Below are 142697 nucleotides of genomic sequence, written 5' to 3' on the forward strand. Positions count from 1 at the left end.
CAAAAATCAACCCTATTTCTATTCAACAGCAATAAACAAATGATAGCTGAAAATTTTTAAATAATACCATTTACAATTGTTCCCCAGAATGAAATAATTAGGTATAAATCTAACAAAACTTGTACACGATTTGTATGTTTTATCAAAAGCGCTGATGAAAAAAATCAAAGAAATCCTAAAAAAGGAAATCAAAGAAGACCTAAATAAATGGAGAGACATACCGTGTTTAGGGGTTGGAAGACTTGACACAATTCAGTTGTAAATTCTCCCCAAATGGATCTCTAGGGCTTAAGACATTTCCAATCAAAATTCCAACATGAGTCTTTGTAGACAGAGGCAAACTGATACTAAAATCAATGTGGAAAGGCAAAGGACCTAGAATAGATAAGACTAGGGTTGAACTCACATTGCCCAGACAGCCCCTCCTCTGAGCTCTCCCAGCCCCCAACTCCTGTTCTGTGACCAGCACTCACTGCTTTATCCACCCCACTGCCTAGGCCCTGCTTTCTCCCACTGACTGTGAACACTTCAAGATGGGAGCTGTCAAACTTCTCGCCTCATTTCATTTATGAGCTGCCTGCAACAACAACAAAAACCTAGCACTGAGTCGGTACCAAATAATGGTCTGATGAATGAATTAAATTCACTTAAAATTAACCCAAGATCTGATTCTCGTAATAGTTCCGAGCATTTCTGGGGGAGGGGGAGGCTGTTTTGTGATGGTGGAGACACACGGGCCAGAGAAGCCTGATCCCCAGACCCCACTAGCACCAGCATAAATTCTCAGCGCAGAGGTCTCCTTGGCATTTACGGTACTAAGAATGGACAGAGAAAGGCCGCGTAGACAGTTATTATCAATTAGGACCGGGCTGGAACTACCTAGGGTTTGGAAAAATGTTTTCAGATTATTTTCCAAGTGTTTGATGAAACCCCAAAGACATTTTCCCAGGCATATTTCCCCCAGAAGTTGTAAACCCATAAGCATTTACATAAGAGTTTAACCCTCAGGTTGAGGATTTGTTTGTGCTGAACTCATCCCAACAGAACGGCCTGCGGCGCCCAGACAACTTGTGCTCTCTGTATTTATTCAAACGTGGACTTAGATGCTTGCATTCGAGTGCACTCAACTGCATTTCATATTAATTCTCAAACCAGTGCTTGAATTCCAAGAGGGTACTGGTTTAACATGTGTTTCTCTAATTACTGGAATCAAGATAAGCCTCTGGCATTGCAACATGGCCAAACTCCAGACCTTAGAGAACCCCAGACCCTTGGTCTTCGAGAAGTGGGGGATGGGATGGGGGGGGGCTACAGCAGCTACCTGGTCTGGCAACACAGGCTTGGAGACACAGAGGAGAAAATATTTCTAAATTTAGAAAGTAAAAAATGCCCAGTGTAGAAAAACTGGAATACACAAATAGACTGGGGGCAGGTACCTACAGAGACAAGCACTGATGTTTGGATGAAGGTATTTGCTTTCAGGTTTTCTGGGGAAGGGGGTTATTTTTTTTTTGTTTTGCACTGGGCTTTGCGAATTGGCTTTCAAGGTGGCAAATGCATGGGTGAGAGGAAGGGGCAGAGTTGTGTGATTAACCAGCCGTTGGCCCCTCCACTAAAGCTGGGGGCCACCAAGATGCACCGGTCGCCCTCCTGTGGGCAGCAGGGTGAGCTGGCCCGGGGACCAGAAAGCAAGATCCCGGCACTGTCACTCATGCAAACTTCCTCCAGAGAACAGGGACACTGGTTTCTGACCACCTCTCCAAGGCGGAGTGACAGGAGGCGCTCCACTGTGGACGGAATGCAGTGATTGCAAACCACCACCAGCTAAGCTTGTTTCCTCGTTTATCAACGGGCCTAGCTGGCCCCCTTCCTAAGATTTTGGCGAGGATTAGGAAGATGCTGTGCGAAAACTCAATGTCACCTGGCTACCCTGGCATTTGCTTATCAGGTGACCATTCAATCACCAGCAACCAGGAATAAAAGGGTTTTCTATCCGGACTGTGAGAGTTTATCATTTTGAGAATCATTTACCAGTGGATACGGTGATACTTTAGTAAATGGCACACTCGGCGTATATTTCTGCGAGCTTAAGTCCGCCTCCCACCCCGGCCCCGGCCCCCTGGGGATTTCAACACAAAGGGATTGTGTTAATGCTGCTACGGGACCAACCGCCACCGGGGATGATTATAACTGCAGATTATCTTGGGTGAAAGAAGGTGCGGAGTACATGCTGTATGATGCTGTTTCTATGAAATCCTAAGCAGTCAAATCCGCTATGGCAGTGGTTCTCACCTAGGGGTGATTTGGGTCCCCAGGGGACATTCGGCCATGTCTGGTGACACTTTTGCTTGTCGCAACTGGTATGCAGTGGGTGAGGCCAGGATGCTCACATCCCACAATGCACAGGACAGCTGGCCACACGCAGGTGGCCACGGTGCCGAGGGTGAGAAGTGATGTATGACGGACGTCAGGTACTGGTGACCCTTAGGGAGCTTGGGGGCCCTGGGGCCCTGGAAATGCTCTACACGTTTACACGGGTGTATAAACATGCAAAAGGCTCCTGAGCTGTCCATTTCGACCTGAGTGCCTGGCCACGTACAAGTCACAGTTCGAGGCCCGGCCCAGCCTGGGTCCCCTCCAGCGTGACATCACCGCCCTCACCACAGCCCTCACTTAAGTAGGACACGGCGTTTTAGTCAACGCATCACTTTTTATTCAAGTGAAATTAAAGGGTTTGGTTGCGGGCGCTTCAAGTCAAACACGAACCATGTGAATGTGCAGACTCACGGTAGCCACTCAGTTCTCCTTCACAATATTTTCCAAACCACCCAGACGCAGCCAGCAGTTCTGTGAGAAGGCGGCAGGGCCTGGCCCACCCCCTCCTGCTCCACCAGCTGCAAACGTGCTTGGGGTGTCAGCGCTCGGGGCGTGTAAAGACCCAGGGGGTCACCTGCTCAGTGGGCCAGGAGGTCAGATCTGAGCGCTCAGCCACCGGCTGTGCTCACACCATGAGCTGTGGTGTCACCCATCCAGCCCAAGGCAAGGGCAGGCCGGCCCCTGTGAGGATGTCTTGGGGCGGCTGCCACTGCCCATTTACTCTATTCTTTCTGCAGTGCCTTTTATTTTCCCTTTGAATCGTATTACGTACTGCCACCGTGAGGACTAACAGGACAAAAACACTGAAACAGACTTGGTTTCAAGAGGGAAGCACTCAGAGGTCAGAATAAATGTGGGCTTCAGAGGACAGCCTCAGGCACAGGGACCTAGCGGGGTGCCTGAGAAGGCGACACACCCGCCATGAGCAGTGAACAGGCCGAGGAGGTGGACAGCTCCTTACACCCAAAAGGGAGGTCTAAACGAAGACACTGAGCCCTTCAGAGCTCGGAGTAAACTGTTTCCAGAAGAGAGTTGATGACCGGCTGTTCCCTGTAGAGACCGGGGGCTAGTGCTGAGTTCACTGTCGGCACCGTCTCCACAGGAGGACCAGGCCGGACCCACGTGCTCCCCTGGGTCCGCGCCCCCCTCCCCGGCATTCTTCCTCCCCCTCTTAACCTCCATCTCCTTTGCCTCTCCCACAGTATCATCCCTTCTGTGCCCTGAACTGGTCACCAGACAGAATAAAAGCAGATTTCAAGTTTGTTGTGTTTATTTAATGAAGTGTACGTTTTCTTAGCTGTAAACGTGGGTGAGTTGAACTTTTAAACTTTCTTTGAAAACAAACGTTAGGTTGGATGCAAATCTTAGGTTGGACCAGTCTTTGGTTCTGTTTTCTGTGCACTGATGAATTTTACTTTTTTCTTTAAAAAGTCCCATGATAGCTATAAAGAAGAACAGTAACAGAAAACTCCAGGGCGTGTGTGTGCAGCTAGCACTGGGTGGGCATCTGCATAAAAGGAAGACAGGGAGGAATGAACTTTTCTACTGAGCGATTCAGGGGGCACCGGGGGGCAGGTGGTGACAGGCCGCCCACTACCCAGACACTCACACTATTTTCTAGTGGAAACTCGGCCAACAGCAAACGTCTCCCTATCCTGGGGGGCCCTGACCAGGCAGGAGACAGTGCCCAGCTGCCTGGCTTCAACAGAAGCATCCAGAACTGACAGGACAGCAGAACTCAAATGAGGGGACAGGCAAGCAGGGCCAAAGGTCGAGGCAGGAAGAAGATGGAAAATTCAAAAGGCGAATTATCAGAGATGAGGCCCGGCCCCAAGCCCTGTGATGACGCCAGAAGGGACATAGGTGACCAGGGCTCACTGAGCCCCAAGGCTCTGCTTAGAGATCACACCTGTTACCTGGCCTAACCCTGTCCCTGACCCCATGTGGCAGTGCCACCCCCAGCCAGCTCAGACACTGGACCACCGCCCCAAGATCACAGGCTGATTAGCACAGGGAGAGATTGGAGCACAGGCTGGGTGCTTCTGCACCCGTTTTTAATCATTTCACTACTTTGTTTTGTTTTAATGCCATAGCACTGAGAGTTCATCCAGATTTCCCTTCTGTTTCTCTGCGGTATCACCAGCCTCTCTTGGCCACTCTAGTTTACTCTCGGGTGCCAGGACTGACCTGGGCAGGCCACGGGGATGAGGGGTGGGTGCCTGCACACAGCACAGAGCAGGGGCTCCGAGCAGACTCTGAGCCGATGCCAGCTCCCCAGCTGCGCAGTGTAGGCAGGAAGTCCTCCCGGGACTGTCAGAGGGCCAAGTGCCTGGAAAGAGCTCAGAAGTGGGCCTGGTCTGTAGGAAGCCCCACGTCTTCTTAGCTAGTATGAGCACCTTAATATGCTGTCCGGAGAGGAGAAGGGAGGCGGGGAAGCTGGAGGGAGGTGGCTAGGGAGGGGGGCAAGCAGGAGTGCCCCAAGGGTGACCACAGAGGATGCTGCTGTGAGTCGCCGGTCCCGACACCCCTGGATCTGCTCCAGGTCACGAGCCTCACGTCGGCAGCGCCCCGGTGGAGGGCTCCACTGGAGTCAGTGGCCTTGCAGTGGGAGGTGTGGTCCCGGCGCAGCAGGGAGGGTTTGCAGCCATAAGAAACAGGAGAACTCTTCCTAGAAAGGGAATGTTACTCGCTGCAAAGTTAATTCACACCTTTACGAACACAGAACAAATTTCGCATCAGTGCATCACCCCCTTGCTGGCCTCGGATGGGAAGGGTGGGTGTCCACAAGAAGGTCAGGAGGCACCGACTGATTCTCCACCGAGCATTCCTGTGCTCGGCTTTCAGCTGCAGGTGGTAGATAAGCAGAAAGCAAATCCGGCCCGACAGCTACCAGAGTCCAGAGCTGGGCCCACTGCTGACCACAGGGAATAAACGAGGATGAGTCAATCTTCAGATCTGGCAGGAAATCCCCGCTTACGTAATAGTCCTTCAATCTTTTTTTTTTTTTAAGCAAAAGGATTATTTTTTTTTTCTTAAATCACGTAAAGAATCCCCAAATGCTCATAAAATGCGTAAGGAGATCTGCTTTCTTTGGAGGACAGATGAGCTCAAGGTCAGGTTCACCAGACCCAACCCCAGCATCCCAGGGCCACCCCGAACACGGCGCAAGCCTCTCAGAGGGCCCGACAGCTGAAACCAAAAACACTCCGCATGGGTGAAGATGTTTAAAAAACAAAAACCAACTGCACTTTCAAAAAAGGACAAAAAGCCCCCACGGGGTTGAGGTTCACCCGATTCCTGAACGTGCCGACAGGGACATGGGGTTTCTCAGGAAGGGATCGGGAACCCTTCAAACGCACACATGCACCCGACTGGATTGATACCATAGAATGAACAAAGCTACCCTAATATTTACTTGTTAGAAAACCAACAATAAATACTTCCAACACATGACAGATAAGACAAAGAGCACGCACTTAAATGGGATCTGGGAGGAAGTGGAGTTTATGAAGATGAAAACATCTTGGACGGTATCACTCAATCGATGTGAAGTCCTAGAGTCAAAACACTTCCTAAATCACATGGCAGCTAGGATCAGGTACATTCCCCTTAATTGAAAGAAAAAAAACACTAATTTTTTTAAATTTAATTTTTATTTTATATTGGGATATAGTTGATTTACAATGTCGTGTTTGTTTCAGGTGTACAGCAAAGTGATTCAGGTATACATATACACATACATATATCCATTCTTTTTCAGATTCTGTTCCCATACAGGTTATTACAGAATATTGAGTAGAGTTCCTTGTGCTATATGGTAGGTCCTTCTCGATTATCTATTTTATATATAGTAGTGTATGTTAGTCCCAAAGTCCTAATTTATCCCCCCACCACCACCTTCTCCTTTGGTAACCATAAGTTTTCAAAGTCTGTGAGTCTGTTTCTCTTTTGTAAGTAAGTTAATTTGTATCATCTTTTTAGAGTCCACATATAAGTGATATCATATGTTTTTGTCTTTCTCACTTCACTTAGTACGATCATCTCTGGGTCCATCCATGTTGCTGCAAATGCCATTATTTCATCCTTTTTATGGCTGAGTAATACTCCATTGTGTGTGTGTGTGTGTGTGTACACATACATATAACATCTTCTTTATCCATTCCTCTGGCGATGGACATTTAGAAAACCCCACTAATTTAAAAGCTTACTTGCCAGCTGTTTCCAACAAAAGACACTTGACAAAATGCTACTATGCTCAGCAAATCAGAGCTTAGCAAGTCATCCTTAATTATGACCGGACTATGTCTGAGAAACAAAAGGGAAGCACAACTGGCAAACAAATTTACAGTGTAAATCTGCTAAAAGAAGCCCACACTCATTAACTAGGATGATATACCCTTTCTTGTAGGGGTTGGGGGTGGGGGGAGGTAAGAAAAGAGAGTGAAAGATCAGAAAAGGGACCAAGCATTTGTTCACTGGTTCGTTTGTTTACTTCTGAAGAGAACGAACATCACCACAGGGTGAAGCCAGGCTACAAAGTGAATCTCATTTTTCAAACAAATACATTCGTCTCCAAAAGGTATAAGTAAGATGGGAATAGTCAGTCCAAAAGATGAATAATAACAGATTAAAAAAAAAAATCCTGGGCTTCCCTGGTGGCGCAGTGGTTGGGAGTCCGCCTGCCAATGCAGGGGACACGGGTTCGTGCCCCGCTCCGGGAAGATCCCACATGCCGCGGAGCGGCTAGGCCCGTGAGCCACAAGTGCTGAGCCTGCGCGTCTGGAGCCTGTGCTCCGCAACGGGAGAGGCCGCGACGGTGGGAGGCCCGCGCACCACGATGAAGAGTGGCCCCCGCTTGCCGCAACTGGAGAGGGCCCTTGCACAGAAACGAAGACCCAACACAGCCAAAAATAAATAAATAAATAAATAAATTTATTTTAAAAAAAAAATGGTCCATATCAAATAAATAAATAAATAATAATGGTTTTTTAAAAAATAAAATAAAATAAAATAAAATAAAATAAAAAATCCTAGGAAGCAAGAGCAAACATCTGATGAGGAAAAAGCACACCTGCTTGGCAATCTGCTGTGATTGATTTTAAAAAGAAAAAATAGCATTATGTGTAGAGCAGGCTGTTAACACATGGCCTTGTTAGACTTTTTTTAAACTCTAAGATTTTTTTCCTAATGTTTTCGAAGCCCACTGACCCTCAGGAAATTGGTGTAATGGGTACTGTCCTCACCGGGGCCAGTCGACAAAGTATCTTTCCTTCTTGAGCCAGAGAAGTAATAGAAAAGTCTTTGGTCTCTCTTGATGGACTAAGCACTTCCAAAGAGAAGCTTAACGAACCATGAGCGAAGTGGCCACCCTGGCAGGACACCGACTCCTGCAAAGTTAGCTGAGCGCCGTGCAGCACTGAACTCACAGGTTTATTTGGTTAATCCAAAGCAACTGACTTTGACTGCAATCTTAGCTTTCTCACTAGTTGGCCCGGTCAAGTACAAGCAGCCTATGAGAGCAATCACCAGAAGTTTCCACTAAGGAAAAGACATAAAATGATGCATTTGCTGATTCCAAAGTTACTACTCGTGGAACCCACACATTAGACCATGACTACATGACTGACCACCTGAAAAATTAAAGAAACAGCTTCTCTGAGCCACCGGGCAGCTGAACATGGCTGTACAAACAGGACAATGGAAGGACCGCCGTTTTTCATTCTGAATGGAACCCATTTTTCATTCTTTCCTTCTGAAAGAGGCACGTGCACTTTCTTGGCTTGGGGCAAATAATACACGAACCAGATAAACCTGATTACATTCTTCGTGTAAGAGAACTTCCAAGTCTTGTTAGCAATATTTCACACAGTAAAGAAAAATCTCCCTGTGATGTACTTCTGACGATACCCTAGCATTCACAGTGGTTTAAAAGACACTGAGAAAGACATGTCAAATGCTAATGAAGGAAAATCACTAAATTTGTATCCCCAACACCAAGGTTAATGGGCCAAGTTCTTAGTGTAAATGACCCTAAAGCCAACGAAACAGTCTTGGAATTATAAAAATACTAAAAATTGCAGCACGAAACACTAAACATTTAGCTCAAGATGTCAAGAACAACATGGATAGGCCCACAGTTCACCTGGGACCCTAGAAAGCACTGGATTTGCTAGAATGATCGGATTTTCTATCCAAGGGCCAATCAATCACTGCAGGGACCAAATGCAGATAATTGAGAACTCCAGGCTAGCCATCTCCTTGCTATATATTCGGCCCCTTTATGAGCTTCGCTCTTCGTCTGCAGCTGGGCATGCTGATCCCACTTAAGCACAAGAAAACTGGGAAGCTGTTATCTGTCGTAAATACAATTGGCGCTGTTAGGGGGTGTGGGGTTATGCATGCTCTTTCAGACAACACACTCACGTACAGGGTAACAGAGGAGCCATCTGAGGGCTACCAGACAGCTGAATCTAAAAGTCCGAGGTGCCAGAGGGGACAGCAGCCTGAAGAGCGAATGCAGGACTTCCCTGGTGGCGCAGTGGTTAAGAATCCACCTGCCAATGCAGGGGACACGGGTTCGATCCCTGGCCTGGGAAGATCCCACATGCCTCGGAGCAACTAAGCCCGTGCGCCACAACTACTGAGCCGGTGCTCTAGAGCCCGCGTGCCACAACTACTGAAGCCCACGCGCCTAGAGCCCATGCTCTGCAACAAGAGAAGTCACCGCAACGAGAAGCCCGCGCACCGCAACGAAGAGTAGCCCCTGCTTGCCGCAACTAGAGAAAGCCCACATACAGCAATGAAGACCCAACACAGCCAAAAATAAAATAAATTTTAAAAAGCGAATGCAGTACCTCCACACGTTACAGGGTCACCGAGACACTGGATGCCCCACTGCACTTAATTCATCTCTAACCACTTTTGAGAGAGACAAGACCTTCCAAGGGAAGGCCTTAGTATCTCAGTTTCCAACATATTTTGGGCTTGACAGAATATATAACTTAGCAATTTAATGATTATGTAGAGACCCTCAAATGACATTTGAGGGGAAATTTCCTCATCTAAATCCACAAGACGTGTTCTAACACTTGGAAGCAGGCTGGTGTACCAACGACGGCACTGTCTGTCCGGGCTCTTGTTACAGATCCCTGAGAGAGGCCTTGTTCTGGACAGGGCGTTCACTGACTCACGGGGACACCTTAGCCAACATCGCTTATGCAGGCTGTATACTCAGGACAGATAAGCCACTTGTACAGATCGGACCTGACCTGGCTCACGGATCACAACGCAGAACTCAACGCCAGGCTTCAGAACAGGCTCCTTATTCCACGTGTGGCTGGGTTACTGCTGGTGTGGGCTGCATCCCCCAAAGTGAATTTAGCTTCCGAAGTCCACATGTTCCATAAGAATTGTACATTATTTTAATAAGAGGCTAATTATGCCTTGTAAGTAGCTAAGCAAATCAGAGTAGGGTTACAGCAGGGCAGGCGGGCCAAGGGGGCAATGTTAGAACTGCACGTTTTAATTTTTATATATATATATATTTATTGAAGTATAGTAGATTTACAATCCTGTGTTTCAGGTGTACAGCACAGTGATTCAGTTATATATGTGTATATATTCTTTTTCGGATAATCTTCCCTTTAGGTTATTACACAATATTGAGTATAGTTCCCTATGCTATACAGTACTGTAATTTTAGAAGTAAGCTCCGAACCTGCAGTGGCACACGGCTACAATTAGCAACAGCGGACGGTAAGCGGAAGAGCTTGGGGGAGAGGCTTGGACCATGTAAACCCGCTACTCGGGGGACCCCAGCACACAGGCTGTGAGCGGCCTGCACAGGGCCTTCTGGAACCAGGGTGCCACGGGCACGAGAGCTGCCGGGAGCAGCCTGACACGTACGACGGCTCTTCTCTCCGTTTCTTCCATCTCGAAAGGCTTCCTTTCCACATCTGGAGGTGGCATCCGAGGCGCAGGTAGCATGCTCGGTAGCAGGCAATGACAAAGATGCTCAGCCATGACCCGCATCCGCCCCCGCCTTGAACTGAGCAATGCAGGAGACAGAACAATGGAGAGAGCGCTTACCTCCTCTTTTCTGCTATTTGAAGATTTTTAAAAATTCATTTATCCAAATCACTAGAGTTAATACATTTGGAAATAGTAAGCAAGAATCACCTGAGGGCTTGGGTCAGCTTTCACAAACACGTCAGGTTGCCCCAAGGGCTAATTTTAATTCCAGCAGCCCAGTCTTGCCCACTTGAACTCCGGTTACTAGAAAAGGCATTTGCCGTCAAAGAAACACCACACACGCAGCTTTAAACCAACTGTGTGATTTTTATTGATGGGCGACAACTTTATACTCCTAGCTATCACTGACTGTGTACAATTAGAGACGCGGCATCGTAGAAGAGCAGACAGCAGAATTAGACAGCAGACGCAGGGAATTATCGATCTTCATTATTTTGCCCATTTTTCATTATGTGTACACAGAAGCATGAATGCAATTTGAAATCCTTTAATGGCAATAAAGTTACAATCACCCATCTATGTGACTGACATCTTAACTCCAAATATTTGATCTGCAATGTGTACGTAAGCAGCTTCTCATCGCACAATTATTAAAATGTATTTTTCCTATTAGGAACCAGCAACTTATTTTTTGTGTTTGTTTATCTTTTGAAGTAAGAACTATTTCTTCTCTGATAACTGGCTCATTTTTATCATTTATCAAAAACTAAAGGGTGAGGGAGGAAAGTGTGATGGATTAAAAAATTTATTTTTTTAAGGAAAGATAAAATTCATTTTCACAAATTTACAAGTGTTGTTGCTGGTGCAGGATTTATTCTACTATGCAGTTAGACTGGGAATCAAATGCAAGTTCCCCTTCTTACTCAGGAATCGGCATTATTTCGGAAATGTGGTTTTTTGTGTATTTGCTTAAATCAAGCGACAGTCTGTTTCAACCAGATGATTTTGATTTGGAAGTTAGAAGTCAACATAAACTATGTTGTGCACAAACCCCAGGCGTCTCCTTTCATTCTAGCCCATTTTTGCAACAGGAAGAAAGAGTTTCTCTCTAAAGAGCCACTAAAGAGAGGAGGGGAGTCGGTGAGAGCCGGTGCTCTACAAGCAGCGTCGGGCACACACAGCGGCGGCTACAGCAGGTCCACGCGGCGGTAATACAGGAGGTAGGCTGTGCGCTCGGCAGCGGGCTTCACCACCTGGTACTGGTTAATCACCTTGACCGTCTGGTCGTCGATGCGCAGCCAGCCGTTGAGACCGATCTGGAAGACGTCCGTGGTGTAGTGGCCGCCCGTGGCGCTGCTGCCGTGGTGGTAGACCACTGCAAGAGAGGGCCCGGGCGCCCGTGAGAGCGGCTCCGCACACCAGCGCCTAAGGTGCCCGCCTGCTCCCGCCACAGGCCTGCCTGTCCCACGAAAGGCCTGGCACCAAGGCAGGTGGGACAGAGAAGTGGGATTATACAAAGCAATGTTGTTCTAACTCAAAACCGTTCAACAATTTACAATACAAAGTCATACATCTACGTCTTAATAACGTATTTAAAATGCTCAATATCTCACAAACTATAAAAGAAATGTCAACTAATGGGGTCGTCCCATCTGTCAGCCCCGTAGGCAGGCTCGTCAGCTGCCTTAAGACTTGATACAGGAGACAGTCCCCTGGGAAGCAGGACACAGAGACGTTCCCTGCAGAGCCATCAGCCAGTGGCCCTCGGGAACGCACACCGAGGCCCAAACATCAGGCCCTGATCCAGCCAATTCCACTTCTAGACTGTTCTCAACAGAGTATCTGAATCTTGGACAAAGTGAAAACATGCAAAAGCCTATATTCACACTAGAAGGAATGCTGAGTGCATTACGTTACAATAAGTTGAATTTTTTCACAGACCAGATTAAAAGTATTTGGTGGTGTAGGAATATGCTTACGTTACATGAAAAAAGCAAGAACCTGAGGTTTTCTGTGGCCTGTCGCCCGTGACAAGGACAGCACCGCCCCAGGAGGGTCACCAGCGCAGTTAAGCTGGGCTGAGTGGGCAGCTGTGGAGTCACCCTGCAGACACTAGTCACTGCTCTTTTTTCTTTTAGAAAAAATTTCCAATTTTTCTACAACCATGTTTTAACAGAAAAAAATACCTGCCATGTACTTGTTCATTAAATTCAAACAGGAAGCCTGAGTCAGAGATCTAAAACAAATATAACTGTTGGAAGATGCTGAAAAGGTATTAACGACAGTGGAAGGGCACATTCCCCCCCCCCTTCTATGCAGAGAAGGGGCTGGGAGGTGGCCCGGCCACCAGCAGACCTGACCCCGTGTGAGGGAAACAGCCTCCAGTGACATTCCGGGGAGGGGGGTAGCAGTGTGGCCAGGGTGAGCTGTGCGTTGCCGTGAGTGGCATGAAGGACAGTCACCTGGAGAGAGGGGCACAATCTGGTACGAAATTTCAGCAATAAATAGCCTGAACGTCAGCGCGCTCTGCCACTTGTAGGGACATCCAAATCCACCGTGAGCCAGTGACCTGGGCTGGTCAGAGCCGGGCTCTGCACGGAGGCCGTTCTGCTGGGGCTCAGAGCACACTGGGGCCCTGGCCTGCCAGTGACGAACATGACGGGTCACTGAGGGACAGCAAGACTGTTGGGCCAACAGGTGGGAAACCAGCAACGGAACCAGCCCCAGCTCACGGCTGCATCAAGTCCTGCAGGCCACAGCGATGGGGAGGCTGCCGCAGGGCAAGGGGAGCCCCGACTCCAGCATGCCCCTCTGACCCCAAATCCAGCTGTGGGGCGTCTGTCCTGGATTTTCACCTCTAAGACCTACCAGACTTGGTTTTGGTTTTTTTAAAGTGACCAGGTCAGTAGGATTTAAAGGACCTGTGGGTTTAACTGATTTGCATTTCCTCTACGACACTTCATTTTAAATATTCAGAAGAGAAGCGCTCTACCCGTATTCAGGTTTCTCAAGCAGCAGACCTGTACCTAACGTGGCGATGTGTCACAGACGCACAGCAAGCCCGCGTCACAGAAGCAGAGCTGAGAATGAGAGTTTTCTAGAAGCTCACACACTATACTAACTCGTTTTGTCCCGCAATCAAAACCATTTTTAAAAGTACCTCTTTACTCACAGTTTACAGAAAACTGCAACCAATCCGGTGACCGTATTTCTGAGATTAGAAGGCTCACATGAGGATTCAGGGGTGCAGGCGAGAGCGACTCCAGAAGCAGCCCCGGGCCGGGGCGGGCGGGAGGGGTAGGGGTGCACTCACACCAGGGCCCCCTGACCAGGAGACAAGACTTGCTAACCCTGCCCTTGATCATCACCTTGCCCTGACAGGGCCCCAAGGCAGGCTGCAGGGAGACTCGGAGAAACACGTCATCACCCTGGGACCTCAGTACCAAACCCCAGGGAGCCAGGCTGGACCCCGGGGGCCCTCTGGTCTCAGAGGAAGCCCAGAGAGAGGCCTCCGAGCTTCCAGCCCAAGGCAGGTCAGGGGGAGGGTGGCTACACCCCGGAGTGCGTTGCCCACCAGGTCCCAGCAGGCTGGGGTGAGGCCGTGATCAGCCACCTCCGGGGAGAAGAGCGAGTCAGAGGGAACAGGTCCTGGTGGGAAGAAAAAGGGCCAACCGGGCCCAACACCTTCTAACCTGGCACCCGACCCACCCACCGACCAGGGCCCAATCCAACATGCCAAGAGCTCAGGGGTGGACCGAGGGCAGGAGTGGGAAGCTCTGCTCTGCCACTTAAGGGCACAGAGCGGCCAGCGTTCCTCCACGAGTTTCAGTTTGTCCTTTTACAAAATGAGGACAGCGCCACGTACCTCTCAGGACACTGCAAGGACTAAATGAGATACTACACAGAAAGTATCCAGTGAAAAGGCTCAATGACCGTGTGAGGGCCAATAAACAGCAGTCATTACAGACAGGCTCACCAAAGGCAACACCAAAGGAGCGGTGGGAGAGCAGCTAGAAAATTCTAATAAAAACGGCCAGAAAAGCAAACACGATTGTTGCAACCAGCAACTCTTAAGAGACACATAAGGCCTCAAAGGCATAAAAGACTCGGGCGGTAAAAGAGAAAGAAGGATGGAAGGACAGGAGGCGGAGAAGACGGATGGGCTCCGCGGGGAGCTCTGGGGGGGCAGGAGGTCGTGGGCGGCTGAAGAGCCCGTGCTCCCCTAGCTGGCTGGGGCCTCGCCTCAGCACCCACTCCTACAGGCACCACGGCCGCAGCAGGGAGGGCTCCCAGCCTGGTAACCCCACACCTCCGGCTCCAAGACAGAGACACTCGTGTTAAACGACGTCTCACGTTGGGCTGAGCTTTAGAGCCAAGAGAATATTCTGTCAAACTCCAAACACACCAAATTTTAGGTAAAACACACATTTTCAAATGATTTCCGGACTTATGAAGTCCACAGGGATACCAATAATCTATTCTCTACGTTAAGTGGCATTACAACAAAACTGCGCCTGGGTATAAACCTTTTTCATCATTGCTTTAATAGGAAAATGTCATACAAATTTACTTACCTGCAAATAGCCTATAGGTTCTGTGGCATTTAAAATTCTTATTTTTAACCCCTGGAGAGAGCAGTTCTGCAAAACAAAATATCAAGAGCTTTAATCTATAAAAGCGCTGACACACAGAGCTCCCAGAAAGGGGCAGACAGCAGCCTCCATTCAAGTAACCCACCCAGTGGACCAGGGAGACCAAACAGAACTCCATCCCCTCATTTGCATAAAAACTGAGCAGTGAGGAAGACCAGCTGCAGGGTGATAACGGATGTCACCAGAACCCACCCATCAGAGGACAGGGGCATATACTGAGCCTCTAGCTCATGTTAGAAACCCCTTACAAGCAGATATTCTAAAAAATGGGAAAGAAAAAAAACAAAAGCAAAGCAGCCCTGAAAAGCCTAAGGTTTAAAATGTTTTACACGTGAGTCAGACCACAAAACTCCAATAAACAGTAAGATGATTTTCGGCTGGCGTTTCTTCCCCTTTCTGGTTCTCAAACGGACCATGAACTGGCACAGGAGGCAAACCTATCAGCCGAAGGCGGCAACTCGTGAGAACAGGGCTGAGAGCCAGAGTCCGAATCTTAGGGGGAAGGAAATGCAACGTGCCTGGGGTGCAGGTGAAGCGATGGTGACCCCAGGCCCACTGCGCGGCAGGTGCCAGTGCCGGGCAGCGTGGGAGGAAGGAAGGAGGAGGACGGTAGTCTGCTCCTCCAGGAGACCAGGGACGACGCCCCGTGTCCTCTCTTCTGTTCTCCAGGCACCCGGACACTTCGAGAGTCACCTCTAGCTCGTGACGCTCCTGATCGAACTTCATGTTTGCACAGGACATTTCTCACAAATTCTGAAGCTTTCCAGGAAAGTTTTCCTTCAAGCTCACTTTCAGCAAGATAACTAGGTGCTTTCACCACGATGCGCCCAAGCTGCCGATCCCCGGAGACCTGGCGGAGACCCGGGGCTGGGGCTGCAGCTCTAAGGCCGGGGCCCCTGCCGCTGGAGGGCAGAGGGAACACTCCCCGTCCACTAAAAAGCCAATCAGCTGGCTGCTCTACGCAGCTGTTAATACTTAGCATGAGGAAAAGTATTTTCTACCACCGACCCATAAACTTTTTATATTTAGTATTTTTCTCACCTAGTAATATTTTCATATGGTTTATTTTTGCCTTTATTTTTAAAAGGCCATTTTAGTGAGAAATTTTAACCTAAAGGTCTATTAACAGTCAAGAAATTTAAAACAAAAAAGTCCTGAAAGAGAGCTTCTGAATCCTGACGTGACACAGAAGATGCTGAAGCATCAAGAAGCTGGCTGATTCCCAGAGTGCTGTCATCATAAACGCTTCTGCCTTACAGAGTCGTTACCTTTACTAATTTCCAAGTCCACAGGATAGTCAATATTTTTGATAAGCTTCTGACATCCACCTGTCTTCTCGTAAACAAACCGTTTCAGGTGCAGCACGAGGACAGGAGGGAGCTTTTCCAGAGTCACCCTTCGACTGATCTCAACCTGAGACACACAAAGCACACGGGAAACGCCATCTTACTCCGAGCAGCAGACGCCACACCGCGTCCCACTCCAAGACTCAGATGTTCCGGGGCAGTGCTTCTCAAAGCTCCCTGAGTCACAGGATCTTCTGAGAATCTAATGGGATCTTTTGAGAGGTACTGACCTTCTTCTTAGAAAAATGCATATATCCCTACAGACACAACTGCAGGGCGTCCCAAAGGTCCCTGAGCCAAGTTAAGAACCTTTGTCCTAGGGCATTAAATTGGCATAAAAATTTAGACGCTAACTTAGTAATACCTTGAATTACATATGTATTAACTTATTTTTTAATAACTCTCACAGTATTGATAAAGCTGAAGCCAATGTGTTTCTTGAATTAGACACTCTAAATAACTCTAAAGCTATTTAGTGTAACCATTGGTTTTATAACAGTTCCGCTTTTATCAATTCAAAATGCCCCTTATGAACTTGCACGGTCTACTGAACGCTGCTTTTGATTAAAATGCATCTTCACAAGCAAACTTAACCCCTTTATGTACTATTCTCTGTATCTGCAAACGTGTTGACGCTTCTGGTATTTAGACGGAGAATACTTTCGTTAGAAATACTTGTCCACGTAACAATCCAAAAGACAGCGGCATATAATAAACACCCAGAAAGCTTTTGGAGGACTACACGCGTATCTGGCTGAAGGTACCTGAAGCGAGCCTAGCAGTCACCACCGCCTGGTTTATTAGGGTTGCAGACCCTTTCCGGCCTGTCTTCCCACCCAGACTGAGGTCCCAGGCATGGAAACAGCCCGATCACCTCGACATTCCCATTGAGTCTCTGCAGTCCAGTGTCTCACGTACAACAAGAATTGTGAGTGAAGAAAAGCGTGACTCCAGTTCCACAGTCAAAACCAGCGATGACGATGTAAGACTCCAGCTTCCTCACTTGTAAAATGGTAGTCAGACTAAAGTACCTCTGGGATGGTTTCTCAGTGCTAGTGACCCACGATTCTGTTCGTTAAGGGGCTAATCTCAAATCCTTAACTGAGTGTTCCGGGTTTCCAGAGAAACTGAGCCACTTTCTAACACCCAACAAAACCAGACCTTTTTTATTTAGCTAGTATTTTGTATAATCATATTTTCCCACAATCTTCCTTTCTGTGTTCCCACAGAAAAACAACGTTTGACCTAAAAACCTAGTAAGATTAAAGTAGGTACTTCGAAAAGTAAATCAAAAAATCACATTCCAGAAAATGTGTTACTTGCTCTTCACAGACTCTCTGTACAAGCTCCTTCCTCAGACACCTGCTTCCACCGCCATGGAGCGAGAACGGCCAGCAGCCTTCTCTGCCGTCTTCAAGGCTCCACCGAGATGCCACTTCTTCCGTGACTCCTTCCTCCAAACCTGCCATCTAGAATCCATCACCTTTTCCTCACCCTCCTCTGACCCCAGGCCAACAACCACAGCCACCGCTACCTCAGTCATCACGCCCCACCCACCTCTGCCCAAACAGCAGTTTAACTGCAGCAAGAGCAAATGAGGAAAAGAGACATATCCCCAGAGGGCTCTCCTGGGAGCGCAGGGAAAGGCTGCCCGCCTCCCCAGCAGGATCGGCGGCTCCAGGGGGGAAGGGCCAGGATGGCGAGTCCACCTCTGGAGTCACGGCTGCCCCAGACGAGCAGGTGGACACTCCCACAGCCAGTACACGACCTGGCCTCCCGAGAACAAGTACCCACTCTCTCTCTCCCATTAAGTTCCACCGTTTCTCTAAGGAAAAACTGCCGGGATTCTCTTCCGGCTCCTACCACTTCTACTTTCTGAAAACAATTGTCCATGAGAAGCAATTAGAAAAGACGGGGGAGGACTAGGCCTAACTTCTGCAGATACCCCGAGAGGCTGGCTTGACCAACCCGCAGCCGACGGACGGAAGCTCTCCACACCCCGCCTTTGCTCCTCTTCACGTGGATGGAGCCCGAGCTGCGAGGCAAGGGCAGGGCCCTTGGCCGCATGAGGTGTTGGCAGGTTTCCTACGCTGGGCCGTGCTGGCTCACCCTGTAGCATCACACACGGCTACTGAAATCAGGCCTCACAGGAATACTCTAACTGTTCAAAAAAGCACCGCCCTAGCTAGTCTACATTCATCTCCCCAACACACTTCTATGAATTCACGGCCACGACCTAGGATACACAACGGAGAAGGCACGCTCCACTGCGGAGAAGTCGGGCCTAACCGGCGCATCTGGACGGCCAGCAGCTAACAAGCCCTCAGAGAGCAGAGAATTATCGCCTCTCTCGACGGAGCTGACACGCTTCCTCTTGACTCCTGAACACTGAAAGACTCAAGACTTTATCTTTTTTTCAGATCAAAGAGTAACAGGCACCACAATTACTTTCTATTTTTCAACATCCTTGAAGATCTACAACAAATGCAAACCAGATTAGAACATCTTAGAACATCTTTTATATCCTAACTATCTCATGAAATTGTGCTCTATGGTATCAGGAATGTGAATGAGCCATCGGCCTTTGTCAGAGGTGGTATTCACTCTACAGTGCCATGACTGGATGGCCAGCAAATGAAACGCAGCTCAGAATAAATAACCCCAAAGGCCGTGACCTGTGTTTCATGACTTAGAGCCAAGGGAAGTTGGGAGGATCATCTGTTTCAACCATTTCATTCTCAGAATGTGGAAGCTTTCAGTCCAAAAAGAAAGTTAAGCAACCGATTTGAGAGGCACAGCTCAAACCCACTTCTCCTCATTCCAGAGTCTGTGCTCTTTCGCCCACCCCAGAGGGCCCCCAGATAAAGGTCCAAGACCAACTGTGAACGTACCTCTTGTTTGGTTTTGGTGGTATAACCCTGGACAGACTCTCTTGCCACCAGGCTTTCCAACGCATCCTGGACGGTGCGTATCTTGTCCGACTGGATATCCAGCTGCAGCGTGAAGAACGGCTGCAAGGTGGCAGATTCTTTTGAACTCTGCTGGTAAACCACAGACCTGAAAGTGGAAAACACACCACATCTAAGAGCTCGCCTTCCCACTCTCCCTGAGGTCATCCAGCAGGACACTGCAAGCGAGGTTATTCAGTATCACTGCCAGAAGACCAGAGAGAACAGAAATGCTAAAAACACACTGAAGCATTTTAAAATAATTCCACTCAATACCACCTCGAAAGAATTTCTAGCAACTCAATCCACCAGCTGAAAATTTTCCCAGCTGTAGCTCTGGAAGAAGACCTATTTCACCTTCCAAATGCCTCCCCTCCACTTTATTTAATGCACAGGTTAGCAAAGGTGACGATCTTCCCAGAGTCAAAATGCTGACACTTTTTATCCTCTTAGGCGTCACAGCCTGTTGTAATAAAAAAGAGGAAACCCCGAGGTAAACAGAATGATTTGGATAGCATTTCCCCTATGAAAACGACTTTACAAAGGGAGGGGAGCAGGGTGTGTGAGACAGGAAGGTGGCCACCACCCTCAAGGAGGAGGCTGCCAGCTGAGCCTTGCTTCCTTAGCTGGGTTTTCATTTCATTTTTCCTTGTCCAAGTTTTTCTGAGTAAAAATCTGTGTTGGGCCCACGTCTCACGTAGCGTCAGCAAGGAGAAGTTCCAGGAGTCCAACGTGGGATTCTCTCGCTGCAGTCTGAGCGCCCCAGTTTATACACGACTAAGAGGGGTGGGCAGGTAGACTGCTGCGAAGGGCAGGCGAGCGGCTCTCTGGCCCGCTTTCCGCCTCACACACTGCTTTCCCGACGCACAGCACGGGAAGCACCTCCAGGCTCCCTGTGAGAAGGAAGCCTTGAGGGGGCGGCCGTTCCCTTGGTTCCAGAGAGGAACAGTGCGAACAGCAGTAATGGGCCTGGACTTCACCAAAAGGGTGGACACGGTGGAGAAAGGTGCTGGTCTTTCTGGGGTAACTGGAAAACCACCAAAAGAGCGTGAATTTTAGGAGAAAACCTTTCAGTTGGTCTGAATAAAGAATAATGCTTGGGAGTTCCCTGGTGGTCCAGGGGTTAGGATTCCGTGCTTCCACTGCTAGGGGCCCGGGTTCGATCCCTGGTCGGGGAACTAAGATCCCGCAGGCCACACACCATTAACAATCACGCTTAATGGTACCTACTACACACACAAAAGCAGCTCCTAAGTTATAAGGAGTAGTTCTGTATCTTTGTTTTATAGTTAAAAAAAAAAAAAAATCAACACCCAATTTCAACGCAAAGAGCCCACAGAGGCTGAGGCTACAGGGCCATGAAGAGTCATCTGGGGCAAGCTAGAAATTTCCAAAGTGGATTCTGGTTTTTCCCACTGCTTCTTCTCAAACACACTTGGGATCTCCGTGGCCTTGCACTCCGGTTGCTGTGCCTCCCCACAAACCCGGAGCCCTCGTGTCACAGCCCCTGGGCCGCGCCCCTGTCCCTCCCCCACCCTCAGTGAGCACCCGAGGGGGACAACATCAGGCTGCTCGGCTAACAAAGAGTTAAGGGCGCAGACAGCCTCCCCTCACTGCCCGTCACCAAACTGGAGCCCCGCTTCCCGCTCCCAAAAGGGCGCCTCCCGAGGATCTGCATCTGGCGAGAGCAAGGTGCAGCCACAGTGGTGGGGCTGGGTGTCGGGAGGCTGACACGAGACTGCAAAACAGAAAGGGGCCTGCAGAGTCTAGCTCACAGCGAGGGCACAGAAACGACCTGTTCAGTGTCGTGTGACCAGCTTGGGAGGGGGTCGGGCACACCTCTGAGGTTTTCATTAGCCTGTTGAAAGGTGCTCAACCTAAGCTGTTTTAGAGCAGAGAGACTGAACTGACTTGCGATGCCTTGAAAAGGGTGTTACTTCTTGTTTTGGGACGACGAAAGGCTAAGAGGCTCACTAAAAAAACCAAAAACACTCCTGTAGGTGAAGCTGTAAGGTCTTCAGAAGGAAATCATGCTATAATGCGGTCCTTTCAGACTCTGGATGAGTAAGGAGGTCCTCGGAGTCAGTGCAAGTTCTACTGAATTCCACATAATGGTGGTACTGAACGGCTCTAATGTAAATAAGTAAAAACGTTCCAGAAGGACTCCATGAATGAGCAAAGGGCAGCTGGTTTGAGGGAACTGGGGCAGGGGAGGTGCCCAGGTACTCCAGAGGGCCACGTGTCCTCCTCTGTGTAAAAGCATCTCCCTCTGCACCCTCTCAGCTTCCAAGCTCCCCTGGCTCCCGTGCCTACAATTCCTCCAATCAGATACATGAATTTCTTCTCTTAACAAAACATGTATTTCCATTAACTTGTCTTTCTCTTCCTACCCGGCTGTGAGCAGCTGCACGGAGGGAATGTCAGTGTCGCTGAGGGGTGAGGAGCCCCTGGCAGACAGGCGGGGGCAGCGCCCTCTGCAGGAACCCACCGTGGGTCGTGTGACAGCCGTGGGGCCGGTAGGAGGTCCAAGAACAGAGCGGGCACAGAGTGCAAAGGCAAACCATTCAGTCCCAGATTTCTTAGGACAAATCTTACACCTCCCCCCTCCAGCAAAATGGCAAAACCCTGAAAAAGGCAAATGCTAAATTATTCCAGAAAAGCATAAAACCTGATGTGGCCACCAAAAATGCCAGTGATGGGGGTCTGAACAAAATCCGCCTGGCGAGTGACCGAAGTCTTGTTTCGGGGGCCCACTTGCTCCCATTCGTCCTCACTTCCTTCGCCTGGTTCTTCCTGCTCGTCTTCGTTCACTGAGTGGCTTCTGGGTCCATTGGAAACAGTAAGTTCTGAAAAGTAGACAGTCTGCTTAGGCTACTATTTACACAAAGAGCAAGAAATAAAAATAAAAGTTCTACATAAACCACCTACACAGATTTGTCAACTGGAGCTTTAAGGTGAGATCAGGGTGTATTCCACACTGAGGACAAAAGCAATGTGTGCAATGCTACAGCAGCTCCCTGCTGGTGTGACTGGCGACAGAAGATGCCGTGGGGCACCTGGAGAACCCAGGTGGGACGGGGACGCCGATTCTGCTGCGTAACTGCAGCCGGACTCCGTCATGTGCGAAGGGACTCGGGTCCCGTGGCAGAGCCATCCCTATCTCAGGGGACCCATGTTCTACCATTTGGGGTGAACTAAACTGCCATCTGCAAATTGATTTTGAATCCCTTGGGGAAAAATGTCGTGGGGGGGCTGGGGAAGTAGAAAGAGAGATCAATAAGGACGACACGGTAGCAACTGTGGAATCCAGTGGTTATGCAGGTAACCAACCTATTCTTTCAGTTTTTCTCTATGTGTAATCATTCTCCTAATTACAAATTGAAGGGGAAAAAGCAGAGGTTCTGGAAATACATTTATCTATTTGAAATATACAAACACAACATTCTCAATGGTACATAATAAGCAATGCAAAAGTAACTAGTTATCTTAATGAGTAAATAAGTGATTTCTGAAGGGTGAGTGACAGTTGGGGGGAAAGGCAACTTATTATATGAGCATATACATAGCATTTGTTTAAGGATGATTCTTAAGAAAACGTTCTACACAATTCTGTAGCAAGCACACCATAACCTACTTTCGTTATTTGGTGAGAGAAGTTTCTTCAGGTTCAGCATTTCCTCATGAAGTCCGTTTAGAATGAAGCCTAAGTACTCCTCGGCATCTTCTTGTCGACCCTGAGGAGGTCAAACAGGGTCACGTTAATCTTAACCGATTACTCTTCAAGGCCTGCACGGAATGTGTCACCTGCATGTACAAACTATGCCTTCTCTTAAATTTTCAGTAAGATTTAACATGAAGTGCTTCCCAAAAATCACATGAATTTTTCTTTGGACAGTTAAGATGTGTGAAGTGGGGAAGACTGGGTGTACGAGAGGGAGAGAATTAAATATCTATCTCTAAGCAATAGAACAGGGATTTCTTTTTAATTTTGCTTTTCTGTATTTTTGAAATATTCTACAATGAGTATACGTTACCTTTATAATAAAAAAGTTATAAGTTGCTTTTTTGTTTAAACGAAATAGAATGCACAACCCCAGGGGTTACCATTCACACTGCAAGTTGTAAAATTAGCAGCCCTGTATGTCTCCTTTTATTTTTGATGATGGGCAACCATAGGAGAAAGGACCCAAATTATACGTGAAAAACTCTATTGATTTAAAGACTTAGCTGCCTGCTTTACAAACACACATCAGCACAACCATTTGCAGATGAATCACACAATATGGTCACGCACCAGCTGTATAATCTTACATTGGTTTCATCTGATTATATAACTTATCATGATTGGTTCATATTTCATTCTTTGGAGCACAACGGCGTGAGTGTTCCAAGGATCTGCAAATTCTTCTGCTTGCGGTCTCTGAGTAGATCTGTTTGCTCCAATGGAACTGTAGCTGTGGACGGGGCTGTTTGGTGTGAGTGTGTCTGTGGGAAAGGGCAGAGGCTGGCACAGCCCAAGACGCAGAAAAGAGTTAACAGTGCTGGGAAAGGCCTGCTCGCTGGGTTGGTCCTTGGCTGGCATCTGGGAACTTGGATTTCAGGAGGGTTCCCACCATTCCAAGAACTGGAAAGGGAGCGTGCCAAACTGTGCAAACAGTGTGGTTTGTGCCGAGCACTGGCTTTCCCCCCGGGAGTCTGGGCCGGAGCCTGCGCGAGGCAGAGGGTGCCTATGTGGCCAGCCCCGAGCAAAACCCTTGGACACTGAGCTGCTGAGGAGTCTCCCTGGTGGACCACAAGCCACACGGCTGCCACCGTCTGATGTGGGAGGAACTGAGCGAGTCCTGTGTGCCGACACCCGGAGAGGAGTCTCGAGGTTTCCTGCAGACGCTGCCCGAGTCTTTACTCTGTGCTGATTTTGCTTTGTGTCCTTGGGCTGTACTGAATCCGAACTGCGGGTAACAGCTCCTGAGTCCCGTGAGACCTTCTAGCGAATCCCCAACCCTGAGGGTGGTCCTGCAGACCCCAGCAAGCCGAAAGTCATGTAACTTCGAAGGTGCAGGATCTCAGCGCTGCTCAGCCACGAGAAGCATCCTGAGCTTTACCTCTGCTCCCCAAGCTGGGGGCCCGCCCCTGGCTTCTAAAGCATCTGTACACTCATCTGTCTTAGTACTTGTCTTGTCTGCTTCCTCAGATGATAGATCTAACTCCCCTACTGGGCGAGGCGCTCTTTGAAGCAGAGGGCACCGTTTACTCCATGCCCGCCTTCCTAACACTAGCAACACCCCCAAATCCTGAGCTTAACACCAAAGGCTACGCCATGGGCACACGAAGAGCCCCAGGTGGTATGCTGCTGCAGTGCCCTGAGTATTCCCTCTTCTTCGAAACAAAGGGGCTGCAAACAATATTACTTTAGTCAGTTTTAACACAATTTTCTTGAATATTTCCTAAAGAATTCCCCTTTTCTAGCATCATTTCAATTGCTTGTACTGACTCATCACGAACTCTGTCGGGGAGGAAAAAAACGCTCCGGTTAACTGTGCAAAGGGTGCCGCTGATTTACCCTGAACACCGTCAGGGCCCTTTACAAGACCTCCGTGGCCCTTGGCCCCACGCCTTCAGCAGCAAAGTGTATGATTAAAAATGAAGGCCCGGAGGGAGGGTGGAGAAGATGCAGCACTCCTGAATGTTGTTCCTGGCCTGATGGCCCCGCCCCTGCTGCAGGGCAGTCCGCGTGGAAGTGAAGGAGCTAACTCGGCTGCCAGGCTCTGCCACGTCTTAGCTGTGACCTCGGACAATGACTTCACTTTTCTCAAATGGAACAAGCAGACAATAATCACACTTTATTCACAGGGTTAAGTAAGTTAACGGATGGAACGAACTTACAGCAGTGGTTGGTCACGGTAAATGACACGAGTTGTCTCTGATTACCATCATTATCATCCCATACTCTAATTCATCCTAGCAACTGACTCCAGAGCAAGCCTAGATCCACTGAACACCCACTTAATCGCCACACTGCAAGCAGAGGGCAAGCACTGAATACGCAACAGGTAAGGCACAAGCTTCACACTGGCTAAGGAACGGCAGTCCCAACCTTTTCAGACAGGCTCGACTTGATAACTGTCAGGAGTCTATAAATATACGTGGGTTCAAAGGCAGCTCCAGGGCGGATATCCCTCACGATTTTATCCCCAAGAGCTGCAATGGAAACAGGACACAGATTTTTACAACTGAAAAAGTCTTAAAATGACAAAAGGCATAAATCATCAAAACTCCCCCCAACACCCGCCCAATGTTGAGAATAGTATAGGTGTAGCAACCTGCATGTAAAGAGACATTTTCTTTCCAGCAAACCTGAATTTCTCAAACTCAGTCACCTGACTTCATAACTCCCAAAATGTAATGGCATCAGAACCCTCGTTTCTACTCACCTTGTCTGGGTTTTGGAGGTACTGGCATATTAGTAAACTCATTCATTAGCCGAACACTAGACACGGGGGGGAAAAATGTTTAGTACATTTTTTTAAAAATACATACTATTAACTAAAAAGCCTTGATGGCTAAGTAGAATGTTACCTAGTATGAAGATAGCAAACTTTAGATAACCAATGCTATAATAGCTAGTGAGCTCGTAAATCTTTTCTACATAAGTTTTTGGTATACTTCAAGTGATATAATTTGGTAAACACTAAAATTTATTCAACTGAATCTAAAGAACACAGATAAACAATGTTCCAATTCCATTTCTGGTTAACTTCCATAGAAAATCATGAACAGCACATTTAAAAAATAACAGAATTACAGGATTCATTTGCAGGAAATCAAGAACTTTGCTATTTGAATCTAATTATCAGAGGGGGAAAAGCCCACCCCCTTAACACATTTTCAGCAGCTTACTTACAAGCTATCTATCATGGGTGTGGACGTACAAGGCCTTTGCACTTTTGAATACAGAGGAATGAACTTCATCAGGTGATACATCGGAGGGCAAGCAACCAATGCCTGCAGTGTCTAAATGACGGCAGTAAGGAAGCGTAAAGGAAATAAAACCGATGCTCCAAATTGTGGAAAGGCACGTAAAACACGAGAGCATATAAAACTAAGCAAGCCAAGGACACTGAACCACTTAGATATGTAAACACAAAAGGGAATAAACCAAATAATCCCGGGGAAAACTGCCTTGTGATATCCAAGTAGTTTATAAATAAGAACTGGATTCAACCAAGATAATCAAGTCGATTAACACAGGATTTCCAGTTTAAGTGGTCACTCTGCCCTGTTATTCAGGACCATTTTAATGAGAAACTTGCCTGATTCTGTCAGTCACAGGTCAACAAATCATCTCTCTTTTTGGTCACGAATAGCCCAGTTAATAGGCAGAAAGGAACCGAGGTTTTGGATTCAAAATGTGGGGTAGACACCCCACAGAAGCGGAACTAGGTCGAATGTGCCCAAGGAAGAGAAAGCTGCAGAAAGCCAGCCTTGGGGACAGCCTCTGAGAAGGATACAGCATTAATGTAGCACCAGTTTCCTTTATTGATCAGCCCGCGGGGTTGCAATGACACTGGTTTATGAATCAGGGTTACGTTCTCCAGTAACTCTGAAAGAGGGAAGCACAGTGAAGACGTTAATGGCATCTAGTGAACAACTCTCACGCTCTACTCTGGGAAGGGGACCCCCTTCAACAGAGCACACGTCACATCCAAAGGGAAGGCAGGCTGTGTTACAGCTTCGTTCCGTTCAACATCATGTAATTATTTAATGATTAAAATGTTCAAAAATATTTCCCCCCAAACACTGATGACATTTATTTATCTTCCCGTGGTAATATCGCTAGGGAGCACAAGGACTGTTTTAATAAGAAACAGAAAGGGCTTAAAAAACGACATCACAGTATTAGGGAACAGACTTAAAAGATACAGGCTCTTTTAACACTGACAGCTGGGCAGGCCTCCTTGATCGTGTGGTCCTCAGACACCATCCAGAAAGGCGTTCACGTGCAGGACCCGTCTCATTCACCTCTCGATGCCCAGCACATCACAGTGGGTGTTCGGTGACTGTTCAGCAAGTGGTGATCCCTCTTTTAGGGGCAATTATCTCCTACTAACTGAACTGTATTTCCATCAGAAGTCCCATTCAGAACACTAAAATCCCTTATTCCATTTAGAAATAAGCTTCGTTATCCTCAGATTCACCTTTTGACATCACTCTTCGCCGTAGTCTTAAAATAGCTGTGAATGCCATCTTTACAAAAGAATGCTTTAAATATTGGTAAGTAACTGGCCCTTTTTCTTTTTAGATATGTGTTATAACAAGGTCTCCCCACGTCCCTTACGAATGCTTTAACAGTGACAGACACAATTTTTGGCTACCTTCTACTCTTGGCAAGCGCGTTACAACTTGCAATGTTAACTCGCTGCACTTAACCCTCAGGGATCCCAGAGTACCACCAACCATCCCGCTTTCACCAAAAGGAAACAGAGGCTCAAGGTTAACTCGCCTGCCTGTGACCTCACAGGAGCCAGGCAGCACAGTCGGTACCCAAATCCATGACGGGCGGCCACACGACACAGCCCCTCCCGTAACTTTTAGACTGTGTACTAGGGAGCACGCATTTGATATCAGCACCCACCCAAAGCATCACTCAAACAAAAGAAGCCTTTTTTTCCTAAAAACATTTGCACTGGCAGATGTCAGACTTAAGAATTAAATGAAGAAATTAATTTGCAAGATTCTAATGTCAACACACACACTCCCTCCCTCTCTCCTGTGAGGGTAAATGCCCTCTGGCCTCTAACTGAGGAAGCACAGAGAATAATCTTCCCATTTATTAAAAAGTGAAACATAAGCGACTCAAGAGAACCCATGGAGTCTGTTCAGTTAGACTAAGCTTGCCAAGGTCCTCTTGTCTCTCTCACTACGGGGCACAGCGCTGGGCCTTCACGGAGGAACAGATCAGATACAGGACTGAACCACACGCCCACGTGACTGACACCCAGCACAGACACCGCTAGGAGCTCCATCTGTATTATTCATCATCGGCCTAACAACCCTGTCAAAGAGACACCATTATCATCCCCATTTCACAGGTGACAAAACTGAGGTCCAGAGGGGTTAGGGAACTGGTGCAGGGCACATGACTGAGCTGACATACGAGCCTGGGTCCCAGAAGCCGGGCTCTTTGCTCTCAGTAGACAACAGACTCTGCTTTAAGATCCTTTACTCTAAGGTTTCTGATACTAACTTTTCCCCACAAGCTGAAGATCTTCTTCCCACAAGGGATTTTTACATCCGTCTTTGAGCCATTTTAACACAACAGCCCATAATTTCCAATGTGTGCCACAGAATGGCAATTACTTCATATAGTTACTCTACAAAATATCTGTGCATTTTCAAACAAGCATCAGTCCCAAATGAACGCTCCATTAAGACACCTGTGAATCTTTGCCATAGTATTTTTATATCTAAAAACAATATTAAGCTTTCACATAATCATACAACTCAAAACCAACTGCCTTCCTAACACAAGGGCCTCTGATAAATGACACGCTGCAGTTGGCTAAGCCTTGCCTGGGCACCAGGACCTGCAGGTGCAGAGAGGACTGAGCGGCGGTCCTGCTGTAGCAGGGTCTGCAGACCAGGGAAGAAGGGACCACACAGTGCAGGCTACGCTGGGTGGGGGCAGTGGAGGGGATGCCCGGCCCATCCAAGAACTGGAGAAACCTGAGGGGGCCAGGGGCCTGTGACAGCAAATGGTACCAGGAGAACGTCTCCAGCTTGGGGTGATGGTGCCTTCCACCCAGAGGAGAGATGCAACAGGACAAGCGGGTTCTTTCCTGTTTTGGGCAGTGATGAAATAAGGAGTTCAGTTTTAAGAGTTTTAGAGGCTCAGATAAAAAGGTACGCGGAAGACACCAGTACACAGTACACTGACACTCACAGACCAGCCAGTAACATATCTCCACTCACACACACAAACACACACGGGACCCTGCAGCTCAGGGCCTGAACTGTACGTTCTGACAGCAGTGGCTCAGAAGCGGAATCCTAAGCACCACCCACATCCAACTGACAGGCTAAGGAGACTCCGTAACGGTGATCTAGAAGGATAGGGCAGCTGGAATCAGTAGTGGAAGCAGAAGCACGTTCGAGGGCCTCAAGGAGGAAAGAGTGGAGACCACTCATGCAGTCTCCCCTGGCCAGGAGCCTGGCTGAGGAGTAGGCAAAAGGGGATCACTAAGGGGCTCCCAGGATCGCAAGAGGGAAGGAGCTAGGGAAGGGCAGACTCACCACAGTTTACGGTGGGGAAAGAAATGAAATAGCAACCTCAATTTTCTTGATGATACTGGAAGCAAAGTCTCCCGGGGTTGGGGGCAGGGGTGAAGGTGGGAGGGGAAGTGGCTTGACAATATCAATTCCTGTTCAATACAGACACTGAAGGAAAACAGAAAGAAAATGATCAGGGGCAGGCATGCATCTGAAACTTCCCTTCCATGCAGCTGTTTTAACAGACTCAAAAATATGTTTATACATAGTCAAAAGTGCTTTGGATGCATATCTTGCTAAACTAAAAACAATCATTTACGACAGGCCAACTCCACTCTCAAAGGGGCTTCCCTGGTGGTGCAGTGGTTAAGAATCCGCCTGCCAGTGCAGCGGACGTGGGTTCGAGCCCTGGTCCAGGAAGATCCCACATGCCGCGGAGCAACTAGGCCCATGCACCACAACTACTGAGCCTGCGCTCTAGAGCCCGCGAGCCACAACTACTGAGCCTGTGTGCCACAACTACTGAAGCCCACACACCTAAAGCCCGCGCTCCGCAACAAGAGAAGCCACCGCAAATGAGAAGCCTGCGCACCGCAACGAAGAGTAGCCCCCGCTCACCCGCAACTAGAGAAAGCCCACGCGCAGCAACGAAGACCCAACGCAGCCAAAAATAAATACATAAATAAATAAATTTATATTTTAAAAAAGAGTTTGAGAGAACCAACACTTTTCAGTTCTCCAAAAAGAAATGTTTGCTTCAATTCCTTAAAATTAAGTTTTGACTATTTTGTGAGTATACAGTATATTAATAAAGTCACATTTCAAAAGGAATGAAAGGTTGTAAAAAATTAAGATTAAATATCTTATTGCCTAAGATTTTCTCTTAAAAACCAAACATCCACACAATTTAAATGTTCAGTGTTATAACACACTGTACATTGAGCGTTCCTCCCCCTGAAGAATTTCAATGACCACAAACTGAGCCAGACGCGAACGTCTGACGGAGGCCGCCGTGCTCTGCTCCTCTTCTACCACCCAGTTGAGCAGCACCTGTGCAAAGACAACGCTAATCCCTGTAAACAATCTCCATTCCTGTTACTGCATGTTCCTAAAATAAATGAATCTTACTGCTGTATTTCAGAAGTCAATATTCATGAATGCAGACAAGCGAGTATGAATACTGCCTTTAAATTTTTGGTATAACAGTTGGCTCTACTTAATTAAGTTCCTTTTATAATAACAACATCACCGTTTCCATTTAGATTTTGCTAAAGTCCAATGAGCACTGAAGGCAGCCAAAGAACAGAGAGAGGGGGGTATTTCCTGAGGTTGAACCTTTAAATCTGACCTATGGTTCCAAGTCATCACTGTTGGTTTTCTATTTTACTTTCTTTTAGGGCAAATTATCAGAAGTTGACTGTAGAAACAAACTTTCCCCCCAGAGGCCTTCTTTTCAATCCATTGTTGTTGGTATAATTTACTACTCAGATCTGTTTAGACAGTAACTTTAGGAAGGTGGCCTCCTCAAGCCACCTTTTCCACAGGAGTTGGCAGGGTTGCCCAGGAATGATGTTATAGGCACGGCACAAAATGCCAGAATGACTGCATATCACATAAAAGCCATGAAACTGAAACCATTATCTTCACCTTCGTAACAGCTCAAACATTGACATATATAGTAGCCCACATACATAACCACAAATCATTCAAATGAAATGATCCATAAACTCAATGGCAACACTGGCATTGTAAACTTTTAAGTCCACATAAGCTATGATTATTCTTATATTTTTATGCATCAAATTTTGTTTTCCTAAAATTAGCATTTAGGTCATATTACCATTTAAAATCCATGAAAACGCAAGCTGCAGAACTTTCACTGATTCTTAAGGCTCAATAACTGGCTCGTAATTGACAGTCTGATGCTGCTGACCTGTTTTTCTGTCATCTTCCTAACTGTCCAGAACATTCTCCAAGTGTTTTTCTTTTCCTCATTACATCACTTTGGAAGAACACACGCTATCTCGGTTACCTAATCAGGTGGAGGACAGCAAAGTGACCAAAATGTACCACTACCCGTTGGCTATAGATCAACTTATGTTTTGTAAGTGGAGGAGTGTCCATTTAGTTCTTTAAAAGAGACATAACAGAAATATTAGCAAGGACATACACCTATCAAGTTAGATATGGACTGAACTCTCACCCCACAAGTGCGATTTCTGCAAACAGGTGCTGGACCTCCTCAGCTCAGGGCCTGCTGCATGATCACTGCCTGTGTTGCTTAGGAGAATTTGAAGAGAAAACGTAAAACGTTGGAGAATTATTTCCCAAGGACAGGGAAAGCATTGAATATAAACGTGATTTATAAACCACTAAAACAAAGATCAATCGGGGTATATTTTTGTTTACAATAAATACAGACCCAGGAATTCATTTTTCTGAGCAGATCCAACTTGTAGTGATTTTGTTGCTCTCTCCAGCAACAATTTTTAGGTATAAAACTGTGCAAAATCATCTATTAAGTGTGTTTTACTAAAATTCATAATAAATGACATTACTAGATACCTCAATTCCCCCACAGAATAGAATTTTTTTAAAGCTTTCTAAGACCTCAGTTTACCTAGTTCTCTTACACTGGAATTTTAACTCCTTCTATTTGGGCATTTGGCCTAGTCTCTCTCCTCGCCCACCATTATTTACACTCCTTTAAAACAAAATACACTGATGCAAAATATAAAATACAAAATAGCTCTATTTGTGATTTGAAAGCATTTGATACAATTTAGGTTTGGGATAGGACAAGTGATCCTCAGTAAAAACCCAGGAAGAGTGTAATGTTCATCACAAGGATATGTTTCATTTCAAACTCTGACCCTGAGCTAATGGAGGGAGCACAGGCAGAGATCACTCCTACTTCTCTGGTATTTGTCATACTTACTCTCCAACAGGGGTGTGCCTCAAGTTTTGCAACTGCTTTCAATACAAGCTAGAAGAATTAAGATTTTCAAGTTTCTTTCGCTCACCTCCTAGCTCAGTTATTCCTACTGAAAAATGGCATATATCCCCTCGCAGACACAAAGCACTCACTGAAACACGGACCCCGCGGGCCTCTTGTGCAGGTTCACGCTCCCTGCGAGGTTAGGGAAGGCATTTGGTGTTTCAGAGTAAGTGTTCTTCCCTTCCATCTCCTTCTTAAGTAAGAGTTTACACTTAAGAAAAACAGCAAATGCAAAAAAAATGTTGACAAATGACACCAAGAAGACAGCCTTGCCACCAAAAAGGTAAAAGCAGAAGCCATTACAGCAATAGGTAAACAGACCATGGGTAAGTGAAAGCTGGCTATATTTCATTTCAAAAGGCTTTATGTGATTCTTATTCTTTGTTTACAGTTGATTTGTCTTTCTAATTTGTGTTTCACTTGTGGTTATACAAAAACTACTTGGCATTTATTAAGCACAGACTTAATGACAGGGCAGATGATCCAGAAATGCAGACATCCAAAATAAATGACCCTGGGGTCAAAAACTGGCTGTGGATATTTATATTATTCTAAGAACTCAAAAAAGAATAAACTTATCTGAACTGTTGTTCCCTCCTCTTTCTTTCCCAAAAGTTAATATAATGATAAACACAAAAATTATTCTCTCAGTAGAACCACTTAGACCCTAATGCAAGTCAAATTCTATAATAACCGACATCAACAGATCTTTTAATGGAGCTAGAATTTCACACAGTTAAATACTGCTTAAAATAAGTGGGCCTAGGCTTAAAAGCGTGCCCATTTAGGGGAAGTCTGTGGTAGTGATCTGACCTACAATAAACTGAACCTACCTTATTGTTTTTATAAAGTAAAACCTCTCAGGAGGAGAATAGGACAGAAGAAAAAATTCCAAACAATCCTCTTTACCTAAGCTCGGTTTGATTCCAAGAGTGACGACTATCACTCCATTATTTTACAACATGAAATACTGAAAACTGTCAGCAACTACACTGTGTATTTCTAAGGTTCAATAACCAGGCTCAAAAGAATGAAGTATTTTAAAAGGAACCACACTTCTGCTCAGATAATTAAAACATCTTTACAACTGACCTAATCAAAAATAGAATAAGAAAATAAATGGGGGTCCCCCGCGGCAATGGAGGAACACACTGCATCAATTCAAAAATGATTCGATTGTAGCAACACTCTCCACTAATACAAATAACTAAGAGCCCCCACTTTCACATCATTTTAATTTACTTTTCTTTTTTTGTTGTTGTTGGCCGTGCCGTGGGGCTTGCAGGGTCTTAGTTCCCCAACCAGGGAACCCAGGTCCCAGCAGTGAAAGCGCCTAACCACTGGACCACCAGGGAATTCCCTTCACAGTGTTTTAGAAAGCAGGTTAACATTACATTTTAGCAGGTCAACTAGACTTTAACACACACAGCAAACTACGTATCAAACCACATTTAAAGTCATATGACTAGAATGCTTTAAAACATTTAAAATGAATCTTTTCTTTATTTTAATAAAGACTGAGAAAATTTCCCAGGAATGGGAGGTTTTTCCTTTGTGAAGCAATTTTAAGGAACAAATACAATTACAATGCCTTCTGACTTTAAACTCAGAATGCACGTTTTTAAAAGCGTCACACCATGTATCTCTCATTACAGACTAAAAATAAACTTTTAACGTAATGATCTATTCAAAGGCTTTTACTTCCCTTTCCTGACCTTGACAGCTTTCCCTTGCAATGCACACATTTTAATAATAATAAAACATTACTAGCATTTTAATATTTATAATAAAAAATTCACCCAAATAACCTAAAAGTTATCACTTTAAAGCCCCAAATGGTGATTCATCTATCAATTAACTTCTCATTTTAAGAGAACTCCAGACACCTAGATTATTCAAAATAATGTATTCTGTATAAGAAATAAAATGCTCATTTAAAAAAATTTTAAAGTATTGCTTGCTGTCATCTTACTGCCATCAAAAGGATGTGTTTTATATTTGATGGAATTCTGACCATTCATAAAAGGGTATGCATTTTGCATCTTGCGACTGCTTTCACCCTCACCCTGGTAATGAATGCTGTCAGGCATACCAAAATGTTAAATCAGCAAACATCACATAAAGCCTAAATAAGACAGCTAATTTTAACTCGGCTAAGGGGCAAAAACCTGAAGAGGTGGTTACTAGTAACTCCTCGGAACAATGAAGCCTGAAGAGCAGCCCCGGCTTCTTAGACGTGTAGAGACAGACACGGCTCCTGTTTCTGACTTTCTACTTCAACTTTAAAAATCGCAAGTCATGCAGCTTTATAGTTTTACTGTGAACTGGTCCTACTTTTGAGCCTCAGCATGTCGAATAAAACATTGACTTTAGGCCAAACTGTTACAGTTTTTCTCATCTTGTCAAGAGTTGGCCTTGGTGTGTTAAAACTGAGTAAAATCCATTTACTCAATCCAAAATAGGCATTAAAAAGAAAAAAAACCCAAATACTTTCTTATATCCTGAGAAATAAAGAAAAGAAACCATGCAAAGTGAGTCCAAATCAGGGGTTATGACAGCAAAGGTACACAACAGCTGGAACACAGATGGGACCGCCTATCACACAGTCAGACAATGGAGCACAATCGCTTGATCAAAAGGCAAGAAGTGGAAACGTCATTTGTCAACAGAAAAGGACTGGTAAAAAAGTGGTAATGGACATGGATTTTCCACTTAACATAAAGGCAGGACACCCCTCCCCACCCCATTTTGCTCATACACCATTATACTTCTAGTAACATTTAAGGTACAGGCATTATTCAGAAAGTCCTCTTAACACACGGTAAATCAATCTACTACCGCTCTGGGTAACAACATACCACCAAAGTTTTTAGCCCAGACTGTCTGCTCCCATCTTGGCTTCACACTTGTATCTTTTGAACTATACCTGCAATCTTTATGGCTACAGGATCTTCTGAAACTGGAACCAGCCCTTCCTTGACTTCGGCCTGCTTTTCAGAGACCAGGGAAGATGTGGCGGGAGGGGAATACTTAGCTTCCATGGAAACCACGGGCAAGGAGGAGGAGCAGGAGGAAGAGGGCTTGGAATCATGAAAGAGGCTGGCCCACGACTTGGCGGGCTGGCTCTGACCGGCAGGAGCAGCGGCTGCCGCAGAGGCCGGGGCGTCCGCGGGAGGGGGGCCGCTCTCGGCCTTGGCGGGGTCCGAGTCCGAGCTCTCCACAGTGTGCAACTCCACCCCGTTGGCAGCTGTGCCCACAACCAAGGATTCAAGTATCTGTCCGTTAGCGACTCCAAGGTTCTCAGTAGTATCGCTCCCAACGGCAGGCTGAGCCACAGCTGTCCTCAACAGGGTGTCCCTGCTGGCCTCTGCAGGGAGGCGAGGGGGCTCCACGGTGGCCCCGGGGCAGCCCTCAGGCTGCCCTGCAGTCCGGGCCCCGCCGTCAAGGGCTCCGGGGGAAGAACCAGCTGGCACGGCGTCGCTGACGAAGTCCGTGGTGTCCTGGGGGCTGCCCCAAGTCCTGGGTGTCCCCACGGGGGGTACATCACCCATCGAGTCCACATCCTCCGTGCCTACACTGTTGGGGACTGCTGGACCGGCATGGCCATTGACCAGGGCTTCTGTGGAAGGACCACCCTCGCCGCCGTCTTTCAAGTAACTGTAATATCCAGGGGGGCGTTTTTTCTTCTTTTTACGCTCCCGTTGTCCAAGACCACCCGAGACGCCATCGTTCTCTAAAACTTCCGCCTCCACGTTAGAGCTGCCATCCAGGGCGAGGGCAGAGCCTGGGTACTGGCAGTCAGCTGAGCTGTAGTTCACTTCTTTATCGATGTCATTGGGGATCTTTTTGGAAGTTGTGCAACTAAGGATAAATTCAGGGGCCTGAGGATTCAATGTGCTTGAAATACTGTAGTTGGGAGTTCTCAGCAAAGTGTCATTGGGTTCAATTACTTCATTAACACCAAATTCAATTCTCTGACAGTCCTGTCCTGTTTAGAAAGAAAATGATCAGTAAACATCCCATTAGTTAAGAACACAGCTATACAAACTATAAAAGTCTCAGTAATTATGTTTTTGAAACTGAAACCTAAAGTCTTGTAGTAATTAACGAAGCTATGACATTTAATTTCTGTGCTGAATAAATAATTTGCTGAAATAAATAATAACTACAAAATTATAGTTAACCTGGGGATATGAAGTACAGAAGCCTGTATTTATTTTCTACTCTCAGGGTAGCTAAGGGAGACTTTCAGAAGGTAGAAATTAAAACAAAATTATAATAGAAAACAAATAATATTCTGCCTATCTAAACACATCCCTCAATAATGATATCTGACTTTATTAGCTAACTCTGTAAGCCTGAGACTAGGGCATATGTATCTTGGAAAACTTAATTTCAAAAAACCAAGATGACTAACATGGGGACTTAAAAATCAATGCCATATATATAGATATAGATATAGATATAGATATATATGTATATGGCTTCTCTAATTCGTGTAATTTAGTAATTCCAAAAATATGAATTACACAAAAGCACTCTTTCAAATGATCCATCTCCCGGACCTTCTCTACTGACAACCTTAACTGAAGTCCAAAAATGGCCTTACATGAGTGCATGTGAATTCTACATTAATTCATACTGGATTAACTCCATGGGTAATGAAGGTACTTCCAAAAATCCCAAAAAGATAAACTTAGGACTGCAAACCTTTAAAAATCTCCTTGCAATCCTTCGATTACTTTCTCCCCACTGACAACCACCTACATATTCTATCCATTCTAACATGGACTTTTTCCATAGGTCACATCTCAGAAATTAGGTTGAGTTTTAGAATCAACTGAGTCTTTCAACAGACACTGAGCACCAATGTCATCTTATATCTGATGAAGTAGTTATACATTTAGAAGTTAAGGAATGGACAAGTGCTTTTTAACTCATTTTTTGTGCATAACTGAAGATTTCTCCAAGTCTAGCACAAGAGACCCACTTTTTTTCCAAGGTATGTATTTCAAGGGGAAAAAAAATCACCATAACAAAATAATCATATTCTATTAACAAAACTGAATATATTTTACTTTGGAAGTCTTTTTAGAGAAGAAAAAACAGCCCCACAGAGGGACCAGGGCCCTAAACAGTTTCCTAATTCTCCGTCTGTTTTGATATCACACGCCCTGAGGGTGGGGGGAATACAACAGCCTGACAAACAAAAAGTTCCTGAAAAAAGAATATTCATGATGGTTACGCCTAACAGCAGGCTTTACTATAAAGCCACCGACAGGACAATTTGAATCCTTTGGCCCCTGAGAGCTGATCTGTTGTTTCCTTATTTTGAAAACCATCACCACAGACAAATTAATTTCTCTATTATTATACCTAAAAGTGAACTGTCCAGTCTGCTTCCAGGTATCGCCTATCCTGTGAGGTTTCAAGGGTGCAGGGCTGCTAAGTGGACTGAAATGGGTGTACCTGAAGAAGTGCAGGACACTCGGCATGAGGAGGCTGCCCTTTGGAGACTGAGATGTACCTTGTGAATCACACTAAGAATTAGTATGTGCTGTATCACGCAGCGCGTGCCAGATTTTGATTATTTCCGGTAGACACAGCGTCTTCCACATCTCAGTTCTTAATCTTATCGTATCATACAACATTCTAGAATGTGATGTGACATTAACGGAACCATTTCAATATGCTACAGTTGTCATCAAAACATGTACCCAACAAAGTATCTGACCACAACCCTGGAAGTCCGATTCCTACCCAGAACAGTTCCTTTTCTTATTCAGGAACACCGGTCGTGGACACACACGTGCACTGCACTCCAGGGCAGAGAAGTCAGGACAAGGCCCAACCTGTCAGGCCAGAAGAGTGGTGGAAGGCCTGGAAGCTCCTGAGCACTCGGGTCATGCAGGCAGTGGATTTGTTGAGGGAAGGAAAACCAGCTCAAATAAAACAATTACATCCTAACACAGCACTTCTCAAAGTCTGCGTACTGTAGCACACACGGTACAGTGGCCTGGGGTGCCCAGATGGGGTCCCAGAGTCTGCGATGTTCAGAGGCCCCCAGGAGATTCTCATGCCCAGGACTGTCTGAGAGCTACTGCTTAAGTGGCTTCCTCGGCTGATTTCTCCGATCAACTCTTAGTGAGTCAATTCAACAATCACAGAGCACCTAGCTATGTGCAAAGTGCTTATTATTGGGGAGGGGGGTGGGGTACAGAGGTAAGACAGGGTCTCCGCCTCAAGGAGTTACATCTACTAGGGAGACAAACATTTAAGACGGGAGATGACAATGCAGAGGGTGGGTATGAGGCCTCAACAGCTTTACAAAAAGAATGCCTCCTGACACAGGGAAAAGAGATCTATTTTGATCAGAAGCTAGAGAGAGGTCAGTGGAATCGACAGGATAACTGGATGGGGTGGGTGGTGAGAAGTAGCGGCTGTTTCCCGCTTTGGGAACTGACTTAAAAAGGCAGCAGTATAAAAGGCACGCCATGCAGGAGCCCCCGCCAAGAGTGTGAGTCGCTGGCTATGGTGGGCAGTATAACAAATCCCTCTAAAGTGTTCATCCAAAACCATCCTGAGGGTCTACAGCATGGCAGATACTATACTGTGCAGCTGCTAAACACAGAAACGGATGAACTGTGGTCTCTGCCACCCACAGCTGAACTCAGCCTAAAGAGGGAGGCAGAGTGAGCTAGCACTGCAGGAGAAACAGAAGTAATGGAAACAGAGAAGAAAAGGTCTTGGAGAAAAGGGGCCTTTAAGATGGCCTGTCACTAACAGTGTGAACAGCCGTGTTTTTGGAGGATTAAAAGATGGACTTGAGAAGAGAGAGGAGAGAATAGAGAAAAAGAGCCAAGAAGGGGATTCCCTGGTGGCGCAGTGGTTAAGAATCCGCCTGCCAATGCAGGGGACACGGGTTCAAGCCCTGGTCCGGGAAGATCCTACATGCCGTGGAGCAACTAAGCCCGTGAGCCACAACTACTGAGCCTGCGCTCTAGAGCCCGCGAGCCACAACTACTGGGCCCATGCACCACAACTACTGGAGCCCGTGCACCCAGAGCCCATGCTCTGCAACAAGAGAAGCCACCATAACGAGAAGCCCGCACACGGCAACGAAGAGTAGCCCCGCTCGCCGCAACTAGAGAAAGCCCACGCACAGCAACGAAGACCCAACGCAGCCAAAAATAATAATTAAAAAAAAAAAAAAAAAAAGAGCCAAGAAGCGTAACTGAGCAAGGATGCCAGCCTAGAAGGAGGGATGTGGCGAGAGAGAGAAGGAAATGGATTAGAGGCGAGTGGCACTGGCACACTGGGGGGTCGGACGAGGGGAGGAGGGGGAGGCGCAGCCTCCATCTCCAGCCTAAGCGACTGGGAGGATGGTGAGGCCACTACCTGGACCAGGACGGAAGGACTATTATGACGGGGAAAATAATGAGACATCTGTTAAGCACTGAGTAAACACCTGTGGCACACCTCCTATGCGCCAAGTGCACGAAGATAGGGAGACCCTCAACCCACAGATAACAAAGCCACTCTGGAGGCCGGGCGGCCCTGCAAGGGCACGTGGGTCCCTCCAGCATCGCTTAGTTTATTGTCGTCCTAAGCCATCATTGGAACTGTTCTCTCCCTTACGTTCCTTACAAAGTTGCTAATAATTTTAGATATAATCACTTTCGCATTTTACTACAGATAGAAAGTTTACATAGTCTTTTCAGGGTTTATATTTAAATCTAAACTATAATAAAACCCTTTCGTAGGCCAGACAAGGCTAAAGAAACAGGGAACCAAATCCCTGCTCTCAAAGAAAAGGTTAGGCTTTTAGCTTCTCCAAGGCCAGCGAGGACCTTTAACAATGCAAACTGAAAAATGGTCTAACGGGTTTGACATGTGCAAGGCCCCTGCTGTTAGTAACACTGGGCACTTAAATAATACGAAAGGGTTGCATCTCAACAACCGCCATCTCCACTTATCAGCTCAGTGTCTGGGACAGAGGCAATCAATCAATCAATAACAGGCCAAGAGGTGAAGAGGTCACCTGAATTCCCAAGAGCCTTGGTGACAGACGGGGACATAAACACAAACTGCAGGACAACAGACCAAAGCTGCCACTGAACCAGGCAGAAAGCACGTGCTCAGAGAATCGCCAGCTCTGGACCCAGCAGCCAGCGCATCCAGAGAGAAAGCTCACTTCAGAACCTTTACAAAGAGCTTTGGCTATGAAGGAATATATATCTGTGTCACTGAGGACTGTTAGGAAAAAACAGAAATGAGCAACTATTTCCTTAACTCCCCTTTGCACGTCTGGCACTCTGAAGCACAGGATAAACTTTAATTCATTAGTCAAAGTGGTTCGGTGATTAAATCTGCTATAGCTTACAGCAAAAACATCAAGCAATAAGGGAATGTTTATCCAAAAGGTATGGACCGACAGGAGAACACCACTTCCAGGAAGCCTGCCCACCCAGCACACACGTCAGGGAATGAAGGAGAGCACAGGCTTACCATCGGGTAGCTCAGCAGCGGCCTGCGCGCCACACAGAACTGCTCCACCGTACGGAGGAAGCTGCACAGGGAATCGGAAAGCAAATTTTAATTCAACAAATTGTTAAAATGCAAAACATGCTATTTCATTAAAGCAACCTTCATTAAAACACTTTATCCATGCAACTTCTCGTGACATTATTTTTAACAAAACAACACAGATGGAGAGACAGTAAGATTAAACATCTTCATTTTAAAACACCATCAGAATGCTTTCAAACATTTATTGTTAATAAACAGATCCAAAAATGAGGCAAAAAATAAAAATGGGCTCCAATGGACATGTCAATCCACTACAATAAAAGGCTCATGACACACCCTTCACTTCACAGGAGCTGCAGACTGCCCACCAATACAACAGTGCTTGTCTTTCTCCATCCACTGGTAAAGAGTCTTCGTGACCATCTGCCCTTGACGTTCACCGTCACTACATGTCCACTCAGCCAGAGGCAGGAACCAGGCCCAGGGGCAGAGAGTGGACACGGCCCCTGAGAAGGAAAAGCCTGGGAACCGTGGCTCCCTTTTTCACAGGGTGCCTTAGACAACTGAGTTAACGGCTAGTGGCCCCATTCCTTGTTTGGAAGAGAGAAGGCAAAAGAGCAGGTGTCTGAGCTCTTTGTAAACGTAGGAAGGTATCATGAATACACCAAAATTTTCCTTCCTAGCTATTCCATAATACTTAGAGGAGTTAGAAATGTTTCAAATGGATATGTTTGAGATGAGAAAGTTTACGATGGGAAGGGGTTAGGTAAGTGGACAGATAACTGCTACCTGAAAGCAGAACAAAAGAACAAAACAATTACCGATACATCCTAACACAGAACTTCTCAAAGTCTGCACACTGCAGCACACACAGTACAATGGCCTCGGGTGCCTGGATGGGGTGCCAGAGTCTGCGATGTTCAGAAGCACCCATGAGATTCTCATGCGCACGACTGTCTGGGAACTACTGAAGTGGCTTCCTCAGCTGCTTTCTGCAATCAACTTACTGGGTCAATTCAACAATCACAGAGATAAAAGTTCTCGCCTCAGAGAATTAATGACAAATAAGAAGCTAAGAAAACAAAGGCAGATTTGAAAGGAACTGACCGCTTTCTGGACTTGAGAGCAGCACAAGTTTCCACCACACGGGGGCACCCCAGCATTCATCACGGCAAAGCCCAGGTGGGCTACACTTGGCCTGGCACTTGCAGCGCAAGACCATTCCACACAACATCCAAATGCTCACACCCGGTGCCCCAGCATTTACCGCTGGCACGGACACACGGAGCAGAAAGGTGCGTCTGGGGAAGCCACAAATCAGGGTGGTGTCCCTCGGCAGTCACGAAGGACGTTCAGCAAACGCCCATACGCAGAACTGCCTTTTTGTTTCCATCAGTGATACTAGGGTGCCCCCTGGTGATGAAAATTACACAGTTGTAAGGTGCTCAAAGTATTTTACTTTGTTTTTTAAAACCACACTGCACTTCCATAAAATCTAGGGCGCGGTAGAGGCAGGATCTGAAAACAGCACCTGGCACACTCCAGGGCAATACTACCATTTCTGTTAGCGTGTTTGAAACACTTATTTTGATTTACTAATCTGGTAAGTGCATAATTGTGGGAATTACTGAATGCTGGAGTGAGTTCAGGCAGAGAAAAAATGTGTGTTTTATTTTTACTCTATAGCCTCATACATGGCGCCTTTAATTCAATGAACCTCTGTCCCCTGTAAGATGCCCCTTAGTCTGCGGTAAGTGGGTATAATAAATACACAGCAGAATAAAAGTGTAAGAAGTGTTCAAAGTTCTCATAGCTACTTATAAGAATAGAGAATTTTAAAAGCACAGCAAAAATATAAAATCTCACACACAAATGCAAACTGAGCAGTGTAAAAAATGGAAGTCTAGTTATATTAGATACAAAATCAAACCGACCCAGTCTGAAAATAGTGCTACCATACTGTGAGGTCAATACTTGTGCCCTTCAATAAGAAGGTAATATTTTTAAATCTTTTTGGTGCTGCCACTATTTATTGTGCTCTCTCTAAAAGACCCTCATGAACCCTGAATCTCCCCTCTGAAATCCCATTAAGACACCAAACCACTGAGAATAACTGTCTTAACTCTGCTTCACTATACACATACACACACACACACACACACACACACACGCACACACCTCTACAGCTTGGACTATGCTATCCTGGGCTTGTTTATTTCACGGCTGGTTGAGGTGTATGAGTTGCCCAATGTTGAGTTTCTGGAAAGTTTAAAGAACAATAAGCATTCTCTCCCTATTTTTGAACACCAATATAATAGGATTATGACTGGAGCTCAAAATACGCTTTTTCAGTAAGTATACTGTATATTTTTTCCAGTTGGAGAAATTCATTTTTAAATTGCCCTGGCTTATCAACTGGAAGACAGCTTTAGTAAAGGTATCAAGGCTCTCAGTTGAGAGGTATGATGCTTTTGTAGAAAGTTAGACTATTTTTACATTTTAACACCCTGTATTTATCAAATTTGGTTTCTCAGTCCTTGGTCCCAAGCAGAGAAAAAATACTTTAAAGTTCCTAATAGCCAAAAAAATATACGACAGGGTTCTAATAATGCCATGGCCACATGGAAGGAACTGTGAAGGTATGAGGTGCAATCGTTTTACCTCTGAGATAAAAGGTCAAACAAATGATGACGCAGTGGAATGAGATAACCATTCCTCACCCACCAGTGCAACCACACACCACCCCCACTAAGCAGTCCATGTCCCATGTGATATTACTATTATAATCCAGCCCCCGTGTTATAATAATCACACAGTGAGAAAGACACCTCAGCCTAATCATGCTAATTAGCCTGTGTTTCTCTTTTGCAGGTTGCTGGACCATATGTGAATCTGACAGACAACACTTGTCATACCTCCCCCCAAACACTGATGACACACAACTATAGCTTCCGCAAATAAAAAGTCTGGGGACTTCCCTGGTGGCACAGTGAATAAGACTCCGCGCTCCCAATGCAGGGGGCCTGGGTTCGATCCCTGGTCAGGGAACTAGATCCCACGCACCACGACTAAGAGTTCGCATGACACCACTAAAGATCCCGCATGCCACAACTGAAGATCCCACGTGTTGCAACTAAGACTCAGCACAGCCAAATAAATAAATAAATTTTTTTTTAAAGTTTGATGTAACTTTACTATCAAAATTCTTCATATCTACTAACATGTGGTACACATGAGATATTACACAATGCATTCATTAATGGCTTCCCAACGTGTCTGTGAGGTAAATAAGCATCCTCCACTTTCCAAATTTACAGTTTTAAAAACAGGCACAATGAGATGGAGGAAACTGCCCAAGACCATCAAGCCTGTTTAAGTAGCAAAGGGAGAAAGGAACCCAGCTCTTTAGACCTGATATATGGTATATTCTCCATTTTCATACCACAGGAAAGCCCAAGTTTTTATTCTGACACTTACTTGCAAACAGGCACTCACAAACTCTCACACACACGCACTCACTTGAGACAAGCTATAAAGTACAGAATTGGGCTTTTACTGTTTTTTTAAACTCTTAATCACAAAGAGCACAGTTACAGTTAGACTGTGGTGTTCCCAGCAAGTGTGACCATATTTTAGTGTGAGTCAAGACAAATTGTGTAAAACTTGAATCATTAGTACAATACACAGAGTACAACCTCAATTAACACTAACACTTGGGGAATATAGGATTTGATTATGTTTGTCCTAATTAACTGTTTTTTAAATTAGAAAAGACTAAACTTCAATCCTTATTCCACAGAATTCTAAAATGCATAGATACGTTTTATTGCCTGAGGAAATACGATATATAATCTAGCTTTCACTATTTCCCAGCTCATACCCTTAGATTTCTTAAAATCATAACTGTTAACATCAACAAACACAAGAGACAGATGTGGCATTGAGCTGAATTTATTCATTTTCTAAAATAAAACCTGATATAAGCTTTATCTTCTGATATCTTTTTCCTAAAGTGAAGAAGACAAGTAATACATCTTTCTTATACCTGCATAGCCTACATAATGCTTTCAATATGCTCTCATTTAATCCTACTTCCACAATCCTAAAAAATTTTAGAATTCAAGAAGCCAAGGTGCAGAGCCAAGGACTTGCCAAGGTCACATGTAGGTGGCCCACCCAGACCCTAACCCTATTTTAAGCACTTAACTTCTCCTGCCCCATTTTAACAAATAAAAGAACTCCATACATGAATATCTAATATGCATGCAAATATATCCCTTATTAAGGGATCCAAAATTAAGGAGTCTAAAAGGCTAGTTAGATTTCATTAAAAGTTAACTAAGATTTTACTTAATATATACACTTACTTCTCCCTTTTCTCCTTTTCAATGCAATTTCAACAGTCTTCATATTTAAAACATCAATCTGAAAAAATGTTCCAGATAAGTTTTTATTAAACTAAAATAGTAACCATCAATCACATGAAGAGTGGACATAAAAGAGGACCTGGATGGAGATATAGCACAATCCTTTTCAGGAAACTATCACAGAGATGTTAACTCTCCTACAAATTAATGCATAATTTTAACACAATTCCAATTGAAATTTCAATAGGATTTTTCATGGAACTTCAAGTGCTGATCATAAATTCCTAGGGAAAAGTTATGGATGAGTAAGAGACAAAATACATCTAAGTATAAAGGGGTGCCTGTCCTACCATAAGACTGATTATAAAGCTGCTGCAATTAAAACAGGGGAACCAGAACCCACTGAGCCCATGTGGAGATGTGCGGCCTGACTGTGGCACCCCAGCAAAGGGTGAATGGTGCTGGGACAACTTGCTATTGCCATTGGCGGGGGCGGGGTTAACATCCCCAACACACACACGATCAACTCCGCAATCTCAGTTTCATTACATACTAAACTGAAAATAAAAACTTTAAAACTTTTTAAATGTCTTTATTACCTCAAGGAAGGGAAGAATTTCTTAAAGATATTTTTTAAAAAACCAAAAATCCACAAACCATGAGGAAAAAAATCAATACATTTAACATTAAAACTTAAAAATGTATTCCCGAAGATTATTAATCCTATAAATCAATTTTTAAAAAGATAAGCCATTTGATAAAAATATGGACAAGGGATATAGACCAGGTAATTAACAGAAGAGTAGAAATCTACACTGCCAACAGACATATGAGTAATGTACTGGTGCTCAATTGTTTGTAATCTCGAAAATGCAAATTAAAATAATGAAAATCCATTTATTACCCATCAGATTAACAAAAATTTTAACTATGTCTATGCTGACAATTAGCAAGAATTTTTTTAGGGACTTCCCTGGTGGCGCAGTGGTTGAGAATCTGCCTGCCAATGCAGGGGACACGGGTTCGAGCCCTGGTCTGGGAAGATCCCACATGCCACGGAGCAACTACGCCCGTGAGCCACAATTACTGAGCCTGCGCGTCTGGAGCCTGTGCTCTGCAACAAGAGAGGCCGCGATAATGAGAGGCCTGCGCACCGCGATGAAGAGTGGCCCCCACTTGCCACAACTAGAGAAAGCCCTCGCACAGAAACGAAGACCCAACACAGTCATAAATAAATAAATAAATAAATAAAAATTAAAAAAAAAAAAAAAAAAAAAAAAAAAAAAAAAAAAAAAAAAAAAAAAAAAGAATCCACCTGCCAATGCAGGGGACATGGGTTCAATCCCGGGTCCGGGAAGATCCCACATGCTGTGGAGCAACTAAGCCCATGCGCCACAACTACTGAGCCTACGCTCTAGAGCCCGTGAGCCACAACTACTGAGCCTGCATGCCACAACTACTGAAGCCTGCACGCCTAGAGCCCACGAGCCACAACTACTGAAGCCCGTGGGCCTGGAGCCCATGCTCCGCAACAAGAGAAGCCACCTCAATGAGAAGTCCGTGCACAGCAACGAAGACCCAAAGCAGCTCCAAAGAAAAAAGAAAAAGAAGAATTGTTTTTAAAAAATGAGATCTAAAAACCCTCATGCACTGCTGATGGGAAGGGAGACTGTTAAAACCACTTAGAAGGCAGACGCACAGTCTAATAAAACTGAAGATGCTTATTCCTTGCAGAGCCCCGCAACTCCATTCCTAGGAATATTTCCTGGAGAAACCCACAGAGGAGCATGAGGAGACATGACAAAATATGTTTACTGCCACATTTTTGTAATAGTGGTAGAACTGAAGACTTAAATAGTCCTGAACAGGGGAAAACGTATGTTCAATATTTAACAATTAACGGGGAATTCCCTGGCGGTCCAGTGGTTAGGACTCGGTGCTTTCACTGCCGTGGGCCCAGGATCATTCTCTGGTCGGGGAAGTGAGATCCCACAAACCACGCAGCGTGCGGCCAAAAAAACAAACAAACAAACAAAAAAAAAACAATTTAACAATTAAAATCAAAGACCAAGAACAAAATGTACAGATAAATCTAAAGAATATTTAACTTAAAATAAGCAAACTACAAAATGATGAATACAGTATGAAACCACTTATGTGACATTTTTAACCACAAAAACAATACACTGTACTATCTATCAATACATATGTATGTAGTACAAGGCGAAAACCATAGTCAGGAAACAATGCTGAGCAATTTCAGCAGGGTCAGCATTTCTGGAGAAGAAGAATGAGAGGATACAATGGGGGCTTCCACTGTCTCTGTAATGCTTTGCTATTTATAAATATAGCAAAATGTTAACAGTAGTCAAATCTGATTGGTGGGTTCAGTCATTTCTCATGTTAGTCTCTACACTCTTCTGTACACTGGAACTCCTAATCAAAAGACATAAATTAAAAAACAAGAACTAAAACATAACCATCAATTAAATCTATGCACGTACTCAATAAAGCAAAGTTGTGTCTTACCTCAACTGAAGAGCGAGGAGTCACAAAGAACTGATTGAATTCATCAGGGCTAAAATCTCCAAAAATATACTGAAAAAAAGAGAATGACTGATCACATACAATACACAAATTATACAGTTTCAGAAAAAAAGTGTTACATCTCAATCCTATGAATAATTGGGCCAGAACCCCCAAGACCCTTTCTCCATTAAACAAATCAAGGATCTGCAAACAGATTTCTAGATGTAGTGTTTTCCAATTACAAATAAGAAAATACTTCGGTTTTCCATAAATTGTCAAAGAACAGCCTAAGGTTAATAGAGCTTACTTTTGTTACCAAGGCTGTTGCCCCAGAATCATACCCCTGCCCCTCCCTCAAATAGAAACCTTATTCTTATCTAAGTTTCGGGAGGAATTTGCAAAGAGGAAAAAACAACTGGTTAGGACCAACAAGGCCCAAGATGGCGGAAGATGTGACTTCCAGCGGAAGTTGAGTCTCGTTACATTCTCACTGTAATACGTTAGCATATGCTAAATGACCCACCCACCGGCACCATGACAGTTGAGGACTGCCATGACAACAACTGAGACAGCCCATACAAGGACTGAAGAGGAGAACTGCAACAGTCCCAGGTCCAAACCACACCCCTGTTGTTCTCCAATAAGTCATGAATATTCCTCTCACTCTTTCCAAATCCCTCTCTTTTACCTTGACCCTCCTATATGTTTGGTATCTCTGCCCAAATTGGGTTGAGAAGTTGATTTGCAACTAGGTTCCCGCTTCTCCATTCTTTGGCCATTGAATAAAGCTTGTGCCGTTCCAGTCTCAGCATCGGTTTTGTTATTGGCTGCTCAAATCAGATCAGAAACAGAACCTCCCTGGCGGAGACAGGTGGCCTCAGCTGGGGCTTAGGACCACAGAGACGGACCAGTCAACCAACTCGGCAACACTGTGAAACAGGTCAACTCTGCACACCAAACTTGTAAGTAGACTCCTGCTTGCAGGAGAATTTTTTTGGTTCACAAACATTTCTAGTTGTTCCATTTACCTTTCGGCTGACTCATGTCACTACCTCCATTTCAGTTTTCCCTACCGTACATACTAAAGAAAAGCAGAAAACGTGGTTCCAACGGGAAGATAGGGAAATCCAAAAAAAGGAAATGTTAATGACTCTGATGGATGAACTTTAAAAATATATGTGTGATTTTTTTACCTTAAAAGTACACTGGAATGTGATACACAGATAAACATACTGTTCGACAGACACAAACCTCGCTGTGAACTCTCACTTCATAGAATTCTGAATGTTACTTTCTGAAAAACTGGTTAACCCGCACGGAAGTAAGTTTGATGAGTGCCAAGCAGTTCAGATTCTCCCTGAAGCTTCAAGAAACAAGTCATTGATAAGAATCAGTATGACCTGATTTCTACAACAGAGAATCACTCACTTCATCAATAATTATTTAGAGCCTACTAAATGTCATGCACAACAATCGATATTAGATATAAAAATGGCAAAAGCAGAGTCGTGGTTCCTCTAACAGAACTGACAGTCTAATAACTTGTGAGGAAATTTACAGTATCCAAACATATACAAATAGATAATAACCATTATTATGGTACTGAGTAAATGGAAACTAAGTCTCAAAATCTGTTGGTAAGAATGCACCAGTAGGGACTTCCCTGGTGGTGCAGTGGTTAAGAATCTGCCTGCCAATGCAGGGGACATGGGTTCGAGCCCTGGTCTGGGAAGATCCCACATGCCATGGAGCAACTAAGCCCGTGTGCCACAACTACTGAGCCTGCGCTCTAGAGCCCACGAGCCACAACTACTGAAGCCTGTGCGCCTAGAGCCCGTGCTCCACAACAAGAGAAGCCACCGCAATGAGAAGCCTGCGCACCGCAACGAAGAGTAGCCCCTGCTTGCCGCAACTAGAGAAAGCCCGTGCACAGCAACGAAGACCCAACGCAGCCAAATAAATAAATTAAATAAATAAATAAATTTATTTATTAAAAAAAAAAAAGAATGCACCAGTATTTCGGGGGAAAACATTTTTTTGGAGGGCTCTTTCACAGTAGCTACCAAGACCGTGAATATATATTAAAAACAAAAACATCTTGACATAATATTTATGTATACTTGCAAAAGTCCACAAAGAAATTGTGCACTGACAGTAATGGTGAAAATGCAGAGTCCCAAAAACAACTTAGAAATAGTCTTCTCCTGAAATACTGTCATTGTGAGCTTAATTAGACTTATCACCAAAACTGGGGAAAAGCTTATTTTAATTTCACTCCAACACAACACAAAGCAACGTTAAGGGAAAGTTATCTTTAAATGAGAAGAAAGAAAGGTGGGGTGGGGGAAGAAATGACACTGCTGCCTGGCATTCCTTTATAGTCCCACCGCAGAGAGATCCTTCAGTCTAGATATAAACCTTAAAATTTACTCAGAAGAAAATAAAAAGATGAGCGATACAATGGGAGAAAATATTCCAGACAATACCAACTGGTGGCAGAGATGTGAAACAACTAGGGATGCGGAATGATACAGCCACTCAGGAAAAGAGTTTGGCACTTTCTTATAAAGTTACTTACCATACAACCCGGGAAGCCCACTCTTAAGTACTTACCAAAGAGAAATGAACACCTATGTCCACCCAAAAAAAAAAAAAAAAAAAAAAAAAAGCCTGTATGCTGAAGTTTATAGCAGCTCTATTCATAACTACCAAAAACTGAAAAGAATCCAAATGTCTATCAAAAGGTAGATGACTCGAAAGCATCACGCTAAGTGAAGAATTAGACTTAAAAGCCCACAAGCTATATGACTGCATTTATATAACATTCTAGGGCTAAACTCTAAGGACAGAAAACAGACCTGTGGTTGTCAAGGTCTGGGGAAGAAATGATTACAAAAAGGCACACGGGAACTTTTAGGGGGAATGGAAATATTCACAGGGCAAGCCTGTTAGAGAAATAGTAAACTTCCTACCTGCCAAGGGAACACACCCACGAAAATACTAATGATTTCAGCCCTTGAATGTGAATGGACGACAAAAAAAAAATCACAAGACACGTGTGGGAACAATCAACAGCAAATAAAGAGAGTTACTACTAAAATCAGGGGGAAATGAATCTGCGTAAACAAAACATAGGAAACAGAAAAGAACTTAAAATTCTAATCTGTATCCTGAAAGAAATTCGAGCAGGTAAAATAAGCAGACTGCCATGAAAAAAGGACATATTAGGGACTTCCTTGGTAGTCCAGTAGTTAAGACTCCATGCTCCCAATGAAGGGGGCCCAGGTTCGATCCCTGGTCAGGGAACTAGATCCCGCGTGCCGCAACGAAGATCCTGCATGCTAAAACTAAGACCAGGTACAGACAAATAAAAAAATTTTTTTTATTTAAAAAAAGGGACAGGGGACTTCCCCAGTGGCACAGTGGTTAAGAATCTACCTGCCAATGCAGGGGACACAGGTTCGAGTCCTGGTCCGGGAAGATCCCCCATTCTGTGGAGCAACTAAGCCTGCACGCCACAACTACTGAGCCTGCGCTCTACAGCCCACAAGCCACAACTACAGAGCCTGCACGCCACAACTACTGAAGCCCGTGCACCTAGAGCCCATGCTCCGCAACAAGAGAAGCCACCGCAGTGAGAAGCCCGTGCACCACAACGAACAGTAGCCCCCGCTCGCCGCAACTAGAGAAAGCCTGTGCACAGCAACGAAGACCCAACGCTGCCAAAACTATAAATAAATAAATAAATTTATTTTAAAAACGAAGGGGGACCAATTACAGAACCAGAAAGTATTCACAGAAATCAGAAAATTATTAAATTTAAATTACTAAATTTGCAAGCTCAACAAATCTTAAATTAGAATCAACAAAATAAATACAAAGCAAGACAGCAATGCCTTGAAAGTTCCAAGAAAAAAGTATTTTGTTTTTGTTTTCATAGAATTCTATTCTATAGTTTATTACTCAAGTGCAAAAGGCAAAATAATTCTCAGACACTCATACACCCTTGGGATGGGTGGGGTGGACTGCTTAAGAATTCCAGAAAATGAATTCAAGAGATAGAAGAGCAGTAACAAAGAGAATCCAAAAGATGATTGATACTGTAGCTGTGAAGCCCAATGCAAACACTAAGACTCATGCTGTTTTATTTAATACCAACAGGAGAAATGTTGTCCACGTAAAAGATATCCACTCTACCTTCTGAGTGGCTACTTTAATTCAGAATGTGGGGAAGACATTAGAATGAGAACTGAATGTTCTTTAGGATTGCTAAATTATTCTTTTTTTTAATTTAATTTATTTTTTATACAGCAGGTTCTTATTAGTTATCAATTTTATACATATTAGTGTATACATGTCAATCCCAATCTCCCAATCCACCCCACCCCCGCTTTCCCCCCTTGGTGTCCATACGTTTGTTCTCTACATCTGTGTCTCTATTTCTGCCTTGCAAACCAGTTCATCTGTACCGTTTTTCTAGATTCCACATATATGCGTTAATATACGATATTTGTTTTTCTCTTTCTTACTTCACTTTGTATGACAGTCTCTAGGTCCACCCACTCCTCTACAAATGACCCAATTTCATTCCTTTTAATGGCTGAGTAATATTCCATTGTATATATGAACCACATCTTCTCTATCCATTCATCTGTCGATGGGCGTTTAGGTTGCTTGCATGACCTGACTATTGTAAATAGTGCTGCAATGAACACTGGGGTGCATGTGTCTTTTTGAATTATGGTTTTCTCTGGGCACATGCCCAGTAGTGGGATTGCTGGGTCTAAGTTATTCTCTTTAGACTGGTTTTCTCTTGGAAAAATAAAAATAAATGAAATGCTCATTTAAATCACATTTCTAAGAAAATTTCTTTATTTGAGTTCCTATATAAAGTCTTTTAAAAAAGAGAAATTGGCCAATCCAATAAGAGAATTAAAATTCCAAAAGATATAATAAAATCTTGTCAATGGAGGGGAGAGGGGATAGAACCGCGACGCCCCCGCAAGCCTTCTTGTCAAGTCCCTGTGCCAGACTGCTGGGAGCAACCTCATGGTCAACAGTCAGAATGCTTAGAAAGGCTCCAGGGAAAGCCTTTTTCTATTATTTTCAATTTTACTATTTTTACTTAATTCTTTATTTGTAAAGTATTATTTGAAAAACTTCGCTACAGATTTTAAATGTGCTTTCTCATTGCAACTTCATGTTAACAACTTCAAGGATATGCAGCTTTAACCTGATTACAAAATCCACGCGGGGGGGGGGGGGGGGGGAAGCCGGGGGCGGGGCAAGGCACGGATTCCCCAGCAGTCCAGTGGTGAGGGCTCCACTGCAGGGGGCACGGGTGCAACCCCTGGTCACAGGGAACTAAGATCCCGCATGCCACGTGGTGTGGCCAAAACTAAACGAACAGCACACACACCAAACTGACTGGGTGGGTGGGGTGGGGGTGTGGCTGAGGAAGGAGCACGTACAGAAATCGAGAAATCTCCAGACACAGGGAGGGTGGGAGGGAGGGAGACGCAAGAGGGAACAGATATGGGGACATACGTATATGTATAGCTGATTCACTTTGTTATAAAGCAGAAACTAACACACCATTGTAAACCAATTATACTCCAATAAGGATGTTAAAAAAAAAAAAAAAGAAATTTTCATGGCAAAAAAAAAAAAAGAAATCTCCAAGACACTGTTAAATGAGAAAACATTCTTTGGGTAAAAAAAAAGGAGGAAAATAGAAATATTGATCTGTGTTTGCATAAAGAGATAGATATTGGAGAGGGAACCAAGAAGGGAGTAAAACCCTTGACTATACAGAGTCGGGGGCGGGGCGGATCCCTGTGGAGGTAGTGGAGCAGGGAGTGAGATTTCTTAGGGTATACCTTTTCAGAGTTCTTAGTTCTGAACCATATAAATAACTATCGAGGGCTTCCCTGGTGGCGCAGTGGTTGAGAATCTGCCTGCCAATGCAGGGACACGGGGTCGAGCCCTGGTCTGGGAAGATCCCACATGCCACGGAGCAACTAGGACCGTGAGCCACAACTACTGAGCCTGCGTGTCTGGAGCCTGTGCTCTGCAACAAGAGAGGCCGCGATAGTGAGAGGCCCGCGCACCGCGATGAAGAGTGGCCCCCACTTGCCGCAACCAGAGAAAGCCCTCGCACAGAAACGAAGACCCAACACAGCCATAAATGAATGAATGAATGAATGAATGAAATAAAATACATTTTTTAAAAAAGTCAATGTAAACAAATCATTGTACAACTATTCAAGTATATGCATTTTGCAAAGTTGTGTTTGCACCTATGTTAGTTTCAAGATCTCCCTGACAACAGGGACTAGGACTTGGTGAAAACATTTAATCCAAAAAAGATACCATAAGCAACTGCCAACTATCAAATAAGCAATGCTAAAGTATCATTTAACACCTGACAAACTGCTAGCCAGAGCTGCTCTGAACTCCAATGTAATTTCCGTAACACCAGCCCACATATATCAATAAACAACTCCAACAAAATGCACATGAATCACATCCTCTTGCCCTAATCGGACCTATTTTCAATCTTCAAAATGCATGAGTTTTTGAAAATAAGTAGTTACATTTCAACAATATAAAAAACAGTCCTTTCAGTTTTACGACTGAGATAACAGAGGGGGTTGCTAAGAAGCTGGTATTATCAGCATCTCTGCAAGGTACTCACTGTTCAGAGTTTTGGTTAGGATTTCTATTTCCTGTACAATGAGTATTTCCCATATGCTCATGGCAGATAAAGTACATGTATCTTTTTCCTATGTATCTGTACATGTATTTCTTAGACTCAAACAGGAATTCAAATGAAACATAGTAACTGCAGATAAAGAAAGGCCTGATAGTTGGGGAGTTCATTCTCAAAGGTCAGCAAAGGTCAAGTCACTGAGGTCTCAAGTAAGGAGAGATTAAGAATAAAAGACAATTTCCTGCCATCACAGTGCATGTGAAAAAAAGGTAAATATTTCTTTCACAGGCAAAGAAAGTAATGTTTCTTTGGTAACCACTCAAACATTTGTGGGAAGTGATACAATAAAATACCCCACATAAACCTGGAGGCTATGACATCATTTCAGTGCTTACCAAAATCATCTGCTTCATTCAAAAACAATTACAGGAAGCATTACTATGAAGAACCATTTTTTATCCACACTGTTCCAAAAAGGCAAACAGAAGTACTGCTTGTACAGTAAAATTTACCTTAAACAAATTAGGAAGAAAAAAAAAAGTTAAATTACAAAGTTAAAGCTACAAAAAGGCCAAGTATTTATTCAACTGCAAACCCCAGTGAGTGGACATAAATCACACTGCCCTGCATTTTAGTGACAATTATTTAACTAAAACTATATCTGAGTAAAGGTTAAAGCATCACAAGTCTTGCGACACCAAAGAGTTTATCGCAGAAATTCAAGGCAGCCAATTGCCATTAAAATGTTCAAGTCTCACCATCCCCCCAAATTTTCCTAATCTTCAATCACAAATTATTTTAGATGTTTGGCAAAATGAAGAATGTTACCGAAAAGCAGGGGGAGGGGCTCCCCTGGTGGCACAGTGGTTGAGAGTCTGCCTGCTAATGCAGGGGACACGGGTTCAAGCCCTGGCCTGGGAGGATCCCACATGCCGCGGAGCAACTAGGGCCGTGAGCCACAACTGCTGAGCCTGTGCGTCTGGAGCCCGTGCTCCGCAACAAGAGAGGCCACGATAGTGAGAGGCCCGCGCACCACAATGAAGAGTGGCCGCAGCTTGCCGCAACTGGAGAAAGCCCTAGCACAGAAACGAAGACCCAACATAGCAATCAATCAATCAATCAATCTTTAAACAAACAAACAAAAAAAAAAGCAGGGGGAGGACTATGCTCTTCCAAAAACTCAAATGTCACAAAAGGCTGTGGAAAAGTTCCAGATTACAGGAAGCTAAAGAGACAGGACAGGCACTTCCCTGGTGGCGCAGTGGTTAAGAATCCACCTGCCAATGCAGGGGACACGGGTTCGATCCCTGGTCCGGGAAGATCCCACATGCTGCGGAGCAACTAAGCTCGTGCGCCACAACTACTGAGCCTGCACTCTAGAGCCCGCGAGCCACAACTACTGAGCCCACGTGCCAGAACGACTGAAGCCTGCATGCCTACAGCCCGCGCTCCGCAACAAGAGAAGCCACCACAATGAGAAGCCCATGCACCACAAGGAAGAGTAGCCCCCACTCACCGCAACTAGAGAAGAACCCGCGTGCAGCAACGAGGACCCAACACAGCCAAAAGTAAAATACATAAACTAATTAATTTATTAAAAAAAGAAGAGAAAGAAAAGAAACACATCCGGAAAAGGGGCAGGCCCACAGCACATGTAGGGTAGAAACGAGCCACTTCACTGCAGCCCAGCCCGGGGGAGCCTGGCCCCAGAGGGCCTAGGGCTGTACAGCCTGGGGAAGGGGCAGGCCGAACTGGAAATACCCGTGTTCCTGCTAAAGGAAAGCAAAGACACAATCTCAGCCCAAGGAAGGTAAGAAGGAGGAAAGACATTTGCCAGTCACCCGCATGACCTACAGTTGGTTCTCCACGGATCTAACGAAGCCACAGGAAACAGCACTTTCTGCTTTCTACAGAAAGCAGGGGACACGGAGGACGACCACCACAACGCGGCACTAGGGGGCGCTGGAGCACAGCTTCCAAAGCTCCATCTCCAGAAACACGAGTTATTATATAGGCTGCCACCAAATCCACGTCCTCTGCCTGCAAAAGGACTCAGGAAAATAAGACGTCAGCCTCTGAGGTAAAAAAAATCAGGATACAAAGGCATGATCAATAAACACGTTGCTGCGTGAGCACTGTACACACTGTACAGGTTCCAAGGCAATCACTGGAACCACTGTGAACCCAGCCCCTGGGACAGTGTCCCGAGAACAGACGCAAAGCCAAGCCTCGCAGGGTTCAACGACAGAACCAAGCACAATGAGTACAAAGTCTTCTCTCTCTTTTCCCAACCCAAGGAAACTGAATTTGGGAGATAGGAGGAAACATTAAGGACTAATAAACTGTTCCAAGTGACAAAAACTTTAATTTCATCTCTAAAATAAGGGTATGCCAAACTAAGCAACCTCCAAAGTTCTTCCCAGCCCCAAAAGGATCTCCTGGATATAACCAGGAGAAACACAGGTTTGGAAATGCTCTCAGACTAATATGGCTACCAGGTGGTTGGCCCCTGAACACATCATGCTGACCGAAAGAGGCCAGACTCAAAGGGCCACACGTTGTATGATTCCCTTCATGTGAAATGTCCAGAAGAGGCAAATCCCTAGAGACAGAAAGTTGGTGGTTGCCAGAGGCTGGACGAGGAGGGGATTACGGAGTCACCACTGATGGATATGAAGTCTCTTTTTTTTTTTTTTTTTAAAATACATCTTTACTGAAGTATAATTGCTTCACAATGCTGTGCTAGTTTCTGTTGTACAATCTTTCTGGAATGATGAAATGTTCTAAAATTGACTGTGGTGATAGTTGCACAACTCTGTGAATATACTAAAAACCACCAAAATGTACAGCTATTTAAATGGGAGAATTCTATGGCATGAAATTATTTCAACTAAATAAATGAATTTAAAAAAAAATCAGGTCAGTACTTGCATTAAAAAAATCTAAATTTCTTTACACTTTTTTTTTTTATCAGGACCCAGTACTTGAGGACGCTAACGACATCTACTGAGCGGTCACCGTGTGCTCTTAACTTTGGAAAGTGGTGTGGGTGACACTTCGGTGAACACACAGCAGGAATTTCACTGATTTAACAGTATGGATTGAGCACCAACTACCCACACTGAACGGTGCTAGATTATGAGAATAAATTTTGAGTAAGACAGAAATAAGGTTTGGGACATCATGACAATTACAGTTTCGTCACAGTGCAAGTGGACTGCAAGTTGCAAAGAGCATTACAAATGGCAGAAGCAGACAAAGGAAGAGGGACGCAGAGAAAGGCTTATTCCTCCACTGCCTGGGTAGCAGCAGGATTCTGCTTACTTTCTTGGGGCCAAGGAGTCCTGAGAAGGGAACAAATGGACAAACTGTGATAAAGCCACTCCCACAGAGAGCAACCCTCCTTAGGATTCAAATGTCAGCCTACTACAGTTTAGTGTTAGCTTCATGTGGTTTGTGTATTTCATTCTGACTACTCAAGTCCTATCTAAAGTTATTCTCTCACTTTTCCAAGTAGGATTTTTGATAGGTTGGATGTATTTCTTTTTTTATTTTATTTTATTTTATTTATTTATTTATTTATTTATGGCTGTGTTGGGTCTTCGTTTCTGTGCGAGGGCTTTCTCCAGTTGCGGCAAGCGGGGGCCACTCTTCATTGCGGTGCGCGGGCCTCTCACTATCGCGGCCTCTCTTGTTGCAGAGCACAGGCTCCAGACGCGCAGGCTCAGCAATTGTGGCTCACGGCCCTAGTCGCTGCACAGCATGTGGGATCTTCCCAGACCAGGGCTCGAACTCGTGTCCCCTGAATTGGCTGGCAGATTCTCAACCACTGCGCCACCAAGGAAGCCCTGGGTGTATTTCTTTAAATGCTCTCGTGGAGAGTCTAAGCTAAAACTTGTTGCACAGACTGCAATCTCCAAATTAGAAAACATGATTCACTTAACAGAAATCCACTTTTACCAACTTTCAAGGCCTATTGTACATTACACAATGCCAGTTAAATTTTAACTTGTTTTGCTCTAAACTATTACTAAACAGCCCTCATTATACAATAACTTGGTATACAGACTTTTTATAACATGGAACAGATAAATTAGGGAGTCAGTGCTTGTTATCTGGGATGGCCCTAGTAGAAAGAAGTTCAAAATTCCACCTATTTTCATATCCATTACAATCACCTTGGTGCTAATCTAGGAAGGAAAGGGAAGGGAAGGGAAGGGGAAAGGCAGAACACCAATAAAAAAGAAACATTTGTCAAAATTCGTCAAACTATATACATTAAATGAATGAAATTCACTGCACATATATAACGCCTCCATAAAGCTGGTTTTTAAAAAGGAGCAGACACCAAGTTCAATTCATCTTTCCATTGCCTGCAGTTAATGCAGTACTTGGCTTATAGCAGGTGCTCAAGAGTTCTGTTGAAAAAAATGAATTCAGGTAGGGCTTCCCTGGTGGCGCAGTGGTTGAGAATCCACCTGCCAATGCAGGGGACACGAGTTCGAGCCCTGGTCCGGGAAGATCCCACATGCCGCGGAGCAACTAGGCCCGTGAACCACAACTACTGAGCCTGCGCATCTGGAGCCTGTGCTCCACAACAAGAGAGACCGCGATAGTGAGAGGCCCACGCACCGCAATGAAGCGTGGCCCCCGCTTGCCACAACTAGAGAAAGCCCTCGCACAGAAACGAAGACCCAACACAGCCATAAATAAATAAATAAATAAATAAATAAATAAATAATAAAAATAAAGGGAAAAAAAATGAATTCAAGCAGAGGAGGAAGAAAAGCAAAGCTCACAACAAATACAAGTTCCAGGGCTGAGGAACGATGACCTCTCCCTACTCTACAGCAATAGTTCCACTCCCAGATGTCAGCAGGATGACAAAACTCCAACTGAACTACTCATTGTTTCTTATGCTCCTGTTTTTACTATCACCAGAGATGAGCCAGCAGGGGCACAATTTTCATTTTTAAATATAAACTTTTAATATAGTCACGATATAACATTTAATTTTTAAAGGTAACATTTAAACATAATCAAGAAAACTGAATTAAAGCTTTACAGAAAACTTTAATAAGAGCATATCTATTCTGACCGAGAGGAAAATAATTCACAATTATCACGTGGTCTCCCAAACTAAAGAAAAATCAACTTCCAAAACGTTAAATCTTGAAGGGGAAAAAAAAGGGCAGAACAAACCATGGATGTACATCAGGGCAGGTCAACCTTTTGAAAGTCCATTTTCACTCCCCATCCCTACATGCCTGACCACCAAATAAGTCTTCTGTGTCCAGCGTGAAGGAGGCATTCTCTAGTCTTTCTTGCCCCCTCTCTTTTCTACTTAAACTTTTTAAAAACATATTTCGGGGGACTTCCCTGGCGGCACAGTGGTTAAGAATCCACCTGCCAATGCAGGGGACACGGGTTCGAGCCCTGGTCCGAGGAGATCCCACATGCCACGGAGCAACTAAGCCTGTGCGCCACAACTACTGAGTCTGCGCTCTAGAGCCTGCGAGCCACAACTACTGAGCCCGCATGCCACATTTACTGAAACCCCATGCGCCTAGAGCCTGTGCTCCACAATAAAAGAAGCACCACAATGATAAGCCCGCGCACTGCAACGAAGAGCATTCCCCGCTCACCACAACTAGAGAAAGCCCGAGCGCAGCAACAAAGACCCAACACAGCCAAAAATAAATAAAATAAATAAATGCATTAAAAAAATAAATAAAAACATATTTCACTAAGAACTCCCTATTTGCAGACAGATTCACTTTTCTGCCATAGATGCGGCTCATGTTCCTGTGGACAAAAAGTCAGTCTTTCCTTTAAAATTGAGGCACAGTAAAATCAAGAAGACGGACAGTACCAAGTGTCGATGAGGTTGCAGAAGGGGAATTAGGCACGGCTGGTGCAGACATGAAAGGATACCACCGCTTTGGGAAAGCTTGGCACCTTCTCACAGAATAAAACGTATACCTACCATATGACACATAACCATTCTACTTCTAGGTATTTTAACCATGAGAAATGAAAACATATGTCCACATAAAGACTTGCACATGAATGTAGTCAACAGCTTCATTCACAATAGTCAACGCTGGAACAACAAATATCCATCAAGAGGTGAAGAGATAACTTGTGGTCCATCCATACAATAAGACTATTACTCAGCACTGAAAAGGAAGGAACTCTTACAACATGGGCAAATGTCAAAAATGTTATGCTGAGTGAAAGAAGGCAGATAGAAGAATACTCTCTATATAATTCCACATAAAGAAAATTCTAGAAAATAGAAACTTAGCCTATAGTGACCGAAAGCAGATCAGTAATTGCCTGGCTAAGGGATGGGGATTCATGGTGAAGGGGCATGAGGGAAATTTCTGGGCAATGAAAATGTTCTATATCTTTATCATGGTGACAGTTACCCTGGTATATACATTTGTCAAAACTCAAACTGCAAGCTTAAAATTGGTACATTTATTGTATTAAATTATACCTCAATATGGCTGACTTTTTTTAATTAGACGCACATCTATAAATAAGGTGGATGAGGCAGCTGTATTATAAAAACAACTCTTGAAGACCAAAGACCACAATATTGATTTTTCATTTACATAAGTAGAATTCTTAAGTACTCTATAAATATTCACACATCAGGACTTTTTTTTTTTTTTAAAGATTTCATGTTCCTTGGTTCAAAGACTCTAACTAGTGCTACACAACACCACCTAAACTAGTATGCATGTATTTGTATTTTGCTACCTGTTATCATTGTAACAGGCTTCTTTAAGCCTCCAACCTCAGATTGTTCATGACTGGCTTGGCCTTTATAACTGCCTAGATCCCCTGACCACCTACTCAAACTCCACACTACATACAGACAATAACTGCCAACAACGCTGAATCAAAACTAGTGTTGCATTAAACAGAATGCTACATGAGCAGAAACTTGTTAAACCCATCTGTTCTACAGGATTTTTCACTTAATGAAATATGCTGGAACCAAACCAGCAAAAGCTTGGCTACTGAAGGCCACCTGCCAGAAAGGAAAGTACACCACTAAACCAGAGCTCCACATTAAAAGACATTCAGGAAAAAAGAAGTGTGACTACCTAAATTATTTTCTTCTAATCTAATGGTCACTGCCAATGGTCTCTTCAAACACCTTGGAAAATCTAGAGATGCCTAAGAAAAAGGACTTATGTTAGCTATTACACACACCCCTCTCCTTCCAATTTTAAGGAGGAAGTATACAGAATATTCCCTTTCATGAATTACTTTGGTTGTTAATGAAAACCAAAGTAATTATGGTGGTACAGTTTACTTTACCAGCCAAAACAACAGACTGCACTCCATTCTTAAATTATGTAAGTTCACTGTTATGATTTTAAATCTTTTATTAGAAAAATGAAACTCGGGACTTCCCTGGTGGCACAGTGGTTAACACTCTCTACTCCCAAGGCAAGGGGCCCAGGTTCAATTCCTGCTCAAGGAACTAGATCCCACATGCATGCTGCAACTAAGAGTTCACATGTCACAACTACGAAGCCTGAGAGCCACAACTAAGGAGACAGCCTGCCACAACTAAGACCCAGCACAACCAAATAAATAAATAAGTAAATAAATTTAATAAAAAAAAGAAAAATGAAACTCAAGACTTTCCAGAAAGTCTCCCTTATGGTAAATATGTGAAGCTCAGGACTTCAGTATCCTAGAAATTTTTTTCACCCAATCAAGTCACAATACTCTGTTTTTCATACAAAGGCAGAAAACCAACCCCAGGAAGAGCTCACCAAGCAGGGGAACAGGGTCAGCTGTGCAGGACAAAGGCCTCAAGCAGTGCTTCTCAGCCTTGACTATACCTTAGGATCACCTGAGGCTCCTCAGGCCACAATTCTGGGTTCAATGGCGGGAGGCAGGCTTCCTGTGTGACTCCGATGTGCAGTCAGGGTTCAGAATCACTGAACACAGGGGCATTCCCACAACCCAGCGATTCAGGGATGGAAGAAACTAAGCAGACAACTGGAGGGAGGGCCAGCAGAGCTATTTCGACACTCAAGTATGCCCCCAAACCGGACAGAAGAAACTGTAAAACAATTGGAGAGGACTGTTCACTCTATAGGAGGACCCACTGCTTGATGAACAACAACCAGAGCAAATGTTTTCAAAATGGGAACTATTTTAGTGCTTTTAAGGATTTATTGATCATTAACAAGTTAACGGCAAACAATCAGAAGAAAAACTATAATGCAACTAAGCTAGAAATAATTTGATAGAAAAATTCCACTCCAATGCAACTTTTCAGAAATGTCTTTTCCACAGAGACACTCTTTGTAACTGAACTCATTTCCCATTTGCTCTTTTGACTCAGTGAAATCTTTCACCTCCAACATTCTGCTTTTTCAAAAATCACCTCCCAATCTAAACCAAGATCATTTTACCTCCTTAAGCTAGTCAATCTATCAAGCACTTGATTAGTAATAAGATGTCTCTCACACATACTTTTCATAATAATTTCACCTTCAGGGGATTCCGAAACTCTACAAGACTTGGTTCTGTTTCTTTCACCATTCTCTCTCCTCTGGGGTGGCACCTGGATATTCCCCCGCTAAGCAGCTCACCTATTCTCAGCTTCAAGTATGTTGATGAATTCCAAACCCACATCTTCAACTTGGATTGCCCAACTACACTCCAGTTCCATATTTCAAGCTGCCAGCCCCTAGGCTCTTCCACTGTTATGTTCTAGTTTAACCTTAAAATCAAAAGGTCCATTATTTTCTCAAAACCAGGTTTTACTTATGCCAACAGCAAACTTCACTGTTCTTCCAATCTTCTAGATGAGAAACCTTGAAGATTATCTTGAATTATATACCCCAATTCCTGGCACAATCTCATCAAAATGTTCAAAAATTTTTATTTGGTAAAAACAGTAGCAACTGCATGAATTGAAATAAGCATTCTAATTAAGTGATGCATCCTGACATCCCACACATCTACACCTGAGATCCAGAGAACAGGATCTCAATGAGTCAAAGGCAAGAGGAGAACCTTTCTGAACACAGAATATACCTCAATAATAAGATTACTGAAAGAAAATTGGGGGAATTCCCTGGTGGTCCAGTGGTTAGGACTCCGCGCTCTCAATGCCGAGGGTCCAGGTTCAATCCCTGGATGGGGAACTAAGATCCACAAGCCACAGGGCACGGCCAAAATAAACAATTTTTTTTTGATGCATCTCGTCTTCAATCCTAGTGTTACTATCCAGCCCAAGCCCTTACAACCCCTCCATGCCAGGGTATCTGCAATAACCAAGATTAGACTTCAGCATCTCAATACCTAATAAAATGCTTGGCACATAAAAGACCCTCAAATGTTGACAGAATGGCCAACAGTCCTAAAACACTCTGTCACCAAACTAAACATTTTTATTGAACACCAATGGCATAGAAGATATAAAAAAAGATATTTTAAATATTTAAGCAATATTTACTGCCTTCAAAAAACTTGGAGGACGGGACAAACACCTAACACATACTGAATGACTACTGTGGGTTAAACACTGCCCTAAAGGCATTTAATATACAGATCTCATTTAATCGTCACAATATTTCTAAAAAACAGTGATTCCCCTAACCTTTTTTGGGTGGCAGTAGACTCCCCCGAGGATATGATGTGAGCAAATTAAGCCCACTACCTGAAGAATGCACATACACATATTTTTGCACATGATTTCAGGACTTGCAGACACTCTGATGCTCCTAATGTCCTATAGTACCCTGTTACTCAAAGTGTGGTCCCCAGCCCAGCACCAAAGGAATAACCCAGGAAATTATGCACCTCTCAGGCCCCACCCCAGACCAACTGAAGCCAAATATGCCATTAACATGATCCCCAGCTGATTCTTAATGCAGGTTTAAGTTTGAGAAGCAGCGGCTGTATCTCACATAGTCCCAGGGTCCTACCATAGGGTAAGCCCTGCATCCTGTACACCACCACAACACAGCTCCAAACTCCTCTATTAAGCTGGGTGACCGTTTATCATCCAAACTGGAGGCACCTTTCACAGTGAAAGGACTGCATGAATTACCCTGGAACAGGTGTCAACTAGGACATATGGTCAACTCCTAATTGTAAGGAATACAGAGATGGGACCTAAACTCTTGGTGTAATGGCCTAAACAATCTAGCCTCATCTCCGTGTGCACGTACGAGCCCAGTTACTCGAAATGTACTCACTACTCCTCTGCCCGCCATGCAGGCAGCTCCCTGGTGCCTGGTCCTCGGCCCACCAAGCTCAACAGAGGCGTCACCCCCTCAGGGAAGTCATCGCAACCCCTATTTCTTTCAAACCCTTTTTCATACCTCACGGTAATTCTCACTTACCTACATGTTTCCGTAAATGTACTACGATCTCCTGTGTCTTTCAGTTCTGGATCCCATCCACTTAAGCACAATACTTAGACTCTAGTAAGTAGCTGTTGACCGAGTGAAGATGAAAACACTTGAGGTTCAGAGAAATAATCTTGCCCAAGAGCCCACGAACATAAAATGGGAGAGCCAGGACTGGAAACTGGGGCTGGCCTCAATGCACAAACACATAGATAATAAAGCAACAATAAAACTTAAGGAAGACTATAAGATATAGTAAGAAAGCATCAGACAGTCCAGGATGACCTGCTAAGGAGAAAGGACAGAGTCTTAAGTCTGAGGAGCCCAGAAGGAGGAAACGATAAACCTGGAAAAAGAGTGGGGAGGGATGAAGCGTCAGGTAAAAGACTTTGCGGCCATCCTCCCAATGTTCATTCTCTTCCTCCCCTGTTGGATAGTGGTCACCCAGTTCAGAAGGCGGACACACACCCACCCCCAACTCCAGAGGGGAGCCAGCACGGCATGCCACCCCTCTAGCCCAGAGCACTTGGTTCAGGGTGACCCAGAGGGCACAAAGCTCAGGGCACTGCCAAGAATTCCGGGACACACACACACTCTCTTGCGCCAGTCTGTGTGCTGGGCACAAATGTGAAGCCCGCAACTACTGTAGCCATTTTGCCATTGGGGGGAAAACTAGCCTTAGGATAATAGTGATACAACACAAGTGAAGAGAAACCAGGTCTTCAAAGATGTCACTGAACTGATGAATCAAACCAACCTTGAAGCCTGACCTACCTACAGAATTTCTAGTGCCGTGAGCCAGTAAATCTCTAGTTTATGGTGTAAACCAGTTAGAGCTGAGCTTTCTTTTACTTGTTATCAAAAGCATCCTAACTGAGACAGAAATGCAGGGAGTGATCCAGGGGATTCATACCAAGTAAGATCACTCAAAAAGCAAAAAAAAAAAAAAGTTAATCTGAAACCTAAGTCCTACTCGCTCTCCCACATGGAATGCCCTCCTCCTTTCTCTCCATTTGCCCAAATCCTATTCATTTTCAAGGTCACTCATTGCCCACTTCCTTCACTCCCTGAATTCCCCCGGCAGAACCTGACACGTGCACCACCTAGTTCAACACATTACACATCTGAGAACCTGCCCCAATGGTTCCCTCTGCCTCAGTCACCTGCTGAGTCACCCGCTACCTACACAGGGTAAGAACGCTTTAGTTACCTTCCTGAGCAGCTACAAGCAGTAGCTAAAACAGCCTTCAGCAAACATGAGCCAGCTGATTGACAAATATTATATAAAAAGATCTTTCTCAATCTTTTTCAAATATTTCATAGTGTAACTTGCTTTTGATCAAATTAGTATGTAGTTTAAAAATAAAAACATTAAAAAACTTCATGTTTTAATTTATCACTAATTATTTCCTTAATATTGCTAAGCAAAATGTATCTCCCATTCTGCCTCCAAGTAACCAATGAATTAAAGATGTTCATCTTTCAGTTTACAATACTGTGCTTTAAATATCTCTGGGAAATAAGATCATCCACTCACAATGAGAAACATCTAATAAATGGATCCAAAAAATGCCAAACATCACTGTTTTATTATGCATAAAATATAACTTGTGGATACTCCACAGTACTTAAAAATAACACTGAAGCAAAATGTTTAATAATCAAGAGTGTTCACAATACAAGAAATGGGGAAAAAATACTCAACAACATACAGCATAGTCCTAGGTTATTAAAAAAGAAAATGCATTATCACAAATACATTACAAAGAAGCTGCCCTGCTCCCTATGCATCCCGTTCCAACTGGTCATCCCAGAGCCTTCGCTTCCTCCACCGCCTGCCCCAGGCTGAGTTGAGGCCTTCAGCACTTCTCAACTGGATCACTGAGTGCCTAACTGGTCTTCCTGCCCCCGGACTCATCCTTCACCCTCCAAACCACATGCAGCCACCACAGTGCTTTCTCTAAAACGTGAACCTGATTATTTTGGTCCCCAGGAACAGGCTTGCAAGGCCCCCGAGACCTTTCAAGACAAAAGGCTCCAGCAGAGCACGCAAGAGCCCCCAGGGCTGCGCCCCACAGCCCAGAACTGCAAGCTCAGGGCCATCCACACAGGGTCTCTTGCCCAGAGCGCCTTCTCTCCCACCAGGAGGGGCGCCGCTGGCTTCTCCTCACATTACAGAACTCAGTTCCAAAGTCTCCTCTTTGGGAACTACTTTCCTAACAAACTGCTGAGTTACTCACTCTGGATTTCAACAGTTGATGGACTCTTTCCCACGTTCAACCATGGACTTCCTGAATATACCGACGGTGTTATATCTTTCATTAATTTATTTATCAATAAATATTTTTGAGCATTTATTACATTCTAGGCCCGGGGAATGTAATGTTCAGTGAACAAAAGAAATCCTTGCCCTCATTAATCTTACATTCTAGTAGGAAGAGAGAAAATGAACAAAATAACTATGTTAGGATATTAGATACAGGATATCAGAAGGTGGTAGGTGCTCTAAAGAAAAAGCAAGGCAAGAAGATGGTGAGGGTTCAGGAGGCTGGATTTTAAAGAGGCCAGGGAGGCAGGCCGTCCTGAGAAGACATCACCCACACCGAAAGCCGCCCAGGGCCAGGCAGCAAGCTCGTGGACAGAGTGGGGGCATGTTGCAGCAGAGGGTCTCGGGTAGAGAGGACTTACTTGTACTCATTTTTTTTTTTTTTTTAATTTATTTATTTTTGGCTGTGCTGGGTCTTTGGTTCGTGCGAGGGCTTTCTCCAGTTGCGGCAAGTGGGGACCGCTCTTCATCGCGGTGTGCGGGCCTTTCACTATCGCGGCCCCTCCCGTCGCGGGGCACAGGCTCCAGAAGCGCAGGCTCAGCAGCCGTGGCTCACGGGCCCAGCCGCTCCGCGGCATGTGGGATCCTCCCAGACCAGGGCTCGAACCCGTGTCTCCTGCATTAGCAGGCAGATTCTCAACCACTGCACCACCAGGGAAGCCCCCTTGTACTCATTTTTGTAGCACTTAGCTGACCTCAAAAAGTAACCAGTGGATGGGGCTTCCCTGGTGGCACAGTGGTTGAGAATCCGCCTGCCAATGCAGGGGACACGGGTTTGAGCCCTGGTCCGGGAAGATCCCACATGCCGTGGAGCAAGTAAGCCTGTGCGCCACAACTACCAAAGCCCGTGCGCCACAACTACTGAAGCCCACGCACCTAGAGCCCATGCTCCACAACAAGAGAAGCCACCGCAATGAGAAGCCCGCGCACCTCAACGAAGAGTAGCCCCCGCTTGCTGCAACTAGAGAAAGCCCATGGCAGCAACGAAGACCCAACACAGCCAAAAATAAGTAAATAAAACAAAATAATAAAATAAATAAATTTATTAAAAGTAAATAAATAATCAGTGGATGAATGATGACATTGGCTGAGATATTTAAGGTGACAAAGGTGGCGAACACAAAAAATAACTGAGGCAAGCCAATGAAAAAGTTCTCTTTCCACACTCACTGCTGACACACATTTGGGCTCTCCACCTTGGAAGGTAGACAGCTCTGTGGCTCTTGAATTTGGGGATAACAGCATTTGTTCAGAGCAGGCCAACAAAGGATCAGTGCTATGGACCACTAACTGGGACTGGGAAAGCTATGGTGAAGGCATTTTATTTACATCAGTAATGGTCCTCTGATCTCAGCTACACCTGTTGAGAAACAGCCCAAAGAATGAAACAAAACAGCTTATTAGCTGATACACAGATCAGTCACCTGGATTCAAGAAACTACACAACAGAGATAAAGAGAGTTGTGAAACCCTTAAAGAAAGCTTAGAGGTCACCTGCATTCTTAATGCAAGAATTACAACCGATCTGAATACCTCAGGAGCAGCCCACCTCTTCTTCATCGGCTCTCATTACTATCAAGGTATTTCTAGGGAGGGCAAAGCTGTCCCGTGTGGTTCTGCACACCGTCATCCTGATCTTCATTTCTAGAACTGGAAACACCAAAACAAACCCTCGTGCAGGCCTGAACCTGACAGCCAGCCAGCTGCTCCCACATGCAGGACAGGATGCTGTGCCCGACAGTGGGGCCACTGGAGGGGAAGCAGACCCCTCAGCGCTCAAGAAAGCCTTCCTGAGTCCCAGGTCGCTCCCGGGCCCCTGTGCTCCTACCTTGGAGCACCTGCCAGACTCTAGCCAGACGACGGTCTGTGTACTGTGCCCTCCACCAGGCAGGGTCATGCTGTCCTTCCGCCACTCAAGCACTTGGCCCATTCGGGGCCAGCAGGCTGCAGGCCTCCAGGAAGGGCTGACTGACCAGGGAGGAAAGACACGGCACCCCCAGAATCAAAGTCCACAGGGCCCTCCCGGCTTGCTGTGCACGACATACGTGGGCGTCCTTCCTTTCTTCACAGGGAAGGGAGGAAGCTAACTCAGATCTGTTTTCAACCAAAAAGAAATCAATGGCAAAGAAACAAAATGGCAGCGTATTTTACTTTCTGTCCACCTTAAAAAGAAAAGAAACTCATTTTTCAACATGTGTCAGGGGGTGACAGGCAAACTCTTTCCAAACTGAGCTGCAGCAACTCTGTGTCCAGGACTAGTCATGGCTAGGATATTGCTACAGTGTCACTGCGTGTGAAGTTCAATTTACAGCCAGCTAAACCTTCAGACAAAACTGAAGAGAACGCTTTTGAAGATTTTTGTTTTTAAAGCTATCTCTTAGCTCTTTCTCACTGAATAGAACTCTAGTCCCAGATGAAAAAGGAAGTTTGTGCTCCTGGCACTTAACTCACACTGTGTAGTGTGGCATGGAAAAGCCAAGAATTCAGTAAGAACCAAGACGGAACCAAGAGTGATTATTTTAACACCGATTTGTGACAAACTGGAGACAAGAACTTCTAAGCTGACAAATCCATGACCAGCAGCCAAAAGAAGGCAGCAAGAGTTTCCGACGGCAAACTGGCTTAATGCTCTGCACAAGTCCCCAAAGAGATCATGACCACAAACGGGCTTCGGGATGAATTAGGAATTTTGTTCCACCTCGCTGGGACATCAGACAGTCACAGTTAAATCGAGCTGTGGCCGAGTCTGTGCTGCCCGCACGCCGTCCACAAGGGCCCCATCTCACCGCACGGAGCACAGCAGTCTCTCGTGACTACGGGGAACATAATGTTCATGTATATATATATATGTATTTGTAATTGTGTTCTGCAGCTTATGAACTCCAACAGAGGCCTCAGCATAGAGCAAGAGCTGGATAGATGTGTGTTGAGAAGGAATTAGTAAATGAGTTATTTATTGAACTTCAAACAAAACTGAACTCTCACTCAGAAGACCCAGCACGGCAGGTCTTCAAACAGCAACATTTTCAGGCTCCTCAGTTGGTTCTGTTCCCAATTCACTCCACTCAGTGCTAAAATTAATATTATCTCTCAGAGAGCCACAAACCTGTACCTTTTGTTGTTGTTCATACCTAACCTAGACTGGAAAAGTCTTAAAATGTCCAAAATATGATTTGGTTAATCCTATTCATGGAAAAGTGCTCACCAGGTTAACGGAAAAGGCTGTAAACAAAACTATGTGGAGGGGGACTTCCCTGGTGGCGCAGTGGTTAAGAACCCGCCTGCCAGTGCAGGGGACACGGATTCGAGCCCTGGTCCGGAGAGATCCCATATGCCGTAGAGCAACTAAGCCCGTGTACCACAACTACTGAGCCCGCAAGCCACAACTACTGAAGCCCGCACACCTAGGGCCTGTGCTCTGCAATGAGAAGCCACCGCAATGAGAAGACCGCGCACCACAACAAAGAGTAGCCCCACTCGCCCCAACTAAAGAAAGCCCATGTGCACCAACAAAGACCCAACACAGCCCCAAAAATTAATTAATTAATTAAAAAAAAAACTATGTGGAGGCTCTGGCACCTGCATGTGGCTGAGGCCCTGGGGGGCTGAGGGAAACACAGACTTGGGGGCCTAATTAGGAGTCCCTACTTAGTGTGTCTGGATGGCCAGCAGGATGCCAGCTGACCTGATGAGAGAAGACCATGACCAAGGCTCACAACTTAAAACATACTATTATATAAAAGGATCCCAAAGGTCTAAAATTTACCACAAAGAGTACCAACAGGAAGCATTTCAAAATATTAACAGAAGTCATCTCAGAGTCGTGAGATATTAGGGGTGATGTTTTTCCTAACATTTTCTTTATTTTCTAGGAGCATAATCAAGTACCTAATGCTTGTTTTAAAGGTGCCCCCAAAAAAACATAAAGGGAATAATGTCCCCAAATGACCTTCCCTAACGACTCTATCCAACTATCACTGAGGACATTCAAGGGCTATTTGCCTTGCATTAATCTGCCTCAGATGACCCCAAAAGAATGTCCTAATTCTTCCCCCCCTCAAAGTTTGGAGATTTAAGATGCTTGAGGTGCCGAGGCGAGCAGAGCGAACACTCTTGAGATCTGGAGGAGAGCCAGAAGAGGGACACGCCCTCGCCACCCCATGCAGGACTCCAGGCGGGCCCCTGCACAGCCATCTCCTTCAGCGCGACGACCCACTTCCTCGAACCCATGACTTCCCACAGATACCCACCTGCTGACAGGGCAGACGCCCATCTAGGCTGGACTCTCAAGGTCCCTCGCCCCTCCTGACTTCGGTCCCGGCCCCTCACCCTACACACCAGTCACCCATCGAGCCCACGAGCCCGCGAGCCCACGTGCTCCGGCGTACCGCAGGCTTTGAGACTTTGCTCCTCCGCATTCTTTCCCCCCACACCCTGTCCCTGTGCTTCTCTGCCCAAATGTCGCCTTTCTAGGAGAGTCGTCTTCCCAGCCTCCCCTGATGCTCCCCCTTTTCCAATCCGCGTGATGCTGCCACTCGTCCCCACCTCCACGGCACCCTCCCCACGGTGGCTCGTGGGAGGCCACCGTGAGCCCACTGGCACGGTTCTGCAGGGCAGGCAGAGTGTGAGCGCGTGCCGCCCTCTTCCACACTCTCCCCGGGGTAAGGCTGGCCGCCCGCACCTCAGCACCCAGCGTTCTGAGTTCTCAGGGGCTCCCCACACCCTCCAGCTGCAGAGCCGTCTCCGGCTGGGTATCAGCCAAGGCGCCACTTCCGGGAGCCCGTCCTTGACTTCCCAGGGCCACGACAGACCTTGTGCCCTCCCTCCCGACACAGTCCTCAGTCTGGAATGACACAGGCATTACTGGGACTATCTGATTAGCGTCTGTCTCCCTCACTAGATAGTAAGCTCCCTGGTAAGAGGGACAATGCCCGTCTCTGCTCATCACTCCATCCTCAGTGCCTGGTACACAGCAGCCACTCAATAACTACCTGCTGAATGAATGAATGAATGCATGCATGCATGAATGAATGAAAGAATTTGACTGTATTGTTCACACCTCTGTTACAGGAATTAACACCCTAAAACAGTATTTATCAATTAGCCTGTTTCCCTCTCCCACTACCCTGTGAACTTCTAAAGCACAGAAACTCTCTTTTCAGCTCTATCCTGCTAATGCCTGGCCACCAAAATTTTCTGTTTGAACAATCACAAAAGATATAAAGTCCTTTACATGTAGTTCTGAATAAAGGTATCTGGTATCCTACAAATTAATTCCAAAAGACACAGAATGCTACCCCTAAAAGACTTGATTTTGCATTTTATTAGAAGTAGTTGAATATGGTTTCTGGGGAGAGGACCTGACATGAGAAATGGGAGAGTTTTTTTGGATTTTTTTCTTTCTTTTGCCATTGCAGTACTTTGATAAAAACAAAGTGGGAGCGACTTCCCTGGCAGTCCAGTGGTTAAGACTCCACACTTCCACTGCAGGGGGCATAGATTCGATCCCTGGTAAGGGAACTAAGATTGCGGCGTGGCAAAAAAAAAATAATGATAAATAATGATAAATAAATAAACAAAAACACAAACGAGGAGGTGAACAAAGCCTGATTTTGGAGAAGACGGGGAAAACCCAGGTTCATTACCCAATTCCCCACAATTCACTAGGGGTGATGACCTACCAACCTCTCCAACAAAAGGTTTGTCCTCTCAGTAATCTTCTTTAGTGCAGAGTTGACCAAGAGACAAGAATTTAATTTTGAATCATTTTTTTTACAATACAGAAACTGAACAGCATGGTTGCTATAATAAAGGGGTTGAACGTCTTCAAAATATCATTTCTTTTTAAAAAAATGGTTTGGGCATTTTAATAGTCATAAATTTCTACAGCAGTTCCACAGTTCTCCATATACTGGGTCCCAGGGGACCACTTTAACCTCCAGAACACCTGCTCCATCCCCTGGCAAAATCTCGTAAAAATAAGAACACTTCCTATACTTGAATAGATGCCTTCAATAATTTTAGAAACAAAACTAGCTCCAAAAACTCCAGCTCAGTTGACTACCTGGTTAGAAGAGACTGCATTATGAGAAAAGGGAACAAAAACAACAATGCCCAAACAGAAAAAGGCACATAAGACAGACATCAAGGTGACGACCAAGGATCAGGGAGGAAGAGAGTGACATACTTTTTACTTTAAATATTTGTTTCAGAAATTGCAAGTCTTTATTTTGTATTTAAAAATAAAATCAGTGGGACATCCCTGGTGACGCAGTGGTTAAGAATCCGCCTGCCAATGCAGGGGACACGGGTTCGACCCCTGGTCTGGGAAGTTCCCACATGCCTTGGAGCAACAAAGCCCGTGTGCCACAGCTACTGAGCCTGCGCTCTAGAGCCCGCGAGCCACAACTACTGAGCCCGCATGCCACAACGACTGAAGCCCTTGCGCCTAGAGCCCATGCTCCACAATGAGAAGCCACAGCAATGAGAAGCCCACGCACCGCAACGAAGAGTAGCCCCCGCTCGCCACAACTAGCGAAAGCCTGCGCGCAGAAACGAAGACCGACACAGCCAAAAATAAATAAATTAATTAATTAAAAATAAAATGAGTAAGAACTTTCACCAAAATGCACTCTACACAAAATCTTATAATAATTCGTAGCAGATTAGCAACCCTTAGTAATTACTAACACATTAATGTCTTTAAACATGTAAACCTTTATTTCATTCACTTGGCCATTCCATGAACCTTCACTGAAGAACTACCATGAGGAAGTCACACTGTGAAACATCAGGCCTTTATCAGTTCGGCCAAGTAGAATAGGCAAAGGATAGAAGTTCAAAGACCTGCTCTTCAGTCCCTGATAGCTCATTTAAGAGCCATGAGACTTCACATCACAACCTCTTTTTTTAAACTTTTTTTTTTTAATTTATTTATTGATTCATTTATTTTTGGCTGCATTGGGTCTTTGCTGCTGCGCACGGGCCTTCTCTAGTTGTGGCGAACGGGGGCTACTCTTCCTTGCGGTGCACAGGCTTCTCATTGTGGTGGCTTCTCTTGTTGTGGAGCACAGGCTCTAGGTGCACGGGCTTCAGTAGTTGTGGCACGCAGGCTCAGTAGTTGTGGCTCGCGGGCTCTAGAGCACAGGCTCAGTAGTTGCGGTGCACGGGCTTAGTTGCTCAGTGGCATGTGGGATCTTCCTGGACCAGGGCTTGAACCCGTGTCCCCTGTACTGGCAGGCAGATTCTTAACCAATGCGCCACCAGGGAAGTCCCACAACCTCTTGAGTCTCACTTTATTCATCTGTAAAATGGTGATAATAACAATACATTACAGAGTTGCCGTAAGGATCAAACCAGTCACGGCACTTCGTGAACCATGCAGCTTATACACTGCACAACTTTCTCCACATGCTGAGTGCTGCAATGCTTAATTTTATAATAAGTATGTTCTTCCTTATCCAATTATCAGGTCTACCCAGAGGGCTACTCTCCCGGGTCTCAAATAAATACACACATCTTGGCAGCCACTTAAGGGGAATTACTACTTAAATATCGAGAGAAGTTTTTTATAACATCAGGCAAGAATCTCTGAAAACTCCAGAATTAAATGTCATTTTCAAATTCTCTTCTATTTCCCCCCCCAAGTCCTATCACAAGAAAAAAATTGATGTTTTCAAAAAAAGAAAAATAGAAAGGGTATATATTTTAACGATGAAAGTCTCTCAAAAGAGGCAACTGCTTCACTCCTCTGGAGTTATGAACTGTCTGAAATAGGAGAGACACAAACAAGAGGAACACTAGAAATCCTCTTGACAATTATCAGAATACCAAATAAATTCACAAGTTGACTGGCCCTGACTAAATTTAAATGAATATAATAAAATTTAAAATGTATTGCTTATGTCCAGAGCAAAGGATACCATCATGTTTATGCAAGAACAATTAAACCATGCAGACTAACTCATTAGACCAAAAGGCAAATCAAAATTTCCCGCACAGAGCCATGTATTAAATGTTCTTGGGCAGGGCTAGTTCTAGTTCACAAGGCCCATGGCTTGCAACATGTAATTTATACAGATATCCAGCTTTATTCAACATATTTTAAAACACAGAAATGGGTATTTTTGACTTGTACTCACAATAATGATAAACTTCTATTTCTGTGAACAGTGAGGAGAGTAAGTTGAGAAAATGGTCTGAAAAGCTGTCCCCACCACTTCCGTGTAACCAGTGCACCTCATGGGACTAAAGCCCCAGGAGCGGCGGGGGGGGGGGGGGGCCTGCTATTCATGGGACCCCTCCCTTCCCACCCCAGCCAGCTCGTTCACAGTATCAGGTCTGTAACACGAACCCCTCTATTTTGAGCAGTCTTTTTTTTTTTTTTTTAATTTTTTTTTTATTTATTTATTTTATTTTTGGCTGTGTTGGTTCTTTGTTTCTGTGCGAGGGCTTTCTCTAGTTGCAGCGAGTGGTGGCCATTCTTCATCGCCGTGCGCGGGCCTCTCACTATCGCAGCCTCTCTTGTTGCGGAGCTCAGGCTCCAGACGCGCAGGCTCAGTAGTTGTGGCCTAGCTGCTCCACGGCATGTGGGATCTTCCCAGACCAGGGCTCGAACCCGTTTCCCTGCATTGGCAGGCAGATTCTCAACCACTGCGCCACCAGGGAAGCCCTGCGCAGTCTTTAATGCGCGTTTTTTCCTACATTCAGTTTCTTACAGCAGGAATACCTCTAATATTATTCAATTAACATTTAAGTTTTTTTTTCACAGTAGCTCCAATGACAACATAAGTTTGCAGCTGTCATGGTGAATCTTTTGAAATTTTAAAGATTACTTGCCACAAAAGAGCTCGGGCACGCCAGCATTTCTTCATAAAACAAGTACAAATGGGGAAACAAAATTGTACCACCAGAAAAAGAGAGAAAGAGAGAGAGAGGGCAAGAAAGAGAAAGAGAAAGGCAGGCAGCTATATGTAAAACTCAGGTACCAAAGGCACAAGAGTGGGGCACCAGCCTTTCTATTAGGAGGTACTTTCATTCCTAATGTACTACTTGTGAGACTTAAATCAGAGAGTGTAGGCTTACGAGATGGCCCTTGAGCTGATACCAGAAAAATAAACTGAGAACTGATCTGAAGAATGACAACCAGTAAAGCTGCAGACGAAGCCCAGGAGGGAGGGGCCTGAGGGACGAGAGCAGGCGTCTTCCGCGCGCAGACCCTTGGTGCAGAGCTGGGCTAACACTCTCCAGGCACATGGTCATCTCTCAATTCTCAAGTGAGCCAGAAAGGGAAAGTCGAGGAAGACACGCTGTATTCTCTCACTCCCTGCCCCAAACCACACTTCCACTCTTCACCTCACGGACCCTGTTCCCAGGAGAGGGCAACCTGAGCACCGTGCCTTTCAAAACAGGGAGCAACACGGAGCTATTGGTTTCTTGGGTCTCCTGCTGAAAATGGGGTCATGTCTGAGGAGCTTTTAAACAGTCAGAAAGTAGCCCACTCATGAAAAAGTCTACACTCTGAAGACTCCACATCTAGGTTTACGATAGATTCTACAATTTCTGATCCTTGAAACAAATAGTACTATAAACCTACCCCACGGGCTATCTTTATTTTGCCTATTGTTCTTAGTACAGACTGCACTGACAGAAACGGTCACAGAAAGACCTATTGGGAGATCACTTCAATAAACAGGAAAACTGCAGTCCAAGCACATGTAAGTCTTTGGAAATGAACATCTACACTGCTGAAGTAGCACTAAAGTGACAAATGACAGTAATCCAGTGGCCCAAGGCCAGTAAATTCCATTGCAAACAGATTTATCTGTCTTGTGCCACAGTGATTCTTGCATGTGTGGCAGTAAAGACAACTGTAACAGCGTAATTACAAATTCAAAAGCAAGTGCTTCCCACTGTTTTCATATTTAGCATACTATCAGTAAGAAGTGTCCTCAGCCACCACCCTTAATGTGCCACTTGAAAAACCAGATCCATTAACAGCAAGTACTTGCCTGTCTGAAATTTGTAAAAACACAAGAACAAACAAAAAATAACCTTGATGAACTATACTTCAAGTAGAGATAATACAACTTTTCTCAATTACTTCAATATTATATTCTGAACACAGCACAAAGTAAATGTGCCACTAGGCCTGGCATTAAATAATCATTAAGCTTTGGAATTCCTTTCTCCTTTAAGTTTTCCTATGCGAACCACTATTCAAATCACTTCAGTTCCACATAAAAAAGCTCTCGAATATATGTCCTAACTGTTGCTCTAGAAAGGAATTTGGAATGAGGCGGTCCACTTACTATTTGCTCATTTCAGGACACTAGTCCCCACAAGACAGGCTCCAGAGGGTGAGGGTGAGGCCCTGGATGAGGCTCATCTCCACTGCTCCTGTGTAGAAACCACTGAGGCGACCATCAACGCACAAGCTTAAATGGCTTATCTAGTCTTAGGACATGTTTCAAGATTTTGCTGTCACTATGCAAAGGAAAACTGGTATCTCCAAATATCCCGTATTTCAAATGATTTTATTTACTTCAGTTGCTCACTATGAAACTCCAATAAAAATGTATCTCTTTGGAGAACTACTAATACAGCTGTCATTTACAAAGATATTCAGCGATACAGCAACACTCTACCATATGCTGTAAACCGGATCCAAGAAATTCCACAGTGTAAAACGTGGGCGCCACACTGCGGGATGTGAGGCAGTGGAAAGATGAGGGCGAGCCTGCTGCCCAGGACCAGGACGGGGGCAGCCACCCCACGTCCAAATAGGGTGTATGAGGCATTATCGTAGAGATTTCACTATAAATGACTGCAGTGATCACAAAACTCTCTTCTGGTTTACGACAGAACTGGTCAGTTCAAATTAATTACCCCAAAACATTTTAATCAGTTCCCTCATGCCAACAAATGTCAGAGATGTACTTTCACTTCAACTGTCAAAGTTCGTTGTATTTGTTAAAATGCGTTGAAAACTACTGGCATTAGAAATGTTTCTAAGTTTTGCACTGTTTCATGTCAATCCAGGGAAAAGTGTTCAATCAATGGCATGGAAATAGGCTATGAACTATATACATGTTTTAAATTGTAACCTTAAATATCCAATTTTAAAATAGGGCCCTTGGGGCTTCCCTGGTGGCGCAGTGGTTGAGAATCTGCCTGCCAATGCAGGGGACACGGGTTCGAGCCCTGGTCTGGGAAGATCCCACATACCGCGAAGCAGCTAGGCCCGTGAGCCACAACTACTGAGCATGCGCGTCTGGAGCCTGTGCTCCACAACAAGAGAGGCCACGATAGTGAGAGGCCCGCGCACCACGATGAAGAGTGGCCCCCACTTGCCACAACTAGAGAAAGCCCTAGCACAGAAACGAAGACCCAACACAGCCATAAATAAATAAATAAATAAATAAATAAATAAATAAATAAATAAATAATTACTTGATGAGGAAAACTGTGATTAAAGTAAGAACTTGTCTAAAATTATAAATTTGGAAACCATTTATATAAAAAAAACGGACCCTTATAAAAAATAAAAGAAAAAAGATAAAATAGGACCCTTACTGTTAATTTGTGATTGATATCCCCAATAATAAACAAGTAACACGCATAATAACAAATAACAGTGCTTAGCAGAGGGCGAGAGCCCAACCAATATTTGTTGAATTAATGAATGGCCATGACTATGGCAGGACCTTCAGGACAGCAGGTAACTGAATAAAACAAAATTATTAAAATGCTTAGCCTGACTCAAGCAGGATCCAATCATTAAATCCTATCACCTATGATTTCATTACTTGTTTTCATTACTATTCTTCTAAAAAGAAAATTATGAAAAAAAAGAAAGAAAAATATGAGAACTCATACTATTTCCTTTCCTACCTTCTACATGCTACAACTTAAAAGCATTTTAATCATACTTTAATTTTTTTTACAAATTTATTTATTTTATTTTTGGCTGCATTGGGTCTTTGTTGCTGTGCACGGGTTTTCTCTAGTTGCAGTGCGGGGGCGCGCTGGCTTCTCACTGCAGTGGCTTCTCTTGTTGCGGAGCATGGGCTCTAGGCACGCGGGCTTCAGTAGTTGTGGCACGTGGGCTCAGTAGTTGTGGCACGTGGGCTCAGTAGCTGTGGCGCACGGGCTTAGTTGCTTCGCGGCATGTGGGATCTTCCCAGACCAGGGCTCGAACCCGTGTCCCCTGCATTGGCAGGCGGATTCTTAACCACTGCGCCACCAGGGAAGCCCTAATCAAACTTTAAAAGAATAAACCCAAAGTGCTGCTAACATTTATGTTCAGCGAACTGTTGCCACTCCAATTTTCTAAAGATGTGTATAGGCAATATTGCTACATAAAACATAAATACTAGGACATTTAGGAAAGTAAATGAAATTACAATCACTTTTACCTATTATCACCACTCATTAACATTTCAGTTTGCATTGTGATTGGTGCTTCTGATAATGGAAGTGGGGACGCAGTGGTTAAGAATCCGCCTGCCAATGCAGAGGACACGGGTTCGAGCCCTGGTCCAGGAAGATCCCACATGCCGCGGAGCAACTAAGCCCGTGCGCCACAACTGCTGAGCCCATGTGCCACAACTACTGAAGCTGGCGCACCTAGAGCCCGTGCTCCGCAACAAGAGAAGCCACCGCCGTAAGAAGCCTGCGCACCACAACGAAGGGTAGCGCACCACAACTAGAGAAAGCCCGTGCGCAGCAACAAAGACCCAACGCAGCCAAAAATAATAATAAAATTTAAAAATTTTTTTAAAAATAAGAGCAAAGCTTAATTAAAAAAAAAAAAGTTTGGGCTTCCCTGGTGGCGCAGTGGTTGAGAATCTGCCTGCTAATGCAGGAGACACGGGTTCGAGCCCTGGTCTGGGAAGATCCCACATGCCACGGAGCAGCTGGGCCCGTGAGCCACAGCTGCTGAGCCTGCGCGTCTGGAGCCTGTGCCCCGCAACGGGAGGGGCCGCGATAGTGAAAGGCCCGCGCACCGCGATGAAGAGCGGTCCCCGCACCGCGATGAAGAGTGGCCCCCACTTGCCGCAACTAGAGAAAGCCCTCGCACGAACCGAAGACCCAGCACAGCCAAAAATAAAAATAAAATAAATAAATAAATAAATAAAATTAAAAAAAAAAAAAAAGAATCCCATATCTTAAAAAAAAAAAAAAAAAAAGTTTAAGTTGAGAAAAAGGCAAACACCAAATCTCTTAAGGAAAGAAATCTTTAAATTGCACACTTGTAAAACTTATTCAACCACTACTAAGCCCTTTTTTTTGTGCAAAGAACTATACTGAGTTACTTTAAAACGCAGATGTACAAGTGAACAAAAGTTTAAAGGGGAAAGTTATAGAGCAAACTAAAGTGCCAAAAATTTAACAAAATTGCTGCTTCCTATAAGATCTCTTTTTTTTTTAAGTTATCGAGTCTCAAATTCCACGACACGCGTTAATTCCAATAGTTACTAAAACCGACTCCATTTCCAAAAGGGCAAGAAAAACCAATTGCTTTGAAAGGGTTACGATTTACCGGCCACCAGTTTTCCAACAGCTACTTTGCTTCATTTTCCCTTATTTAATACAACAGCACACTGAGATGATATAAAAACGTTCAATAACTTCTAGGGCTTAGAAGTCAACACATCAGCGGTCCACAGCAAGACTGACAAATAACACCACATGCCGATTTTTATCCAGACCAATTGTATTTGGGGGAGTGGGGAGAGGGAATAAGAGTTCAACTCTACACTCATTATGTCCCTAAAAGCGTACGTTTTACTCTTTCTTTCCACTACGGGATTAGCACAAACGACCCCTAAGATACCGCTCTGACAAGGTGCGTTAGTAGTGTCAACCAGGCTGAGGCGGATTCGTGCAAAAGATGTCACTCAAAGGCAGGTACAAGTATGGTCCTGGCGAGTTATTTCGAGTTTTCTTTGCACCAGTAACCTTAGGCTGCTTCTTAGTGACTTGAGTCTAAAAGTCAGAACACCGGCAAGCCGCCCCCCCGCCCCGGGTCAATAAAACTGCGAAAGCAGCCTTTGGGGCCATGAGGAAAACGGGCACCCCCGAATCTTGGTGGCTCGTTCCGGGCAGAGAGGCGACCACAGGGCGTGGAAGGCTTTGCCGCCCCAGGGCCTCCCGAAGATTCCCGGCTGCCTCCCGGGGCAGCCAGGGCCCCATCTGCACCGCCGGCTCGCCCCGCGGTCCAGCCCCGAGATTAACCCCTTCGCGCCCCCCACGCCCTCTCCAGGCCGGCCCGGGCGCCCCCTCTCCGCCGCCCCTCTGAAGCGGGGACCGGTGGGCTCTGGCACGGGGCGGGCCGGGCTGCAGGCGGCCGAGGCGCGGAGGCGGCGGGAGGCTCTGGGCCTAGTCCCGGGCAGCGTGTCCCGGCGCCCTCCCCCACTCCCACACGCTCGCTCGGGGCCGCGGTGCGCCCGCCCGCCAGTCCGCCCCGGCGCCAGCCCGCCCGCGGCCCGGGGCCCCTTCCCGCCGGGGGCGCCAGCCGGCTGCTACCTGCGGGTTGCGGAGGGCCATGGCGGCCCGTTTCAATGAGCCTCGGCGCTCCTCCGACTCCTCACGCTGCTTCCCCCGCCGCCGCCATCTTCTCGCCCGCACATACACACTCGCATCGGCCGCCGCGCCTGCGCACTGGCCGCATGCCGCGGGGCGCGGGGAGGCCGGGCGCGCCGCTGCGCATGCGCGGCCGACAGGTGGGCGTGCGCGGCGGGAGTCGGCCCGGGGCGGACTGCGAGCCCGCGGCTCTCAGCGGATGCGGGCCTGCCCGCCGCGGACCAGGAGCTCCCGGGTCCGAATGCGGCGCCGGAGGGGAAAGGGCAGTGGACGGAGGTGATAACGCCAAAGCGCCCGGTCGGCCCGGGTTTCTCACCAGCCGGGAGGCCACCTGGGTGCTGGGCGGGACGCTGGATGTCCGGAGCCCGGGAGCCGCGGCCTGAAGTCCGCCCGCGCCCCCGAACCCCAGGGTCGTCCTGGGCCGGGGTCGTCCTGGGCCGGGGTCTCCGAAGTGCGCGCTGAAGATCTCAGAGTAGTCCCAGTTTATGGAGGTCACATCCGTCCATTCATTAATTTATTCACTTTTCATTCATTGCACAAACACTATCTGAGCGTCTACTCTGTGCCACGCCTTTAGCTAGGCATTGGAGAATATCTTGAAAAAATAAAAATGAAAACGCACCGGTAAAGCGTTTAGGATTGGGGCCTGGCAACTAGTAAGCACTCAGCGTTGCCTATCACACACATACATGCACGCATACAGACAGGCCAGCTTTCGGGTCATTGGTTCAAGAAACAGTGAACCCCCTACTTGACCATGCAGTTTATCACCTACTTTGGCCCTTCTAGCTGAGTGATTCGGGCAAGTTAATTCCGTTTCCTAAGTCTTTGGTTTCCTCGCCTGTTAATGAAGCTAATAAAATTTCTTAACTCCCAAGATTTCTGTGAGGATCAAATTAGGTGAGTGTGTACGCACCAGCCCTCAATAAACATAAGCTTCTGTGGTTATTATTCATAACCATGATCACTGTTTTCAAGTGCTCAGCGAACAGACAGAGAGGCTACTATTACCAGACCCCGTGCTGAGCAGAGGGGATCAACAGTAAGATCCATTGCCACATTCCATAAGGCAGAGGGCCCGGTCTTTTCAAAAATGGGATGCCCTGGGGCTTCCCTGGTGGCGCAGTGGTTGAGAGTCTGCCTGCCAATGCAGGGGACACGGGTTCGAGCCCTGGTCTGGGAAGATCCCACATGCCGCGGAGCAACTGGGCCCGTGAGCCACAATTACTGAGCTTGCGCGTCTGGAGCCTGTGCTCCGCAACGGGAGAGGCCGCGATAATGAGAGGCCCGCGCACCGTGATGAAGAGTGGCCCCCACTTGCCACAACTAGAGAAAGCCCTCGCACAGAAATGAAGACCCAACACAGCCATAAATAAATAAATTAAAAAAAAAAAAAAGAAAAAGAATTATTCTCAAGCATTTAAAAAAAAAAAAAAAAAAAAATGGGATGCCCTGAAAAATATAAGAAGGGAAAGGGATTGTCTAAAATAAAAGAGCTAAACTGATACAAACTACTATATATAAAATAGATAAAAAACAAGGTCCTGCTGTATAGCACAGGGAACTATACTCAATAGCCTGCGATAAACCACAATGGGAAAGAATATGAAAAAGAACATATATACGTATAACTGAATCACTTCTCTGTACAGCAGAAATTAACACATTTTAAATCAACTATACTTCAACACAAAGTTCTAAAAATAAAAGAGCTAAAAAAAAAACTTAACCGAATACAATGTGTGAATCTTGATTGGATACTGGTGTTTTTTAACCTGGTAAATATTTTTTGACAGTTGGAGAAAGTTGAATATGGCTTGGATGTAGATGATTTTAGTGAATTATTGGTAACTTTCATAGTATAATAATGATATTACGCTCATGTGAGAGAATGTTCTTTTGTTAGGATATGCATCTGAAGAATTTAGGGGTGAATGTCATAATACCTGAGTTATTTTTTAATGGTGCAACAAAAAATAAAATTATATAAGCACACACAAATACACATAGATGGAGAGAAAGTAAATAATGCAAAATGTTAACAATTTTTGGATCTAAGTGGTACCATCAACTTTTCTATATGCTTGAAAAAAAAATTTAACAAAAAGCTAGGGAAGGGAATTCCCTGGCGGTCCAGTGGTTAGGACTCCGTGCTCTCACTGCGGTGGCCCGAGTTCGATCCCCAGTCAGGGCAATATGATCTCACAAGCCCCCGCGGCTCGGCCAAAAAAAAAAAGCTAGGGAAACAGAATACAATACTGTATCCATGCTGTGATTAAAACCACAGAAAAATTCTGCCTACATATAGAGAAAGACAGGGAGGGATATGAAAACACATTGGTGACATGATGGTTGATATCTGATTTTCACCATAACGGTTCTTGAACAAAAAATCAAAATTATGGGACTTCCCTGGTGGCACAGTGGTTAAGAATCTGCCTGCCAAAAAAGGGGACACAGGTTTGAGCCCTGGTCCAGGAAGATCCCACAGAGCAACTAAGCCCACATGCCACAACTACTGACCCTGTGCCCCTAGAGCCCGTGCTCCGCAGCCAGAGAAGCACCACAGTGAGAAGCCCACGCACCAAAACAAAGAGTAGCCCCCGCGCGCAGCAACAAAGACCCAACTCAGCCAAAAAAAAAAAAAAAAAAAAAATCAAAATTATGATCAATGAGACCCAGTTCTAATTTTCAAATCACTTACAGAGATATTACCACAATTTTTTTTTTTTTAATATTGACACTATTAGGGTTTTTGGGGGGGTGGTTTTTTTTTTTTTTTTGGTTGTTTGTTTTTTGGGGTTTTTTTGGCCGCGCTGGGTAGCTTGCAGGATGTTAGTTCCCCAACCAGGGATCAGACTCGTGGCATGCCCCCTACAATGGAGTCCTCTCACCACTGGACTGCCACGGAATACCAACAGTATGTTTTTTGTTTGTTTGTTTTTAATGGTGGCACTACATAATTTCAATACAAGGAGATAAATGTGAAAAGGAAAATATGAACAAACACTGTGGGCCCTGCAGTCCTTAGCAAACCCTCATACTTGCACTAAGAGCCAAGGGAGGAACCCAGAGTCAAGACAGGCCTGAAATAAAATCCTGAGTCCCCCACTCACTGGGTTGCATGTATTTCAGCAGGTTACTTAAACTTTCTATGACTCTTTTGTAAAAGGAGGTGTGGTAGGCAGAATAATCTCATCTCCAAAATGTTCACTTCCTAATCTCCAGAACCTGTGCAGATGTGACTTTACATGGTAAAGGGACTTTGCAGATGGGATTAAATTGAGGACTTTGAGATGAAGAGATAATTCTGGATTATGTGGGTGGGACCCATATAAACATAAAGATCCTTAAAAAAAGAATGAGGGAGGAAGCCAGAAGGTCAGACAATCAGAGAAGTAACAAGGGGCGGAGGGGGGGAGGGGGAGGGGGGAGGGGGGGCGGGCAGGGGCCGTGGGGGCGGGGAAGGGGGTTGCGGAGGGGATTTCAAGATGCTAAGCAGCTGGCTTTGAAAATGAAGTCAGGGTTATGAGCCAGGGAATGCAGGAGGTTCTAGAAGTTAGAAAAGAAACAGACTCTCTCCTAAAGCCTCCAGGAGGAACAAAGCCTTGCCTACACCTTGATTTTAGCCCAGTGAGTCTTCTGACCTACAGAACTATAAAATAATAATTTGTAAACCTGTCAATTTGCGGTCATTTGTTACAACAGAAAATTAACATAGGGGATAATACCACCTCCTTTGCAAGCCTGTTGCCAGGAGGAAACAAAGTAATGGATCTAGCACATGGGGTATGGTGCTGAGCACTTTTTAACTACCAAGCAATAAGTGATAAGGGACTTTTTATTGTATCCCAGGGAGGCTGTATGTTTTCTCCAAGGAGGTAACATTTGAGCTAAGCCTTGATGGCTATGTCTTGAGAGGGCACCCATATTTCCCCATCTGAACCAATGGATACATGTTCTGACAAGCAGGAGTTAACGCCTGGGCCCAAGGGGTCAGAGTATTTCAGTTAGACCTGTCCTACCTGGAAAATTCTTTCCTGAAACTCTGATAGTATAGAAGAGTACCACTAGCTGTGTGACCTTGGGCAAGTACCTACCTCTCTGGACCTCAGTTTCCTCATCTGTAAAATAGGAGGAATAATACCTTTCAGGAATGTAGTAGAAATGAATATAATGACAAGAAAATGTACGTAAATTGCTTAATAAGACTTCAGCATAGAACAAGGGCTCGATAAATGATGGAAATTATCATTAGGATTCCCAGACTTTTTGGAAAGGAAGGTGATGTTTGCACAGGCTCAGTGCATTTGACAGGATTTATTGCCAATGATAAAATTCAAGCTTTCTAACAAAAATTAGAATTTGAGGAAATGTATCCACCATTGTGAGCTGGGCAGCTTCCCAACACTGAAGGACTTTTCTGATGAGATTGATGGTGATAGTAACAAATGAGATTTTTTAAAAAAAATATTGACTAATGGAACATTTCAACATTTGGAAGATGTGTATAACTCACTGAATCAATATTTTCCAAATGACCCATGTAGGATGTTATAAAATCATGCATGAATAAAAGATCCATTCAAAGTACAAGATAGACCAATGGACTTTAATCTAACAGTGTACGAAAAATTCAGAGATGATTTCAAATTCCTCTTTCCAATTTTCCTTTAAAAAATTTGTCTGCTTTTCACAGAGCAACAGAGAAAAATATCCATAATTGCCAAAAAAGGTCATTCCTTTTTTTTCTTTTTTTCTTAAAAAAGGCCATTCCTCATGAGGACTATACTTTTCAGGAAAATACTCCTCTCTCCCTTTCCCAACTGCATGCCCTGTGTGAAGCTGGATTTTCTTCACACTTCAATCAAAGCAATATATCACAACCAATTGAAGTCACAAGCAGGTATGAGAATGCAGCTGACATGAAAAAGCTTTAAAAAAATACAAAATAATGCCACTCTTCTCACCAACATGTTTTGTTTTGAAAACAGTTATGTTTCATTAAAAATATGTTATTTTTTACATTGACATGCAATGCGTTTATGAGAAATAAATTGCCATACGTATTTGTAAATGTCTTGGTTTTCATTCCTAAGTGATAAATAGCAATAAGATAGAACACACAAAAACAAAAGCTTCTGGGGGTCAGCAATAATTTTGTAGGTGAAGGGAAATCTGAGGACCTCCCTGGTGGTCCAGTGGTTAAAAATCCGCCTGCCAATGCAGGGGACACGGGTTCAAGCCCTGGTCTGGGAAGATCCCACATGCCGCAGAGCAACTAAGCCTGTGAGCCACAACTACTGAGCTTACGAGCCACAACTACTGAAGGCCACACTCCGCAACAAGAGAAGCCACCGCTATGAGAAGCCCGCGCACCGCAATGAAGAGTAGCCCCTGCTTGCTGCAACTAGAGAAAGCCCATGAGCAGCAACAAAGACCCAAGGCAGCCACAGAAAAAAAAAAAAATTTATTTTATTGAAGTATAGTTGATTTTAAATGTTGTGTTAATTTCTGCTGTACAGCAAAGTGATCAGTTATACAAATATATATACATCGTGTTTTACATTTTTTTTCATTATGGTTTGTCACAAGTTATTGAATATATTGATAGTTCCCTATGCTATACAGTAGGACGTTGTTTATCCATCCTATATATAATAGTTTGCATCTGCTCACCCCAAATCCCAACCCATCCTTCCCCTCGCCCCCTCCCTCTTGGCAACCACAGTCTCTTCTCTATGTCTGTGGGTTTGTTTCTATTCTGTAGATAAGGTCATTTGTGTCATATTTCAGATTCCACATATCAGCGATATAATATGATATTTGTTTCTCTTTCTAACTTACTTCCCTCAGTATGAGAATCTCTAGGTCCATCCATGTTGCTGCAAATGGCATTATTTCATTCAAAAAGACATTTCTGAGACAACCTAGTAGTGTGCGTTAAGGCCTAGAGGAGACCAGAGAATTATTCACCAACGAATGTGCTGGGTGTGCTAGTGGCTTTGAGATTATGCTGGAAAACACTACCTCCTGTTTTAAGGGATATATGCTGAAATATGTACAGGTGAAATGACAGGATGTATGGGATTTGCTTCAAGAGATGTGAGAAAAAAACAGAAAGGAAAAAGGAATAGATGAAGCAAAAAAGGTGAAATCTTGAGAACCGCTGAATCTGAGATATGAGAGTGTCCGGTCAGGTCCTCTGGGAAGCAAGAGGGGAAATGGGAGGGAGCTGGGGGCGGCGGGGAGAGACCTGGACTGGTGTCTGGCTGTCCCCTGGGCAGGAGTGGGGGTGGGGAAGGGCTGGGTAAAAGTCCTTGAGCCAAATTTGCCCATCAGAGCAATCCCATTCCCTCGGGAAAGGAGCTGCCTAGTAGGTCATACTGCTCATACTGCCTGTATGAGTTTCCTAGGGCTGCTGTAACAAATAGATGATCTGGGGAAGCAGCTATTTCAGGCCTCTCTCCAGCCTCTGGTGCTGCTGGGGACCCTCGGCTTAGAGCTTCAGCACTCCAATCTCTGCTTCCATTGTCACACGGTCTTCTTCCCTCTGTGTCACTTAATAAAACCAACTCTGAGGGTTTTTCATCCACAGCCGAAAGGAAAGGAACCTCAGGTTGTCCCCCTGAGTCCCTAATCACGGCTTGTTCTTCAGGGCATGTTATCTCAAATATGTTAAATCTTTAAACATCAGCATCAAATTCAGCCCAGCAGATGGAGGAGGGAACACAGGTTGCTGCCTCTCATCTCAGCTCCCTGAATGGTGTGTTCACCCATTTATTTCTTCTCCTTCTTTTGCTCTTTTATTCTTGGTGGCAGAACTCGTATAGTTGATGTCTCTTCTTGAGTAAAATACCCACACAGCACCGGTGCCGTTCCTCCCTTCTCTGTTGTACTTATTTCCTTGTCTCAGCCCTCCCCAGGGTGGGGCACTGTCCCCAGATAACAGAACAGGTGCCACTATCTCAAAGGACCTTGGCCAGGAGGAAAAGTGCTCAAGAAAAGGAATAAGACAAGGTAAGATGCACCATTGGTCTGGGTTGCGTTAATTCCGGCCTCAAGTCACTTTGAGAACTCAGAGGAATCATTGATTTTCTGTAACTTGGTTCCTACATAAGCAGGAAAGGCCAGTGTGTCCTGCCTGCCTCTTGAGGTAGATACTGAGATCAACTGGGACGACGAAAGGCAGCTTGTACCATGTACATTAATCCATTAACTGCAACACATTCACATTACTAATTAGTTAAAGTGGCGACGTCACTATTTAATACCCTTTCATGTTTCTTGATTCAGTCACCCCTACAAACCCTTCCCTTTCCCATTCATCAACGAATTTCTTATTTTTCATTGATTTTCATCTAACATATTTTATTTTCCTGCCAGACAGACAGCTGGGGGTGGGAAGAAATAGTGTAGCATTCTTTCAAGCTCCTTTAGCCTACCAAAATAAGTATCTTTTCTACTCTCAAGTGAAGATTGATTACTGTAACAAAATCAAGAGATTTGGAAAAAAAATAAAGTAATCCATAACTCCAGCACTCTGGCACAAGCCCTATGATTGATTTTTTTTTTCCCCCATGAGCTTGTTATTAGCATGGATGTGATTGGAATCTATAACATGGGCTTTGGTGTCCCAGAGGTCCAAGTTCAGTTCCCAGCTCTTGCCAGTCAGTAGGGGGTGAGCCGTGGGCACGTCCGCTGCAGGAAGCCTCGGTTTCCTCCTTTGACACCTTTTTCAAAGTGTGGTCATCAGGATTAAATGAGTTCGTATATAACAGCCATATAACAGCATCATAAATAAGGGTCAGCCAAGGCACCCCAAGAAACAGACACCACTGACCCTCCACGTGGTGTGGTGGAGCGTGAAGGGGTGGAAGAAGTGAACTAGAGGCGTACACTCAGTACCTCTAAAGCCCAGGGTTGGCCTGACAGCTGAGTCGGGGAGCCAGGGAGTCTTGGCAGAGATGGCGTTGGAGAAATGATAATAACATCTACCATTTACAGAGGGCTGTGTGCTAGGCACTCCAATTAAATCCTTTAAATGCAAAAGACGATCTTTTGGGGCTTCCCTGGTGGCGCAGTGGTTGAGAATCTGCCTGCCAATGCAGGGGACACGGGTTCGAGCCCTGGTCTGGGAAGATCCCACATGCCGTGGAGCAGCTAGGCCCGTGAGCCACAACTACTGAGCCTGCGTGTCTGGAGCCTGTGCTCCGCAACAAGAGAGGCCGCGATGGTGAGAGGCCCGCGCACCGCGATGAAGAGTGGCCCCCACTTGCTGCAAGTAGAGAAAGCCCTCGCACAGAAACGAAGACCCAACACAGCCATAAATAAATAAATAAATATTTTTTAAAAAAGTAGATTTTAAAAAAAGACGATCTTTTTTTTTTTTTTGGCCACGCTGCACATCTTGCAGGATCTTAGTTCCCAGACCAGGGATCCAACCCGGGCCCCCTGCAGTGAAAGCTCGCTCGAGTCTTAACCATAATTCCCCATAAGCCGATCGTTTAATTTACGTATTTATTCATTTGGCAAAGCGTAGAGAGCTCCTACTCTATGCAAGTGTCCATATAGACGCTGGAGATAGGAAGGTGAGTAAAACAACGTACACGCAGCACGTATCCATACACGGACTGTACATACAGAGACACACACGTGTTCTCAGCTCACATTGTCCCAGGCAGGTTGTTCCCAGTATTTCCTGCATGGAGGACGCTGTCATGTGTTTATTATCTTCCCTGGACTTTTTTTTTAATCATTAAGTAAGAAAATAAGCAATGACTTGGTGGCTGGTTGAGCACATTTTAGGTGGGGGAACCACCCAAGGGTTTGTTTCTTTTTTTTTTCTAATTTATTTATTTATTTATTTAGGCTGTGGTTGGGTCTTTGTTGCTGAGCACGGGCTTTCTCTAGTTGCGGTGAGTGGGGGCTACTCTCCGTTGCGGTGCGCGGGCTTCTCACTGCGGTGGCTTCTCTTGTTGCGGAGTATGGGCTCTAGGCACGCGAGCTTCAGTAGTTGTGGCACGTGGGCTCAGTAGTTGTGGCTCGTGGGCTCTAGAGCGCAGGCTCAGTAGTTGTGGCTCACGGGCTTAGCTGCTCCGTGGCACGTGGGATCTTCCCGGACCAGGGCTCGAACCCGTGTCCCCTGCATTGGGACGTGGATTCTTAACCGCTGCGCCACCAGAGAAGTCCCCACCCAAGGGTTTCTTGACAGCAGTGACTCCTCTTAAGGAGGCCACTTACTGCTGATGAAATCGAACAGGAGAGTAAGCAATGGTTTTGTCCCATCACATGCTGGTTTCTGCTTCAGCCCCAGCAATCACGATTCTGCTCTGGGGAGGTGGGGACCACGCTCGCCTTGCTTTCCACTGTAGTCCCAACACGAGGCAGAATCTCTAACACGTGGTGAGTACTCCACGAGTTCCTGATGACTTCATGAAGAGTTAGGGCCCCAAAGAACATTTGAATGGTAGCTAGCCTCTCCAGACAGGAAGATGACAGCTTCAAGCCTTCAAAAATCACCTTCCTGTCTTTTCCTGAGTAGGGATTCTCCTTCTCCCATTCCAGGACAATCTAGGTTTTGCACACTTGGCAAGCTCACCCAGCTAGTTAGAGACAGAGAAAAATTAGCCCCTCTCTCCTTGCCTGGACGGTGGCAATTCTCTACTAATAGAATATCCTGCAGTTTCACCCTGGTCTCTTTCCGTCTACCCTCCATGCAGCAGCCAGAGGGATCCTGTTAACTCTCCAAGTGGATCCTGTCCCTCTGCCCATCGCTCTGAGGAGAAGTCCATACGGTGACCTATGAGATCCTAGGAGAGCTGGTCCAGCCTCACTTCATCTCCTGTTCCTCTCCCCCATATTCCCTCTGCTCTAGCACACTGGCCTCCTTGCCAGTCCTCAAACAGGCCAGGATGCTTCTGCCCCAGGACATGTGCACTAGCTGCTCCCCTTGCCTGGGATGCCCTCCCCACGTCCCCGTGGCCACTCCTCCCTTTTCTCCAGGGTCACCCTCTCGTGACAACTTCCCTGGCCGCCCCAGATAAAATGGGAACATCCTTCCCAACACTGCTTATCCTCTTGTTTCATTTTTCCCCTTAGAACTTATCACTCACAAGCCATATATTTAATTAATTCATTTCCTTTAATGTCTGTCTTGCTCCCTGAAACGGAACCTCCTCAAAAGCAGAGATATTTCTTTGTTTTGTTCACTGTAATATCCTCAGAGCCTAGAGCAGCCCTTGTCACATAAGTGTTCCATAAATAACATGCCGAATCTGTGAAGCAGTTAGTTAACGAACCAGAATGGAGGTCTCCTGAGAACCAGTACAAGCCACTTTCTGTATCTGGGGTCTTCTCTAGCAACACATGGAGGATGGCCTCAAATTTCCAAGATCTCTTTTATCTCTGAAAACTATTACTTCCAAACATCAAGATTTTGACTCTTCGTCCATTGGTTCCAAAACATTCTTTCCCGCCACACCCCCTTTTGAAATGTGCTCTAAAGCATGCTAGCCTATAGCTCCACCACGTTCAAAGTCACCGTGGGGATTTCTTCCTGAGTTGACACCTCAGAGCCACCTGTGTGGAAGATTAAAGATGGCAGCCAATCCTCGACACTCCACGTAGAGAGATGGAGTCTCCTTTTCTCCCCTTGGATCTGAGCTGGCCCTGGGACTTGCTTTGACCAACAGAAGGCCGTGGAAGTGATGCTGTGTAGATTCCTAGGCTGAGCCTTTCTCTTGAGCACTTGGAGCGTTTCCTTGGAAACCAGCCCCCATGGTGTGAGAAGCCCAAGTGACAGAGAGACCCTGTGGAGGAGAATCAAGAATCCTTGACCTCACCCTGGCTGGGCTCCCAGCTGACAGCCAGCACCCACTGCCAGCCACGTGTGGGAGGCCCCCAGGACGTCCCAACCCGGTTGAGACCCTATAAACAACAAACATTCATTTCTCAAAGTTATGGAGCCTGAGAAATCCAAGATCAAGGCACTGGCAGAGTCAGTGTCTGGTGAGGGCCTGCTTCCTGGTTCATAGGTGGTATCTTTACTCTGTGTCCTCACACAGCAGAAGCAGGAGGGAGCTCTCTGGGCTCTTGTTATAAGGGCACTAATGTCACTCATGAGGGTTCCACCCTCATGACCTCATCACCTCCCAAAGGCCCCAGCTCCTTTTTTTTTTTTTTTTATAAATTTATTTATTTAGTTAGTTTTTTTTTTGGCTGTGTTGGGTCTCCGTTTCTGTGCGAGGGCTTTCTCTAGTTGCGGCGAGCGGGGGCCACTCCTCATCGCGGTGCGCGGGCCTCTCACTATCGCGGCCTCTCTTGTTGCGGAGCACAGGCTCCAGACGCGCAGGCTCAGTAGTTGTGGCGCACGGGCCCAGTTGCTCCGCGGCATGTGGGATCTTCCCAGACCAGGGCTCGAACCCGTGTCCCCTGCATTGGCAGGCAGATTCTCAACCACTGCGCCACCAGGGAAGCCCCTTTTTTTTTAATTTTTAAAATTTTTTGGCTGCAGCCATGCGGCATGCGGGATCTTAGTTCCCTGACCAGGGATCGAACCTGTGCCCCTGCAGTAGAAGCGCAGAGCCCTAACCAGTGGACAGCCAGGGAATTCCCCGGCCCCAGCTTCTAATACCATCACGTTGCGGGATAGATTTCAGCATACAAATTTGGGGGGTGGTGTGGGGGACACAAACATTTAGTCTGTGGCACCAAACAATCTCCAAAACACAGATACAGACATATTCCTAGGATTCCTGTCCCTTAATAAGATTGTCTAATGGCAAATGGAGATAGCCAACTCTGTATTTAGTTGAATTTTATTCACTTATGTTTTGAAGGACTAAAATGCAGATCCTAGGGACTTTCCTGGTAGTTCAGTGGTTAGGACTCTGCACTTTCACCACCGAGGGCGTGGGTTCAATCCCTGGTTGGGGAACTAAGATCCCATAAGCTGCGTGGAACGGCCAAAAAAATAAAATAAAATGCAGAGCCTAGAAGATCAGCCTTTTCACCTGCAGGAGACTTTGTGGAGACACTGGGCAAATAATCTTGAGTTTCTCCTGAGTCCCCAGGACCTCATCACCCAGGGGATGGACATTAAGTCATGTATAGGGATGGTAGTCCCTGATGATACTCACTACTTAGGCTCTGGGTTGATATTTTGTGTCTATAGGCCTGTGTAACACTCACCACAACCTTATGAAAGAGGAGCTCTTATCATTAGCCCCATTTTACAGACGAGCAAATTGTGAATCTGCCTACCCTATCTCCCTCCCCTAGTCCCTGGTCAAGTCAGGATTTGAACCCAGGTCTGTCGGATGCCTGAGACCTTGGCTGTGACTTCTACCCTCACTGCCTTCAAATAACTCAAGTTTCACTGCGTCTGCACCTTTACTCTCTGAAAAGCCCTTGAGTTTCAAGGATAGTTCCTGCGTGCTGACCAATAAACCTGCTCCCACCTCCCCACCCAGCGCCTTGTCGAGCTCTGTAGCTCTCCTACTGTTACCTGAAACCTGGGTTCTTCTCTTGGTGGGTGTCAAGCCAATAGACACAACCAAGACAAAGATGGCGAGAAGGAAGTATTTATTATCACTTGCAGCAAGTGAGGAGAAGACCGGGGATCTTTCCCAAAGCAGTATCTCCCCAAGAGCCAAAGTGGGGAAGTTTGAAGCTAAGGGAATATGACAATTCATGAACGGGCATGAGCAGAGAAGGATTTGGCATAGAATTGCGGCCAAGGTCGACAGAGTCCAAGTCTTAGTTGACTGGCATCCTGCTTCCATCCTCCACCTGGGTGGGGGCCTTAGTTCCTGCAGAACTCAAAGATATATTATTATGTATAACCCTTGTGGAGGAACTAGGACTCCGCTTGTCACTGCCTTTTCTCTATTCCTGCACTCCTGTGTTCTTTTAAGATCATTGATGACTGAGACCTGTTCGAGGGCAAGCATGGTGGCCGGGCTTAGCTCACAAAACGGTTTAGGCCAAACTGGCTTTCGTATGTCAAGAAAGCCATTCCTTTAGGGGACCCCCTAACGTATCTGCTTACACTACCATCTGTCACTATAACAGGGCACCGGGTGACTGGGGTGCCAGAGTGGCTCTGCCACTGGTATTGGTCTTTGTCTCTTTAGTAACAAGAGTCATCTGCCTCCAAAATCTGGACTTTGCTACCATGTTTGTGCTGTTATGTTAAAACTTCTTGAGGAGTTTTTGCTTTTGCTTTTATTTATAGTTTTAAAATACTGACACTGGGACCCAATCCTAGATCAATTCAATCAAAATCTCTGGGTGTGTTTAATGAACGCCCCATCCCCCCAGCTGTGTGTGTTTTTTTTTTTTTTTGGCCTTATCGTGTCTTCGTTGCTGCGCGCGGGCTTTCTCTAGTTGTGGCGAGCAGGGGCTTCTCTTCATTGCAGTGCACGGGCGTCTCATGCGGTAGCTTCTCTTGTTGCGGAGCACGGGCTCTAGGTGCCCGGGCTTCAGTGGTTGTGGCACACGGGCTCCGTAGTTGTGGCTCACGGGCTCTAGAGCGCAGGCTCAGTAGTTGTGGCGCACGGGCTTAGTTGCTCCGCGGCATGTAGGATCTTCCCGGACCAGGGCTCGAACCCGTGTCCCCTGCACTGGCAGGCAGATTCTTAACCACTGGGCCACCAGGGAAGTCCCCCTCCCCCCAGGTGTTTTAACACGCAGCCTGGACAGAGAACCACCGTGAGGCTCTCTGGCCTGGCCATGGCCTTACTGGGTTGCATTCCCAGACGCAACATGGTCTCCCACCGCTCCATAGCTTAGCAGTGCCCTTCCCTCTGTCTAAAACACCCTTCCCTAATCCCTCCAGTCTAACCTGGCAGACTCCTAATTTATTCATCTTGCAAGCCCCAGCACAAGCACTATTGGAAACCACACAAGCTTCAGATTTGGATGGACTTGGGTCACAATCCCTGTCACTTATTAGCTGTGTAAACTTGGGTGAGGTACTTAGCTTTTCCAAGCCTCAGTGTCTTCTTCTGTGAAATGGAGCTAATGCCGGTAGGAAGAATGTGGAGCTGTTTGTGATGGGAAGCATATTAGGAAGATCAAGCATTTGACACAGTGCTGGGTCCTTAGCATGAACTCAATAATAAATACAGGGCTTCCCTGGTGGCGCAGTGGTTAAGAATCCGCCTGCCAATGCAGGGGACACGGGTTCGAGCCCTGGTCCGGGAAGATCGCACATGCTGCGGAGCAACTAAGCCCGTGCGCCACAACTACTGAGCCTGCGCTCTAGAGCCCGCGAGCCACAACTACTGAGCCCGTGTGCTGCAACTACTGAAGCCCGCGTGCCTAGAGCCCATGCTCCACCACAAGAGAAGCCACCGCAATGAGAAGCCTGCGCACCACAATGAAGAGGAGCCCCCGCTCGCCACAACTAGAGAAAGCCCGCACTCAGCAACAAAGACCCAACACAGCCGAACATAAAAATAAATCAATTTAAAAAAATAATAATAATAAATACAAGGTATTATTATTATTTGTTGTTGTTATTGTTGTTGTAGGCACAGTAGAAACAGCAGTAGTAGTAGCAGACTACAGTAGTCGTCTGTAGTAGCAGAAGAATTATGCTGGTCTGCCCAGCACCCCACTCCTACTCCGGAATCATCTTGTTCCTTCTTGGGGGCGGGCGGCTCCCACGCTCCCCTACCCCAGGGTCGGGCCCTGATCTGGACCCAGCTAATCAGAGGGTGATTCTCAACAACCGAGCTCAGTGTTTGGCTCCTACAGGGCACCTGACCCAAGCTGTGTCCATCGAACTGCTCCCAGGATACATCAGAGCCCATGAGACAAAGACAAGCCCTGTAATGAGGCCACACACTAAATGCCAGGCTTCTAGTGGGTGGGCAACTTGTGGTCACGTGAGAATCCCCTCTTTAGAAGCGAAGCAGGAACTGTATGCAATATCCTGTAATAAACCATAATGGAAAAGAATCTGTATATATGTATAACTGAATCGCTTTGCTGTACACCTGAAACTAACACAATCTTGTAAATCAACTATACTTCAATTAAAAAAAAAAAAAAAAAAAAGAAGCCAAGCAGATTTCAGCAGAGACAAAAGATGGAGAGAGGGAGAGAAAGACAGAGACAGAGACACAGGTGAGAGAGAGAGCTGACAATATTTCTTGAGACCTTGGGTACAGCAGCTTGAAACTGGAGACAACTCAGATTTCCACATGGACTGAGACCCCCGCCCCCTTCAAACTTTTGCTACTTTGGACTGGAATTTTGTCACGTACCACCAAATGAGTGCCATAAATACATTATTATTGTCGGTGTGCAAGTGTCATTTTCCAAAAGTTAAGACATGACATGCAAATATAATAGTGAGCCCATGTCAGAGGTTCGCTTAGCTCAGGAAAAGCAGCAGGGTCGGGGGTGGGTTCAAGGGAGAACACAAGACACTGAGTCTGTATAGTTAATGAGAGAAAGAATGCTGGAATAAAATGATAAAGTCCAACGCAGAAAGGTTAATGCCCTACAAGGCGATAAAACGGTAGCATTTGAGGCTATCTTTTCTTCCAGAAGTAAATCATTTTCATCTCTGTGGGACAAAAGTCATTTGTAACTTACTAATACTCCTACAAGTTAACATCTAAATTGACAGAGTGTAGGTCCTCAGGATAAATAATAAGTCAAACAAAATGATCATTCCTTGGAGAGGCAAACTCTGGGTCAGATAAGGCCCACTGCTTGTTTATGTAAACAAAGTTTTATCAGAACACATTCAAGCCCGTGCATTTACATATCCCCTCTGGCTGCTTTCCTGCTGCAGCAGCAGAGTTGAATAGCTGCAACACAGATCCTCTGGCCCAGGAAATCTTTACTAACTGGCTCTTTCCAGGAAAAATTTGCCCTAGAGCTGAGGTTCTCAAAGTGTGGTCCCTGGACTAGTTGATTCTGCCCCAGGGAATTGTTAGAAATCTGATGCTCAGGCTCCTCCCAAATTCAAGCCCACCAAATCAGAAATTCCAGGAGCAGGCAGGCCAGCAATCTGGGCTGTGACTCTCTCAGGGGGCTCCTGATGCCCTGAGAGTCAGATGACCCTTGGGCAGACTTGAGAACAAAGCTGTGGTAGTCTGCTATAACATCCTGAGGGCGTCCAGTGTTCCAAACTGGGGATAATTTTTCTTTATATGGCACGTGGGGAAAAAGAGTGGGAGGTGAGATTGGGGAGCTCAACATATGACAGGTCGTGCCAAGGGAGGAGTTAAGTTATCCTGCCACTGAAAGCTTTTGGTGATCACATTTTCATTTTAGAAAGACATCTCAGGGATTGGCAGGTAAATGGATGGGGTTGGGCTGGGAAGGTGGTGAAGTTGGAGGAGCACAAACAGATAGGAGGACTTGGTGCTAGTTAAGAGCCTGCAACTGAAAACCAGGCTGGAGACACTTTGTGAACTCCTGGATACAGCCATACCTGAAGCTAGAGAAAATTCATAGACTTCCCAATTAAGCCATCCTGAACAGAATGCTGCAGAGGAGCTGGTTCACAGGGGAAAGAATTGAAAGATATTGATGTAATGGAACTCACCAACTGTTGTGGAAGGTGAGAGAGAGGCAATGTTATCCGAACGGCATACGGATTTCTGTTTTGCTGGGCTGGGTAGATGGGACGGTCTAGGAAATGGAGCAGGATCCTGTGGGGCAGTCCCGAGTATAAGCCCTTTCTGTGTCCCTTGTTTCTTGTTTGTAGGAAATAGGCTTCATTCAGCCACCTTGACCTTCCCTGAGTTCCAGAGGGCAAATCCAAATGGTTGCTAATCAGAGAAGGGAGGGGATGCAGAAACAAAGGAGGAGCACTGAAGAAATAATGGGGCAGGGTCCTGGTTCCTCCTCAAGGGATATACATAAACAATTTTTTTTTCTTTCTTTCTTTTTGGCCTTGCCACGTGGCTTGTGGAATCCCCGACCAGGGACTGAATCCAGGCCACGACAGTAAAAGTGCCAAGTCGTAACCACTGGATCGCCAGGGAATTCCCCATAACAATGTCTTTGAGTTCTTCTGTGGAACTAAGGCCCCCACCCAGGTGGAGGATGGTAACTTCAGGCTGAGCACAGGATTCCTGAAGCACCGCCCTGTTACCTCACCACCAACCAATCAGACGAAAGTCACAAGCCCTGCAGCCCTTCCCCCAAATTTTGCCTATGTGAACGTCTCCGCAAAAAACCATTGGTGAGTTTGGGTTTTTCTGAGCACGAGCTAGCCGTTCTCCTTGCTTAGCCCTGCAATAAACCTTTCTCTGCTCCAAACTCGGGCGTTTCAGTTTGTTTGGCCTCACTGTGTGTCAGGTGATCAGTAACAGAACCTCTCTGGTTGCTCTCAGTCTGATGGGAGAGAGAAACACAAGCCAAGGGAATGACAGTTCTCCTCTAGAGGCATAGTGCCTTATTTTTTTCTTCGTTTGCATCAACACACCTTTGTGAACAGAGGTTAAGGACACACCTGTACTGACAACGCAGCATGCTGGCTAACATCGCCCCACTTCTGAGTTAAATGCTCCAAGGCTTAAATTCCAGCTCTGCCCCCTCAACAAGAGATTTAATTCTTCTGTCTCTGTTTCTTCATCTCTAATCTCGTGATTTACAAGATGCATCTCCATCATGGAAGTGAAGAGACATCAAATCCCAAGGGTTCTGCATGATGCCTGGTCCATGATAAGCATTTCATAAAAGGTAGATGTTACCATGATCATTCTGGGCCCTCCAAACAGACAAACATTTTTTGACTAACTGGCTTGTGACATGGATTGTTTCTTTCCAATTTAAGATGCTTTCTTTTCATGGAAGTTTAAAAATTAATAAAACCATAATTCCCGTTTGATGGGTAATTACTATGCTGCGCTTGCTCTACGATTAAATAAAAGTGTTTTGCATATAAGATAGTGTTGCTGCGCTTAGCAGTATGGATACATTAGTTATACAATGATTTTGAATTTAACTTCATGAGCAGATTCTGGGGAGGGTAGCCTCCCGGGAGAGGGGGAGGTGCACCCAACCACCTGTCATCATTACCCCCACTAGGACCAACCATGACCTCAAACAAATGGGATGAAGGGTCAGAGGCAGGAGACTGAGGCTCTATCCTACTTGGGAGATGCCAGTTTGTTTTAATTCTTTCCGATTATGAAGGCAATACAAGCTCAGAGTGTTAAAGAGAGTAAAGCAAAGTAGAAAGAAGAAAAACTCATTTCTCTTCAAAGACAAACACTGTTGGCTTCTTGATGTATCACTTTCTTTTTTTTTAATATAAATTTATTTATTTATTTATTTTTGGCTGTGTTGGGTCTTCCTTGCTGTGCGCGGGCTTTCTCTAGTTGCGGCGAGCGGGGGCTACTCTTCGTGGCGGTGCGCGGGCTTCTCATTGCGGTGGCTTCTCTTGTGGTGGAGCATGGGCTCTAGAGCGCAGGCTCAGTAGTTGTGGTGCACGGGCTTAGTTGCTCCGTGGCATGTGGGATCTTCCTGGACCAGGGCTTGAACCTGTGTCCCCTGCATTGTCAGGAGGATTCTTAATCTCTGCGCCACAAGGGAAGCCCTACTCATTTACTTTATAACAGCTTTATTGAGATATAATTGACATAACATAAAATCCACACATTTAAAGTTTTCCACCAGGTAGAAGTCAGAGCTTAAAGTCTAATGGGGACCGTTCCGTGTCCCTAGGTGGAAACATTAACTCCTCTGAGAACTTGGACCTCTAGGCCCACAGAGCCAAAAGTTGGAGGGATGAGAAGCACACCTCTTACAGGGTTGCTGGGAGTGGTACTGACCAGGACCAAACCTGCTTCTCTGTCCCTTGCTTCCAGGACCAATGTATTCTACCTTTTGGGGAGACATCATACTCTACTGGTAGTTAAGTTGGGGAGCAGATTGCATTTGGGGAGATAGTATGCCAAACTCTCAGGGAATTATCTCTAAGCCGGCACGTTGTGCTTTCAAAAGATCTTTCCGTCATGTTATCATGCTGGAAGCTTCTGGTATAGGTGATAGGACCAGGAATCCCATGGTTATATGCTCACCTCCTTACCTCCTTTCCTATAAAGTGCATCTTCTGGTTCAAGGGGATGTTATGTTGGATTCCACGTCAGCAGATCAAGCATTCTGTATGCCATCAGATAGTGACGCTAGCAGAGATCCTTTGGACAGAAAAAGCAAACCTATACCTGGATTATCATTAATTCCAGGCTAGATGAATTGCTGAGCCTTCCAGGGTAGAAGGGGTCTGATGTAACCAACTGGCCGCCAAGCGGTAGGTGGGTCTCCTTGAAGGATGGTACCATATGTGGGGCTTGACACTGGTCTACGTTGGTGGCAGTGGCAACAGCTAGATGAGCCTTGGTAAATGGCGCCCATGCACAGCCTTCATCCCTGTTGCCATGGCTACCCTGGTCATATGCCTGTTGTGTCAGCACTGGGGTGGCCTCTTCCATGGTGGATGCTCTCTAGTGAACATTGCACGTGATATAAAACCTACACGCTTGGTTTTGGTCCTCTTTTTCTTCCAGGTCTCTGACCAGCCAGTGACGCTATTTACCACTGTCCGTGAAACTGTGTATATTCTTATCTCAGCTTACTTCTCTTTCCTCGTAAAGTGGGTGACCAGCTGCATCGGCAAAAGTCTGCTCTTGGAAGGAGTCCCCCTTGCTGAATTCTTTCAGGGTCTGGCTCATGTAGTGAGCTCCTTGAGTCTGTTCTTTTACAGGTGCCATGTTAGTCAGGGTTCTCCAGAGAAACAGAAAGAATGGGACGTGTATGTATATACAGAGAGAGACATTTATTTTAAGGAGTTGGCTCACACAATTATGGAGGCTGGCAAGTCAAGATCTGCAGGGTTGGCCAGCAGGCTGGAGACCCTGGGAAGAGCCAGTGCTGCAGTTCAAGTCCGAAGGCCGTGTGCTGGCAGAATTCCCTCTTGCTCTGGGGAGGTTGGTCTCTGTGCAATTAAAGCCTTCACCTGGTTGGATGAGGCCCACCCACGTAATGGAGGGCATTCTGCTCTACTCAAAGTCCACGGATTTAAATGTTAATCTCACCCAAAAAACACCTTCACAGGAACACTGAGAGTCATGTTTGACTAAATATCTGGGCACTGGGGCCCAGCCAAGCTGACACATAAAATTAACAATCACAGATGCATTAACCAGGTCAAGATTCTAGATATGCAACATTAAAAGCCAGACCTTAGGGCTTCCCTGGTGGCGCAGTGGTTGAGAATCTGCCTGCTAATGCAGGGGACACAGGTTCGAGCCCTGGTCTGGGAAGATCCCACATGCCACGGAGCAGCTGGGCCCGTGAGCCACAACTACTGAGCCTGCGCGTCTGGAGCCTGTGCCCCGCAACGGGAGGGGCCGCGATAGTGAGAGGCCCGCGCACCGCGATGAAGAGCGGTCCCTGCACCACGATGAAGAGTGGCCCCCACTTGCCGTAACTAGAGAAAGCCCTCGCACGAACCGAAGACCCAACACAGCCAAAAATAAAGAAATAAATAAAGTAGCTATAAAAAAAAAAAAAAAAAAAAAAAAAAAAAAAAGCCAGACCTTAAAACACAGTAACTGGGCTTCCCTGGTGGCGCAGTGGTTGAGAATCTGCCTGCCAATGCAGGGGACACGGGTTCAAGCCCTGGTCTGGGAGGATCCCACATGCCGTGGAGCGACTAGGCCCGTGAGCCACAATTGCTGAGCCTGCACGTCTGGAGCCTGTGCTCCACAACAAGAGAGGCCGCGACAGTGAGAGGCCCGCGCACCGCGATGAAGAGTGGCCCCCACTTGCCGCAACTAGAGAAAGCCCTCGCACAGAAACGAAGACCCAACACAGTCATAAATAAATAAATAAATAAACAAAATTTTAGAAAAACAAAAAAAAAAACAACACAGTAACCACATCAAGCCAATGTCCTCCATGGGGAAATCCTAAAAAATCAGCTGACCATCTTCTTTGACATCTTTGTGGCATCTTTCCAAGTCGGTGATGGGACAATCGCTGAATCTTTGACTATCAGAATTGATGGGACACAGAAATCTTTTAGCTTCCCATTCCTCAAGAGGTGTTATGATGACATAAAGTCTCTAAAGTTATTAACAGAGGAAAAAGCAGGGAAGGGGCCGGGGGCAAACAAGCTTGGGAAATCCTGGGTTAACTATAGTCAAGTAGGTAACTTTATTTTTTTTTTGGCTGCGCGGCTAGTGGGATCTTAGTACCCCGACCACGGATCAAACCCACGCCCTCAGCAGTGAAAGTGTGGAGTCCAAACCACCGGATCGCCAGAGAATTCCCAAGGTAGATGTCTTTAATGGGATTTTCAGGGGCTGTAACATACAAATGTGTAGCCTGATGTGAATCTCCAAGAGGGGGACTTCACCTCCACAGTCCCCCACACATTTCCTGACCAGAGCTTCTTCAGGCAGCTGCTTAGGGGACAAGGGTGATGCAGGTCACACCCTGAGGGACATCTCATCTCCCAGTGTAAGGAACTGAGATTTAAGAGATAAAGTGTCTTGTCCAGGTGGCATGTGACAGAGCCAAAGCTAAAACCCACATTCCTGGCACTTCCCCGCTGGTCCAGTGGTTAAGGCTCTGCCTTCCAATGCAGGCGGCACGGGTTCGATCTCTGGTCAGGGAACTAAGATCCCACATGCTGTGGGGTGTGGCCAAAATCTAAAAAAAAAAAAAAAACACCCACAAAATACCCCACATTCGTGATGCACAGTCCCGTGCTCCATCCATGTCACAGAGGTGGGATCTAGTCCCTATTCTGAAAGGAGGAGACACCAAGCACAGCCTTCTTCGAGGCTAATTAGTTACAAAGATCAGACTGGAATCCTGGTCTCTTGAATTTCAGCCTGGAACAAAAAAAGAAAGCCCACAGCATTGGGGCACTTAGAAGTTCAGAACTGCATACAGGAGTGATATATTTTTAGCACCTTTAGGTGACCCCTGAGAGGATGAATCATCACTGTTGTGGCATGCCTGGTAAAATGATTCCATTGAGCTGAGAATGAGGTCCCAGAGCCAGCGGATGCTGGAGACCATTCAAAGGGTTGGGCCACACCCCAGGGCTTCCTGCCTCCTCCCCTCCCCCCATCAACAGGAAGTCCACAGATGAGGTTCACTTTCCCTGGGATGCAGCAGGCGTGTGGCCCTGCAGAGGTTTACTCCAAGACCGCGCCAGCCTTCGCAAGCTCAAAGCTTCAGCTACCCCTGGGCTGGGTTGTATTTAACCAGAGGGAAGCCCCGTGGTTCAGGTTCGGCCAGTGCAAACCAGGCACAGCTGTTGGGGATCTGGCCGACTCACAGCTCAGGAAAGCCTTTGAGTGCAGAAAGGAGACAACCCTCTAGAGAGCAGCGATTCTCAACCGAGCATGCGTGAGACTCTCCAGGCGGGCTTGTGCCAAACACACGTCGCTGGGGCCCACCCCAGGAGTGGCTGAGTCAGCTGATCTGGGGCGAGGCCTGAGAATCTGCATTCCCAAACTCCCTGGGCTACAGATGCTGCTGACCCAGGGACCACTGTTTGAGGACCCCTGCTCTAGGGCGCCTTCTGAAGGATGCCACGAGGTCTGCACACACAGAATTGCTCCCTGGTGGGCCTGAGATCAACACTACCTCTACGCTTACCATTTTATCCCCAATTTCAGAACCCAACTAGGGAGGTTTCTATCCTGGCGCTCAACCTGTAGCTATCTGGGAGACCAACACAGGAAACTCAGAGAACGGGGTGAATTACTGCTTTCATATTTTAAACACATTTAATGAGATGTAATTCACATATCATACAATGCAAAGACTTCTCATGTAGTCACAGATGCGTGCAACTACAACCATTGTCAATCTTAGGGCATTTCATCACCACAAAAAGAAACCCATACCCTTTAGCTCCTGCACCCCTATCCTGTCTCATCCCCACCCCAGCCCTAAGCAAATACTAATCTACTTTCTGTTTCTATATTTGCCTGTTCTGGCCACTGCATATAAACAGAATCATACAATACATTGTCCTTTGTGCCTGGCTTCTTCAACTTAGCATAATGTTTTTAAGGTTCATCTACATCACGTCAGTGCTTCATTCCTGTTCCTGGCCGAGTAATATTCCATCATCTTGCTAGACCACATTTTGTTTATCCATTCACCCATTGTTGGGCTTTAATTTTTGCAGTGAATAGTTGATTGGTTATTTGTTTACATTCATAGAACTATACACACACACAGAGTACATTTTACTGCAGGTTATTTTTAGAAAAAGGACATAGGCGGCTTCTACCTCTTACCTCTTAGAACAGGGCTGCCTTGAGCCAGCAGGCGGGAACTCCTCAGCCTTCTCTGAGACCACCCTGTGGGAAAGGCCAGGGGTGAGGTTATAGGTCTCAGGTGAAGCCAGCCTTCCCCTCCAAAGCAGCCACCCGAGTGAGGTTGTAATACCGAGGGACCCCGGCTGAAGCCACGTGCAGCAGTACAATCTCCTGGTTGAGCCCCACACCAATTCCTGTCCTACAATATTGTAAAATATAATTAAGTTGTTGTTTTGAGCACCAGCAATAGGGAGCTGGGACAGCTGGGGTGTGTTCCCACGGGGGTTTATCGGGGAGTCTCTGCTCCCGGCCCCCATCACTGGAGCGGATGGCGGTGATGGCAGAGGCCTCCTGATGGGTGTCCTGCTTTCTGTCCCTTTTCCCCCTCCTCTGCTCAGACGCTCTGTGATTTGCCCCCAGCTCTCTCTCGTTCAGCGCCTTTTGTTCCCCTGACCTGCCATGTGAACTCCCCGTGCAGAGTTTGAAAAAAAAAGCTTTGTTGAGATATAATTCACACACATAACATCTGCCCATCTAAGGGTACAGTTCGATGGGTTTCAGTGCGTTCCGTTGCTATCCCTACCTGACCTGGGTTTGTTGGTCTGTTTCTCCCACTGGGATTAAGTCCTTGGGGAGGGTGTCTTGCTGTCTGTTCACCACCGTGTTCCCTCCTCACCCCCCTCGGTGCCTGCCTGGCACAAAGCGGACACCTAGTGACTATGTGGCAGCTTTGTGAGCAAACTCAGAGTTGTCAAGCTCCACGGAGGACGTAGGTAGGTCCTTGAGACAATGGCCTTGGCCTCAGCCGACACGTGGTGTGGACCTCGTCTGTAGGTGGATCTGAAGAGATGGGCTTGGGTCCTCACTCTCCCCTCCCCCAGCCCCCTGCAGACTTGCCTGTCCTGCACCCACTGCCTCTCTGCTAGCCCTGCGTTAGGGACAGCATCTGTGCCGGTGGTTGAGTGAAAGCTAATGGCTTCCCTCGTTAGCCCCTCAGCTCACATATTTGCATCCCAGCAGGGCCTTCTGGGCACATAATATCCCACGCAGGGAACTTACATGGTGATCATTTTCAGGTAGTTGAAAGAGCTGGGTCTGAGCTGGCAGACTCGGGTTAAAATCCAGCTCCAGACGTAGCGGGCGCCTCTGGGATCCGACACAGACCCTCTGCCCTCCTCTGATTCCACTACAGGGTGGGCCCCGCTGGCCTCAAGCTGACAGCATTCCCCCCTCCGTCACACACGGCGCTTCTTTCTGCGCCAAGTCCTCCCAGACACTGAGCAGCCAGCTCGGTGAGCGGAGCCGCCCCGGAGCGGAGGTTGTTAGGGCCTCAGGGAGATCCCGTCCCCCTTCCTTGGGCAGAGGACGTGTGGGAACACACAGGCTCCTGTGGGATTTTCCAATTCATTGATACCCACCCGCCCCCCACTTCCCGCCAAGAGATGCCATCTCTGTCGCCCCCGCCACCTCCAATCTGGGGGGCCTTTGTTTTTTTTTTATTTTTATTTTTTTTTAATTTTATTTATTTATTTATTTTTATTTATGGCTGTGTTGGGTCTTCGTTTCTGTGCGAGGGCTTTCTCCAGTTGCGGCAAGCGGGGGCCACTCTTCATCGCGGTGCGCGGGCCTCTCACCGTCGCGGCCTCTCCTGTTGCGGAGCACAGGCTCCAGACGCGCAGGCTCAGCAATTGTGGCTCACGGGCTTAGTTGCTCCGTGGCATGTGGGATCTTCCCAGACCAGGGCTCGAACCCGTGTACCCTGCATTGGCAGGCAGACTCTCAACCACTGCGCCACCAGGGAAGCCCTGGGGGGCCTTTGTGATGCCCTCAAGGAGCAGGATGGGAGACTGGCTGCCAGGTAAGAAATGTGGTAGGGCCAGCACCTGGAGGGACCAGAGAGAGAGAGAGAGAGAGAGAGAGAGAGAGAGAGACGAGTGGGATGGGGCAGGGGCGGGGGGAGCAGAGCAGAGGGAAAGGAAGGAGGGGGAAGGGCAGTGAGCCTCCAGGAGCCGCCACCTGGCCGGGACTGTGTGAGACCCAGGTGAGAGCTGCTCACCTGAGCCCAGGCAGCCCTCAGATTTGTCAGCCAAAATAACTGATGCTATGGCTTTAAGCCACGGCGTGGCGGGGGGCCTCACTACTCAGCCGTAGATAAAGCACCTGATTAGCAGCTTTTCCTCCTTCCTGGTCTCTCTGGGCTTCCTGGGAACGTGAGGCCCAGCTCCAAGTCCTCACCTAAGGCTCTCTGTTCAAGAGGACCCAAACCAAGACGAATGTGGACCTGCTGGGGAGGTAAGGTACTTCCACTTGGGTAAGATAATTAGCTCGAGCTCCGGGTGCTTCATCCGGAAAAGGGGAGGAGTATCGTTTCTAACCTAAGATTCTTCTGGAAATGAAAGAACCCAGGTGAATTTAGCATCTGGTAGCCGGTGTCCCATCTGGGGCAGCTCACTGGCTCAGAGGCAAATTTGAATCCAGTTTCCAGGTGTGATATGCATGGCAGATACTTCCCACCATCCTCCCAAAGCTGAATTGCCTTTTGCTCGGGGAAGAAACGCCCGACCGTGACTGGGCTTGTCTGCTTGCTGGTGGCCGTGCAGGGGAGCCATCGTCCTCTTCTTGGGCCCTAAGGGCAGTAAAGGGACTCTGTTCTTATAGAAATGTTATTGTATCTTTCTGATAAACATAACCCATTCCTTGTCTGTTTTTCTTTTCTTATCAAATTACCCCAACTGACACAAATTTAAGCAAATAGTTTTAGTTCCGGTCACAGGATCTGAATGAAATTCCTGGTAAAATACAGTAATTAGAAGCACAGTGAGAGCAGAATCGAAACGTCCCAGCCTGCGGAGACACTGAAAGGCAGTCTGGTTAATTTCCAAATTATATTTGGGCTCAACATGCAAAGGGTTCTTTTTCATTTAGGCAGAGAAAATAGGACTGAAGATTATTACAATAACCACACAAGACTAGGGATATAATTATAAAATAAGCCAGACCCTAGCAGGCAAATCATGTTTAATGTGTTTTGAGAATTGAATATTCTTTATGGAATTAAAAACAGAGGGGGGGAAAAATCAACGTGCAGAAAATTAATTAAAGAAGAGGTAAGACACAGAAAAGCTTTGGGTGTCATACAACTACAAATACAAAAGCAACAAATTAAAAAAAGAGCACACATGTAATTACAGATTTCGGTAACATGAGTAGCCAGAACATACCCAATGAATTATCAATACTTAATCATCAAAGATCTTACTCATTTTGCAAGGGGGCTGGTAGTGATGATGGATTTCAGTTGATCCAAAGGACTTTTCCTTCCATCGCAAGCAAACCTGTAAGGACGGCTCAAGTAACTCTGAAAAGTGGAGCTCCTTTTCTCAAAGAAAACTGACACGGGAGGGTTCTTCTCCTCCGCCCCCCCTCTACCACCAAAATTTGTACATTCATTCAACTCTTTTAACTAAGGCAACCAAAAGACAATTTCTTGAGACCCCCAAACACCCTGCGAAGCCACAAATTCTACCCATGTAAAAAGGGAAAGAAAAAAAAAAAAAAAGAAATGAACGACCTCCAAAACAAAGGGCAGTCACTCTGCAAAGTGCAGGATGGTTCACTGTTACAGCTTCTGTGGATTTCATGTTAAAATGTCTCTTTAAAAGGAGGCGTGGACGGGAGTGAATCAAGACCCAGCCACGCCCTGGGTTGAGGAACGACCTGTATTGGACAGGTGATATATATGGGTCAGCCCTCAGGTATCTTTTCAACTCTGCACACTCTGCTGAGGTAGGACCTTTGGAAGAAATGCACAACATCTCAGGGCGTTAGAGTGTCCTCATCATAAAGCACTGCCCTTCTGCTCAGTTGGGGGGCCCAAGACAGTCACACTCCCGGGCCACCTGTGCCCTTACACAATTCAAGAGTTTTTATCAGATCGCAGCCACGGAGGAGAGTCACAGCCACAGGAGGTGGGCGAGACCCTGGCGCTGACCTGGGGACGCCTGCTGTGTAGCGAAAGCTCGAGGGGTGGGGGGAGGTGGAGAACCCCGGCAGGCAACTACAAAAGGTTATTAGCAAATGGTATCAAAAAGTATCAAAACATTTCAAAAAACTTTAAAAAACTGCCAGGCTTGGCGGACACACAGGGCAGACTCTCTAAGCACCCGGGAGGGCTGCCCTACATTTCAGAGGTTTATCCTGGAGATGGGGACTCCGCCCCTTTCCCTCTGAAGATGCTCAGAATCTCCACGGAGACAGCAAGGATGTCCACACCACATGGCTGGAACTGCCCCTCCAGGTTTGGGACCAGTGGTCTGAGATTCTAGCCAAAAGTTCTGAGAGCCAAAAGCTAAGTGAGATGCTGGCAGAGCCACATGCCACGGAGGACCAGGGTAAGAGGAGGGGGAGGCCGCTAAGTCTACAAGGGGGTTGGGGTGGCAGGGTGCCGTCCTTTCCCTTCCCCCACGGCTGCAAATCACCCAAAGGTCACTCCTGGCTTAGGGGCCAGGCACTTTGAGCCACAGGTGAACTCACCTGAACTCAGAGTGGGACCTGGGAGGGACTCCACTTCCCTTTGGCATTTGGGTTCCCATCCCAAATTGAACACCCTTTAGGGCTGGCTTCTGGGGTTCCTATCATTCAGGTCGACTTATCATTCAGGGTCAAGGGGAGGGGCATTCAGAATATAAATACACACATGAGGTTTTCTGCTCAGATCAAGATCTAGAAGGAGTCCTACCTGGTACTCTAGATTTCTAAAGCAGCAGGATGTTAAAAATACGAACTGAGCCATACACACAAGCAAGGTGCTAAGATAATCTCTGTGTATTTTAAACAGCAGAAAGACCACTGTAAGTTACAAGGATTCTTCAGCTTTTCTACTCTGCTTAAGCAAACAGGGTTCCAACCTGGGTGAGGATTAAACTCAAAACCTACCATTAATATGAAGTTAAAACTCTAGTTCTTTAAAAGAAAAAAATCAAAACCTGAATAAAAGCCCACCAGGCTCATTTTGAAAGATCAAAGTAAGATGATCCAAGCATTGTCAAAGTTCTAGCAGAACAGCTCGGAGCGTTGAGTTTGACAACATAATGGCAAAAGCTGCTGTTTCTGTCTCAACATGGCAGCCAGGAGAACCCAAGCTTTCATCACCATGGTTTGAAATCACACTATCGTGACTTTGCAGTTCTAATGGCCACCTGCACAAGTACATCCGCAAGCTCTGCCCACCTGGGTTATAAACCATTTTCTTCTTATCTTAGCTGCACTGCACAGCACGGTGATTTCCATCTTAAAACCACAGACAGCAGAGACCTGCCACAGTCCCACCACTTTGCTCTCCCTCATCCAGGCAGGCGCTGCTCACGGGTCACAACGCTCCGCTCCACGGACCCCAGTGAGCTCAAAAACCTTTCTTAGCGCAGTGGAGCCTCTGCCAATTATCTGAAGTTGGTCTCCAAAAGGAAACTTCCTCATCAACCCTACCTTTAAAGGAACACTCACCGCCTCAATCATATCAGATTCTAAGGCGTGTAAATCACAAACATCCTTCACAGTGGCAAGGGAGACATCACAGAATAGTAGGGGCAGGGCATGGTATGTTAACCCGCAAGGCACAAGAAAATCAGAATAGAGGCCAGCACTGCACCCTTATCCTGGGACACGTCCTGGAAGTCAAAAATACAACAGCTGGCTTAGGCTAAAAATTCGTGCCTGTCCGCTTCCTGAGGTCAAAGCCTTCCCCGCTCCCCAAAGCACGCATGGTCTTTCCATGTGCTCAGCCCAGCCTGCCCCTGGATTCTGACTGAACGACCACCTCTTTGCTCATGACCTGGGCGGAGGTGGGGAGAACAGACCACAGGTTCTGTGCCTTCTAAAGGGTCTTCATATAATGAAACCTTTCCTGGAACAGGAAGGGGGTAAGCTTATCCCAAAGTTGGCAGTAGTTCTGCAAAACATGTTTCGAGGAGGGCTGGACGAGGTTTGAGACAAAAAAAGGGTTTCGGGCTCAATGAAGTTTGGAAATGCTGGGTTGATGGAGGGTTAGCAGTTAATGCAGGACTCCTCAGAGACTTTAATACACCTAAATGTTGTTTTAAAGAGCTCCAAGAAGATGACAGTTTTTTGGTTTGACTGTTTGTATGCCTTGCAGAACCTCTCAAGAGTTTGGAAGCCTTTAGCGACTTCCATAGGCAAGGAACCAGATAAATATGCAGACAGGTCCCCCGTCTCACGAGAGGGGGCAATCGTTTGGGTACCGAAGCTTTCAACTCCCAAGTGGCTCTCAGCTCTCCTGGTTACTAGAGAAAGAGGCCAATCAAAATCACAGTAAACCTTCGAGAGAAAGGAAAGGAAGTGTAGTAAAGAGACAAAAAAGGAAAAGAAAGAAAAAGTTAACTGAGATTCTTATTCTAATAGGAGTGTTAACGATTATTCTTTAAGTGTTCTCGTCTCTGCAGTCAGATCTCTGCCACAGTATAGATCACTAAGGCCTCCCTTGGCTCGTGATTAAAACCCACCCCATGCCCATCGTCCTGGTGTGACACAGCGGCTTGGGCACGAGTCTCAAATTCTCCTTAAACGGCACACGCTGTTGCGAGTTCCGGTAACTGCAGGAACCAGGCCGGGCTGGTCACGCATCTCATAAGGAGATGCGGAATCCACTTTCACAGCTTATATAGACTGAGAGAGCTTAACCCCTGGGAGGAGACCTGGCCATTATTTCATCTGTCACTTAATGAAGGGGGAAACAGCTCATAACTTGTGTAAGAAATTTGCCCCCAGCACAGAACTACTCGGCAGCGGACGGCCAGGACCAGGATCCGGCGCTGGAGTCGAGGGAGATGCTCGGACAACCTTCCCTTGTCAGGGATCCACGGGCCCCCACTCACTCACGTGGGAGCTTCCTGTGGCTTCTCAGAGCTGGAGTCACAGAAAACAATGGCACATTCTGCGGGCTCCCTTTTTCTTTCCTGAGTGATAAATGGAGATCTGTGGGGCTCAGTACATCAGTAATCTGAGAAACCTCGGGTTCCAGAAAAAAGAAACAGTAAAAAGACGAGAGCACACATCACAGAATAGGGCGCCCTTTTTCACCTTTCTTCCTCGATTATCTATACCCTTTTAGAATTCGGGAAGACGACCAACCAGGAGAAACAGGGTTATTTAGAAGCAGCAGTCACCCGAGCAAGAAATCCCGGCGGGAGCCCTCCCTGCTGGGAAGTCCCACGGCTCGCCTGACTGCCGGCGAGCTGGTGACTCCCGGTCACGCGGGCACCCTCTATGGGTCTCTGGGCCCCACCTGTAAAAATGCCCTTGCCAGTGATTTCCGAACGTGGCCGACGCTCAGTCATTCCAGGGACCGGCTAAAGGAGTTTCTAGGCTCCGCTACACCACTCCTGGTAGTTTCAGACTCGATTTATTCTGACGCAGGGCTCAGGAACCTGTTTTCTTCAAAGCTCAGCCAGGTTTGGGGAGGCATGGACTAGGGAATCTGCAACGTCCCACCGCAGCCCTTCGTTTCGCTAGGAAAATCTGTGCGTCACCCCTGCCCTGGCTGCTCTCTGGGGGACGGTCGGGGGGGTCACCCACGGGGGTTCGCAACGTGGGAAGCAGCCCTGGCACAGACACAGGGGTCGCTCCTGCCTGGGCCCCGCTTTATTTATTCAAGCAAGATAATATGTCAAGTCAGACAGAATATTTAATCGGTTACTGTGATATCATAGAAATACCAAGAATCATAAAAGTAAAAAAAGCTGCTAAGTCGTTGCTAATGGTTCCGGGATTCTACCGAGTGGCTGCTGGTCTCCTGACGCACCGCAGGCGGCGGCGGCAGCGGCGGCGGCGGCGGGGTCACTGGCCACGGTCCTGGGGCCTCTTGCCCTTGCCCTTCTTCTTCTTGTCCTCCAGCCGCGGCTTCAGGGCGCACACGCAGGCGGACACGCCGGCGATGGCCTTGGGCAGGTCGGTGCCCTTGCTCCACTTGTCCTGCTCGCGGTCGTACACCTGCACCGTCTTGGAGAAGGCCGTGTTCTCCCAGCTGTAGCCGCCCAGGATGTAGATGCGGCCCTCCCACACGGCCACCCCCGACTCGCTGTTGGCGTGCAGCAGCGGTGCCACGCGGGTCCACTGGTTGCACTGCGGGCTGTAGGCCTCCACGCCCAGCACGTCGAAGCGCTCCATGGACTCGAGGCTGTCGTCGCTGCCGCCGATGGAGTAGATGCTGTCCCCCAGGCTGCACATGCTATGCCAGCCGCGCGCCGTGGTCATGGGCCGCCGTTCTTCCCACACGTCTGTCCGGTGGTCGTAGCACAGCAGGTTCTTGCGGTAGGGGCCGATCTGGTAGTCGTGGCCCCCCGAGATGTACACGAAGTCTTTGTAGATGGTGCCCGCGTGGCCGTACGTGAACCTGTGGAGAGACAGATGGATGGACGGACCGACAGAGACAGAGGGGCAGCTCAGTGCTGCACGGGCTGGGCCTCTGTGAGCCGGGGACCCGGTCTTCTCCTCAGCAAAATGGGGACAAGCTGCCCTCTGAGGGGGTGGTGAGGATGGGAAGGGGTGACAGACGGAGAAGGGCAGGTGACACACGGGCAGCTCTGCAGCCAGACCGGCCTGGGCCAGAATCCCAGCTCTGCCCTCTCTCTGCCCAGCTGAGAAGTGGTCATCACAAGACTGCATCTGTCTCGTTACGGCTAGAAACGCTATGCTACTGAGGCGCACATGTGGCCCTGGTCCCATCACACACCAAGCAGGGCCTGCAACAAAGTGCAGCTCCAATTACACGACAGTCTGGAAAAGTCAGCCCTAAAGGGACAGTAAATGTCAGTGGCTGCCAGCGGTTCAGGGGAAGCAGGGAGGGATAAAAAGATGGCGCGCGAGGGATTCTTCGGGCACTGGGACTATTCTGTACGACACTGTAATCATGGATACACATCATCATACACGTGTCAAAACCCGCAGAACGCACAACCCAGACAGGCAGCCTAATGTAAACTAGAGAGCTTAGTTAATGCTAATGTATCGACTTCGGTGCATTAGCTGGAAATAATGTACCAGTTACTGCAACGGGGGAAGCTGGGTGCGCTTGGGAACCTCTGTACTTTCTGCTCAATTTTCTCTACACCTAAAATCGCTCTAAAAAATGAGATCTATATAAAGACAAAAAAGAAAATACCAACAGCAAAAAAAGTGCACACAAAGGTGGAATAAAAAGGGAATGGCGTCACGACATTCAGAACGGTGATTCCTTAGCTGGAGGCGGGAAGCAAGTGGATGGGAGAAGAGCACACGGGGCAAATGGGTCCCAGGCAGATGGGCTACCGTTCAACGTCTTCGGCTCTTGGGCTGGGCTGTGGGTTCGTGGAGGTCTCATTATACAAGCCAGTCAATGAGTGAAAAAAGGTATGAGTAAACAAAGGGAACAAATGTGGGGCACGCACGCCCTAATGACGGCAACATCCTGGATTATGTTTATTCCAACTCTGGACATGGATGGTCCACTTAGAAAAAAATAACGATAGGGTTGTTGTCACGCTTAAGGTAGACAAACCACCCCGGCTGGCCTAGAGAAAGTGACAGTGGCAGATATTCTTATGTAATTAAGCCTCACTTCTCCATCTGTAAAGTGGGATGGTACACAAGACCTGAACCCGGGAGAACACAGGTCTTGGTTTGCCTAGGACAGGGTCAGGATTTATATGGTTGACCTCTCCGTTCACGGTCATTCAGGTTTGGGTAATCAATTACGTGGGTTATTACCCACCCCACTGGATCACTGTGGATATTCAAGGGACTCATCACATCAAGCACATGGCCCAGGCTGACACGTGGTGATCAACAGCTACTATCATGATCGTCCAATCATCTTATCCACAGGTGTCCAGGTGCTACTTCATCGGCTTCTTGGAACCTTTACCTGAAGGTGGTAGTTACTGTGGGGTTGGGGGTAGGGGCGGGAACTGGAGGAACAGTGCAGCTTCTACTACAGGGAGCTGCTCAAATAAATGGCAGGCACCTCTGCTAAGCCTGTGACGTTAACAAATGCAGGGAATGGACACCTTGACAGGGTGGTACTGACATCACATCCCCTCTACAGATGAGGAAAATGAGAGAGTGTGGGGTGAGGACACTTGCTGGAGTCAGATGGAGGGTAGAGAACCCTCACCCTCTGTACTCCTCCTGCCCAAAGTCAGAGGGGTTTTTAGTAAACCTCTCACTCTCTGAACTCAGCACTCATTTCCCCGAAACTCAGGAAGTGAAGAGATTCAGAAACAGAGGGATGTTTGTCTCAGTGGCAGAGCTGACACTTGCACTCTGATGGCCCAGAACAGGCACCCTGACAACCATGCCCTCTGCTCCCCACGCTGTTATTTACAAGCCAGGAGATTCTTCCTGGAATGGGAAGGCCAAAATATCCAGAAAGGGAGGTGGGCTCAACTGTAACCCCAAAGCCTCCATGTCTGTAGGGTCTGCCACAAAACCCCAATCACCTTGGCAAGCCGGCCACATAGGACCAGGAGTCCGTCTTGGGACTGTAGGTCTCTACTGACGAGAGAGCTCCATTCTCATTCCGGCCGCCGACGGCCACCAGCATGTCTTCGATGGAGGCCAAGTAGAAATCCACGCGGCGCTGGTTCATGGAGGCCACCTGCGGAGGCGAGACACCTGTACCTTCCCTTCCCCAAACTTGGGTCAGTGTCAACATCCAGCACCGCATCCCCAAACACGCTCCATGGAAGGCACAGCCCCGGAAGGTGAGGTGGTGGCCACATGAGCCTGGGGAAGGGAGCCAAACTTGAAGAACGGGGGGCTCTGTAGGCGGGATTTCTCAGAGCCCCCAGGACCCTCGAGACCTCGTGAATCCCCAAGAGGTGGATGGAGAATTCACTTCCCCAAACCTGTCTGGCCACATGGCCGACCCTGTGGACTGGAATTCCGCAGCACACACAGGTCAGAACTGCTGATGTAGGGCTTTCCTGAAATAAAAGTTCATCTTTCCCCTCACCCCCCCACAATCAGATATTTTAAAAATTAATGCTGATTGTCGTCCGTGTTGATGGGCAGAAAGTGGTGCTCCACAGAAAATTAGCAATGGAAGACCCAAATTTCTTTTTTTTCTTTCTTTTTTAAATCATCCAAGCAGAACACACGAATGAACACGGTCCCGCAGGAGACCATGTCAGGCTGCCACCGCTATGAAGGTTTGGAGGACGGGCTTCAAAGCTGGAAGCCTCCGTCTAGTGCAAGTGCAAGACTTACACCTTGGTTTTAGAGTTTTGAGAATAAAATCAAAAGGTCATCCAAGTCCCTTCTGAGCCTTGAGCTCAGAAAAGCACCGAGTTAAGTAAGAAGACTGAGGTCTGAGTATAAAGATTGAGACAGACTTTCACGGGTGGCCATCTGGTTCTTGGGAGGAAAGGAGCACATGTGCCAATCAACGTGAGCTACAACCACCGACCCTGGAAGGTCAGCATCCCCCCACCCGTTTCCAGAGGGAGAAGCTGAAATTTGGAGCGGGCAAGGAACCAGTCTGAAACCCCTGGCTACGATTTAGCCAAGTTGGGGCGCGAACCTGGGTCTGACATCAAGGCCCAGGCCTGTCCCGGAATCAGCTGCCACACCTGCCAAAGGGCCACGACTCCTACCAGGTGTGAGCCTTCGTGGCCTCCTGGGCCAGCTCCAAACCTGTCCCAAAGAGGAGCTCGGCGGAGACTCCGAGACACGGGGAGGTTGTCAGAACTATGGGTCAGTCTTCCAGACCGGTGTCATCTAATATGGTAGCCACTAGCCTCCTGTGGCCATTTACACTCAGATGTAAATTAGTGAAAATGAAATAAAACGGAAAACTCAGTTCTTCAGTCCCACGGGCCACATTGCAAGCGCTCAACTGCCACACGTGGCTGGCGGCTACCGTATCGGATGGTGCAGGTGAAGAACGGTTCTGTCGGTGAAGGAAGCTCTACTGCACGGCAATGCTCTGGACGCTGACCGTCCCCGCAGAAGGCGGCCGGTCAGCCCTCCCCGCCCCCAGCCGGGGCCGGGGGGGAAATGATGTGGCTTGTCACTTCATCGTCACACCTCGTTCAGAAGCAGGGTGGTGGGGCTTCCCTGGTGGCGCAGTGGTTGAGAATCTGCCTGCTAATGCAGGGGACACGGGTTCGAGCCCTGGTCTGGGAAGATCCCACATGCCACGGAGCAGCTGGGCCCGTGAGCCACAATTGCTGAGCCTGCGCGTCTGGAGCCTGTGCCCCGCAACGGGAGGGGCCGCGATGGAGAAAGGCCCGCGCACCGCGATGAAGAGCGGTCCCCGCACCGCGATGAAGAGTGGCCCCCGCTTGCCGCAACTGGAGAAAGCCCTCGCACGAACCGAAGACCCAATACAGACAAAAATAAATAAATTAATTAATTAAAAAGAAAATCTTTAAAAAAAAAAAAAAAAAAAAAAAAAAAAAGAAGCAGGGTGGTGGTCAAGGCGCGAGGGAAGGGGGTGGGGGGCAGTCAAGGCTAAGGTTAAGGAGATCAAAAGTCCTCAAGAGTAAAGAAATAATCTGGCTTTAATCTCACCTTGATCCACTGTTTACAGCGGGGGTCATACCTATAAAGAAGATTGGAGGCCGCATCCCCTCCGTTGTCCCGCGAGAAGCTGCCGCCAGCGATGAAGATGAACCCCCCCAGCACGGCGACGCAGTGGTGGCTCCGCCGGGCCGGCAGGGGCGTCTCCTTGACCCACTGCTCGCTCTGGGCGTCCAGGTAGCAGGTGTCGTCGCTGAGCTCCAGACACCGCTCGGAGACCTCGCCGCCCACAAACAGCAGGCACGCCTGGGTGGTGCGGAGGGCCGTGCGCTTGGTCTGCATGACCGGCTGGGCCGCCAGGCTGTTGTGGTAGCGCACAGCCTCCTCGATGAAGCCCTCGCAGTTGGCCTCGCGGGGCAGCAGTGAGCACACGGCCGGCTTGACGCGGTGCAGCAGGTCGTTCTTGGGGATGAGCGGGAAGTGGATGTTCTCCAGCACCTGGTAGGCGTGGGCCTCGCGCTCGGGCTGCTGCGTCAGCCACTGCAGGGCGGCCTGCAGCAGGTCGTGCTCGCACTCCCGCTGCACCTCGCTGCTGCCCAGGTAGGCGCACAGCTTCTGCAGGGAGACGTTCTGCAGGAAGTCGGGCGTGAAGGACAGCGTGCCGAAGCGGCCGAGGATGAAGCCGTCGATGAAGGCGTCCAGCCGCCTGAGGCTGTAGATGGAGGCCAGCTCCTGCAGGTACAGGTAGTTTTCCTCGCTCACCTCCTGCTCCAGGTACTCGCAGCAGAAGTCCACCGCCGTCCAGATCTGCAGCAGGTGGGCCGTCTCCAGGACGTAGTCGATGTTGCCACCGTCCAGCACCAGCTCCCCGCCGTACAGGAAGTCCACCACGGCCTTGAGCCCGATGTAGGAGGCGCCGATCAGCTCCACCTCCTTCTGGAAGGCCTCGCGCATGCCGAGGGTGAACATGGAGTTGAAGTAGTCGCTGCACACGGCCAGCAGGTTGCGGTGGGCTGGCACGCGCTGCTCATCGGCCACCAGGACCACGTCGCAGAAGAGGCCGCACAGGCGCTGCTCGTTCAGCCGCTGCAGCACTGTGCTTGAGTGCTCGGCCCAGCGGTACACCTGCGGTGGCGGTGGAGAGTGCGTGTCAGGAGGGGAGGGGGCCGCCGACCCGCCTCCACACCGCAGGGGCCCAGCTAGCGCTACGCGACCAGCACTGACATACAGTGGAATGAGAGAGAACAGGAAACAAGGTGTCAGAGCACCTCACAGAAAATCAGGGTGTTTCCCTGTACATGTGCATATGTATTTGTACATTTCCTTTCTTCCCTTCTTTACAAATAAAAATTTTAACTCAATTCTTCTTTTTCCCTTTGTTTCGTTTTCCCTCTCTCCTCCTTCTTTGTAAACAGAATTCCCCAAAGTTTCCTTCCTTCCCTCCTTCCCTGTCTCTCTCTCCTTCTTAGTGTGTGTGGGTCACGGCACATGGGTTCGAAAACGCTGTCCTATCGGGAGGGTGAAGTTGCCTGGGGTGTAGCCTCTCAAGTCGGACAGAAGCTGGTGGAACCCCCGCTCCACTGCTCTGCAGCTGTGTGATCTGGGTGGGTCACGAGCAGCCTCCGAGCCTCGGCTCCTGGTCTCACCCAGGTTCGGTGCGGGGCAGGGGTCATGAGACAGAACACGGCACAGAGCTGGCCCGAGGAGAGCGGGAGCAAAGTCAGCTGCCGTGACCGTCAGTTCCCACGGGGTCGCGGTGCCGACAGTTATGCTACAGAGACCAGTCCGGGGAGGTAGAGGGTCCCAGAGACTCTGCAATATATCCAGACTAACGTGCTCTGGGGAATCTTACTTTCAGAAACACGGCTTCAACAGTCATTGCCAGAAAACGTATGTAAATTGCAGGAACGCTGTCTCTTCCCGGGAGCTGCATGTGCTGCAGGCCGCACTGTGCACTCGCCTGCACTCTCTCATTTGAGCGTCACAGGAACCCTCCAACGGAACGTCAGTTATAACCCCCTTATTCCAGATGAGGAAAAGGGAGGTTCAGGGAGACTAAGAAACGTGCCCGAAGTCCCACAGGGACTGAAGGGCAGGGCTGGCATTTGAACCTAGGTCTGATGCCAGAGCCCAAACCTTTAATCACCATGCTACACTGGAATTAACGAATCAGTTAATATGAATAGTTAATAGGAATTAATTCAATAAATTCAGGTTGGTGGACACTGCTTGACTGTTATCTGCCTGCCCTGGGCTTTTGAGGATACAAAGAAAAATCAGACCCAGACAACGGTTTCTAAACCCTGGAAGAACTAATTAGGATATTTCACACTGCTTTATTTATTCCCTATAAAAACAACAAGAAAATTCAACATATGGAAAGACAGACCATTCAGAAATATCAACCAGGTAGCAGGGCGATTCAGGGACGATTGGGGAAAGGGGCGGGGCGGGCGTTAAGCCCGAGGTGAAGTGGTGGTGGAAAGGAAGACACGTGGGCGAGGGCTCAGCAGGTGTGAGCAGCTGGGTGACCGGTGCACAGGTCCTTCTGGGTTACTTCTCAACATGTGTCCTACAGCAGGGGGGTGGTTTTTTCTTCCCTTCCAAATCTGCTCCTTACCGCCTCCGATGCATTAGTAATTGGGGTACTTTACTTCCCGTGGTTCTTCCCCGCCCGGCCAATTCCCACATCAATCGCTCTGTCTGTGCAACAGTCTTGGGCAATGTCCTCACATTCTGAGGGTACCAAATAGACGCTCCCTAAAGCTTCCTTCCCTTCCAAGTTTACAGAGCCAGGCTCTCCTACCTTACATTACAGGATGGTTTCTTGTAGGTCCATACACAGATATCTCCGTCTATTCTGGTTATTCAGAGAGAGAGCCAGGCTGGCCTGGTCTGGGCTTCAACACATATTGGCTTGGGGCCCCTCTTGGGTGCGGACTGAAGGAAGGAAATGAAAAAGGCACTACAGCGGCAAGCTACCGAGTAATAGTGAAGGCTAGTGTCCTAGAGAAGCAAGTGAGGGGCATCAGGCGGGCTGACAGCCCACCCCGGGCTCCTGGTTGTTTCCAAGCTGGTGAGGGTGCTGGAATTACCCCGCTTAAACAGGGGCACACGCCCCCAGGCTACGGTGTGGAAAGGGAAACAGCCCTGGGGAGGGGCAGGGACTGGGGAGAGCCCCAGACGACAGCTACCAGAGGAGCCACCTGCTGCAGTGAGCCAGGGCAGGGGAGACGGCGGCCACTGTTTCTACTGCTGGGTCTCCAGGCGAAGTAGGCACGTTTAATTCTTTACCTGGGTCTTGACTACAGCCCGTTTCTGGTTATTTAGTACAGCAGCAGAGACCAGAACTAAAAACAGACCAACGTGACTTCCCAACATTAAACTGGCATCAGTAACTGAGTTGCAACATTTCATATAATTTAGAAACTCCGACCTGCAACATTCTCCAGTGGTATTAACCCTGTTCATTCCTTTGTTTCTTACTTTAGCACTTTAATCAGGTGAAGAAACTCAGGATCTAACACTGGGCAGAAAGCAGCAGGTATGGGGTATCTTATATTAAAAAAGAACTCGGGGAACTCCCTGGCGGTCCAGTGGTTAGGACTCTGTGATTCTACTACACGGGGCACGGGTTCGATCCCCGGTCGGGGAGCTAAGATCCTGCAAGCTGCGCGTCATGGCCAAATAGGTAAATTAATTAAATTAAATAAATAAATAATTAATTAAAAAGTAAAAAAGAATTCGGCATCAAAATGGATCAACACATTTTAGAGCAGATAAATGAACAGTGGCAGCTACACAACGGAAGACTCCACTGCTCTGAGAAGGGCACGATCTACTACCACATGCAGCAATCAGGGTGAACCTCAAAAGCAGGGTGACGAGAGTAAGGAGCCAGGCACCCAGGGGACCCACCCCTGACCCCATTTATATAAGTTCAAGGGCAGGCAAAGCTGCAGGACTGGAAGCTGGGCGAGTGGCCGTCTTGATTGTAGGGGCTGGAGGGGTTTGGTAATGTTCTTTAACTGGGTGTGTTGAATGTCTAGAAAATCAAGGGTACATTATGATTTGGGCACTTTTTAAATATAAAGAGTTAGGAACATAAATACAACGAACCAAGGGATAGAGAAGCCTACTCCTAAAAGCTTCAATTCAGAGACAGACAAGCTCAGAATCTGGCTTGAAGGGACAAAGATTTCTAGCGCTGTAGAACTTAGAAAGCTACGCTGTCTCTGCAGCCAAGCTCCCAAACAAAGCCCCTTTGAGTCAGCAGCAAGACCCTTCTGGGGTTTCGCAGCAGATAAAGCCGGGCTTTGGCAAGAGCCTTCTCAGTCAACTCAAATGGAAATAGGAGAGCATTTCTCAGGAGGACCAACCTCCCCTGAAAATTACACCCCATTTTTCTTCTTTACACATCTGTCGAACCTCGTTCTCCCTTCTTCTCCTCTTATCTATAGGCTGCTCCCAACTCCCTTTATCTAAAACGGTATTTCTTCATCTTTTTTCCAGTCTGCTTTTAAGATATTTTTTTCCTAATAGCTCGCCATGTCATTTTAACACATAATATATATTCTATATATCTGTGCGTGTATTATATGTATAGCTTTCTACTTTAAAATAGTAAAATTCTTTCTAGACCCCCAAGAACCCATTTCATCTCCTTGTGAACAATATCAGCCCCATGGAGAAGGCACGATCTAAGGTAAACGTGACATTTAATCTTCAAAAAAGGACACTTTTAAAGAATTCCCTGGCGGTCCAGCGGTTAGCACTCCGCACTTTCACTGCCGAGGGCCAGGGTTCAATGCCTGGTCGGGGAACTAAGATCCCACAAGCTGCAGTGCGGCCGAAAAAATAAATAAAAAATAAAAACTAAAGAAAGAAAAGGGTGTTATTAATATTCATAAAGAGACAGGTGTAAATTGGGACTGTCTCGCCAACGGGTCCCCCAAACCTTATCTACAGCAGCTGTAGGGAAAGGGGCCGCTCCAAGTCACCTGAGGGTTTGCTAAAGGTACAGATTTGCAGGTCCTGCTCTGAGATTTTAATTTAGCAGGTCTGCGGTGGGGCTGGGCATATGCACTTCTCATGTGACACCTGCCCCCTCCCCATCTCCCAGGGTGAGTCTGATGTAGTCAGTGCGCCACAGGTAGGTAGCCCCGCCGTGGGGAACCCACCCTCATTGGCTCCTAGGGTCTCAGAAAGTCACGACCGGGGAAGACTCTGGGCCCTTAACATCCAGGTATACAAAGTGTTGTACCCACTACAAGGTTGGGGGCTGGCTTCTCCATGGACACAGTCTTGGAGTTTTTGAGCCCCAAGTGGAAACAGAAATCCCATGGCGTCCACCGTGTCCTGTAGATGCCAGGCATGGGATAAACGAGTCAAGTTTTGTTTCTAACATCCCTCGCACCCCCCAACCCCTGCTCTGATTTTATGATTTTTCCACTCCTTGACTGTGCCACCTCTAGTCATTGTTAAGGAGATTAACACCAACACCAAGAACAGAAAATCAGTCTGTGCAATAAGAATGAGCTCATTAGAAAAATCTCACGCTTCTTTGGCAATTTGCACAGGTGGTGAGCGACCCATTCACAGACCTTTGAGGATTCGCTGATCTTGTACGGCCGAGACACTCGCGTCTGCCGGCTTCCCTCCATCATAAACAAGATCGCAGCCCTACGACAAGAACAGGACTTCTGAGCGTGTAGTAATAACTCGAGGTTATTCATGAATCGCAGGCTCTGCTGGCAGGTATCAGTGACAGCAAGAGCGAAACAGTCACGTGGAGGGAAGAGGGAGAAAAAACTGTACTACAAAGAACTCCCTTACTCTGAGAGCTGAAAAAATCAGAGGGTTAGAATCAGATAGAACATTTAATAAGTGTCCCTTTTTCACCTAAAATCCGACAACATCATGTCGTTTAGCCCACCTCCTACAAGTACCTACCTTTGGATGCTTGAGCTGAATTCGGCCTTTTCGAGAGATCAAGATTATAATGACAACAGTTATCATTTCAGAACCCAGACTATGACCCTGGAACCAAGTTGACATGTGCTATCTCATTAAACTCCCACAACTATTTGGCCGGGCTGATGTCACTTAACCCATTTTATCGATGAGGATATTGAGCTCAAGGTCACAAAGCTAGTGAATGGCTGGGAATCAAACCTGAGTCTGTCCAGCTTCAAAACTGGACAGACATGGGCCCTTCCCTGGGATGCCTGGTTGAATGTGGCCTAATCTTTAAGAATCTCATACTTTTAAAATTTCATGAAGTTAAGGATATGATGCAGTGACGACTACGAAGTGTAAAGTACGTTCTAGACACAGGCACTGTCTTAAGTGTTTTCTGTGTCTCACTGATTTAATCCCCACAACAAGCCCACCAGGCCAGCACTATTATTATCCTCAGTTTATAAAGGAAGAAGCTGATGGCAGTGAGGGGAAGTAACTTGCCCAGCGTCACACACAGGAAGAAGCAGACCTAAGGAGGCTTTCCTGCTCTCAATCCCTGGGCTATTTCACTTGACCGTTAAAAAAAATGCCCACAGGCAGGAAACCTCTGCAGGCGGAGCCCATGCCCCAGCTGGAACATGCAGGATAAACTTGAACAAGTAAGTTAACCTCTGTAGACTTCATGGTTGAATCCATGGACCGGGCTGGTTTATCAGGGGATGTTAAGGTTTCTTCCAGCTTTGAAAAGTCAAGCAACCCACTAACAGCACAGAGCCGGGCTTTGGGGGACCTCGGAGGATGGGGGGCACACAGAGGAAGGACTAAGCTAGGAATATGGGCACAAGTCACATACTGGGACTGAGGGTTTAAGGAGGAATTCTTCCCCCTGCTAGCAGAGTTGAAAAGAGTCAATTTGTTACCTACTGAACACACAGCCTTTGCTAATAAAGAACAATGTGACAAGGAGTCAGCTCTGTGTCAAGATAATCAGGGACACACAGAAGGGGCTCCAGCGCTCCCACGTTGGGTGGGGGGACGAATCCAGGCACCGTCCATCCTGCCAGCTCCCTGGGGAGAAGGAAGGGACAACTAGCTTTCTCTCGACAAACCAGCAACTTTGTGACAAAGACCAGCTGTCCCCACCCCTGTCCTGTCTGTCTGCTCCTAGGATGCTGGGGGGCTCAGAGAGGGAAGAGGACACCAGCATCCATCCTAACGCTCACCCCTGACTTCCTTGTTTCACCTTCACCCTCTGAGACAGGTGCCACCATCGTTTCTGACACCGAGGCTCAGGTGGCCGTGCGGCCCCGCCCAAGGTCACACAGCAGACAGTCTGCACCACCGCAGGCGGCCAGCCAGGGCTCAGGTCTGCCTTCAGTGCTAAGAGCTTTCTTTTCTAGGCCAAGATTTCTAGAGAGAGTATCCCCTTGTGGAGGCTCCCTTTTGTCTGCGGGCAAGTGGTTTGGGGCTCATTGCTACAGGAGTGTGGGTATCAGCTGCCTCCTGTGCTTTCTGCAAGCAGGTGAGGAGTCAAGGCCACACGCAGGGACGGTGGCGATCCCCAGTGAGGCGTAAAAGGTCTTTTAGTAAACACGGGAACCGAGGCCGCGTCCGGACGGGAGGGTCCCTGGGAGCCTCCTCTCCCGGCTCCTTCCCCGGGTTTCGACCCTAAACGTGCCCGACCGCAGCGCTCGGGGAAACAGCGTCGTGGAGGTGGACGCGGACGCCCGCCGACACCCACCCGTCCCGGGTCTCGCCGGCAGGGTCTCCGGGAACGCCGCTGTCGCTCGCTCGGACCCAGCACCCCCTGGCGGAACCGCCGGCACAACGGCCGCCCGGGCGGGCTCGAGCCGGCTGCGAGGAGGCGGAGCTGGATTGCGCCCGGGACTGGCGCCCGCGGCGGGACGCGAGGACAGTCACTCACCTGGGCCGCGCGGGCCGGCCGCACAGGCCGCACCTGTCTCACCTGCGGGGGCGGCGGCCCCCTCTCCACCCCCCACACCGGCCCCGCGGCGGCCCCTCCGCTCGCCCCCGGCCCCGCGATCCTCCCCCCGCCCCCCGAGCACAAAGAGATCCCAGGGGCGGAACCGGGTCGCAGCTCGCGGGGCCGGGGACCCTCCCGAGGCAGGCCCGCCCCCCGCCCCGGCCCCCGGACGGCGCGCGGCTCTCGGCCCGGGCAGGAAGGGGGCGCGCGCGGAGGCCCACCTGGGAGGGCGCGCTACGGGCGCGACGCGGGGATCCCGAGCGGCGGGGCCGGGCGGGCGGGGCGGCGGGGCCCGGGCGTCGGAGCCCGTTGAACGGCCGGGTGCGCGGCCATGGCTCTGCCAGGAAGTGCGAGGCCGAGGGCGGAGGCGCGCGCGGCCAATGGCGGCGGCCGGGAGGGGGTGGGCTCTGGCGGCGCGGGGGCGGGGCCTGTCCCAGGCAGGCGGGGCCTGCGCGGGGGGCGCGGGGAGCGCGGTGTCCTCGCCCCGCTGTCCCCCTGGCCGCCGGACTCGCTTGCGGCCCAGGCGGGCCACTCACAGTCACGCACCGCGAAATGCCTACTGGGTGTCGCCCGCCGTCTTAGGCGCGGGGACACGGCGTGGAGGGACAGGCATGGTCCCGGGCCTGGGGGGACCGGAGTGCTGGGAGGGGCCATCGCGGTGGCACCTTCGCACCTTCACCTCCTTCCAGCCTTAGCTCGGTCGGCCTCTGCGTTCACCCTACGGTGAGGCCTTCGCTGACCCCGTGATTAAAGTCACCATCCCTCTCTCCTCACCCCGTTTCCAGCTTTCCGCTTCACTTAGCTTTTACCACCGTCTAATCTTCTAAATCATTTCCTTGTTCATTTGACTTATTGTCTCTCTCCCCCACTAGAAACCCTCCAGGGCAGGGTTTACTGTCGGTTTTATTCCTGGCTGGGCCCCCAGGGCTGGCACCTAGTAGCCGCTCAATAAATTTTCGAGGAATGAATGAGTTTAACCATCACGGATCTATCCTTGTCAAACTGATGCTACAGCCTGGATAAACCTTGAAAACATTATGCTAAGTGAAAGAAGTCAGACACAGAAGGACACATATTGTATGAGTCCATTTATATGAAGTGTCCAGGACTGGCAAGTCCATAGAGACAGAAAGATTAGTGGTTACCCAGGGCTAACCAGTTGGGGGGAAATGGGGTGGGTGGCTGTTAAGAGATTTTGAGGGGGGAGAGTGATAAAAATGTTCTGAAATTAGGTGGTATTGAAGATTGCACAACTCTGAATATACAAAAAAACCATTGAAATGTACAATTCAAAAGGGTGAATATGGGATTTCCCTGGCGGTCCAGTGGTTAGTACATGGCGGTTTCACTGCTGTGGCCTGGGTTCAATCCCTGGTCAAGGAACTAAGATCCTACAAGCCGCGCGGTGCCCAGAAACAAAAAAAATATATGGTATGGGTTGTATCTCAGTAAAGCTGTTGTGCTCGCTTCGACAGCACATATACTAAAATTGGAACGATACAGAAAATATTAGCATGGCCCCTGCGCAAGGATGACACGCAAATTCGTAAAGCGTTCCATATTTTTGTATGGCTGATTCACTTTGTTATAAAGCAGAAACTAACACACCATTGTAGAGCAATTATACTCCAATAAAGATGTTTAAAAAATAAATAAAGCTGTTACAAAAACGAAACCAAACAAAAAAATTTCTCTCTGTCCCTGTTTTTCTATTCCCTGCCTTCTCTGGGAAGGATTGAGAGCGTCTTTTTTTTTTTTTAAATAAAGAATGCTCTCTTCGTGGTACAGGGAGTTACCTTTTTCTTTTTTCTTTTTTTTTTAATAAATTTATTTATGTATTTTTGGCTGCATTGGATCTTTGTTGCTGCGCGTGGGCTTCCTTCAGTTGCGGCGAGCGGGGGCTACTCTTCTTTGCGGTGCACGGGCTTCTCACTCTGGTGGCTTCTCTTGTTGTGGAGCATGGGCTCTAGGCGCACAGGCTTCAGTAGTTGTGGCACGCGGGCTTAGTAGTTGTGGCTCGCGGGCTCCAGAGCGCAGGCTCAGTAATTGTGGCGCACGGGCTTAGTTGCTCCGTGGCATGTGGGATCTTCCCAGCCCAGGGCTCGAACCCGTGTCCCCTGCATTGGCAGGGGGATTCTTAACCACTGCGCCACCAGGGAAGCCCTCAGGTATCTCTTTAAAGCCTTACTTGCCCATCTTTGACCCCTCCTTGACCCCTTCCCACCCCAACAAAGCTAATCTCACATCTTGTTCTAAGTCTGTATCTTGACATGCAAATCTCCACTATTACATGAATTCATGTACTTCTTCATTCATTAACTCACTCAGCAGACTTTTAGGGAATTCCTACTATGTGCCAGGCACTGTGGTAGTTGCCAGGGATAGAAAGAAGATAGTTTCAAGGGTTTTAGGGAGGGAGACAAACAAATAAATGAGCAATTACTGTATCCGGGTCAGTCCTGTGTTAGGGATATATTCAGAGTGCTATGGGTGGGATGTATTCTTTTTTATAGCTATACTTAAAAATTCTATATAGAAAGATATGGATAAGGACAAGTAGATATAGATAAAGGTATATATGGATCTCTCTACGCATACATGGATCTATCTATCTATCTAGAGAGATTTAGCTATAGATTTTTTATTGTATTGTATTTATTTATTTATTTTGGCTGTGCCACATGGCATGCGGGATCTTAGTTCCCTGACCAGGGATCTAAGAACGCATGCTCCCTGCAATGGAAGCGCGGAGTCCTAACCACTGGACCGCCAGGGAAGTCCCTAGATATTTTAGCAGCCTATAACTTGGCATGGATGTCTGTCTTCCTGGTGATGGGTTCTATATGAATGAGAAGATGTACAAACTGAAGGGAGTGCCTGTAGTAAGGGCCTGGGACATGCTCAGGAATCCCCACGTGACACTGACCTGAAAAACGTGCAGGCCTGGCTAAGCTGACTTTGTCCTGTTTTCCCTATCACCACCTGGAGAACCATCCTTTCACTTTTTTTCCCTTTACGTCTCATTTTCTCTCAAATTAGAAAAGTCACGCGTGTTTAAGTTAATTTGGAAAATACAGAAAAGTCCGAAAGGAAAAATAAACCACTCACTCCTGCACTGTCCAAAAATAATTATTAATACTGTTGTCTCTCCATATTTTCCCCTTATGTAGTTTTTCACAATAATATCACCACTACCACCACAACCCCTGTACAGCTCACATGTGCTACACGTTGCTCTGAGCTCCCTGTACATATTCACTCATCTAATCTCCTGGACTCTTTGAGGGAGGTACTGTTTACTTTCTCTGTTTACAGAAGGGGAAACTGAGGCCTGGAAAAGTTAACTCTGTGCCCAAGGTCACAGAGCTCATAAGGAGCAGAGCCGGGCTTGGAACCTAGGCAGTCCTGTGTGTGTTTGTTCCCATGCCAGAGACAACCTGGCTTAGAAAAGACGAGTTTTTCCCAATATTCAAATTTCAATGATCAGACCTGTTTTGGTTCTGAATTTGGTCAGAACTGGGCACCGCAGTCTGCAGGCCTAACCTTGCCTTCTGCACCATCCTGCCTTTGTGCCATGATAAAAGTGAGGCACGCTCCATGCAGAGAACTTGGAATACACAGACAAGCACAAACGGGAAAACATTACCCACCCGAGGAGAACAGCTGTCAGTACTTAAGCGTAGATCGGCCCAGTGTTCCCCACGCATCCATGCATGTGACTTCATGTGGCGCAGGCCCTTTGGAAACTGCCCCCCCCCACACACACACTTTTGCAAATATCACGAGCTTTTCACGTGTCAATAAGTTCTCTTCTATTGGATTGTGGACTTGACCCTCCCTCATTTTTGGGCACCCAGCTGGCTTCACTATTATCATAACACAGGTGAACATTCTTGCAGCCACGCCTGATGGTAAAACGAAGTTGCTGGGTCAGAGGAGCGCCTGTTTGTAAGGGTCTGACCTCCCCGCAAAGCCTGTCTCGGTAAGTACCCCTAGTCAGTGGCTCAGCACCCCATCATTTCTGAGATTCAGCCCCATCAAGTGGAACCAGGGCCAGGTGGTTCCCTGGTTGTTCATAAAGCAGGAAAACAGCTTTCTCCTTTCTTCTGCAGTCTCTCCTGCGACCCGTTGTGGTGCTTTTTATTTGCTGTTTCATGCCTTGCTCCTCTGGACATGGGTACTTGTAGGACTTGTGCAGACAGACCCTCACAAGCACCTAGGGCCATGTGAGCTGGTAGGCAGGGCAGAGGCTGCCCCAAGCCTTCTTGCAGTACCCAGGCCCCCGATGGGCGACAGTGATTGCCAGGCAGGGGCAAAGATGCCTGGTCAAGAACCGTCCTGGACTATGTATGAAACAGATAACCAACAAGGACCTACTGTATAGCACAAGGAACTATACTCCATATTTTGTAATAACCTAAAAGGGAAAAGAATCTGAAAAAGAATATATACATTATATATGTATAACTGAATCATTATGTAGTACACCTGAAATTAACACGACATTGTAAATCAACTATACTGCAATTAAAAAAAAGAAACAGGGGCTTCCCTGGTGGCGTAGTGGTTAAGAATCCCCTTGCCAATGCAGGGGACACGGGTTCGAGCCCTGTTCCGGGAAGATCCCACATGCCGCAGAGCAACTAAGCCCGTGCGCCACAAATACTGAGCCTGCGCTCTAGAGCCCACGAGCCACAACTACTGAAGCCTGCACGCCTAGAGCCCATGCTCCGCAATAAGAGAAGCCACCGCAATGAGAAGCCCATGCACCACAACGAAGAGTAGCCGCCACTCGCCACAACTAGAGGAAGCCCGCGTGCAGCAACAAAGACACAACACAGCCAAAAATAAACAAAATTATATTAAAAAAATAAAAAATAAAAGAAAATAAAAAATAAAAAAAGAAACAAATGGTGCTGGGGGGCAGGGTGAGGGGAGATGGAGCCTGTGAACGAGGTTCCAAGTCCCCCAGAACATGCTCCGTTGTCCCATTTGGCTTTGCTTACAAAATACAATGTCAAAAGATAAAATTATTAAGAATTTCAAGACAACAATTGTAGAGCATTAAACCTCCAGTGCGGGGCCTTTCTGAGTGCGGGGCCCTGTGTGTCTGCTGGCCCTAGATGGAACAGTTGGGACTGTCACCAAAGAACCCTTGAGGCTAATGTTATGTTCATTCTCCAAGCCTCAGTTCCAAAGCATATGTCACAGCGGAACACCCTAGTACAGACGTGCATCACCTGGACACCCAGAATAACAAAAGGAGGGAGGGGGAGGGGCCGAGGCTGATTGTGGGTAACGCACAGGCCCCATGCTAAACACTCTCTCCATCACCCGTGGAATCCTCTTGGTACCTTGTGGGTCCATGCTACTGTTAGTCTCACTTTACAGATGAGGAAACTGAGGCTCTGAACGATTGGTTGGCGCTAATATCACACAGCTGGTAAGTGCAGGAACCGGGATGAGGAACCCAGGCCATTGTATGCCAGCGCCCAGTTACCCAGTTACCCAGCCTGGAAAGGCTGCAAGCTGCTTTTCTTTCAAATTACCTTCTTGGCTCTGACCTTCCTGGTGCTCAGGAGGTTGTAGCTGGTCCTAAGGGGAGGCAGGGAGAGGTGTCAGCGAGCTGCCAGCTGGGTCCCAGGAACAGCTGGGCCTGGTTGTAGGGGCGGGGGCTGGAGGGGGGAGGCTGGGGGCAGGGGGAGGCCCGTGAGCACTGCTACTTGCAGCTGCAGCCCTCACCCTCCAGGGAGTTTCCAGGTCTCTGAGTCTCTTGGAGGAGGAGGAGGAGGGGAGAAGGAGGAGGCGGGGCCGGCTCTCTAAAAACTGTTCTTCTCACCAGAGGTTTGTCCTTGGCCCAGCTTCCCTCCCAGAGCCTGAGTAATGTAGAAAAATCGCAGCCCAGCATAAACGAGTCAGCCTAGGGGCCACCCGGGATCACGTTCGCAAGCGGAATTCTTGGCTCAATCACTCCGGTAAGTTTGTAACTGTTTAGACTGTAGGATAAGAAGCAACAGACCAGCAAATGGGTAGAGCCACAGCGGGAATGTGGGCCCAGGCCTTGGTCATCCCTAAAATCTCAGATTAAAAGAGAAAAGACCTCCCCTCAGTTGGCACTTGCTGTTTCCTCCTTCCGTCTCCCCAAGACTTTTCTCCCCAGCTCTGCCTGGATTTGAGCCCCGGCCTGGCTACTCCCCGGCTGTGTGAACTGGACCGGCTACACCGTGCCTCAGTTTCCCATCTCCAAATGGGGAAGCCTTTGTTCCTGTCATGGTGTTGACGAATTAATAAATGATGGATGAGTGAGTGAATGAATGAATGAATAATAATAAATGAATTACTACATGCTGACCACTTCCGACTGTACCCCATGCATAAAGCTCCATAAATTTGAGCTTTTGCTGACGATGCCTGACTGTCTACCAGTTAGAGAACTCTTCTTTGGCTGAAGCCTTTGTTTCCTGTTAAAATAGAAATCATTTGAAAATTGATACTTTTTTTTCTTTTTTAATGGCCACTCTGCACAGCATGTGGGATCTTAGTTCCCCGACCAGGGATCGCCCCCTGGATTGGAAGGGTAGAATCTTAACCACTGGACCGCCAGGGAAGTCCCCAGAATGGGCTCTTTTCTTTTCTTTTTTAAAAATTATTTAATTTATTTATTTTTGGCTGTGTTGGGTCTTCGTTTCTGTGTGAGGGCTTTCTCTAGTTGCGGTGAGCGGGGGCCACTCTTCATCGCGGTGCGCAGGCCTCTCTTGTTGCAGAGCACAGGCTCCAGACGCGCAGGCTCAGCAGTTGTGGCTCACGGGCCTAGTTGCTCCGCGGCATGTGGGATCCTCCCAGACCAGGGCTTGAACCCGCGTCCCCTGCATTGACAGGCAGACTCTCAACCACTGAGCCACCAGGGAAGCCCTGGGCTCTTTTCTATTAACCATTAACACCTTAGCATTCGTTCATCAGCTTCAGGCATGTTCTCAAGATCACGTTGTTGTGTTGTGACCGGGGGGAAAGGAAGATTTCAGCCCCCAAGAAAGGAAGAGAGAAGGCAGGAGGGGAGGCGGGTACCAGGCACAGAATGTACAGGAAGCTCCCTGTGTGTCACGGCTTCTCCGGGAGCTGACTCCGTCTTGGGGCCCGTCCGGTCAGAACTGCTTGTCACTTGTCGCCGAGGTCCCTAACTAAGCTGGCATTGCCCACAGCCTGACTCTGCCCTGGTTCACCAGACCAGGCACATGCTTCCCTGTTTGCCAACTGTGAAAATGAAGCGCTTGGCATGTCAGGGTTGCAAACCTGGCTGGGGCCCAAGGTCAGCAGGTAACCCTGACTGAGCCACGTCTCCTCTGGAATCTTCAAACCTCTCATGTGTAAAACTAGGCATATGGATAAAAGCCTTCCCAGAATTGTGTGGCCAGAGGAGCACAAATGCAATTCCTTGGAGATTCATTCACTGATTACACCCCCTGCTCTCCCGGATGGAATTACAATTGAAAAAGTCTTGGTGTTATCATGTTTGACTTGGAGAACCTGGGCCGGGTGTCTAGGGTGGTCAAGCCTTCAAGCTCTAGAGCTGTGCTAGGCAAAATGGTCACCGTCAGCCACATGTGGCCATTTCCATTTCAATTAGTTAAAATTACATAAAATTTAAAATTCACTTTTTCAGTTGCCTGAGCCCCATGTCACATCCTCACCAGCCACCTGCAGCTAGTGGCCCCCATATGAGACAGCACAGATCATAGAACAATTCCATTGTCTCACAACATTCCAGAGACACTGCCCTAGAGCAGTTCTTGCTAACTGTATGACTTTGAGCAAGTTACCTCTCTGGGCCTCGGTTTCTTTATCTGCAAAATGGGAATTCATCTACTCAACAGCAAATACTTACTGAGTGCTGGCCATGGGTCAGGTACTCTTTTAGGTGCTGGGGATATAGTGCTAAACACAGATAAATAAAATCATGACTCTCATGGAGCTGACATAGAGGAGGGACCAGAGTACTCTTCTCCAAGAGTTGGTTTGAAGATGAAATGAAATAGAGCAGGAAAAGCATTTAACATGGTGCCTGGCACATTCTAAGTGCTTAAGAAATGTTAGTCACGATTATTACTAGTAATCTGCCCAGCTCCCTTCTCCCACAGCCCTGCTACTACCTGGGATGGGAAACACATAACAAGTATGCCTTCACTTCCCATCCAGTACCCATGGCAGACATTGCTAATCCATCACAGCACTTTCCCACTGAGCCCAGAGGTACTGATGGGATTCTAGGAACAGCAAGGGGCAGGGCTCTCAGACACATCCTCTTCCTCATCACCTCCAAGCTCTCCTATGAGCTGCATGGCCCCCACAATCCTTAGGTTCTGTCTGTCGAGTTCAAACTCAGACTCCAGGCACAGGCCTGACCCTTCTTAGGGGAAAGAGCAAGTGCCTGGCCGGTACCTTGTCAGCCAAGCAGCTGGTCCTGCTTTGACCACTGGGCAGTAACTGGCTTCTTGCTTTGCTGCCTGTTGGAGTGGGGTCTGGCCGTGTTCTCACCAGGGCTCCTGGAGTCTTGAATACCGTTCCTCTCTTTTATTCAAGAAAAATGGATTGTCTCCAGGCCGGACAAATGGTCCTGGCCAAAAAAGGGCTGAGTCAAACCCGGCCCCACATCCAAAGTGGGAGAGAGACACGTGGACTTGCAATTGTAATATAGCGAGATAAGGGGGAGGGTGGAGGTTGGCCCTTGGTTGTGGGAACCCAGGGCAGGAAGAACACTGGGTTCCCGGGAGCCTGCTTCACGGGAAGGGTTGCATCCTTCTCCATCCTTCGAACTGCCTGTCCTAGCTCCCGCTCTCCCCCACTGCACGGAATGACCTGAACAGCCCGACCTGACTCAGCAGGGCTGTCTTCTCTCTGGATCGCCCATCGTTTTGGTTCTGCTGGTCGCCTTCACTCAATCATTCAGTATGACATGTGGTAACGACACGTGGTGTGAAGATGTCTCAGTTCAATTCTTGCTTCTACCACTTACCAGCTGTGTGACCTTGGGCAAATTACCCAGCCTCTCTGTGCCCTGCTTTCCTCCTCTGTGAAATGAAGTTTACAGTAGAGCCTTTCCGCCTCCCCCTCCATGGCTTAGCATGATGCCTGGGGTGCGATACTGGCTCACTGCTGCTGTCATTCACATGCACATCTCCAGATCCCCAGAGATTTTTCTCTTTTACTCTGTTGGCCTGGTTCATTCGAGGAATGAAAATTTTTTTCAAATGCTAAACTTTCCTGGCACCCCCGGGATAAAGCTTCTCTGCTCATGACATATGACTATGGGGAATGACATTTGAGCTATGTTTGAAAGGGTAAGTTGGACATCCCAAGCAGATGAGAGAGGAGAAGGCATCCCAGGCAGAGGGAATGGCATGTGCAAAGGCCCAGAGGAGTGAAGCAGTGGACAGTCGAGGAAGAACCCGGGCTGGCTGGAACATGGGGTGCTTGCAGGGAAACAGCAGGAAATGGGGTCGACAGGGGGAGACTGGACACCACGAGGACAGATACCCTTTGGCAATGAGCTGGGTGTCTGGCAAGGGTGGTTGAAGTAGCTTTATTTTTATTTATTTTTGAAGTATAGTTGATTTACAATGTTGTGTCAATTTCTGTTGTACAGCAAAGTGATTCAGTTATATGTATGTATACATTCTTTTTTATATTCTTTTCCATTATGGTTTATCACAGGATATTGAATATAGTTCCCTGTGCTATACAGTAGGACCTTGTTGTTTATCCATCCCATATATAATAGTTTGCATCTGGAAGTAGTGTTATTTTAAATTCCACAAGCACACCATGAACTTTGGGAAGGCGAAGCTCTTTTATCCTAATTCTTTGTTACACTCAGTGTATATTTGCTGTCTGTGTCAAAAGTTTCAGCAGCCTTGAGGCTCCTTTTCCCTATAACCCATAATAATCCACAAGCAGAGGATGCTGCTCAAGCCTTGCCCAGATCTCACCTGCCCTGGACAGCCTGGAAGTTTTCAGCCACCCTCCCCCACCCCCCCACCACCCCCCACCAAGGGCAGCCTGCAGCCAGTGGCTGATCAATAGCAAGGTGTAAAGGTCTGGCTCTTGCCTCAAGGTAGAGAGGACAGTTTTGTGGTTCTGTTCATGCTCCAGGGGTCCTCTGGGATCACGCTAAGGCTAGTTTCCCCGCCGAGACCACCCCTTCGTTGGGCTTTCTCGCTGCCCTGTGCTGCTTCCTTAGCTCCTTAAGGTTTCTCCTGCAAACGCTCACTCAATAAACCACTGCATGAAAATCCAGGTCACAGGTTCTGCATCTTAGAAACCTGACCTAAGGTGCCACAGATGAACAAGTGCATGAAGGGGCAGGGCTATTGGTGACAACTGCCCTTTTTTTCCTTCTCCTCCTCCTCCTGAAACAATAGCCCTTGTCCCCTACCAATCCTTTTCTCCTTCATTTGGGTTCCCCCAAAAGCAGACCCTGAGGCTAGAATTCAGGTTCAAGTAGCTAATTTGCAAAGTGCAAGAAACAGTCATGGGGGCGGGGGTAGGGAGACAGGGAGGGGAAGAGGTTCTAACAGCGCAGGTCAAGGTGGAACTTTAGAGGTGACTCTTGGAAATAACAGAAAACACACGCCTTAGAGCTTTTCTACACAAGAGGTGGGGCAGATGGGGTATTTGCACATCATTCCTGGTGTGTATTGGCTGACAGCTCTTTGTGGGTTGTTAATCAGCCTGCATTCCCAACCTGCTGGGCCAGTGGGCAGAACATTTTCTGTGAATCGGGGGCAAAGCCCTCAGACCCAGAGCTGCAAATACTGGTATACCGCTAGAGGAGTAAGGCCTGAGGAATATGGATGGAACACCAACAGCATCTGCCATACCTTCCTTTACGGAACTATTCCTCCCCAAAGTCCTTTCCAAACCTTCTGTTGAAGCCGCCCATCTGAGAACCTCACACAGCCCCACCCAGTAGTGTGGGCACGTGATCCATGTCTAGCCAATCACGGTAGCCGATTCCTCGGCTACTGTGATTGGCTCAAGGAGTGGACATGTCCTCCAAACAGGGCCAATCAGAATCTTTCTCTGGGATTTTTTTTAAAATTTTATATATTTTTATATTTACGGCTGTGTTGGGTCTTCGTTTCTGTGCGAGGGCTTTCTCCATTTGCGGCAAGTGGGGGCCACTCTTCATCGCGGTGCGCGGGCCTCTCACTGTCGCGGCCTTTCTTGTTGCGGAGCACAGGCTCCAGACGCGCAGGCTCAGTAATTGTGGCTCACGGGCCTAGTCGCTCCGCGGCATGTGGGATCTTCCCAGACCAGGGCTCGAACCCGTGTCCCCTGCATTGGCAGGCAGATTCTCAACCACTGCGCCACCTGGGAAGCCCTCTCTGGGATTTTTATACAGTTGCTGGGTGAGAGAAGTTCTACTTTCTGTCACTAACTGGGGAGGGTTTAAACTCAAAGTCCACATGGAAGTAGCTCATTTGCAATAGAAGCGAATGTGGCCAACACGCAGGGGAAGAGAACTGAGAGATGGGAGAGACAGAGTGAGAGAGAGGATGAAGATGATGATGTTGAATTCCTGGTCCCATTGTACTTCTAGGTGGTTACTTGTGCCAGTAAATTCCCCATCTTTTTTCCCCCAAAACTATTGGCTTAAGCTGGTGTGATTTCTGTTTATCTCATTTGCAACATCTGAGTCCTTACTAATGCAGTCTTCATACTTTAATCCCTCAGTCTCAAAAGTGGCAGCATTTCAGGGATGAAGACATATCTGTTGACTGAGAATCTTGGATTATGAGTCTCTGTCCTCGAGACCAGGCCATTTCCATGCTGTTAGTTCCGGGAAGGCTGAGCTCAGCTGGAAAGTTTCATATTTTTCTTTTCCAAGTTACATAATACGTGTGATTCCAGGAAGCAGGAATTCAGGATGGTGGTTTGGAACAGGGGATCAGAGGTTGTTGGTCCAGGGATGTACCCTCAATTTGCCCAATGCTGGGGTGACTGTTTAGTCAATCCCGTGGGACTTCTTGGGGAAATGCATTTCAGAACTGTCCACCCAGGAGATGGAAGGGGCACACGTTTGTTTATTGGTTCCTGCACTGTCACTGTTGAGGGTAGCCCATGGGAGTTAACCCCACCGCCAACTTCTGGGTTGTGCAGTATGAGTCCCTAGAGGGCTTTGTGGTATTTCGTGCCATGGTGTCTGCGAAGTCTGGGGATTGAAGACGTAACTTGGTCCTGTGTGTGTGTGGGGGGGGTCCCCGTCATTTTGCTTTTGCACAAAATCGGCAAGGCTTGGGCAGAACTGCTGGCTGTAGTGAGATGAGTTAGAGGTGGGGAGAGAGGATCTGAAGCGCGAGCACTTCACCAGTGACAATTTCTCATCTAGCAGATTGAAGACCATTGTCCACCCTTACCCTTTACTCACTTAAATCAGGATGGGGACTGCAGAGTTGTCTCTGCCACAGCCCTTGTCTGCCTGTTGACCTTCAATCTCTTGCAAAGTCCCCTTTCTGGTCTAAGTGTCACCTTCTGAGCATCCAGAGATTTGGCAGGCCTGGGTCCGCATATTGGTTCCCTGCCCCTACCCACTCCCTCTGACCGCCTTGGTGGGCTGGCACCAATACTGCTCTGGCTGGCATGTCCTCCCCTGCCCCTTCCTCTTGGGTCAGTCTCGGAGAGTTCTTAACATTGTAATGGGAGAAAGAATTCTGGGCTTCCCTGGTGGCGCAGTGGTTGAGAATCTGCCTGCTAATGCAGGGGACACGGGTTCGAGCCCTGGTCTGGGAAGATCCCACATGCCACGGAGCAGCTGGGCCCGTGAGCCACAGCTACTGAGCCTGCGCGTCTGGAGCCTGTGCCCCGCAACGGGAGGGGCCGCGATAGTGAAAGGCCCGCGCACCGCGATGAAGAGCGGTCCCCGCACCACGATGAAGAGTGGCCCCCACTTGCCGTAACCAGAGAAAGCCCTCGCACGAACCGAAGACCCAACACAGCCAAAAATAAATAAATAAATAAATAAAGTAGCTATTAAAAAAAAAAAAAAAAAAGAATTCTGACAATATCAGTTATGCCACCCATTGGCAAACGAGGTGGGCTGGTTATTCTCTATTTGCTTGCTCCCCAGATTCATTCTTCACTTTCTCTCTGTCCTGGAAGTCTGACCTTAATGAATGGCATCACCGAGGCCCCCTCCCCTATGACTTCCTGTTGGGGTCAGCCAGTGGGAGGCACCAGCTGGAGACTGGAGTGCGGGAGGAGAGAGGTGGGGGCACTTCTTTCCCTGCCCACCCCCTGCTTTGGGCTGAGGCTCTGTCAGTGGCTTCAGTGACCACAGCTCCTGCCAGGCAATCCTGTTAAAGAGAAACTATTCTGACACTAGCTAAAGATGCAAGATAGACTTTATTCAGGACTACTGCAACAGGGGAGAGAATCCAAGCTCACCTCTGAATATAACAGAGACAGCTAAGGGTTTATAGCAGAGTCAGGGGTCAGTGGATGGAAAATTACTAAGGGGAGCTATCAAGGGTTGGGAGATTCTTGCTAAACTGACTTAATAGGATTCTTGCTAAAGGCAGGCCAAGGGCTTAGATATCAAGGGTGGGGGATGAGGAATTTGATCAGATATCAAGGGTGAGGGGATTCTCCCTAAACTGACTTATCAGGATACTTTGCTAAAACTGGGCTAGTCAAGCCAAAGACAGGATGGGGCCATGGTCAAGGCCTTGTTGAGAAGAGGGATCAGAAGAGCATGACTAAAGTTTGGCCAAGGAGGCATCTTTGCAATCCCTCTTCCAGGCTCTACCCTCGTAGGCCCTAGTAATGCTCTTCCCTGCATTTGTGTCTTCAGGCCCAGGGTGGTGACAGCTCTATTCTTGCTGGCCCTGGGTACCTCAGTAGGTTCTTCTAACTCGATTCTCTAAATAGTCCCTTATTTATTTTTAAATTTAATTTTAATTTTAATTTTTGGTTGTGCCATGTGGCTTGTGGGATCTTAGTTCCCTGACCAGGGATTGAACTCATGCCATGGGAGTGAAAGCACCAAGCCCTAACCATTGGACTGCCAGGGAACTCCCTATGGTCCTTTATTTAAATTCTCTTCAGAATCCCATCTGATGTGCCTTCTGTTTGCTGTCAGCACTCTGACTCCAAACACTGGGAAAATTTGACTTTCAATCTATTTATCCGTCATTTTCCAAAATGGCTTGTAGAGTCGTCTGCTTTCTCCCTCATACTGTCATAAGAACCTGAATTTCTGGTCTAAAGGGAAGGGAAATATGAATCCACAGCATTACATGGTAGGGAGCACATGAGGATGTACAACCAGGAGACCCAGCACTTGTACTTACATGTGTGTGGCAATGGACAGATGGCTGAGCCTCAGTCGTCCCATCAATAAAATGGGCAGGGGCTTCCCTGGTGGCACAGTGGTTAAGAATCCACCCCCTAATGCAGGGGACACGGGTTTGAGTCCTGGTCCAGGAAGATCCCACATGCCTCGGAGCAACTAAGCCCGTGCGCCGCAACTACTGAGCCTCGCTCTAGAGCCCGCGAGCCACAACTACTGAGCCCATGTGCCACAACTGCTGAAGCCCATGCGCCTAGAGCCCGTGCTCTGCAACAAGAGAAGCCACCACAATGGGAAGCCTGCACACTGCAACAAAGAGTATCCCCTGTTCACCACAGCTAGAGAAAGCCCGTGCACAGCAATGAAGACCCAACACAGCCAAAAATAAATAAATAAATAAATAAATAAGAATAAAATAAAATGGGCACAATAAAGCGACCCTGCCAATCAGCCTGTAGCCAGCAATATGTCTAGTATTGTGAGGTCACAGAAGGAATATTTATTGAATGAAAGAATGAGTGGATGATTGACTAAAATGACCTAATGCAAAACAGGCACCTCTGGGGACTTCCTTGGTGGTCCAGTGGTTGGGAGGCTGGGACTCCGCGCTTCCACTACAAGGGGCATAGGTTTGATCCCTGGTCAGGGAACTAGGATCCTGAATGCCATGCAACACAGCCAAAAAAAAAAGGCACCTCTAGCTTCTAATGTCTAAGCAAATTTTAATTTTTATACATTTATTTTTTTAAGATGCTCTCTTAACCAACTTCCACTTTATTGACTCACTAGATTAATGTACCTGTCCCATTTCTTCTGTGAAACACACAAGTACATTGAACCCTCCACCTATGTACTTCTTCCCCTACCTTTGGCCTCTGTGCTTAGGTAGAGTCAGTTGTGTTTGCTCCCAAATTTGTGTATAGCAGTTGTGTTTATTATTGTCACTAATTGATTCAATTAAGTGTTACAGAAATTGTGGAAACATGAGGGTAAAAAGAAAGAATATTGTCTCTATGAAAACTGATATGAAACTTGGGAAAACTTGAAGTGAGTGACTGAGGAAATTGACAACAAATGAGCTGTAGAAACTGGGACAGAGAAGTTGGAAGGAAATTGTGATCCCCAGGTGGGGGGCATCATTCTACACATTGATGGCTTTGAAAGCATCTTTAGGTTCTCCAGCTGCCATAAAGAACAGGAAATGGGAAATTGTAGCAGAAGAGTTATAGATGTGGTCCATGTGAGAAGAAAGACCCAGGCCTATAAAAAAGAATGAAATAATGCCATTTGCAGCAACATGGATGGGCCTGGAGATTATCATACTAAATTAAGTCAGACAGAGAAAGACAAATACCATATGATATCACTTATATGAGCAATGTAAAAAAATGAAACAAATGAACTTATTTACAAAACAGAAATACACCCACAGACGTAGCAAACTTATGATTCCCAAAGAGGAAAGGGGGAGGAGGGATAAATCAGGGATTTGGGATTAACAGATATACACTACTATATTTATATACATTTTTTTTTTAAACTTTGGGTTTATTTATTTATTTATTTATTTATTTATTTATTTATGGCTGTGTTGGGTCTTCGTTTCTGTGCGAGGGCCCTCTCTAGTTGCGGCAAGTGGGGGCCATTCTTCATCACGGTGCGCGGGCCTCTCACTGTTGCGGCCTTTCTTGTTGCGGAGCACAGGCTCCAGACGCGCAGGCTCAGTAGTTGTGGCTCACGGGCCTAGTTGCTCCGCGGCATGTGGGATCCTCCCAGACCAGGGCTCGAACCCGTGTCCCCTGCATTGGCAGGCAGATTCTCAACCACTGCGTCACCAGGGAAGCCCCAGTATATTTAAAATAGGTAAACAACACGGGCCTACTACCTGGCACAGGAAACTGTATTCAATACCTTATAATAACCTATAATGGAAAATAATCTGAAAAAGAATTAATATAAATGTAACTGGATCACTTTGCTGTATACCGGAAACTAACACAACATTGTAAATCAGCTATACTTCAATAAAAAAAAAAAAAAAGAAAGAAAGAAATACACAGGCCTGTTTCAGCCAGCCCATGCGCAAAGAAGAATGTACACACATGTGTTTGGTCCAATCAAATACTCACGGTATGGATGAATTTAAGGTGACTCCCTGGGATAACTGACTTCTTTGATTTACTATTAGCTGATTGACCAAAATCCTGATTTTATAGCATAAGAAAGCTTCCTTGTCTTTCTGAGTTTCTCTGCTTTTTTTCCTTTTCTTCCAATTTCTCATTTTCTGTTTTCTCTGCTATTTTTCCTTCCTTTTTCTCTACTAAATGTCCAAGTATGAAACTGGTTTTTAAATTTATTTAATTTTATTTAATATTAAATTTAAAATTAATTTTAAATTTATTATATCTATTGAATTCAATGGCATATTCTCTGTTAATAAACAATATTTCTTTACCTACTGCAGGCTGCTGTTATGGGCTGCTAAAACCCAAAGGGATGCTTATTTTAACACATACTGCAGACAATTGTGGCTTTTTATTTGCATATTGTTCACATTAATTTCTTCCTCTCTGT

The 142697-nt window shown here is 46.8% G+C and overlaps 2 protein-coding genes and 1 non-coding gene across 6 annotated transcripts; 1 reads left to right on the forward strand and 2 right to left on the reverse strand.

The window, feature by feature from the left end:
* Nucleotides 1-10693: 10693 nt before the first annotated feature.
* On the reverse strand, nt 10694-82066 carry USP10 (ubiquitin specific peptidase 10). The gene is made up of 14 exons (XM_057533959.1): nt 81944-82066; nt 47983-48051; nt 41066-41126; nt 35484-36545; nt 26802-26893; nt 26195-26304; nt 25725-25780; nt 25388-25491; nt 22928-23027; nt 21962-22139; nt 19237-19402; nt 16268-16412; nt 14922-14987; nt 10694-11722 (listed from the first exon to the last, which is right to left on the reverse strand). Exons 1-14 carry the CDS (start codon nt 81962-81964, stop codon nt 11535-11537), a joined length of 2418 nt encoding a protein of 805 aa, XP_057389942.1. The 5' UTR covers nt 81965-82066; the 3' UTR covers nt 10694-11534.
* Nucleotides 82067-113002: 30936 nt separating this feature from the next.
* KLHL36 (kelch like family member 36) lies at nt 113003-126159 on the reverse strand. 4 transcript variants are annotated; one of them, XM_057534549.1, is made up of 6 exons: nt 126001-126143; nt 124720-124863; nt 123438-123516; nt 117886-118959; nt 115812-115969; nt 113003-113728 (listed from the first exon to the last, which is right to left on the reverse strand). In XM_057534549.1, the coding sequence occupies exons 3-6, from the start codon at nt 123498-123500 to the stop codon at nt 113173-113175; spliced, it is 1851 nt and encodes a 616-aa protein (XP_057390532.1). In that variant the 5' UTR covers nt 123501-123516; nt 124720-124863; nt 126001-126143; the 3' UTR covers nt 113003-113172. The 4 variants fall into 4 exon arrangements, with proteins under 4 accessions (XP_057390532.1, XP_057390531.1, XP_007172655.1 ...); XM_057534548.1 differs by lacking the exon at nt 124720-124863 and having other exon boundaries at nt 126001-126159; XM_007172593.2 differs by lacking the exons at nt 124720-124863; nt 126001-126143 and adding an exon at nt 120641-120774.
* A 1079-nt stretch (nt 126160-127238) lies between these two features.
* LOC114236517 (U6 spliceosomal RNA) lies at nt 127239-127345 on the forward strand. The gene has a single exon (XR_003622461.2). It is a non-coding gene; the product is annotated as a U6 spliceosomal RNA (small nuclear RNA).
* Nucleotides 127346-142697: the final 15352 nt, after the last annotated feature.

The sequence above is a fragment of the Balaenoptera acutorostrata genome, chromosome 19 (assembly GCF_949987535.1).
Source record: "Balaenoptera acutorostrata chromosome 19, mBalAcu1.1, whole genome shotgun sequence".
NCBI lineage: Eukaryota > Metazoa > Chordata > Mammalia > Artiodactyla > Balaenopteridae > Balaenoptera > Balaenoptera acutorostrata.

Excerpts from the sequence above, each read along its gene's own strand:
- USP10 (XM_057533959.1), bottom strand. The coding sequence starts at position 81,964 with ATGGCCCTCCGCAACCCGCAG. Across the intron at positions 36,546-41,065 it reads CGCTGCTGAGCTACCCGATG|GACAGGACTGTCAGAGAATT; the intron begins GTAAGCCTGTGC and ends CTTTCTAAACAG. Across the intron at positions 23,028-25,387 it reads AGTCGAGCCTGTCTGAAAAG|GGTCGACAAGAAGATGCCGA; the intron begins GTTGGGACTGCC and ends TGACCTCCTCAG.
- KLHL36 (XM_057534548.1), bottom strand. The coding sequence starts at position 123,500 with ATGATGGAGGGAAGCCGGCAGACGCGAGTGTCTCGGCCGTACAAGATC. Across the intron at positions 118,960-123,437 it reads AGATCAGCGAATCCTCAAAG|GTGTACCGCTGGGCCGAGCA; the intron begins GTCTGTGAATGG and ends CCGCCACCGCAG. Across the intron at positions 115,970-117,885 it reads GCTGTAAACAGTGGATCAAG|GTGGCCTCCATGAACCAGCG; the intron begins GTGAGATTAAAG and ends TCGCCTCCGCAG.